At 35.1% G+C, this 109,945-nt stretch overlaps 9 protein-coding genes and 1 long non-coding RNA gene across 19 annotated transcripts; 4 read left to right on the top strand and 6 right to left on the bottom strand.

Annotated features, from left to right (window-relative positions):
- The first annotated feature begins 7,904 nt into the window (after positions 1-7,904).
- On the top strand, positions 7,905-12,167 carry LOC113726184 (uncharacterized). The gene is made up of 4 exons (XM_027249760.2): positions 7,905-8,712; positions 9,407-11,410; positions 11,537-11,897; positions 11,972-12,167. Exons 1-3 carry the CDS (start codon positions 7,941-7,943, stop codon positions 11,893-11,895), a joined length of 3,135 nt encoding a protein of 1,044 aa, XP_027105561.1. The 5' UTR covers positions 7,905-7,940; the 3' UTR covers positions 11,896-11,897; positions 11,972-12,167.
- A 9,331-nt stretch (positions 12,168-21,498) lies between these two features.
- LOC113726183 (uncharacterized) lies at positions 21,499-26,434 on the top strand. 2 transcript variants are annotated; one of them, XM_027249756.2, is made up of 3 exons: positions 21,499-22,530; positions 23,590-25,572; positions 25,701-26,434. In XM_027249756.2, the coding sequence occupies exons 1-3, from the start codon at positions 21,543-21,545 to the stop codon at positions 26,051-26,053; spliced, it is 3,324 nt and encodes a 1,107-aa protein (XP_027105557.1). In that variant the 5' UTR covers positions 21,499-21,542; the 3' UTR covers positions 26,054-26,434. The 2 variants fall into 2 exon arrangements, with proteins under 2 accessions (XP_027105557.1, XP_027105559.1); XM_027249758.2 differs by having other exon boundaries at positions 25,696-25,942.
- A 15,815-nt stretch (positions 26,435-42,249) lies between these two features.
- LOC113726182 (uncharacterized) lies at positions 42,250-52,986 on the bottom strand. The gene is made up of 7 exons (XM_027249754.2): positions 52,044-52,986; positions 46,054-46,125; positions 45,646-45,717; positions 45,376-45,447; positions 43,117-45,108; positions 42,667-43,004; positions 42,250-42,573 (listed from the first exon to the last, which is right to left on the bottom strand). Exons 1-7 carry the CDS (start codon positions 52,963-52,965, stop codon positions 42,556-42,558), a joined length of 3,486 nt encoding a protein of 1,161 aa, XP_027105555.1. The 5' UTR covers positions 52,966-52,986; the 3' UTR covers positions 42,250-42,555.
- Positions 52,987-55,659: 2,673 nt separating this feature from the next.
- Positions 55,660-57,345, bottom strand: LOC140035836 (uncharacterized). The gene is made up of 3 exons (XR_011839750.1): positions 57,276-57,345; positions 56,995-57,061; positions 55,660-56,059 (listed from the first exon to the last, which is right to left on the bottom strand). It is a non-coding gene; the product is annotated as an uncharacterized lncRNA (long non-coding RNA).
- A 2,869-nt stretch (positions 57,346-60,214) lies between these two features.
- On the top strand, positions 60,215-64,652 carry LOC140035835 (probable O-methyltransferase 3). 2 transcript variants are annotated; one of them, XM_072077222.1, is made up of 2 exons: positions 60,215-60,993; positions 64,529-64,652. In XM_072077222.1, the coding sequence occupies exons 1-2, from the start codon at positions 60,250-60,252 to the stop codon at positions 64,556-64,558; spliced, it is 774 nt and encodes a 257-aa protein (XP_071933323.1). In that variant the 5' UTR covers positions 60,215-60,249; the 3' UTR covers positions 64,559-64,652. The 2 variants fall into 2 exon arrangements, with proteins under 2 accessions (XP_071933323.1, XP_071933325.1); XM_072077224.1 differs by lacking the exon at positions 64,529-64,652 and adding an exon at positions 62,611-63,171.
- A 1,510-nt stretch (positions 64,653-66,162) lies between these two features.
- On the bottom strand, positions 66,163-66,723 carry LOC140035505 (pectinesterase inhibitor-like). The gene has a single exon (XM_072076763.1). It carries the CDS (start codon positions 66,721-66,723, stop codon positions 66,163-66,165), a length of 561 nt encoding a protein of 186 aa, XP_071932864.1.
- Positions 66,724-72,297: 5,574 nt separating this feature from the next.
- Positions 72,298-79,466, top strand: LOC113726180 (O-fucosyltransferase 8). Of its 3 annotated transcripts, none has more exons than XM_072074482.1 (10): positions 72,298-72,524; positions 74,553-74,639; positions 75,073-75,166; positions 75,289-75,371; positions 75,531-75,619; positions 76,431-76,551; positions 76,633-76,776; positions 77,552-77,886; positions 77,983-78,223; positions 78,939-79,466. In XM_072074482.1, exons 2-10 carry the CDS (start codon positions 74,568-74,570, stop codon positions 79,245-79,247), a joined length of 1,488 nt encoding a protein of 495 aa, XP_071930583.1. In that variant the 5' UTR covers positions 72,298-72,524; positions 74,553-74,567; the 3' UTR covers positions 79,248-79,466. The 3 variants fall into 3 exon arrangements, with proteins under 3 accessions (XP_071930583.1, XP_027105550.1, XP_027105549.1); XM_027249749.2 differs by lacking the exon at positions 72,298-72,524 and adding an exon at positions 72,763-73,444 and having other exon boundaries at positions 75,301-75,371; XM_027249748.2 differs by lacking the exon at positions 72,298-72,524 and adding an exon at positions 72,763-73,444.
- Positions 79,467-79,699: 233 nt separating this feature from the next.
- LOC113726181 (nucleobase-ascorbate transporter 2-like) lies at positions 79,700-86,592 on the bottom strand. 3 transcript variants are annotated; one of them, XM_072074484.1, is made up of 15 exons: positions 86,324-86,592; positions 86,148-86,231; positions 85,947-86,044; positions 85,475-85,651; positions 84,712-84,812; positions 84,497-84,572; positions 84,330-84,389; positions 82,370-82,572; positions 82,034-82,130; positions 81,835-81,921; positions 81,491-81,549; positions 81,313-81,404; positions 81,155-81,232; positions 80,913-81,073; positions 79,700-80,216 (listed from the first exon to the last, which is right to left on the bottom strand). In XM_072074484.1, exons 2-15 carry the CDS (start codon positions 86,197-86,199, stop codon positions 80,004-80,006), a joined length of 1,554 nt encoding a protein of 517 aa, XP_071930585.1. In that variant the 5' UTR covers positions 86,200-86,231; positions 86,324-86,592; the 3' UTR covers positions 79,700-80,003. The 3 variants fall into 3 exon arrangements, with proteins under 3 accessions (XP_071930585.1, XP_071930584.1, XP_027105551.1); XM_072074483.1 differs by having other exon boundaries at positions 86,148-86,592; XM_027249750.2 differs by having other exon boundaries at positions 82,370-82,554; positions 86,148-86,581.
- Positions 86,593-89,608: 3,016 nt separating this feature from the next.
- LOC113726178 (uncharacterized) lies at positions 89,609-97,013 on the bottom strand. Of its 4 annotated transcripts, none has more exons than XR_011839026.1 (9): positions 96,344-97,013; positions 96,155-96,215; positions 93,734-93,972; positions 93,374-93,572; positions 91,740-91,868; positions 91,527-91,618; positions 91,319-91,437; positions 91,132-91,245; positions 89,609-89,982 (listed from the first exon to the last, which is right to left on the bottom strand). XR_011839026.1 is itself a non-coding variant. In XM_072074480.1 (9 exons), the coding sequence occupies exons 1-8, from the start codon at positions 96,797-96,799 to the stop codon at positions 91,206-91,208; spliced, it is 1,335 nt and encodes a 444-aa protein (XP_071930581.1). In that variant the 5' UTR covers positions 96,800-97,013; the 3' UTR covers positions 89,609-89,982; positions 91,157-91,205. The 4 variants fall into 4 exon arrangements, 3 of the variants coding, with proteins under 3 accessions (XP_071930581.1, XP_071930582.1, XP_027105546.1); XM_072074480.1 differs by having other exon boundaries at positions 91,157-91,245; XM_072074481.1 differs by having other exon boundaries at positions 91,187-91,245.
- A 4,060-nt stretch (positions 97,014-101,073) lies between these two features.
- Positions 101,074-105,016, bottom strand: LOC113726177 (calmodulin-binding receptor kinase CaMRLK). Its single transcript, XM_027249744.2, has 2 exons — positions 103,442-105,016; positions 101,074-102,038 (listed from the first exon to the last, which is right to left on the bottom strand). The coding sequence occupies exons 1-2, from the start codon at positions 104,859-104,861 to the stop codon at positions 101,422-101,424; spliced, it is 2,037 nt and encodes a 678-aa protein (XP_027105545.1). The 5' UTR covers positions 104,862-105,016; the 3' UTR covers positions 101,074-101,421.
- Positions 105,017-109,945: the final 4,929 nt, after the last annotated feature.

Genomic DNA, 109,945 nt, shown 5'->3' with positions numbered 1-109,945 from the left:
ATTTACAAGTTTTAATAACGCATTTATATTTTTGTGGTATTCTTTGTATAAGTGAATTTACCTCTGCTGGGAGACTCACCCACTATAGCCAGGTGCGCGACGCGGGTCGGGTCCGGATTAGTCCTGGCAAAGCTTCGGATACCGGGCGGGCAACCAAAAAAAAAAAAAGAATTTAGATAACAAATAATAGAGGTTAGCAATTCTTTTTTTTTTTTTCCTTTTTCCTTTTGTTTTCTCCTCCAGTTGTGTAACTAATACTTTATACAATCCATATAAAATGGACTTAAGTCAGTCATTAGAATTTAAAACAATCGTCACACAAGCAACTGTAGTTGTTTAACACATACATACACGTAACATAAGTTCTAAATGTAAGTTCTTATTACACAGGTGAAATTGGAATCAATATGTAGGGCTAAGCTCAATATCCTTAAAGATAAAATAAAAAAGAATGTTCAGCCCTATGAGTAAGATTTTCAGTTGGTGATCTGTAAATAGCTTGAAACAACATCCGTCATTCTGAAACAATTAATTGGACTTTCGGGCAACATTTTGCTCTAAGTATGTGCATACTTTTGGCATAATGTTGATGGAACATTTACAAGAATGAAGCCGAGTGGTCAAATGTTCAAAGAAGATTTCAGCCAAAAGTAGTGTTGGGTAGAAGACTCTCTGCCTAAAGGAGCAGTTAGGTTGTGGATGCCAACTTGCTCAAGCCAGAAGATGAACATCTAATTAAGTGTGTTTCAATGCCCAGAAGAACGGATTAATATGAAAGATGTTGTGGCATCACTCGTGAAGATGAAACATCAACACGAAACTTTCTCGGGTACCTCAAAATTAAAGTTTGTTCTCATCATAACTAAATCCGACAATACACATCTATATATTATACATGAACATTCATTGCATATCAGGTGTAGTTAGACTTGGAAGAAATTAAAATAATATTCTAATTTTACCCCTAAGATCTATATGTAATTGTCATTTTTAGACTAATTTGCTTCCCTTTTAGAATGTGACTGATTAATTTATTTCATTTTAAAAGTGAAGGACAAAAGAAACTTTTAACTACAATGTGAAGGATGATACGCGCCATTTTTCCATGTTTATATTGACACCAAAACAATTTTAGTATGTTACCAGGGCATTCAGTTTCATTTTAACTGCAAATCCACATGGCATTCCATTTGGAATAAATGGATAGATATTCAACATATTCGAGTTAAAAGGATTAGATAATTTTTTTCAAAGATTTACAATTAGCAACGCTTCTGAAACCTTCCTCAGATTAGTGAAAAAAACACACCCAAAAAATGCATTGGTTGATTAAAGAAGGTTTCCCGCAATGTGTTCCTCGTATGATAGAAAACATGAAAGGGTATACGAGAGTTTCTATGTGACGATACAACTTCCTATCAAACTTCTGAAACTTTATGGACGAGGTTCTGGGTTCTAGGCAATACCAAATACTACTGACTATTCCTGATTTTGGAAAAAAAGAAAAAGAAAAAGTGGAACTAAGACACGTTTAATACATACCAGATTATATTGTGTCAGTGATTGGCAATGGAGACTCCACTTTTATACAGTTCGAAAATTAATGGCACCCTCATGGACCTCTGTTGCAAAAATTTGGCCGTACTATAGTGAGGCAGTTTGGTAGTATTTTACAGGCCAAGTTCTCTTCAATTTTTAGTGAAGTTCAATGGAATTAAACTGCCGATGGGAAGAAGAAAGGAATGGGATGGTGTCTTTTTTTCGTTAAACTGCCATGAAATTGTTATGAGCTGCCTTTATCGTATGAGTTATGTGTAGAAATATCGATTGGATACTAAAGACAGGTTGGTAAGGTGAGGCGTCACTGCTGATCCGTTGTGTAACGGTTGCCATGAATACTTTAGCCATTGATTTCTTCAATGCTCTTATTCAGCTGTGTGTGTTTTTTTTTTTCGGTCCAAGTTTGTGGAATCAGAACTTTCTCTCAAGTCTTGGCCTTTTGTTCCATATCGAGACATTGCCCCGGAGTCAGGTCACTCTGAGTTGTCCCAGAAAGTTGCCCTAGAAATCAAGCTAATTTGCTGTATCTGCTACATTGTGGCTGAGATAAAGTCCGCAATTCACTTTCGAACAAGACTTGGGACCCCAATTATTGAATACATGAAGCGTAATCGTTGTGCAGACTTGGACTTGGAATCGGACTTTTCAATAAGCTAGCATATATATATTATATCGACATGAATGTGATAAAGAATAGATGGACATTATAGCTTCTTTTTTTTTTGGGTAAAATTAGTACAAATATCTTTGTTCTAGAAGTTCAATCTCCATCACTCATGTTTTCTTAAGCAAGGACACCATGCCCTGCCCGTCCCCTTCTTTCCCAGCCCCTTTGTGGCACGGTCGGTGAATGCTATCACTATCTCAGACTTTGCATCCTTGATATTATTGTCTCCTTTCGATGAATAATCTAATCAAGAACTACTTTATTCTAAGTAATGACCATCCATTCTCATTTTGCATGTTCAAGACTTAATTTGCATCCTTGAGTTGGCAAAACGTCCCATGTTACCTCATTTCTTGGCACTCTTAATAGAAATAGGCGAAATTAATACGTGGATGTACAATAATTTTCTTCATTGACAAAGGAGAGTAGCTTTATTTTTTTTTCCTAGTAAGGTCAACTCACTCCATTTTTTTAATGATAAAGGAGAGCTGTTGGGATGTGCGTAATCCTAAGCTTCCGTACCTCTCTTAATAGTGTGAAAGATTGGGATGGGTTAGTAACTTTAGATTGTGAATTAGTTAGCATACAATTTTATGTTATTTGATATTATTATTATTATTATTATTATTATTATTATTATTTTGGTTCAAGAAAGACTCTAAACCTTACAAGGATAAAAAATAAAAAAGGAAAATTTGAGAATCAAACTAAGGATCTCGCGACATCCTGATTAATGTTGTCACCAAATTGAGTTAGGTCATGAAGACATACGTGTGCAAATATAATTTGCAAAGTAAGAGTATAATAATACTATTGGGTGTGAAGTTGCACCAAAAAAATAGAAAGGTAAAAATTGAATTGATAAAAACATTAAGGATACAGAGTGGAGTTAGTGCAAATTAGAAATTGCAAGAGAGGGGGTGGCATGGGTTGTAGTTTTGAACTTTGATCCCCTATAAATTTTGAGAAATGCTTTTGAATTCCTTATCTCTCTGCCCTATAATTTTGGGAAAATGACTCATTGCCTTCTGCCTCGCCTCCTCCCCAAGCTTGTGCTTTAAGAAAAGCTTTTAAAAATTTACTCGTCAAATGTTATTAGATTTTTGCATATGGCTATAGTTGATCCACTTTTTATAACTTTCGTTCAATTATTTTGGACAATGCTCTTTAATTGATTTAGATGCGAATTCTCTTGGATAGAGTATTGCATTTTAATATAGTAGCTCTATTAATCGTTGGTCTTCCTTTTTGTACAAATTATCTCAAATAATTGAAATTACAAATGGTCGGAAATCCTTGTGGTGAAAGTCTATAAGATATATATGAAGATCATTTAATCCATACTGCCTATTTAAGATTTGAGAAGTGAGATCGACTTATTTTCCAAAATTAGAGAGTATAGAGCAACTCATTTATAGTTTATATAAGTGTCTATATTTCTTGCTTTATTTGAAGTCATCTTGTGATGACGGGAATTTTCTTCTTTCTTGTTTTCTTTGTTAATTTTGTGTAAATTGAAAGACATCTTCCCATCAACATAACCACTGAACTTTGGATTAGTAGCCACTAAAAAGGAATTAAGTCCCTCTTTGGGTTGTAGTGAAAAAAATCCAAAAAAAGTGCTAGAATATTATTAGGATCCAGACGCGGAACAAACAACTATTGAGACATCAAGTGCACAACAATTTATGAGAAACAAACCACAAGCATGAAAGATAAACGATACACAATATTTAACGTGGTTCGACTCCACCATTGAGCCTACATCCACGGAGAGAAACACGTTCTTTATTATGAGAGGAAAATTCTATATAAGAATACAACTTGAACCCAAGCCCAACCCTTGTATACCATCTCTCATCTCCCAAAAACCCTCTCTCACATACCAGGTATAAGGCTACATCTTGCCCTTGTGTCTCCTTTCGTGTAGTATGCCAACCCACCTATTTATAGAGAACATTACTGCCAAACAATCGAATAACAATAGGAAACGAATACTATTTCCTAAACTCATATAGAGTAGAAAATAGCATCTAGCTAAATAAGGCTTTACTTGACTACTACTTCAAGTAACTAAAACCAATTAGGAAACTAGTTACTTCCACAGAAAACAAGAAATCTACCTAAAAGAAATTAAGCCAATTTCCTAACAAATCTCCACCTTGGCGAAAATTTTTTTTAGCAACCATTTGCCTTCAACTACCAAATAATATGGTACCAAACTACACACTCGAATCAATACAGTCCTGATACCAAATTGATTCAATCGGCAAATAAACATGTGTAGTTGCCCCCAAGTTTAACCTCCTATTAACTCGCGAGAAGGTGTCTCAATTCACCATCTCCCTTTGCAGGATTTCTTCTCACCACCACTTGCAATCCGGAATCCCCTTCTATGAGCTCTAACCCTAACCATTGAGACAACCAAGTGATAAAATCACCATACTTCTTCCCATCATCAGGACTGTCTTGCCACGTGTGGTTTCCAAGACTCCACCGGGATGAAGTATCAGCCGTTGGAGGTGTGAGAAATTCTCCACCGATTCACATCTAAAATCAGCATTGGACTCCACCTTTTCCTTGACCCTTGAATCACCTGCCTAGATTCACCGTCAAGTATCTTCAAGCTTTTCGACTTCCTATCCTTCACCATCAATGCTTTTTGCCAAGCCATTGAAATAAGGATATCACTCATTAAATTGTTCAATTAGTAACAGCTACCAATTCACTTGATCTCAATAGTTAACTAGGATCCAACCACGAACTTTGCTCTATTGCCCAGTCTCGCAACTAGGCTCTGATACCACTTGTTAGGATCCAGACACGGAACAAACAACTATTGAGACATCAAGTGCACAACAATTTATGAGAAACAAGCCACAAGCATGAAAGATAAACGACACACAATATTTAACGTGGTTCGGCTCCACCATTGAGCCTACATCCACGGAGAGAAATACGTTCTTTATTATGAGAGGAAAATCCTATGCAAGAATACAACTTGAACCCAAACCCAACCCTTGTATACCATCTCTCATCTCCCAAAAACCCTCTCTCACACCCTAGGTATAAGGCTACATCTTGCCCTTGTATCTCCCTTTGTGTAGTATGCCAACCCACCTATTTATAGAGAACATTACTGGCAAAAAATCAAATAACAATAGGAAACCAATACTATTTCCTAAACTCATATAGAGTAGAAAATAGCATTTAGCTAAATATGGCTTTACTTGACTACTAATTCAAGTAACTAAAACCAATTAGAAAACTAGTTACTTCCACACAAAACAAGAAATCTACCAAGTTGGGCTCTGAGAGAGCCAAACTCGGGGAGAATTTAACCATGAGCTAGAATGAGAACCACAACCATGGGCTTGACACCACATCCAACCCAAAACCCTAAGGCATTGGATCTATGGATCATTCCCACTTATATTTTCCTCATTCTACTCATCTCTTTCCGATGTGGGACATTGATTCACACTTGATATCCCAACAAATATTTCTTTAGTTTAGTCGGATCTGTATACTTGTTAATTCCTTATACAGCCTCTTTAGACTTCCCTCCTTATAAAATAGAATAGATTAGTTTATAAGAATATTATCATTGTGATAAAAAAAAAAATCTTCCCTTCAACATACTTCAACAAGTCATCAAATGAAGTTAAAAGATAGCAAGCAAAGATTTTTTTACTCACTTTCAATTTGCTTCCTATAGGACTATATTTGAAAGAGTGAGAACAAAAAAAGGGAGATAAATTTGTATCGTTTAATGCGAATGTTAACACTGACAAAGTACCCTTTTGTATTTGTAGTCACCTCACCACTTTGACTGTGGCACTGTCCGCAATGAAGACTGCAACTGAGGAAAACGATTGAATGATGAACTTAAGCAATACAATTTCATAGATTTACGTCTAAGATCAGCAAAATTTGTTTGTATGTCTTTCGGCTTGACTGGGAAGATGAGTATAAAATACAAATTTGTTTCTGTGTTGTTGAATGGGAAAATAATGTTCCGCTTACGTGGAAAAATGGCATTGTATTGTTGCTGTACATCCCAGAGTTTTGGACGTCTTGGTTTGTCTTAGCCCGTTAGCCCAGAATACACGTCGAAGACTTGTAAAAATGTCTTGGAGAAAAAACAGATGAACAGAACTTGAGAGAGTGAGTGAGACCGAAAGTAAGTTGAGAGCGAGTGCTCAATATAGCCACAAAAATAGGCGTAATTAACGGTTGTTCTTTTCGAAAAATGCTTGTATGGGTAGACCCGGGATACATTTAATGTAACTCAATGTTGTGACTTGTATATGTTTTCTTAAAGATCAAAATATGAATGAAAAAAGTTATCCAAATATTTTTTAAAGTGTAATCTGCATCTTTTTATATGTTTCTACGGTTTTAATCTTTAAAAGATTATGTAAAAGGTTTTTTTTTTTATACTTTCTTCCAAGTTTTTTAGGCACTTTCTTCCAATTTTGGTAATTTAATTCTTTGATACTTCATTTGTCGGTTGTTGGGTTTAGGCATTGTCATTTTTTATACTTTCATTTGATAGTCTACTTGCTTAAACAATTAACTTTTTGGTCTCAGTCAAGAAAAAAAAAATTTGGTCCAACGAGTTCAACCACCTTTCATTGTTTTTTTTTTTTTTTTTTTTATCAATTTTCCAAGCATGTTTCTAAGTTTAAAGAAGATCGAGTTTAGTTTGAAGGGACATTAGCCTGATTAATAAGAGATTCGTGGTTGGACTCTTTATCTTTTGTATTGGATTTTATCATTTAATTATTATACAAGTTTGAATTTTATATCCATCATGTGTTGCTAAAATGTATGTCTAGAGTTATGGATGAATTTCTTGTATTTTGTTTGTGATGTTTACTTGGTTATTTGAAACTATGATTTTGAAGAAGTTATTTAGCAATTTTGGTTATCTAATCATAATTAACTGGCTATTAGTTTTGATGATTTCAATGTATTATATTTGCAATGAAAATTAAAATTTAACACTAAGTGCACTCACGAGAGTAGACGTGCACTTTTTTTTTTTTTTTTTTTTTGGCTTTGGTGGTATTATTTCATAGAATTTCACTGAAAAAATGAACTTGTAGTTAATTTTATAACTAAGAGAGTAGTTATAGTTTGATAACAAGTATAGATGATTCACTACAAGAATATGTTTTACATAGATTAGGAAATTACACCATGTTTAGTTAAGATAATAACACTCAATTAATCAATAATTTTACTTATAAGAGTAGGAAGGAATTTCATAACCGTAGGAGCTTTGTAACGTCATTTTCACTTTATTTAATTTTATGATTGTAGATCAGATTTACTTGCTTTAATTTGTGGTTATCTAAAGAATAAAGCAATTGAAAACTATTGGTAATTGACAATTTTTCTTGGGGGATTGACACCTAATATCCCCTATAAATGATCTTGAAGAAAATAGAGGATATTTAGGTTTTTAAAATTTGATGTAAAGTAAAAAATAAAAAAGAACCAGCGTTGACTTGCTATACAGAAGTATGTTTTAATCTGGAAGATAATTCCAAAACCAAATTTCATCCGGTCAGAATTCATGCTATTATTGTCTCTATCTTTGTCATTAGATGTACCAAGTGTCTGGCATATATATATAAGTACATGTAATAGACATTATTAGCCCGTGTCTGTTGTCTTAAATGCTTGCAAAACTGACAGTATAATCATGAAGAAATTATCTCACTTGTATTTTCCCCTTGGACTCTTCTTGCTATGTTCTCTCTTATCTTGCTTAGCCATGGCCACCCCCAACATTACCTCGGATCAATCCGCCCTTCTCTCATTGAAAGCCAAAATCACTGGGGATCCTCACGAAATCTTGGCAAGCAACTGGTCGGCTACTTCCTCAGTTTGTGACTGGAGAGGAGTCACTTGCGGCTCTCGCCACCGCAGAGTCACCGCCTTGAATATCTCCAACTTGGGCCTCACCAGCACCATTCCTCCACAACTGGGCAATCTCTCCTTTCTCATGTCCCTCGATATGAGCAGGAACAACTTTTACGGAGAACTTCCCCATGAATTGATTCGTCTGTCCAGGTTACGAGTCCTTAGTTTAGGCATTAACATGCTTAGCGGAAATATTCCCTCTTGGGTTGGTTCCTTCCAACAACTCCAACACTTTTCTCTAAAGAACAATAGCTTTACAGGGTTTCTGCCACCGGGGCTGTTCAATATTTCCTCACTGGAAGCTATTGCTCTTCAAAATAATAGCTTATCTGGCAGTCTTCCATCCAGCATATGTCCCCGTCTTCAAGGACTCACATGGCTTGACCTTTCCTACAACAAATTAAGTGGTGTGATACCACCATCGTTATCGGAGTGTTCGAAGCTTCAGGTACTGTGGTTGTTTGACAACAACTTTAGTGGAGTGATACCGGAAGGATTTGGGAACCTGACGGCGCTGAAGCAACTAGGTCTTAGCGGGAACAATTTGATTGGTACCTTCCTAACTATTTGATATACTATTAAAAAAGAGCTACATATTGCTAGTTGTATATTCTCAAACAATTAAATAATATATTGATTAGTAATTTGAAGGCTTGTATGAAGGAAATCCTGAAAGGTAATTATAGAATACATAAAGGTAATTACTTATCAAACCTGAAAAAATAGTTGGTAACACTTTCGGTAACTAAAGAAGAATACAAAGAATTTTCTTATTAAACATATGTGGTAGTAAAAAAGACCGTATAACATTTCCAGACGTAATAATCAAAATATGAATCACACAATCACCTCAGCAAACTACCAAAGCTTAGGCTTCCCTTTTTTTTGTGCGAAGTTATATATATATATATATATATATATATATATATATAAGCTTGAATCTTTTTATATGGTTTTTTCTAGATTTTATCATGTTTGTAATTATTAAGCATATTAATCTGCAAAATATATGCATTTATCCGAAAGAAAAAACAATTCCATGTTGATTATATATGCAAATTTGCCTTTCTATTGTCTTCAAAGCCTATTGACTTAAATATCTCTTGGTTGTTGTGAAAGTATTTTATCCCAAAAAAAAAAGCAATTCCTTGTAATGAGGTTTTAAGTAAATTCTTTAAAACATTCTAACACGAGTAAATTAATCCGTAGCATGCACTGACATTTGTAAACGTGGTAACTCTCTAGGTAGTGTTCCGCAGGAGCTTGGCAACCTAAAGCATCTTGAAGAACTTGTTTTGGACTTCAATAGCCTAACTGGATCCATACCAGCCCAAATATTCAACATCTCGACACTACAAGTACTGGACCTATCGAACAATACGCTTTCTGGAAGGCTTCCGTCATCCTCGGGTTATGAATTGATCAACCTTGAATGGCTTGATCTCTTCTCAAATGATTTTGATGGAGTCATACCAGCCTCAATCTCAAATGCGTCTAAGCTGACTTTTTTAGACTTCGGTGGAAATAGATTCAGCGGTCCAGTTCCAAACTCTCTTGGAAACCTAAGACTTCTAATAAAATTGTATCTCGATGATAATCATTTGACAACTGAACCTTCATCGAGAGAATTGGGTTTTATCAATTACTTGACAAATTGTAAGCATCTAGAACACTTATCATTTGGTGACAATCCGCTGCACGGTTTTCTTCCGATGTCAGTTGGGAATCTCTCAACTTCTATGGAGGGATTCTATGCATATGGTTGCGGAATCAAGGGAAGCATTCCCGATGGAATTGGGAATTTGAGCAGCCTAATGATTTTGAGTCTAGATGGAAATCACCTGAGTGGGCCCGTTCCGAGCACAATGAAATACTTGCAAAATCTTCAAAGTATGAATTTGAGTGCTAATCAATTAAGTGGTTCAATTCCAGATAGCATTTGCAAGTTAAAGAGATTGTACCGAATCTATTTGGGGCAAAGCCAGTTTCGTGGGTCAATACCATCATGCTTAAATAATATTAGTTCCCTGAGAGAAATTGACTTTGCCGGGAACTTATTAGACTCAAGCATACCTGCTAGCTTGTGGAATCTCACTGATCTCTTGAAGTTGAACCTGTCATATAATTCATTGAGTGGCTCACTACCTTATGAAACTGGAAATTTGAAGGTAGTAACACTATTAGATTTGTCTGGAAATCGCCTTAATGGGAATATTCCAAGTTCCTTTGGCGGCTTGCAAAGTTTAGCAACGCTTTCATTAGCACAAAATAAACTTCAGGGACCTATTCCAGACTCTCTCAGTCACATGTTAAGCTTGGAATTTTTGGATCTATCCAATAATAATCTATCAGGTCCAATACCAAAGTCCTTGGAGACACTTTTATATCTCAAACACATTAATCTTTCTTTCAACCGTTTAAGAGGAGAAATTCCCTCTAGTGGTCCTTTCGAGAACTTCACATATGAATCATTCATATCTAATGATGACTTGTGTGGCGCTCAGAGATTTCATATTCCTCCATGTCCTTCTCCTCGGATTCACAAATCGACTCAGAAGAAAGTATTTCATATGCTAGGCATTCTATCAGGTATTGCAGCAACAATAATTGCTCTTACAACTGCTGCAATTTTACTTTTAAGATGCCGAAGAAAGGATGGGGTTTCAAGAAACACTGATTTACTACCCATGGGATTGCCAAAAAGGATTTCATATTATGAACTTGTGGAAGCGACCAATGGCTATGATGAAAGCAATTTACTTGGCAAAGGGAGTTTTGGATCTATATATAAGGGTATTTTGACGGATGGGACAGTTGTAGCTGTGAAAGTTTTCACTTTACTAGCAGAAGTCACTTCCGGGAGTTTTGATACAGAGTGTGAAGTTCTACGCAGCCTTCGCCATAGAAACCTAACCAAAGTGATTGGTAGCTGCTCTAACTTGGACTTTAAAGCCTTGGTCCTTGATTATATGTCTAATGGGAGCCTTGAGAAATGGTTATACTCCCACAACCGTTGGCTGGATCTCCTGCAAAGGATAAGCATAATGATGAATGTTGCTTCTGCATTGGAATATCTCCATTTTGGTTATACAGCACCAGTGGTTCACTGTGATCTGAAACCTAGCAACATATTGCTCGACGAAAATATGGTTGCTCATGTAAGTGATTTTGGCATGACAAAGTTTTTGGATGAAGAAAATAGTGTTCTGCATACCAAGACACTTGCAACGCTTGGATACTTGGCACCAGGTTTGGCATATTTGACTTCTTTTTAGTTGCTTTTTTTATCTGTTTTTTTTCATGAATTATATGTCAATCTTCCAAGTTTTCTATTTTTTTCACTTTAAGCATGATGGATTGCCTTTCATATCACAGAGTATGGACTTGAAGGGCAGGTGTCAACAAGGGTTGATGTTTATAGTTTTGGTATAGTTTTGATGGAAACCTTTTCAAGAATGAAGCCTAGTGATGAAATGTTCGAAGATGATTTGAGCCTGAAGAGTTGGATTGAAGAATCTCTGCCTAATGCAACCACTCAGGTTATAGATGCAAACTTACTTGGGCGGCAAGATGAGCATTTCAATGAGAAATTGGAGTGTATTTCAGTGATCTTCAAATTGGCTTTGAGTTGCTGTGCTAAGTGCCCGCGAGATCGGACTAATATGAAGGATGTTGTGGCAACACTTCAAAAGATAAAACGTCAAATTGAGTATTTTTCGAATATCTCGGCATGAAAGTACGTTCTTTTACTTAATCCTACTGATCAAGTTTGCTCCGCTCAAATAATCTTTCCAATGTCTTTTGTTGCAGGATGATGCCAAGATTTGAAACATGAAGCAAAATGAGTTATATTATCCACCTTAAGTATGCTGATATATCAATCATATATTTGTTTTAAGTTCATTTTCTAAGTTGTCATTTGAAAGGAATCCTGAGGAAAAACTGCATTTGCATAGTTCTGTTTCATGAAAATCTTTATTAGAGTTTTATATTTTGCACGCATAAACCTGTTTCTTCCTTTTTTCCTTTGCTTGTGCATTAATCTTCTGCGACCAAGAATGATGATGACAATGATGAACCTTGAATTGGCAGTGGCACCACTAGTACTAAAATGGGTGGAATGTGAATTTCTTGGGGTGCTGGAGATTTATTGTTCATTCACGGCGTCTTTCGATTTTGGGTGATGATAGTGGTATATTCGTCTATAGATTCGGAAGCTCTAAGAGGATTTAGAAAGCAAAATCTTGGGTCTTGTCTTGATTTGCTTTTCAATTAAAAGGTCGCAGTAGTGGTGGTGATGGGAGGAGTTTGTGAAGGAGCGGCGGACCATGGTGATAGCTTGAGAGACGACAGAGATAGGAAAAGTTTGGGTCTGGTGATGATGGTGGAAGAAGAAAAGGGGAAACAAGAAAAAAAAAACGCAAATAGGAAAAATAAGAATTTTAAATATAAAAATGATAATATAATTAAATAGGGAAATATTGAAATTTCACAAACTTTCATTTAGACAAACGGTTCCATCCAAATTCCAGATTAGTCTAAAGTATAGGGAGATTATTTGGGGATTTTTTAATCTTTGCATAACCCTGCAAAGGGATATTAGTCCTACTACAAAAAAAGTCCTACTACAATATGATTAAACCTATGTCGCTACCCAAAAAAAAAAAAAAAAAAAAATTTGTAGCTAGGAAGGTTGGGCCTTAACTAGTTGAGTTTGTCTCCTAACAATCTCAACCAACTTGTGAAATTGGCATCAATGTGTAGGGCTACGCTCAATATACTTCAAGACCAAAAAAGTTTTTGAATTTACTCAAGGTGGGCATAAAGAAAAGAGTCATGATTGTGTAGAACTAAGATGGATAGCAGTCACAAGGGCATAAATAAAAGAAAAGAAAAGAGTCCATATGAATTGTCTATATGGATGCCAAAACAGTTTCACTATATTACTTATCAGAGCATTCAGTAACATATTAATTGCAATTCCATATGGCATACCATTTGGGATAAAAGGATTAGATACTCAACATTTTTAGAGTTAAATGGATTAGATAATTTTTAAAAGATTTTCAACGAGAAAGGATAATTTTTAAAAGATTTTCAACGAGTGAGGTTTTTGAAACCTTAGTCAGAATTAGTGAAAAAAAAAAAAACAAACACACTCAAAAAATGCATTGGTTGATTAAGGATGGTTCTGCAATGTGTTCCTCGTATCATAAAAAAATTAATTAACACTAAAAGGGTACACGCTGAGTTTCTACGTGAGGATACAACTTCCCATCAAACTTCTAAAACTTGTGTGACATTACTCTGGCCTGGCAATATCTAGTCCTATTGACTATTCTTGATTTTGGAGAAAAAATGGTGAAACTAAGACACATTTAACACCAGATTATATCGTGTCAGTGATTGGCAATGGAGATTCCGCTTTTATATGGTTCGAAAATTAATGTTACCCTCATGGACCTCCGTTGCTGAAACATGGCCGTACTATAGTGAGGCAGTTTGGTAGTATTTTATAGGCCAAGTCCTCTTCAATTTTTAGTGAAGTTCAATGGAATTAAACTGCCAATGGGAAGAAGAAAGGAATGAGATTGTGTTTTTTTTTTTTTTTTTCCATTTGTTAAGCCAGCCATGAAATTGTTGTGACCTGCCTTTATCATATGAGTTATGTGTAGAAATATCGATTGGATACTAAAGACAGGTTGATAAGGTGGGGCGTCATTGCTGATCAGCGTTTTCCATTGTGTAGTCGTTTGCTGATTTCTTCAACGCTCTTATTCTGCTATTTGTTGGTTAATCATCTTCCTCGGTTAGTTAACTATTTGTGTTCTTGGCCTTTTGCTCCATATCGAGACATTTCCCCGGAATCAAGTCGCTCTGAACACCATATATGCGGTTCTGTTGAACACCCCAACCGATATGAAGAGCACAAACAGTTGACAGATTGCTATACAGGAAAAGCCCTTCAAATAAGGCCCAGAAAAATTAAATGTTGCTAACTTGCCATCAACCACATTATGATCTGATATTGTGGCTGAGAAAAATTTCATATTTCATTTTCAAAGAAGACTTGGACTCCAATAGAACTGGGAAAAGGTATCCCCAATACAACCACCCCCGTCCCCCCCCCCCCCCCCCCCCCCCCCAACAAAAAAAAAAACCACCAAAAAACTTTTTTTCCCGGATATTACTATTTTAGAAAAATATAGTAAACACAATTAGGTGATTTTGTATATAAAGTATCAGAAATTTTCTTGGTTGTATAACAATTTAAACCTCATTTTAGAGTAGGAAAAACTAAGCAAATTGAAGGGACAGAGTTACTGGCGAATACATAGAAGGGTAATGCTGTCTCCAAGAATATTTGATAGATTTTTATATTATTTCATTAAGTTAAAAAAGAAGGGTAGAGTGCACGGAGGTTTTTTTTTTTTTTTTTTTTTTTTGGAGTAAACATATCATTTGTCTTTTCTTATGATAAATATCACATTTGAACGTACAAGAGATTAGCTTTGGTGTGTTCAACATATTGTATCCCTACAGCTCTTCATGCTATGGGAGATTCGAGTGACTTGGGATGGGCAGGTAGCTTCAAGTGTGAGCCATTTAGCAAGTAAAGTGCATAAAATAAAATAATAAGAAAGAGTGTCACGTTTAAGGGGTTACGTTAAATGTAGCCATTAGTGCCAACGGAATGAGGTGTAAAATTGACCAAACACAAGAAGGTATCAAGGAAATTATCTGCCCGACCCTAAACTATTCCTATTATGTTCATTTAACTGCTCAACAATACATTGTCGTAAACAAGCCCCTCAACAAAAAAAAGTGTCATGTTTAAGTATTTACATCAAATTTAGCCGTTAGTGTTGACAGAATGAGGGGTAAAATTGACCAAACAAGAAAATTTCTTAATGTTTTTCTTCTTGACATTTTTCTTAACCTTCATTGGGCTTTGATGAAATAATGAGGCAATTTCATCTGTGACGCCTTTTAGAACATTTCTCTTGATGTCTTGGTCAATTTTACCCCTTATTTCGTAAATACTAATAGCTAAATTTGACGTAAGTCCTTCAGTGTGACACTTTTTTTTTGAAGGGTTTGGTTGCAACAGTGCATTATTGAGGGGCCAAAGGAGTGCAAAAAAATAGTTCAATGGTCGCACGGACAATTTCGTCAAAAAACTGTTTAGAAATTATTGTGTTTGATCAATATTACCCCTCGTTCCGTTAGCACCAACTTTGTTTTAAGGGACTTGTTTGCGACAATGTATTATTAAGGGGCTATAAATGGGCAATAAGAATAGTTTAATAGCTGGATAGATAGATTTTTCTTTAAGATGTATACATGTATGTGTGTGTAGGCTTCTGATAATGTAGTATCGACATACACTGTAAGCGGATTGCACTGCTTTTTTCTTTCATTTTTCTATGATATGCTGGTTTGGGAACTATTATAACCTTTTGCGAAATCTTGGTTCTCGACGGGTAGAAAAAATTTGCCAAAGAATCGGTACGGGTTAGAAAAAGGGTTAAAAGTAAAAAAGCTCTGTAATATACCTAATATACAAAAAAATCTCTCGTGGTTTCAAAATATATAAAATAATATCTCATGTTTTAAATTAAATTGTAAACTAACAGAATTAGTTAAATTTAACGAAAATAACGGTATCGCCCGTTAAATTTATCGGATTCCGTTAAATTTACCGTTAAATTTGGACAACGTAAAACAAGTGTATAAAAAGTAAAGACTTTGGACAACGTAATAAAACCATGTAAATATGTAGGTACCAACACACTGTATATGCGAATTGCTACCGTATCAAATAGTAATTGAAGCTTGACTTGTGCCACAAAATGAACCATAGAGACGTTCCAGAAATTAAATGTCGCCCACCTGTCATCATCTCCATAAAGCTCTAACATTTTGGCTGAGAAAGTCCAACATTCACTTTCAAAGAAGACCTTGACTACAAAGATTGGAGACTTGAATTGGTAAAATAATCCCAACTAACCCCAAGCTCTCATTATTTGTTTTTTGAAAGCTCAAAAATTGGTATAATTAGTAGCTCTGGGTTGATTGGGAAGATGATGCGCCGATTTTTGTGGAAAGAAACACTTCCATTGTCGGTGTTAGTTGCAAGTCTTGGGCATGTTAGAACTGGATAAGCACATGCTATAAATTTGAAAATGAAAGCGTAACATTTTCCCAACCGAAATATTTAAGATACGCGTTATAAAACTTGTCAAAATGAAAGCACGACAGTTGGCCTATTGAACTACCCAAAGACGTGTCACAAGAGTAATATAATTAATCAATACCCTTGTCATCATTCTTTGCAGGTGGAAAAATTTATTAGGTGTCGAGATTGCGGTCTTGATTTGAAATGTTGATAGGTCTCAAAAATCACTTGAAAGTTGTCCTACATTTTGATCTTTGTCTTTTTTTTTTTTTGTTTAAAAATATGAGAAAATTCGAGCAAGTAAATAGATAAATAACTAAATAAAGTAAAATAATAAGGAATGAGGGTTCATTTGCAAGCATCAGCTGAAGATTTTGTACAAGGCTATTTCTATGAACCCGTTTAATATCCTTTTTTTTTTTCAAATTCAATTTGGATCAGTATCTTAAATTGCTGGCTTTATCTATTTTCTATTTATACCTTTCCATGAATAATGTTACTTTCTCTTAGCAGTATAAAACTTGACGTACGTAAAGATGAATCTCGGCCGGTTAGGTGCAAATGAGAAATTGCAAAAGAGAGGGTGGCTGGGGTTTTGAACTTTGATCCCCCATAAATTTTGAGAAATACTTTTGAAGTCCTTATCTCGCTGGCCTATAATTTTGGGAAAATGCCCTATGCCCATTGCCTTCCACCTCGCCTCCTCTCCAAGCTTTTGCTTTAAGAAAAGCTTTTAAAAATTTACTTGTCCAATGTTCTTAGATTTTGCGTTTGGCTATAGTTGGTCCACTTTTTATAACTTTCGTTCCTCATTTTGGACAATGCTCTTTAATTGTTTTAATTGTGAATTCTCTTGGATAAAGTATTATTGCATTTTAATATAGCAGCTCTATTAATAATTGGTCTTCCTTTTGTACAAATTATCTCAAATAATTGAAATTACAATTGGTCAGAAATTTTCTCATGAAAATCTATAAGATATATATGAAGATAATTTAATCCATACTTCCTATTTAAGATCCGAGATCGACTTATTTTCCAAAATAAGAGAGCATAGAGCAACTCATTTGTAGTTTACATAAGTGTCTGCATCTCTTGCTTTATTTCAAATCATCTTGTGATGACAAAAATTTTCTTCTTTCTTGTTTTCTTTTGTTCATTTTGTGTAAACTCAAAGATTTTTTCCCTTCAACATACTTCTACATGTCATCAAATGAAGTTAAAAGATAGGAAGCAAAGATTTTTTACTCACACCTTCAATTTGCTTCTCATTGGACTATATTTGAAATAGTGGGAACAAAAAAAAAAGAGATAAATTTGTATCACTAAATGAGAATGTTAACACTGGCAAAGTACCCTTTCATATTTGTAGTCACCTCACCACCTTGACGACTATGGCACTGTCTGCAATGAAGACTGCAACTGAGGAAAACGATTGAATGGTGAATTTAAGCAATACAATTTCATAGATTTACGTCTAAGATCAGCAAAATTTGTTTGTATGTCTTTCGGCTTGATTGGGAAGATGAGTATAAAATACAAAATTGTGTTCTATGTCGAATGGGAAGATAATGTTCCGATTATGTGGAAAAATGGCATTGTAGTGTCGTTGTACATCCCAAAGTCTTGGTCGTCTCGGTTTGTCTTAGCCCGTTAGCCCAGAATACACGTCGAAGACTTGTAAAAATGTCTTGGAGAAAAAACAGATGAAGAAGTTGAGAAAGCGAGTGCGACCGAAAGTGAGTTGAGAGCGACTGCTCAATATAGCCACAAAATTGGTGTAATGAACGGTTGTTCTTGAATAATAAATATCTATTCAAATAAAGTATAAATTTTACATATAACCGTGAAAATGGTCGAATTCACAGGAACTAAAAATAATTCGTTTCAAATAGGTAATACCGACCGAAAGTGAGTTGAGAGCGAGTGCTCAATATAGCCACAAGGCCTAACTGATAAGTTATTAAATTGAAACATTAATAAATAAATTCTAACCAAGGAATAATTTCGGAAATGGTTCACTAAAATTGATCACTGATGCAATAATAATTTAACTTATTAACGGATAAATAAAGTTATAACTGTCAAACACGCGATGATAATCAATTTCTTCTTGCTATATTGGTGATTAAGGTACGATCGTTAACTACTGCCCTAATCAAGAAAATAACCCTGGGTACGACCTTAGAGTTCAATTTTTCAATTGTTTAAGAATTAGAGAAACCCTATTCTAACCAAATAAGACGTTACGAGAGTTATTTTAAATTAACTCATATGTTCCCTGACACAAATCCAATCATGCCAGTTACGATTATTGTAAAGCAATTAAATAATTATGGATTTAACTACTCTAATTGATTTTAGGTTATTAGATTGAATTAAATATCAGACGCCCTTGATATTCAAACAATATAATAACAATAAGAAATTAAATTAGAGAATGTACGAATACCAGTAATAAAAAAATTAAATATAATCAATTCGATCTCACAATTTTAGATGAACCAAATCCTCTGTTATTTTTTATTAGAATAAAATGTTTAGTTCATCATCATGGAAAAAGCCACGCGTGAAATATTTGAGTTTAGTGCTGCAACCATTCTCCAAAAAGTGCGATGAACAAGAAAAGAAAAGACGTCCGTTCATTTCTTATGACAAAGGAGAACAGAAAAAGTTACGATGCTATTTTTTTGGATTTCATCTCCTATATCTCCTATAAAAAGATTGTTTCCAAAAAGTCAAGATAACTAACTAAACTGGTGTCCTAATAGAAATAGGAGACTAGTATGCGCTGTAGAGTTTGACTTCCATGGCTTCAAATCAACTAAAATTCAAGATTAAAAATCACGTGTCAAATCCCGAGTTTCTGGTCATGTAAAGTTAGACTTTGATGCACCTACGTCGAAGTGTATAGAAACCTAGTTAAAATCACGTTCTTAACTTCTTTTCGCTCCAGATCCCTACAAACAACACCAGTCACAAAAAATAAATAAAATCTACCAATTAATGCAATGCTTGGCCAAAATTAAGGGGAAAACAATCATAAATTAAATGACAAAATGCAACCTATTAGTTCTTTTCGAAAAATGCCTGTATGGAAGGACACGAGCACTTAATGTTGTGACTTATATATGTTTTCTTAAAGATCAAAATGTGAATGAAATAGTTATCCAAATATTCTTTTAAGTGTAATATGCATCTTTTTATATGTTTCTACGGTTTTAATCTTTAAAAGATTATGTAAAAGGGTTTTTTTAATACTTTCTTCCAAGTTTTTCAGACACTTTCTTCCAATTTTGGTAATTTAATTCTTTGATACTTCATTTGTTGCTTGTTGGGTTTAGGCAGTGTCATTTTTTATACTTTCATTTGATAGTTTATTTGCTTAAACAAATAACTTTTGATTAAAAAAAAAACTTTGGCCCAACAAGTTCAATCACCTTTCAACTTTCATTTTTTTTAAAAAAAAATCAATTTTCCAAGCATGTTTCTAATTTTAAAGAAGATTGAGTTTAGTTTGAAGAGACATTAGCCCGATTAATAAAAGATTCATGGTTGGATTCTTTTGTCTTTTGTATTGGATTCTATTGTTTAATTATTATACAAATTTGGATTTTATATTCATCATGTGCTGTTAAAGTGTATGTCTAGAGTTATGCATGAACTTCCTGTATCTTGTTTGTGATGTTTACTTGGTTATTTGATACTATGATTTTGAACAAGTTATTTAGCAATTTTATTTATGTAATCATGATTACTGGACATTAACTATGGTAATTTCAATGTATTAGATTTGCAATGAGAATTAAAATTTAACACTAAATGCACTCACGAGAGTAGATGTGCACTTTTTTTTTTTTTTGGCTTTGGTGGTATTATTTCATGTAATTTCTCCGACAAAATGAACTTGTAGTTAATTTTATAACTACGAGAGTAGTTATAGTTTAATAACAAGTATAGATGATTCACTACAAAAACATGTTTTACATAGATTAGGAAATTACACCTAGGGATGGCAACGGGGACAGGCACCCGCCCCGTGGGGGGTCATTGGAGCAGGGGTTGGGGTGGGGGGGGGAATTTTTTCCCCCCGTTTAGAAATGGGGCAGGGGACGGGGGTATACTCCCCCGTCCCGCCACCCGTTTGAAAAAATATATATATATATATATGTACATAATTATATATATATATAATGATATTATCAATTATACTACTAATTATACATGTCTATTAATAAAAATTATTAATTATTTATACTAAATTTATTAATACATTTATGTTAAATTCCTAACTACACTTAATACAATAACACTTTTTTCTAAAAAAACACAATAATAATTTAGTGATTGTAATTGTATCAAAAGTGAAAACTTGATTATTTTAGTTATATTTGTTTTATTATATTAGATTGTATTCAAATAACCTTTGTTTAATTATTTTATGAGTTTCAATTGTGAGGTTACAATGAATAATAATTTGGTGATGTGTTGATATTTTAGTACTTGATTATTTGCTCAAATTTAATTATAATGAAATTATATAATAAAATTTTTTTAACCCCACGGGTGCCCCCGCGGGGGAAGCGGGGCGAGGCGGGGGCAGGGGGAATTAAAATGCAACGGGGCGGGGGTTGGGGGAGGTGTCCCCCGCCCCATTGCCACCCCTAATTACACAATGTTTAGTTAAGATAATAACATTCAATTAACCAGTAATTTTACTTGTAAGAGTAGGAAGGAATTTCATAACCCTAGGAGTTTTTTAATGTCATTTTTACTTTATTTAATTTTATGATTGTAGATTCGATTTACTTGCTTCAATTTGTGGTTATCTAAAGAATAAAGAAATTGAAAACCATTGGTAATTGACAATTTTTTCTGGGGGATTGACACCTAATATCCCCTATAAATGATCTGGGAGAAAATAGAGGGTATTTAGGTTTTTAAAATTTGATGTAAAGTAAAAAGTAAAAAAGAACCAGCTTTGACTTGCCATACAGAAGTATGTTTTAATCTGGAAGATAATTCCAAAACCAAATTTCATCCGGTCAGAATTCATGCTATTATTGTCTCTATCTTTGTCCTGGCATACGTGCATTAGATGTACCAAGTGTCTGGTATGTATATATATAAGTACATGCAATAGACATTATTAGCCCGTGTCTGTTGTCTTAAATGCTAGCAAAACTGAAAGTATAATTAATCATGAAGAAATTATCTCACTTGTATTTTCCCCTTGGACTCTTCTTGCTAGGTTCTCTCTTATCTTGCTTAGCCATGGCCGCCCCCAACATTACCTCGGATCAATCAGCCCTTCTCTCATTGAAAGCCAAAATCACTGGGGATCCTCACGAAATCTTGGCAAGCAACTGGTCGGCTACTTCCTCAGTTTGTGACTGGAGAGGAGTCACTTGCGGCTCCCGCCACCGCAGAGTCACTGCCTTGAATATCTCCAACTTGGGCCTTACCGGCACCATTCCTCCACAACTGGGCAATCTCTCATTTCTCATGTCCCTCGATATGAGCAGGAACAACTTTTACGGAGAACTTCCCAATGAATTGATTCGTCTGTCCAGGTTACGAGTCCTTAGTTTAGGCATTAACATGCTTAGCGGAAATATTCCCTCTTGGGTTGGTTCCTTCCAACAACTCCGACAATTTTCTCTAAAGAACAATAGCTTTACAGGCTTTATCCCACCTTCTATCTCCAACATGTCAAAGCTAGAGACGTTCAATCTGCAGTTTAATTCTCTACAAGGAGCAATACCAATGGAGATTGGGAAATTAAAAAAGTTGAAGCAAATTCTCCTCGACTTTAATCAGCTTTCCGGTTTTCTGCCACTGGGGATGTTCAATATTTCCTCACTGGAAGTTATTGCTCTTCAAAATAATAGCTTATCTGGCAGTCTTCCATCCAGCATATGTCCCCGTCTTCAAGGACTCACATGGCTAGACCTTGGCTTCAACAAATTAAGTGGTGTGATACCACCATCGTTATCGGAGTGTTCGAAGCTTCAGGTACTGAGGTTGTTTGCCAACAACTTTAGTGGAGTGATTCCGGAAGGATTTGGGAACTTGACGGCGCTAGTGGAACTATTTCTTCGGGACAACAATTTGATTGGAGTGATACCGGAAGGATTTGGGAACTTGACGGCGCTCAAGCGACTACATCTTCGCCGGAACAATTTGATTGGTACCATCCTGCTCCATGTTTTAATTGTCATTTAGGGAAATTTGACTAAGTGTAAAGAGGCATTTACATAATAAGTTGCGTGTATTAATAAGTATTTCTTGACCTTGGCATGCATTACAAAGTTCGTAATCTAATGTAACTTTGTTTTATATTTTAGAATAAATATTTCAAAGCTAATTAATCACCAAAGCTAGAAACATCAATTCTCTACGAGGGACAATTCTAATAGAGATTCGGAATCTAAACAAATTGAAGATAGTGAACATCAACAATTAACAATCAAATTGAAGATAGTGTTCAATATTTCGCCATTGGAGACTATTACTTTTGCTGGTAATAGCCCAACTCTTTTTGCATTTTAGCTGAAATTAGAAAAAAAAAAAAAAGAGCTACATATTACTAGTTATATATTCTCAAACAATTAAATAATATATTGATTAGTAATTTGAAGGCTTGTATGAAGGAAATCCCGAGGTACACAAATTATAGAACAACATAAAGGTAATTACTTATCAAACCTGAAAAAATAGTTGGTAACACTTTCGGTAACTAAAGAAGAATACAAAGAATTTTCTTATTAAACATATGTGGTAGTAAAAAAGACCATATAACATTTCCCAACGTAATAATCAAAATATGAATGACAAAATCACCTCAGCAAACTACCAAAGCTTAGGCTTCCCTTTTTTTTTTAAAAAAATTTTGTGTGAAGTTATATATATATATATATGTATATATATAAGCTTGAATCTTTTTATATGGTTTTTTTCTAGATTTTATCATGTTTGTAATTATTAAGCATATTAATCTGCAAAAATATATGCATTTATATGAAAGAAAAAACAATTCCATGTTGACTATATACGCAAATTTGCCTTTCTATTGTCTTCAAACCCTATTGACTTAGATATCTCTTGGTTGTTGTGAAAGTATTTTATCCGAAAAAAAAAGCAATTACTTGTGTGAAGGTTTTAAGTAAATTCTTTAAAACATTCTGACATGAGTAAATTAATCCGTAGCATGCGCTAACATTTGTAAACGTGGTAACTAACTCTCTAGGTAGTATTCCGCAAGAGCTTGGCAACCTAAAGCTTCTTGAAGAACTTCTTTTGGGCTTCAATAGCCTAACTGGATCCATACCAGCCCAAATATTCAACATCTCAACACTGCAAGTACTGGCCCTATCGAACAGTACGCTTTCTGGAAGACTTCCACGCTCCATGGGTTATGGATTAATCAACCTCGAAGGACTTTATCTCAATATGAACGAGTGTGATGGAGTAATACCAGCCTCAATCTCAAATGCATCTAAATTAACTGTGTTGGCCTTGAATTCAAACAGATTTAGTGGTCCAATTCCAAACTCTCTTGGGGACCTAAGACTTCTAAAACGGCTGATTCTCTATGAAAATCATTTGACAACTGAACCGTCATCAAGAGAATTGGGTTTTATCAATTACTTGACAAATTGTAAGCATCTAGAACACTTATCATTTGGTGACAATCCATTGCATGGTTTTCTTCCGGTATCGGTAGGGAATCTCTCAACATCTATGGAGAAATTCTATGCCTATTATTGTAGAATCAAGGGAAGCATTCCCGATGCATTTGGGAATTTGAGCAATCTATTGACTTTGAGTCTACATGGAAATCAATTGAGTGGACCCCTTCCCATCGGAGTGAAACACTTGCAAAAACTCCAAGGTTTAAGTTTGACATCCAATCAACTGAGTGGTTCAATTCCAAATAGTCTTTGCGAGTTAAAGAGCTTATACAAATTGTATCTGACATCAAATCAGCTTCGTGGGTCAATACCATCATGCTTAAGCAATGTTAGTTCGCTGAGAGAAGTTTTCTTTGATGGAAACTTCTTTAACTCAAGCATTCCTACTAGCTTGTGGAACCTCACTGACCTCTTGTATTTGGATTTGTCCTCTAATTTACTGGGTGGCTCACTACCTCAAGAAGTTCAAAATTTGAAGGCAATAACACTATTGGGTCTGTCAAGAAATCATCTTAGTGGGAATGTTCCAAGTTCCATTGGAGGTTTGCAAAGTCTAGCCAACCTTTCTTTAGCACAAAATAAGTTTGAGGGACCTATTCCAGACTCACTCGGTCATATTACAAGCTTGGAGGTTTTGGACCTATCCAATAATAATCTATCAGGTCCAATCCCAAAGTCCTTGGAGGTACTCTCATATCTCACTCATCTTAATCTTTCTTTCAACCACTTAAGAGGAGAAATTCCCTCTGGTGGTCCTTTTGAGAACTTCACATACGAATCGTTCATGTATAATGATGAATTGTGTGGCGCCCAAAGATTTCATGTTCCTCCATGTTGGGGTCACAAAAAAGTATTTCACATGTTAGGCATTATATTGAGTATAACAGCAGCAGTAATTGCTGTTGCAACTGTTGCAATTTTACTTTTAAGATGCCAAAGGAAGAATGAGGTTTCAAGAAATGCTGATTTGTTGCCCATGGGACTGGCGAGAAGGATTTCATATTATGAACTTGTCCAAGCAACCAATGACTATGATGAAAGTAATTTACTTGGCAAAGGAAGTTTTGGATCTGTATACAAAGGTACTTTAACAGATGGGACAGTTGTTGCTGTGAAAGTTTTCACTTTCCTCTTAGAAGTCACTTCTAGGAGTTTTGATACGGAATGTGAAGTTCTACGCAACCTTCGCCACAGAAACCTGATCAAAGTGATTGGTAGTTGCTCTAACCTAGACTTCAAAGCCTTAGTGCTTGAATATATGCCCAATGGGAGCCTTGAGAAATGGTTATATTCCCACAACCATTGCTTGGATTTAGTGCAAAGAATAAGCATGATGGCGGATGTTGCTTCGGCATTGGAATATCTCCATTTTGGCTATGTAACACCAGTGGTTCATTGTGATTTGAAGCCTAGTAACATATTGCTTGACGAACATATGGTTGCGCATGTAAGTGATTTTGGTATTGCAAGATTCTTGGATGAGAGAAACAGTGTTATGCATACCAAGACCCTTGCAACACTTGGATATATGGCACCAGGTTGAGCATATTTGACTTTTGCTTTAATTACTTTTATATCTCTTTTTTGTATGAAAATGTGTCAATTTCATGAGTTTTCTCTTTCCCTTCAACTATGATAGATTGATAGATTTCCTCTTGTAGTACAGAGTTTGGACTTGAAGGCCTAGTGTCAACAAGAATTGATGTGTATAGTTTTGGCATAATTTTGATGGAAACATTTTCAAGAATGAAGCCTAGTGATGAGATATTCAAAGAAGATTTGACCCTGAAGAATTGGATAGAAGAATCTGTACCTAATGCAACAGTTCAGGTTATAGATGGCAACTTACTCAGGCAACAAGATAAGCATTTCAATGAGAAATTGGAGTGTGTTTCAATGATCTTCAAATTAGCTCTAAGTTGCTGCACCGAATGCCCACAAGATCGGATCAATATGAAAGAAGTTGTGGCAGCACTTAAGAAGATAAAACGTCAACTTGACTCTTTATTGGATACCTGAAGATGGAAACGCCAATGTGAAAGAAGTTGCCTGGGCTGATATTTGCTCCACCAACACCAAAAAAATAGGGGTTTATGGGTGCAGAAATTGGCTGGCAATTTGATTTGTGAAGTTTTATGGGATAACATAGTTCCAACAAGAGGATTAGTGCTACTCTTCTGCCAGTATTCAAGACTTTAAAGCTCTCAACTTGCAAACTTGTAGTGTTTAATCCACAAATGCAATTGTCCAAGGGTGAATTCATTTTCTGTCTCACTCTTTTTTTTTTTTTTTTCGTTTAGACGTTGTTTGGGAATTTCTGAAAACCAAATAGTATTATTTTTTGTAGAAAAATACAAAATCTATACAATGTCTAATCGCACTCCTGCTTGGGGTTCTCTAGGATTGAGGAACATTGTTAGTATACAGTTGTAAAGGTAAAAGTACTCAAATTCAGTACTTTTTTTTTTCAGGTTCTATAGATTGAACACCTTTTTTCTTTCAACTAATCAAAGGTACGATTAAAGATATAAGAAAGTACGTTATATGTTAATATCAAACAATGATACTCTTGTATTATTTATTGTAAAAGAAATATTATCTCAAAAAATTAATGAGTCCCTTGGTCTATTATCCCAATCCTTTTCTGTTTCTTTAGTCCCACTTCTTTCCCCCAAAAAAAAAAACCAAAAAAAAAAAAGAGAAGAAAACGCACTATAACAATTAATACTATCCCGTATAACCTGTGAGCATCCAAAAACTTGATCCATTATTTCTACGCATTAAGTATTGAAAAGCGGAAGGCAAAAGTCCATTGTGATGTAAGGATGCACTTTGGAGAAATTTGCGAGTGCAATCATTCAATTTACAAGTAGACTTGCCCATGTCTTCTATACGGAAGATATTCAGCTCATCAATGAATGTTGAGCACATATTTCCCACTTGCACAATTATTTGGGGGCTTGCTACTGTATATTATATTTGCCCAAACGGGAATTCAACATAGTGCTAATTCTTGAATCTGGATCGCAAATCAGATTTGAGCACATCCATAGAGAAGCAAATGGTTTATGCTTACCGCTTGGCAAAGATTTGAGCATTACAACAGGAAGATTTTGTTTTGTATCCCCCGATGTACGGGACCTTTTGCCTGGAGGATATATAGAGGTGTGAATTCCCTCATATGGTAGTAAATTACTCTGATACTTAGAGTTTGTTCTCGATTCATTATTTTAGCTAATTATATATTTTAATTTTAAATAATTAGTTTTTTTTAACATTCCCATTTACATTTGTATTTAGATTCTAGATTTTTGTAATTATCTGAAAAAGCTAAAATCTATAATCTATCAAAGAGTAGTTTTTATAGATTCTAATTATTCTCTATAATCAAATTTCTATCTAAATCAAATGAGAATAAGGCCTAGCTTTTTATATTAATGCAGTTCTTCTTTCTTACCCCAAAACGAGAGAGAGAGAGAGAGAGAGAGAGAAAAAAACCCCATGCCACCACCAAGTATTCAATCCCTCTAAGCTGTCAGTCGGTTTATGGTCCTGCACCATGCAGTAAAAAAAGAAATATTTACAAAGTGTGCTAATACAATCCTTTGGTTTAAGATGAGTCATTTCCTCTAATCTAATTATAGTTAACATCTTTTCCATTAGTATAGAATAATACAGGTGTTGGTAAATAAATTTCGTATCTACTATACATATAAAAGATAAAACAAAAAAGTATTGGTTTTTAGAGCCCAAAAAAAGATAAGAAAGAAAGAACAAGACAAAAAAAAAATTTTTTTAAAGTTTTTGAAGTTAATAATTTTGAAATTTATTGGTAACCATCGGTTTCCTAGTAGTTTCGCTGTAACCATTTGATGAATGGAGTCCTCATGTTTGCATTAATATTGGCCCAGTCTTACATGACTAAATAATCCTTCAATTCTTTTCTACATTTGTAGCTAAAAATGAAACAATAGCTTTAGGAATTTTTTTTCCAAACATATGCAGGGAATTCAGTTAACTCAGAATGAAATTGGCACACAACAAATCCCAAACCATATGCGGGGTGCTTTAAACAAGCCCTGTTCAGCTAACTGTTTGAGAATACAGGACATATATTTTCGTGGAATTGGTTCAATCTAATTGTAAAAGCACTTAAAGAAAATTAAAAAATAGACATGTTTATGGTCGTCTTCCACCAATATTGTAAAGGCTATGGATTTTTCATTATCCTGATTATAATACTATGAACATATATATATATATATATATATATATATATATATATATATATATATATATATTTTGGGAAAATCTGTTTCCCACTGTTGCCAGACTAATATATATACATGTAGACTTGCAATACCTTGGAACGCACAGCAGCTACTCAATTTAACACTGGACGATGGGAACAATGTGCAAATACATTATTTTTGCAGTTTTCCTAGTCCAATGTATGATGCCATCCTCATTAGGCAAAAATCTAGTGAACATCACCACTGATCCATCAGCTCTTCTTGCATTCAAATCCCAAATAACATCAGACCCCAACAAAATCTTGTCCAAAAACTGGACTTTAACATCCTCAATTTGCAACTGGATTGGAGTCGCTTGTAGCTCGGCACCTGAGAGTGACCGCATTAGATATCCCAAATATGAATCTTTCTGGAACCATATCTCCTCATCTGGGAAATCTTTCCTTCCTTGTTTATCTCAACTTGAGTGCCAACAATTTTCATGGGAATTTGCCCCACGATTTATCCCACCTGCATCGACTTAAAGTCCTCGATCTCGGCATTAATAATCTCGATGGAGAGTTACCAACTTGGCTTGGTTCATTCACCGAACTTCAATATTTGTCTCTGAGAAACATTAGCTTTTCTGGGCTGATTCCTACTTCCATCTCTAACATGTCAAAGCTGGAGCAATTAGTCCTGTCGTCCAATTCTTTACAAGGAAGGATCCCAATAGAGATTGGACATGTTGGTAATCTCAGGACACTAGCCATTAACTTCAATCAGTTGTCGGGTTCATTGCCATTTGAGATCTTCAATCTTTCCTCTCTTGAAAGACTTGCCTTGGTGGGCAACAAGCTTTCTGGCAGTCTTCCAACAAATCTCTGCAACCGTTTTCAGAAACTCTGGTGGCTTTCCCTATCAGTGAACAATTTATATGGTCCAGTACCATCAAATATATCTCAATGTTCACAACTTCAAGTATTATCCTTGTCCGTCAACAATTTTAGTGGTTTCATACCCAAGGGAATTGGCAATTTGAAGCAGCTTCAGTTGCTATACATTGGCTTGAACAATTTTACAGGTGAAATCTTCATTCTTGCCTTTACTGGCAAATGCAAACCTGTTGAGTTTACTTTCGTCTTTGAATACACATAATATAACAAAATATGACGCTTAATTGGAAACAAATTAGTCCACTACTAAAATCAACTATGCCTAAACAAAAAATTTTCGACATTTCACCTGACCTTCACCCTTTAGCAAATGAACTGTTTTAAGTCTCTCTTGTACCATAATGCAAAAAAAGAGAAAAGGAATTTGTTGAGTTAGACTGCCCAAAGGCTACATCTTGTTTGTCTTTTTCTTTTTAACAGCCGGGAGGAGCAAAGAGAGGGGGGGGGGGGGGGGGGGGGGGGGGGGGGAAGAAAAGAACACAAGGAAACTTCATAATTGAAGCACTGAATCAGCATCATTCATCACAAGTAGTGATAGTAAGTATATTTTTGAAAATCAACCCACCAATTCTTCTTCCGCTTGGCCACTTGGAATACTTCAAAGTCTACTGCATCTCCCACCATCCGGACCCTACAGGTTAGCGAGCTGCCCACGTCCTTATGCGTCTGATTCATTAAACAAACTCTCAAGTTGAAATGTGTCTGCCATCTAGGCGGTGCGGCCATCTAACTTTCTCTTGTTATGCTCTATCACTTCGAGCATAAGCTAAGATGTATAAAAAAAATATGAGAAGATAGTAATCTTTTAGTGCTTTGGTTAATTTGGATTTGGTGTATTAGATTGTTCTCAAAGAATGGATGGAAATGGATGTCATGTTATTTATAATTTCTATTTAGTAATTCTTAAATGTCATGACGAACAATTGTAGATTCTGCATAATTTATCGAGTCTGGTACTTCTATCGATTATTTATTTACTTTTTTTTTATTCTCCATTTTCATTTCTAACCATAATTATCTGCTTTCGACATAGTAAAATAAAGTACATAAACTTCCCACCCATAAATAGGTATCCAGTGACATACAAATGATTGTTGAAGATTTTCTAAACGTTATATTGAGTATGATGCATCAAGTCTACCATGTTATGTCAAGTATGACGCACCATGTCAACCACGTTATATTGAGTATGATGAATTTCTCCGAAATAATAAATATTCATATTCCTTATCCCACATCCTTTTCCGCAGGGGTGATTCCAAAAGAGATCGGTAATTTAACTATGCTTCAGGTTTTATCAATTCCTACTAGCGGCCTAACAGGTAAGAGCGTTATCAAATTGCAAAGTAACATCTTGCCTTCTTGAAGTCTTTGAAAGAATTGTTTTAAGGTCAAAATTCTTCAAAGTTTTCGTCCATATCAGTTTACTGTCCCCGCTTTTATGAAGGATAACTTACCTCAACATAAATTTCCATAGTAAACACTAAACAGCAGCTTACATTTCTGGCAGGCTTCATGATTTTGAAAAAGTTTTGATGTTTAAGCGACACAAGCCTATAATTAAGTTGTTGTTATATATTTGCAATCGGTCATATATACCCTTCTACAAGAAGCGGTCATTAAAGATGGAACAAAGCTAGTTATTTCCCTTATCTGCTTTGAAGTAGTTTAACCGTGTGAACAAGTCCTATGGACGGAGGAAAATTTACATGAATGTGAAAACCGTGTCTACCATACAACTAGAAGTGTATGACAACTGCCTTTTCGGATTAGGGGCGTAACAGATTGAGTTCTGTCCAGTACAAATTAGTTTATATAATTCTTATAATTTTGGGTATAAGGTTGTATAATTTGGGTATAAACTTCAACTTGTTAAACTTATACAACTAAGTTTATAATTGCATCAAAATTGTACGAGTCTACATCAAAAGTAGTAAAAATTATACGAATCGGTTTGAATTGGATAAAATTCAACTTGTAATGTCCCTCATCCATACCTTTCCTAACAAAATTAAACTTAATTATGGAATTTTATGAGAATGTCCTTTGTAACTGGAAATGAATCATAGATTTGCAATTAAAGTAAATTTTAAGCAAAACGCTTGGAATAGAATGCGGTAGCTCTATAAAAGTGTATGGGGATTATAAACGAATCGTACAAGACAACAACACGTTAGTGGAAATTTATCATTCAAATTTGGGTAAATTACGCTCATTCCCCCTCCCCGGTGGATTCCAAGAGCGTCACATAACTTGTCAAATGTTTCAAAATATCTATATAATCCTCTATTATTTTATGTAAAGTAGAAACTTGATGAAAAATAACTTCTATAAGTTGTTAATTGAAATACCAATATTGCTCTTATCTAAGTACTAAATCAAACAATACCTTGACCACCTTGTGTAGAACTATAAAGGGTTTACATGAATAAATACAAAAATTGCATGCGAATAAAGTGGATTGCATATTAAAGAGGGATTGAGTAGGTGTTATGATTCTATTACACACATTTTTTAAAACACATCTAGCTTAATCACCATAATTGCTAGTGCTTTGAATCAATTTTTCACTTTGCATAAAATTAAAGGAGGTTACGAGGATATTTTGAAACCTTAAGAGGGGTTATGTGGCAATATGAAAAATCACGGGAGATTATATGTAGTTCATCCTTAAAATTTTAAGCAAATCAAAGTCGAGAATAAAAAAGGGAACCAAATATAAAGTAAGAGAATCTAAGTGGGAAAACGCTGCGGTGGTTTGAAGTATTCAAAGGCACTACAAGTGAATAATCAAAAAAATACTAAATTTTGTTAAGATAGTGGTAAGATACGCTTACTCGTGTACAACTAAAATATAAGTACTACGTCTATAACTAAAATTGTTATTTGCTTAATGAAGCTTGCTACTTAAGTTAACAAAATTTAAGATCTTCTTATGTAAATGTCTTATACCCACAAATAATTGGAAAAGTTTTGTGGTTTTTTTAGAGGTGCAATGCCTTCTGAGCTTGTCAATCTATCCAACTTGCAAACATTGGTATTAGAAAATAATAGATTAACAGGTTCCATACCTGTAGGGATCTTCAACATCTCCACATTAGGAATACTATCACTTTCAAACAATTCTCTTCAAGGAAATCTTCCATCAAGCATCGGTTATGGGTTTCCCATGCTACAATTTCTTCATCTCGACACAACCAACCTTAGTGGAGTTATACCAGGCTCAATCTCAAATCTGTCTCAACTCATCGTCCTTGAACTGGATGAAAACAAATTCAGTGGTTTTATTCCTGGATCCCTTGGAAACCTACAACTGCTTGAAAGGATATTAGTATCTTCCAACCTTCTAAGAAGTGATTCTTCAAATGAAGAACTGGGATTTATTACTTCTTTAACAAACTGCAGAAATCTGAGAGCTCTGGGGTTTGACAAAATGCCATTATTAAATGGTAAACTTCCAGCTTCCATTAGAAATTTTTCTACCTCCATTGAAAGAATTTATGGATATAAATCTAACATCCAAGGTAGAATCCCAAAATCAATTGGAAATTTAAGCAGTTTGTTGTTGCTAAGTTTGTATGGGAATCAGTTGACGGGGCCAATTCCAACATCTGTAGGACGTATGTAGAATCTTCAAGGTTTGTTTCTTTATGAAAACAAACTTAGTGGATTTTTTCCAAAATCTCTGTGCGGATTACAGACACTATATTCTGTGTACTATGATACGAACCAGATTTCGGGGCCAATTTCAGAATGTCTAGGAAATCTTACTGCTTTGAGATATCTTTACCTCGAGTCAAATAGGCTGGACTCTAGTATCCCTTCGAACTTGTGGCAGCTCAAAGATCTAATAGAGCTCAACCTATCCTCTAATTCTTTAACAGGTTCTTTACCACCTGAAGTTGCAAATTTGGAGGTTGCAACAACATTGGTCTTGTCAGTGAATCAGTTCTCAGGAGATATTCCAAGTGCAATAGGGAAATTAGGGAACTTGAATTATCTATCTTTAGCACAAAACCAATTTCAGGGCTCAATGCCTGAGTCGATGGGGAAGATGGTAAGCTTGCAAACATTAGACCTGTCACACAACAACCTGTCAGGTTTGATCCCAAGCTCACTCGAATGGCTTCAATCCCTTTTGTACTTCGATGTTTCTTTCAACAAATTGAGAGGCCAAATTCCTAGTGGAGGCCCTTTTGAAAATTTCACTAGTGAATCATTCATTTCCAATGAAGCATTATGTGGACCTACAAGGTTTCATGTGCCACCATGCCCAAAAATCTCCAATCATCACAAATCAAAGACAACTAGGATTGTATTAATTTTTTTAGGGATTATTGCAATTTTGGGTGCTTTGGCCGTCTTTCTGGTGTACCTACGATACCACAAGAAGAAAGATAGAGCTTCCAATGACAATGCTTTATTATCATTGGGAACATATGAAAGGATTTCCTACTATGAGCTTTTGCAAGCAACTGATCGCTATAATGAAGGCAATTTGCTCGGTACTGGGGGATTTGGATCGGTCTACTGTGGTACTCTTAATGACGGGAGAAAAGTTGCTGTAAAAGTATTCCATGTACAACTTGAAAGGGCACTCAAGAGTTTTTACACAGAATGTGAAGTACTACGGAACCTTCGCCATCGAAATCTAACCAAGGTCATCAGCGGTTGCTCTAACAATGATTTTAAGGCTTTGGTGCTTGAATTAATGCCAAATGGAAGTCTTGCGAAATGGTTGCATTCTCCCAGCTGTTTTCTAGATATGAAACAAAGATTAAACATAATGATTGATGTGGCATGCGCATTGCATTATCTCCATAATGGTTATTCAACCCCAGTCGTTCATTGTGATCTGAAGCCTAGTAATGTCTTGCTTGATCAAGATATGATTGCACATGTAAGTAATTTTGGGATTGCAAAGCTGTTGAATCAGGAAGATGGTATTACACACACTGCAACGATAGCTACGTTTGGTTATGTAGTACCAGATTAGTAGATTTCTTGAACATATATATCAAGTACTGTTTTTCTGTAATTAATTTACCTTCAAAATTTTACATTTTTTTTTTTTTGGTGAATCTCTGTTTAAACCTGGCATTCTTTGCAGAATATGGATTGTAAGGACTCGTATCGACAAAATGTGATGTTTATAGTTATGGAATCATGCTGATGGAAGTCTTCACAAGGACAAAGCCTAATGATGCAAGATTCAACGGCAATTCAAGCTTGAAGGACTTGGTGCAAAGTTCTATGCCTAATGCTCTATATCAGATTATAGATGCCAACTTGTTGCAGGAGGATGAAGAACACTTTGCAGAAAAGCTGGATTGCATATCGTTTATCATGGAAATAGCTCTAAATTGCTCAAGAGAATCCCCAAGAGAGAGGAGCATGCAATATTGAGACAGTGCTTAGAGAAATGAACAATATCAAATCTAAACTGTTATGAATTGATAGAATGCACTGAATCATAATCTCCGGTCAATGGTAGAACTTCTACAGTTGTTTATGAACTGTTAGAATTCATCATTTCTTCCTTAAAATTTCTTGTAAAGCATTTTGTTACTTGAACTTATAATAATGTATCACATTAGACTTTTAATTCAATTGAAACCAACGCCTGTAATAGTTACACAAGGGCTATAATCATAATTGACAAATTTGAAGTATTTGCCAAAATGGACTTAGTGTCTAGTAGTTCTAATTTTCATGCCCAACAGTTGGGAGCTTTTGGGTCCAAACTTGCAATAGATGTATCTACCAGCTCCCTAGAAAAAAAAAAAAAGTAAAATTGTAGAAATAGGTTGACCTCTCAGGGATTGATGGTCTACTGTCAAACCAAGTCCATAGCGCGAACATTGATATGAAATTAATGTCTTTTGACTAATTATAGGGTTATAGACTTATTAGCTAGTATTTAACCAAAAGAATTCCTTACATGCAATAAAATATTCTCGTGAATCCCAAATCAAAATCTTTTTGCAATCTGTGTTACTTTATTTATAATAAACTATCTTTAGAGTAGTTGATCATCAGGAAAGCATTAAACCTCTCCCTGGTTTAATCTTCTTCAGGTCAGCTACAACTTGTTTCATGTTGATCCTTCCACCTGGACACTTTCTACATCAGTTAAGGTTAATATAAAGATCAATAAAATGCACTCCAGCTTGTCAGTGAAATACTCTTCCTCTGGCCGTATTCATTTGAACGGAATCTTTCTTTTTTTTTTTTTTTGAAAAAATTTGAACGGAATCTTTAATCCAAATTCATTTTAAGACATTTCATTACTAGGCTTCATTCTCGAAAAAGTTTCATTAATAAACATGAAAAAATTTTGAGGGGACAAGAAGTATGATATTATGAATTTTTTTTGTTAAAACCTGGGGTACAAAACAAAGATTTTAAAATATTTTGGGGAAGGGGGGGGGGGGGGGCGGGGGGAGGGGGCAGTGTAAATCTGTCCTTGGGGAAATATATTTTATTTGCCTTTTTTTTAAATACCTAAACCTAATGGAGCCCCATGAAAATGACAATAACAATTATTGGATAAAATAATGACTTCCCAGACAAAAAATGGTGCTTTTTCTAATTCCAAGAATTACAACTTTTGGTCCCCCGTGTTAATTTTACTTTTATCATTAGTTATTCTGTTAATTTCAACATATTCTCTTTTAGAGTGGAAATGGGAATAGTACCCCAAAACTCCTACTATGGCTTCATTCTATACTGCTTTGCATAAGTTCCTATATAACTTTAGATGATGATATTTGTATTTGGGAGTTTAAGCAATTTCTCAAGTTTCATTTTCTATTGTACCATGAGTAAATCCTAATTTATTCTTTTCAAGTTTTAATTATGACTTCAAACACTAATGGCAAAAATGCATTTTAGTTCTTCAGGATGTGAACCAAATTAATCCCCAATATTTGGGCCAAAACATATACAGCCCCCCATCCAAAAAACAAAAATACATAGTTTGGCCGAATTGATCTCGAATGTCTTGACCTAGAGAAATGTAGCCCAAAAGTATTCAATTGTCTGTCATGTTGCATAAAAATCTCATAAAAAGTTATGATAATTACATAAAAAGGTATTAGAATGATAAATACTATAGGAAAAAAACAAAAATTACAAAAAATAATAAAAATATAAAATAAATACACTATTTTCTATTTTGCATAGTATTTGTAAATAAAATTTACACTTATGAAGAGAAAAACACATTTTACAACTTTAGAAAATGCCCTAAAACTAGATTATTGTTTCAGGTCCTAGACTTATTATTACACCTTGTAAATAAAGCAAAATAAGTTTAACAACCAAAACTTGATTATTGTACATTTTATATTACTTAATCCATGATTATAAGAAAGTATACAAATAAACAAACGGAGCACATCACATGATTTATGAATTCAGTAAATCTGCCAAATCTAGCATTGTCTTCATTTGGACAGAATTTAGTATTACACTTATTTTACAGTTTCTAAATTTTTTTCAACCTTTGTGCTTTTTATATAATCTCATTTAGTTCTTGTAATTCAACGGATTCTGCTGTTTTTTAAATACATTTTTGGTGACGTCCTGCAACTTTTCAATGCAACACCGGGGACAAATTTTGCCAAATTAAATATTTTAGGGACTATATTTGTTCAAATTAAAACATTGGGGAATAAGTTTGGCCAAAATTGAATATGTTAGGGACTACATTTCCTATGACCAAGGATCAGAGTTCAATTTGGTTCACACACTAAACATTGAGGATTAAAATTTCAATTTTCCTTAACTTCTTTTTCTTTTTTTTGGCAAAAAAAAAGGTCAGTTTTCGCTAACTATATAGATGGAGGTGCTCTTAGAGATATAAGGACGGTATAATTGGTGTGAGAGTACCTAAGCTTTGAAATCATAAGGTTGCGCATATATTAAATTTCAAACATGATTGACTATAGCAAAACCTGGCTAAAGTATCAGGGCATAATTGTCGAATCTGTTCAAATAAATTGCAGTAATGACTTGGACTAAAAAACCAGGCATTAAATATTTAACTAGTACCCAACAATATTGACTTAGTTTGCAGAAATTAAATTACAACAAATCAGATATAATTGGTCAAGGATCCGAAAAAAATTTGCTCCTTTGTCTCCAGGCCAATCATATTAAGTTGACCTCTGCTCTCATCCAAGAAAGTATAGCCTTCTGGTCTGAAATTACAATTTGATCATGAAGAAAACTCACAAAACATGCCTTTTGATTCATCATTTGTTGATACTTTGTTTGACAACTTGCTCAATCATTGCAGCAAACGACATCACCACTGATCAATCTGCTCTTCTCGCCTTAAAATCCCATCTCACTGCAGACCCTCGCAATCTTCTGAAAACCAATTGAACTACTTCTGCATCTACATGCATCTGGAATGGAGTTACGTGCAGTTCTCGCCATCACAGGGTGACTGCCTTAAATATTTCAAACATGGGTCTTACAGGCACCATTCCTCGACTACTTGGAAACCTTTCATTTCTGGTTACTCTGGATTTGAGTGGCAACAAATTCCAGGGAAGTCTGCCTCAGGAGATTGTTTATTTGCACAGACTTCGGGTGATCAATTTAAGTTTCAATAACTTCACTGGACAAATTCCTTCCTGGTTTAGCTTCTTAACCTGCCTCAAATACTTGAATCTGAAAAAGAATAATTTTACACGTTTGATCCCTCATTCTCTCTTCAACCTTTTAAAGCTTGAAAACTTGATTCTATCATCCAACTCCATTCAAGGAATCATTCCAGAGGAGATTGGAAATCTTCATAGCCTGAAGTATGTAGACATTGAAACCAACCAACTTAATGACTCCATACCATCTTCAGTCTTCAACATATCAACGCCAGAAACTATAGCGCTTGGACATAGCCCGTTTGGAAATCTGCCTACTGATGTATGTCTCAATCTTACAAAACTGAAAAAGCTTAGTTTGTCTTCGAATAAGTTAAGTGGCCAAATACCATCTAGCTTATCTCGGTGTTCACGACTTGAAATACTTCTTGTCCTACAACAACTTTGGTGGGCTCATTCCAAAAGAAATTTGGAACTTGACGACACTAGAATTATTATATCTTGGTGACCACAATTTTAGAGGTAGGTATAACTTTAGTCATCAACTCTGTTATAGAAATGAGTAAGTCGATGGATGAATGATACGTGCTTTTCAATTAATTATTAATGACCCGAGTTCTTGCAAATTTTTGTCACAAGTTCATTGTATTTTCACAGGTTCAATTCCAAAAGCGGTTGGTGCCCTATGCAATTTAAACATTCCGAGCTCAACTGGAGGTCTGCAAATGCTATTGACACTTTCTTTGGCAGAAAATAAGCTACAAGGATCTATTCCAGACTCGATGGGTGACTTGTCAAATTTGGTGTTCTTGGACTTATCCAATAATAATCTTTCAGGTCTAATCCCAAAGTCCTTGGTGGCACTTCAATTTCTCAGTTACGTCAATCTTTCTTTAAACAATTTATGGGGTGAAATTCCATCTGATGGCCCTTTCAAAAACTTCACGAGTCAATCATTCATGTCTAATGGAGGGCTATGTGGTAGTACAAGATTTCTTGTTCCTCCTTGCAGCACTTCCATGGGTCACAAGTCAACCAGGAAGAAAACATCTCATGTAATATTCATTACCTCTGGTATTGGAGCAGCATTAATGGCTATAACCTTAACAATAGTATTTCTAATGTATCGAAACAAAACTGAGGTGGGTAGGACTGAAGGGATATTGGAGATCAGAACTGTGCAAAGGATTTCATATTATGAGCTTTTACAAGCAACTCATGGTTATGAGAAAAGCAATTTGCTTGGCACAGGGAGTTGTGGATCTGTCTACAAAGGGATTTTAAAAGATGGGATGCTAGTGGCGGTTAAAATGCTCAATTTACAAGTGAAAATTTCACCAGGGAGTTTCGAAAGAGAATGTGAAGTGTTTCGCAACGTTCGCCATTGAAATCTCACAAAAGTACTTGGCAGTTGCTGTAATAATGATTTCAAAGCTCTAGTTCTTGAATTCATGCCTGGTGGTAGTCTTGAAAAGTGGTTGTATTCCCACAACTATTTCTTGGATATAATGCAGAGATTAAACAGAATGATAGATGTGGTGCGTGCAATTGATTATTTTCATAATGGCTACTTGATACCAGTGATTCATTGCGATTTGAAGCCTAGTAATGTCCTGCTAGATGCAGAAATGGTTGCTCATGTAACCGACTTTAGCATCGCAAAATTGATGGATAAAGACGACAGCATCGTCTACACAAGAACGCTAGCCACCTTTGGTTATATTGCACGGCTAAAGTCTAAAACTAACTCTTCAATTTTCTTTTAAATTCCAATTTTGCTTCAGGTCCTTTGCAACAGAGGTCATGTAATTGATTCTTTAAATATAATGGATTACCACTGCAGAATATGGTTTGGAAGGACTAGTATCAAGGAGGTGTGATGTTTATAGTTTTGGAATCATGTTGATGGAAACTTTTACGAGAACAAAGCCCAGTGATGAAAAGTTTACAGGAAATTCGAGTCTCAAACTCTGGATAAAAGACTCCATGCCGCATAGTGTATAAATGAAGTTCTGGATGCTAACTTACTAAAGCCAAATGAAGGGAACTTCACAGGAAAATTGGAGTGTGTTTCTTTAGTTATGGAACTGGCTATGCATTGCACTGCAAAATCTCCTAAAGAAAGGATCGGCATGAAAGATGCTCTTGCAGCTCTAGAGAAGATTAAGGTTCAGTTTTAAAACTCTGCTTTCTAGATTTGATTTTTTGTAGTTGACAGTTCGAAGTCCTAATAGAGCACCAATGCCTGTAAATCATTTTCCTAGCCACTTAATAAAACGTTTTGTTAGATCTCGAAATAACAGCATCCTTTTGAATAGAAGGAAAAAAATTTAGTTTGATGGGATTCAGACCTCTGATGCCAATAGTCAATCAAGATTCAATCATGAACCCCACTGTAGTACCAGTTTATTGGGTTTCAGACGCGGAATAAATCACTATTGAAAAATTAAGTACACAATAATTTAATGATAAACAAGTCACTAATACAAAAATAAACAATACACAAAATTTAACGTGATTCCTTATTGAGTCTACATCCATAGAAAGAATACCCGTTTTTGTTATGAGATAAAAAACTTTACACAAGAATACAATTTGAATCCAAACCCAACGCTTATATACCATCTCTCACACCTAAGAGTCCTCTCTTACCCCATGTACAAAGCTACATGGCTCCTTGTGTGCCACTTTGTAGTATACCAATCCCCGCCTATTTATAAGTCACATTACTACCGGACCAACATCAAAATAATAATAGGATTTAAATGCTAATTCCTAAACTCATACAAAACAGGAAATAGTTTCTAATTCCTAAACTCATATAAATAGGAAATTTTTTAACTACTACTTCAAGTAATTAAAATAATTAGGAAACTAGTTACTTTCATACAAAATAAAGAACCCACCTAAAAGAAATTAAGCCAATTTGAAGAGAATCCAATAGAGATAGTAAAAGTGCACGCCATCAATAATGGAATTACCTTTCAAGTGCTCAGGAGAGCAACCTGAGGAGAGGATACTGATTGGAGATGTTCTAACTTCACTTTAAAAAAATAAAAAAAAAATTCTCCACATTAAGAGCTGACAAAAGCCCCAAAGATAGTACGCATAAGAGAAATTTAGAGTGATATAGGTTGATGTCATCGTAAATATTGCCACATTTAGACCAAATATAGGTGCAAATAATTTAGGTTAACAGTGATAACATCATAACTGATCTTTTGATTTTATATGAGCTAAGTGGTTGTAGACTTTGTTTCTTCTCTTGTAAAACAACTAACAAATGTTGTCCTCTAAAGCATGTATATAATTCTCCCCTTTACTCGTACATTTTTTCTTGGTATGTTATTTATTGAATTTAATCAAGATAAAGTTCTCTTTTTGGTAACACTGGTTCACTTCAATTCCCTAAACAACTTGGCATAACCAAACAGAGAATTTGCCACCCGACCTTTGGCCCAGTGGTGTGGGAGGTTAAGGGTTGAACCCTTGACTTCCCACCAAAATTTTGTCACAATATGTGACGACCTTAATTGGTCTTCTTCGATAGAGTCTCTATTTACATCGAGTCCCCCTCCTCCCTAGATTAGTTATAAGAATTCTACCTTCCGACAAAAAAAAAACCAAATAGAGAATCTGTGCCAACTGAGCTTATTTATATTGTGTACAAGTAAATAGTTTGAAAGGACATATATTTAGGTCTAGGATGACTTTTGCTAGAAACTTCCTGGTAAGTGGAAGCATGTTCTTCTTTACTTGCCTCGGATGTCAATAGACTTTTCCTTTGAGGTAGCTCTACCACCCTAGTCTTGGAAACTTTTTAGCAAATCTCTATGTCAAGAATTGCAATGTTTCACTTTAATATTATCTACATGAATTCTATTAGACTTGACTTTTTTTTTTGTTAAAACTAAAAAAAAAAAAATCAAAGGATGCTGGCAGAAAGTCCATAAGATCAAAAGACTCCAACAAGAAGGACGTTGTTATTATCTCTAGCTAGTAACTATTACATTAGTGTCCTCAGTACAGTCAATAGTTAACCATTCTTTAAATTAAAATGGTGCATTAAAGGCTGATAGCTGAAGCTTGATTAAGTACATTCTTTATAAAAATGCTTCACCAATTCTCTGATACTTCATACTTGCACATCTCTGTTTCTGTTCCACACCCCAAGTCCAATAGAGTTTTATATTCTCACAATTTTCGTTCCACGTATAAATGGACAGCTCAAATTAGGTAGGGATATTAAAGTTCTGATATGTGATGATTCAAAGAATCCCAAAAGAACAAAGGGAAGTGACAGTTGCCAACAAAAGCCATGCTTTCACTTAACTCTTTTAAACGACTTGTAGGATATAACTGTTGTAAAGGAAGAAAAACAAATAACAGCTACTATTCTTTCTGTAGTTTAGAGAGGAACCTAAGCAACCTGATGCATTCATTTGTAGAAACGAAACATTTATTGCAATCTTAATACATGATAAGGCTAAAAGATACATAATCAGGTCCACATAAGAAGTAACCAAGAATTTAATCAAAATTCAAAGAAAGCAAAATAAAACCAATTATCTATTATGCCCCATAACTGAAAGTCCAAATTCGGCATATATAATGGCACCCATGGAATCAAGTACATAACTCTTGAGCCTTCAAAATAATCAAGCTTTTGAATTATATAGCAATATCTGTTTGATCTGGTCAAAACATTGTATTTGATCCACTCAAGGTCTGAGAGTTGGCTACAAGAAATAGTAGGCCATGAGTGCAAACAAATAAGGAAAGTAACTTCTATATTGAAAGATAAAATTTGCACAAAATTGCTAAGCACTTACTGTCATAAGAAGCTGGTGTTTAATCTTCTTCAAATTTGCTAAAACATCTTTCATGTTCATCCTTTCCCCTGGAGATTCTCTACAGCAGTTTAGAGCCAAGTTCATGATCAATAAAACACACTTCAGCTTGTGAGTGAAATGCTGATCCTCTGGCCTTATTAAGTTCGCATCAACCACTTGAAGTGCATCAGGAAGACAATCTTCTACCCAGCTTTTAAGGCTTAAATCTCCTGAAAACATTTCATCACTAGGCTTCATCCTGGAAAAAGTTTCAATCAAAACTATTCCAAAACTGTATACATCGATTCTTGTCGAAACCATCCCCTCGGATCCATACTCTGTCGTAAGATTACAATAGTCAGAATAATAGAATTAGTTAAAAGATTAACAACAGATGAACAGCATCGTAGAAGTAAAGAAAATGTAGACAGCAAAAGCTAAATGCTTAACCTGGTGCAATGTATCCCAGTGTTGCGAGGGTGTTGGTATACAAAATACTTTCTCCTTGGCCAAACATTTTTGCTATACCAAAATCACTTACATGAGCAGCCATATCTTCATCAAGCAAGATATTACTGGGCTTCAAGTCACAATGTGCCACAGGAGTATGACAACCATAATGGAGATATTCCAATGCACAAGCAACATCAATCATTATGTTTATTCTTTGAAACATATCTAAAAAATGGTTGTGAGAGTACAACCACTTCTCAAGACTCCCATTGGGCATGTATTTGAGTACCAAGGCTTTAAAATCAGGGTTAGAGCAGCAGCCGAGCACTTTTGTAAGATTTCGATGGCGTAAACTCTTTAGTGCCTCGCATTCTCTATCAAAGCTTTTTAATGAATCTTCCGCTAGCAAGTTGAATACCTTGATAGCCACAACAGTGCCATCGCTTAGGATCCCTTTGTAAACAGAACCATAGCTCCCTTCTCCAAGCAAATTGCTTTCATTGTAGTTATCAGTTGAGCGCAAAAGGTCATAGTATGAAAATCTATCATATTTTTCCATTGACATCAACTCTGTTCCACCAGAACTCTTTGGTTTCTTTAGCCACCTTAGATTCAATAATGCTCCAATTGCTATTATCAGTATTGCTGCAATCCCTGACACACTAATGACAAGTAGAAGCACCTTTCTTTTGCTCGATCTTCTAATTGAATTACTCTGACATGGTGGAACACTAATCCTTGGGTCACCACAGAGTCCTTCATTGTTCATGAACAATTGACCTGTAAAATTTCTGAAGGGACCATCTCTAGGAATTTCGCCACTTAATCTATTAAAAGAAACATTGCATTCCTTAAGAGATTTGAGTGCCTCCATTGACTTGGGTATCACACCAGAGAGATTATTGTGTGAAAGGTCCAAGAATTCCAAGTTGACCATATGGCTAAATGATTCTGGTATGGAGCCCTGCAAATTATTTCTCGCCAATGAAAGGTTCTGTAAAACTTGTAGCATCCCAATTGTAGTAGGAATGATGCCTGACAATTGATTAGACGAGAGATCCAAACTGTACGTTGCTTTGAGGTTCCTGATCTCTAGAGGTAGTGATCCACTTAAGAAATTTGATGAAAGGTTGAGAATTTGGAGATCTTTCATGCTCAATAGGGTAGCAGGTATCATAGAAGTCAACCTATTGGTGTCCAAGTAAAGCTGTCTCCAATTTGTCATATTTCCTAAGCATTCTGGGATACTACCAAAAATTTGATTTTGGCTCAAGTCTAACAACCCCAAACTATGTAATCCACAGAAAATGTCCAAGACATCTCTTATTTGATTGGAGTCCAAGTACAACACCTGAAGATTTGCCAGACTATGCATAGTTCTTGGGACAGATCCAATCAATTCATTACCTGAAAATTCTAGTAGCACTAAACTGCTCAAATTGCTGATTCCATCTGGGATGTTTCCTTTGATTTTACAACTGTTTGCACTTATGGCTTCAAGTGAAGTCGAATAGTTAGAAAAGGAAGCCGGTAGAAAACCATTTAGAGGATTATTATCCAACACTAAATATTTCAAAGTTCTGCAACTCGTCAAGAAAGTGAAAATGCTCAATTCTGAGGATTGACTTGACAGCTTGTTGCGAGCCAAGCCTAGAAATTTTAGATTTCTTAAACTTCCTAAAGAGGTGGGGATTGAACCTGTGAGCTCATTATTGTAAAGCCCCAAAAAAACTAGCTTAGTAGCATTTGAGATGGTGCTAGGTATAACTCCGCTCAAGTAATTGTCATCAAGAAGAAGAGACTCCAAATTGCTTAGCTTATTACTCGCTGTCAAAGGAATAGGTCCTGAGAATTTGTTCTGATTAAGTTCAATATGTTGGAGAGATGAAATGTTAAAAATTGCTGCCGGTATGGAACCCGATAGTGTATTGTTGTATAAATAAAGCTCCTCCAATCTGTGAAGGTTCCCAATATTTTCGGGTATTCCACCTGTAATATGGTAATTGAACTGCTTTTGCGTTAGCATACAATCGGCAACTTTCCCTTGGCGATGCCTAGCAAGGTTCTAAAATTTAAATTTAAAAAAAAAATCTTTTAGAATAATAGAAAGTTATAGGTCTTCCCAAATCCTTCCAGCAAGGCTTTAAAACTAACCTCTTTGAACATAGGCCTAAGTTATCCTATAGATCAAACTGATGTGGAGTTTTAAAGACAGTCCACGCAATTGAGACCTTGTCACTAGGAACGAAGACATACCTGTCAATTTGTTGTTATGAAAGTCTAAAGCCGTCAACATAAGTAAATTCCCTATTTCAGCTGGAATTACACCTGCAAAATTGCTATTTTTATGAGTTTGATTTGACTTGTAATGAAACAATGTAGTAACAAACAATGATGAGATTTTAACTTTCCAAATGCATTAATTGGAAATAGTCGTGATCCTTTTATCCTATAAATCCAATCGCATGCCGAGCTTTGCCTATGGTTTAAGCAATCAAGAACTTGTCATTAGGAGCAAAGGCATACCTGTCAACTTGTTGTCGCGAAAAGTTAAAATCGTCAACATAGTAAGATTCCCTATTTCATTTGGAATTGCACCTGCAAAATTGCAACTTTTATGAGTTTGAATTGACTTGTAATGAAAGTATATAATAACAACGCTAAGGAGATAATTGAATTCTCCAAATGCATTAATTGAAAATGATTATATATAGAATGTCTATAACATAGCAGGGGCAGATTTAACCGAACATAGATCAGGTTTTACGGTCATGCTTGTCTATCACAGTGTTTAAATCCAACTAACAGAACTATTGAATACAAAAAAGTACCCAATGAATATAAAACTGATTTTTAAGCATAAATCCAATCGCATGCCGAGCTTTGCCTATGGTTTAAGCAATCAAGAACTTGTCATTAGGAGCAAAGGCATACCTGTCAACTTGTTGTTGCAAAAATTTAAAGTCTTCAACATAGTAAGATTCCCTATTTCATTTGGAATTGCACCTGCAAAATTGCAACTTTTATGAGTTTGAATTGACTTGTAATGGAAGTATATAATAACAACGCTAAGGAGATAATTGAATTCTCCAAATGCATTAATTGAAAATGATTATAGAATGTCTATAACATAGCAGGGGAAGATTTAACCGAACATAGATCAGGTTTTACGGTCATGCTTGTCTATCCCAGTGTTTAAATCCAACTAACAGAACTATTGAATACAAAAAAGTACCCAATGAATACAAAACTGATTTTTCCCTACTCATTTAACGCACTAAATTCTATTTTTAAGCATAAATCACTAAATTAACAAAGAAAATTAGATAAGAGCTTTTTCCTATTGAATTCCTAAAAATGAGTGCTCCATTAAATCAAGGAAAAGGAACCAATTTCTATTTTGTCAAAAACTAGTGAGACATTACTAAAATTCAACAAGGATTTACACCAAAAAAAAAAAAAGAAGAAGGTATCAAATAAAAAACTATTCAAGAAATAATAGCTTATCTAATTTGTTTATAGAAAGAAAAACAAACCCATAAATTTAACAGATCAATGACTACGGGGTCAGGGTAGGTATGGTTGCAATTGTATTTTACATTGAGTTGATATACACCAATTTATTTCTAATAAACGTACACTATATTATGTAAAAAAAAAAAAAATGATAGCTGGACAAGTATACGAAAACCTAAAATGTATGACAAGAGCACAAGGCAATTGTTGTTTCTTATTATTTTACTTGCATTTTGTATCATTTAGTTGTAGTTTCAATTAGTAAGTCCAGTTTGCCAATTGGCCATTAGTGATCGGTTGCTTGTACAGAGGAGTTCAAATCCGTTAGGATTTTGGATCTTACATGTTGATTATAAAAAAGTACCAATTCATCATTCCAAAGTTACTCTTTTTTTTGTGGTCCCTAACTCACCAAGATAAACTATTTTCTTCTCAACAAGGATCAATAATGATTTTTGACTTATAGGTAAAGCATCTTACCAACTGAACCTGCTACGTTATTGTTATGATAAACTAATTAAAAACTCCTTAACATTTGAAAACTTGACTAATGTGGTAATTAAATAGAAATATTTCTTAACCAAGTTGAGAGATCCTTTAATATTTTTTGGTAATAATATGGACAAAAAATATATAAAAAAAAAGCTCAACTTCTGAATATTTTATGAAATGCATAAAAAGCATTTGAAAATACTGCAAAGATGAATAAAATAACTTCTTTGCACCTTGAAAACATCTCAAATGAATTTTAAATATGATTATGAATAGTTTCTCTTCTTTCTAATTTTCAAGCCATCGAGTTGGAGAAATAAAAAGTATGGACACTAAACAGTCTATAAAATTTCTTAAATTTACTCAAAACATATTACATAAAAGGAAAGATTTCTTTTATTCGGTACTCTAAGAGCATGTTAAAAAATGAAGATAAGCCCAATATTAAAGTTCTAAAAACAAAACTGACCCCCTAAATTGCAAAATTTTTGGGTCCATTCCTTTCGCCAAAAAAAAAAAAAAAAAATCTACAACTTGTTATGTGATCTTAGACCACCAAATAGACAAATCCCAAAGAAAAAAAATTACTTTTGTCGCTTGAGAATATCTTAAATGAACTTTTATTAATTGTTTGCGGATTAAATGAATATGCTGCTTATGTTTTTAGTTGCCATAATTTATCACAGCAGACTTGCATCTTCATGTTTTTTGTTTTTGTTTTCAAGTCTTAATTAATATAATTGTAACTGTGTAAAATAATAGTGTAACAAACGGCATTGTTAGAAAGAAATTATTTTCCTTTCACTAGAATAAGTGGTTTAATCATATATTTTGATTGGGTTGAAAATATTACAAAATTTTAAAAATGGGAGAAACAACTGATATTTTTAACCTTAGAAGTTAGAATCACAGTGATACTGTTAGTAGCAAAATTAATAAAGTCAAAACGTGCGCCGAGGAGAGTTACCACTTACCAAGGTGCACGCTGCTTCTTCCTGCTATTGTTGGAGCTCTCCTGCTTCAATGGGGTAGTTTTTTTACAGTGGTTTGTGAGCGTCTACTTCCCCGATTACTTTTCCTCGGTCAAATTTCTTTGTTTCATCTTGTTTTGCGTGATCTGGTGGGATCTTTGAACTAGACACTTATGGCTCCTTTTTCAGAACTAGTGCCTATTTTGCATACTAATTCAGCGAAAGGAAGACATGCAATGGTTCCTTCCAAGCGAATTCAATGGCCTGATGTTGGGAATGGGCGAAATTTGCTAATGGTTATGAATGGGAAGGACGATCATGAATTTCCAACTCTAGTTGAAGCGCAAGGTTTGCGATAGGTGGATTGTGGGGAATCTAGTGCAGGAAAACAAAGGGATCTGTTGACAAGAGATTTGTGTGTGCAAGTTGTCAAATCCAAGTCTTCTTACAGAGGTATGCATCTTAATTTTGATCCTCTGGAAAAGACTGCTAATGAGCATTTGTCTCTGGTAAAATTGGATCTGGATGATGTACTTGAAGGCATCAACAAATGGAAATATGCAGTAGTTGGGTTTATGGTGGGAACTTTGCCTCCTTTCTCTGTAATCAAAAAATTTGTTGATACGAAGTGGAACCACTTGGGAAAAATGGAAATTTTCTGTGCTAAGCAGGGGATCTTTGTGTTTAACTTCTCTGACGAGGCTAGTAAAAATGAGGTACTCGAGCAATCACCCTGGCTATGGGGTAGTAAAATGCTTTTCTTAAAGCCTTGGAGTCTGGATTTTGATCTGTCTAAGGATATCTATTCCACTGTGCCCATTTGGATTCGATTTCCAAGTTTGAAACTGGCAAATTGCACTATTATACCCCTAGTGTTCTTAGCAAACTAGCTAGTGTTGTGGGAAAACCACTATATACTGATCATCATACCGCAGCTCAAACAAGAGTTGGATTTGCTAAGGTCTGTGTTGAATTAGATATAAAGACAGCAAGACCTACGAGCATCCCATTTGTCAATGAATTTTGGAGGAAGGATTATTAGCAAGTGGAGTATGAGTGGGTATTATCCAGTTGTAACCACTGTTGGAGTTTTGGACATTAGGCAAATAAATGTCTGTCAGTTCCCCAGGTGATTAAAAAATGGATGCCCAAACAGAAAGAAGAGACAATGGTTGGTGTAAAGAACAGTAAACCTACTATCCAAGAAGAAAAAAGAATGATTGTTGCAAAGGCTGGCAAGTCTATTATGGAGCTTGAACAGAATCATGACAAAGGGAAAGATGTGATGGATCATAAAATATTGGAAATGGCTTTACCAAAAGAGAATAGTAACATGATCCCTGAGAGTGGTTGTAGTGAGCCAGTTGCTGATATGATGGGAAAGTCAATTCCTATCATTGGTATTGAGATTGCTCTACTAATTGCAAATAGTTATTCTTCTTTATCGAGTTGAGAGGATAGTGATAGTAATATTACTGCAAAAAGTTCAAAAAGTGTAAAGTTGAAGCAGAGGCGGAAGGGAAAGTGTAACAAGATGCCTATCTCATCATAAAGTCATATGTTGGAATATTAGAGGTCTCAATATACTTGTAAAACAAATAGCTATGTAAAAACTAATATCTGAATTACATGTGGATAGTATTGGCATTTTTGAGAATAAAGTCAAAATGCATAACATAGATAATGTGATGCAAAGATGTATGCCTGGATGGAGCTATTTTCATAGTGCTACTAGTAATACTGCTGGTAGAGTCTTGTTTTGGTGAAATGGGACAAATGTGCAGTGTCAACTTTTTAAAATGCACCATGAAGCAATCACTTGCTTAGTACAAGTTGTGACCTTAAAGATCCCTTTTATGGTAACTATGGTATATGGTATGAATAAACCTGCAGATAGAAGACCTTTGTGAAGTATTTGATGGAGTTGAACCGGCAAATAGGTGGTAATCCTTGGGCGATCCTTGGAGATTTCAATGCTCTGAGATCTGCTGAGGATAAATTTGGTGGTTATGATTTTGACTTTAGGTAAATAGAGGAGTTTAATACCTTTATTGAGACGATGGATGTAGATGAAGTTCCTAGTATAGGACTATATTATATTTGGTGTAGTTTGATAGATGATGGAGTTAAAATATATAGTAAATTTGATAGGGTGTTTGCAAATGATGCATGGTACTCCTCTTCTAGGAATGAAAGTTGAATTTTTGCCTCCAAATGTGTCTGATCACTCTCAAGTTTCTGTCAGAACTGTAGATACTATAGACTTTGGTCCCAAGCCCTTTAAATTTCACAGTTTTTGGTTGAAGCATGAGCAGTTTAGTGATGTGCTAAGGGCTTCTTGGTCACTTGTTGTTGTTGGTAATCCACTCAAAAGTGTGTGAAAAGCCTAGAAAATTGAAAGTTGAGCTCAAACTCTTGAATACAAAGCACTTCAGTAGTACCAGTGCCAGAATGCTGCAAAAGAAGGCTCAATTGGATAGCATTCATGTTGCTTTCCAATCAGAACCTAGAAATAGTGAGCTGATCTAGAAGTGTAAGTCAACAACTAATAAGTTTGCAATACTAGTGATAGCTGAGGAGCAATTTTTCAAAGAAAAATCTCGAATTCAGTGACTAAATATGGAGGACAGAAATACTATTTTTTTCTCTAGAAAAATGAAGAGCAATATTGCTAGAAATAAAATCCTGTCCTTAATCACAGATGCTGGAGAAAGAGTAACTGATTATGAGTTGATGAAGGAAATAGCAGTTCAATATTATAAGAATCTTTTTAGTTCTAAAATCAAGGTATCTATTAGAGATGATCTCTCCTATTATCTCTGATGAGTAGAAACAACAATTGCAAACACCTGGCTTGAAGAATGGGAAATCACCTGGACCAGATTGATATGCCAGTGAATTCTTTAAAGGCAGCGGGGATACAATTGGAAGGGAGATTGCAGATGCTATAAAGTTCTGTTTTGAACAATGTTATATGTTCTATCCCCTAAACAGTACTTCTGTACTTTGATTCCAAAGGTGAAGGATGCTATTCATATGAAGGACTATAGATATATTTCCTACTTTAATACACTTATACAAGTGTATTGCTGCAATGCCTGCTGTTAGATTGAAGAACGTGCTTCCCACGTTCATTTCAACTACTCAAAATGCTTTTGTGAAAGGCAGACATCGATCTCCCCTTCCAACAATTGATGCTGCTTTAGCAGATAGTGTTCTTTTAATGCATGCATTGGTAAGAGAATATCAGAGGAAAGCCAAGATTTGTCATAAAAGTGGATTTGATGAAGGCCTGTAATGTTAAAGGGTTAAGACCCATGCGAAAAGAGTGTTTATGTTATAAATCTATTTGACAAACCTTAGGATCTGATACGTAATTTAATCAAACCTCAAAAGAGGTAAATGTAATTTACCAAAGAATATATGCACGCTCGTACATAAACGTGAATGTTTATGTGGGCGTATGTGAATCCCAAAATCCAAAATGAAATCCACAAATAATAATCATAATTTATACACAACACGCACTATACCAAAATAACTAGAACTCCTAACAATTATACTCTAAACTAAGACACCAATTTAAAACTCATAAAATTACCGTACACTTGTACTAAACACTTGCCGTCCATTTATACATGCACTAAGTTACCACAATTAAGGCGGTGCTGATTTCCTTCGGGAAGATTCTAGAAATGTAACTTGCATCTAGACTAATCTAGACTAATAGAGAGAGGCTGGGCTTTCACATCACTGCCTATCAAAACCGCAAAAAAAAAAAAAAGGACAAATGTTGGTATAGTTATTATGTTTCTATGAAACCTCCATATAGAAGAACAGAAGCATAAGCTTACTAGATATCTATGAAGCATATACAAGAACAGAAACATAAGCTTAATCTATACTTAAAAGATAGGAATGAAAGCAGTCACTAATGCATTTTACCTGTTAATTTGTTCGTCTGCAGGAGTATTTCCTCCAGCATTGTCAGGTTCCCAATTCCCATGGGTATCGGTCCAGTGAAATGGTTCCCAGACAAGCAAAGATACCGAAGCAGTGAACACTGAGACACCGTTGAAGGTATTCGACCGATCAAATTGTTGTCCGCTAGATTAAGCCATGTGAGTTTCTTAAGGCGCTGACAGATGTCGTCCGGAAGAGTGCCATATAGGTTGTTATTCCAGAAGGCAATGTTTTCCAGTGAGGAAATGTTGAATACATGGAGAGGCAAAGGACCGGAAAGCTGATTCCACTCAATAATCAAAGTCTTCAAATTATGAAGATTCTGAAATTCTGTTGGAATGGTCCCCTCAATGGAATTGAAAGACAGATATAGCGTCTCCAATTTTGACATGTTAGAGATGGAAGGCGGGATAGAACCCGAAAAGCTATTGTTTGCGAGAGACAGGTATTGGAGTTTATGTAAGTAACCAAAGCAGGAGGGAAGCTCTCCACCGAGATTGTTGATCTTAAAATTAAGGTATCTCAATCTGCGCAAGTGAACTAACTCACGGGGCAACTCTCCATGGAAATTGTTCTTGCTAATGTTAAGGGAAACCAGAAAGGACAGGTTCCCAAGTTGAGGAGGTAAGGTACCAGTAAGGTTCATATTTGAGATATTCAAGGCAGTCACTCGGTGGTGTCGAGAGCCGCAGGTGACCCCTATCCAATCACAGACGGAGGAGGTAATGGACCAGTTTTTTGCCAAGATTTCTCGAGGCTCTGAATTGATCATGCGATCTCTTAGTGCAAGAAGCGCTAATTGATCCGTTGTAACATTACTGTTGCCGGCAGCCATCATGGCTAACGAAACTAAGCTAAAATTTATCAAGAAAAGGTAGTGAATTTTGCCCATGGCCTTGCTCATTGATCAAGTTGAGATTTTTTTTGACCGAAACTCGCATGAATTAGTGTCAGCAGCAAAATCATATATACTGAAGACGAGCGTGGAAGTCTTCATGACACAGTAACACGCACGTGGATGTGGGGAACAGCAATTAACTATGATAACATCAATAGGAGTCATCGTCCCCAGATAGATTGTGAAAATTTCATTTTCATCCCTTAAATGTTTTAAAGTTTTCAAAGTATTTTTTTTTTTTTGAGCTAAAATATTTGCTTCTGCACGAAACTTTGCAAGATCTTTTTATTATACCATCTAGTTCATATGAAATCAAATCATCGGCTCTATGCATCGAATCGAGATAGACGTAGCTATGACCAACTAGCATAGATGTCTATCATTCCGTAGGGTCACTTTCTAGCAAAATATGTGAATTAAAATTGAATACGGCTTTAAAATTGAATACGGCTTTCAAATTATTTGTGTATCCAAGGTGGGTGGAACATTAATGCTTCAAATTATTAAGTAGTCTCAATATCGGGGAAGATGCAGCTCATTATCTTACCTCCGGTCGTCTCTGAAGTCTCCCCTGAAAGTGAGCTCTAGACTTCTTCTCTTCCAATTTATTATATCCTTCAATTTTGATTGTTGACGTGGAAGAAACTATATAATCCTGTGGAAGCTTAGAAACTATATAATCCTGTGGAAGAAATCAAAAACATTTTTTGGGCAATCAATTTGTTATCCGAGCATTATACTACAGATGATATGATTGCTCAGATTTTATTAAAAACGTAAATTAACTAGTTTGTGGTATATCATGAACAAACAATTTTTTGCAAATTATATTTGTTTGATCTGCTACTATTTGAAAAATATTTTATGAACTATTCTTTTAACTCCTATCATCTTTTTAATCGGACAAATACTTGTTCCAATAAAGTATCATAATATTACTTTCTATATATATATATATATATATAATTTGGTTTTTGTCACTGCTTTTTAGAAAATTCAAGCATATTTTCAACACTTTCATATCTAGTCGTCATTACTTTAAAAGTTTCACCACATTGGAAAAAGCTCATTACATTTATTTCTAACCAAGTTCAAATTTAGGCGTTTGGATTGTAAATTATTTGAGATAATTTTGTGCAAGAATGTAGCACTTTTTTTATGTGATGTATATGAGATAAAAAGGTGATTGAAAAATGTGTTGATGATGCAAACAAATCAGTGTGTGTAAATAAGGTATGAATAACGTGCTTTTTAAACACGCCAGTAAGGAGGGAACCTAAGGTAGGGATGTAAACGAACCAAACTCCTCGCGAGCAGCTCGCGAGTAGTTCGGTCAAAAGCTTGACTCGCACTCAGCTTTGACCGAGAGCGAGTTGAGCTCGAGTAGCTCGTTAATATATCAAGCCAAGTTCGAGTATTAATTTGTCAAGCTCGATGGCTCTTCGAGCCTTAACGAGCACAAATTAATTAATTAAAAATTATATATTTAGTTATTACAATTTTACTCTTTTAGGCTTGGAGTTGTCTAAATTACCAAAATGTTGGCTATAGCTTTAAAATATTTATAGGTCATATAGTCATTTCACAAGGAAAAAAATAATTTGAGAGGAAAAAATAATTCTAGAAGTGGACAAGAATCTCGAGCTCGAGTCATACTCACAAGAAATCGAATCGATCTCGAGTTTTCGAGCAATTTTTCATGTTCGAGTGCGAACTCCATTTCTGCTACTCGCTCGAAGTCGAGCAATATATCTCTACTGTCGAATTGAACTCGAGTATAGCAATACTCGCGCTCGATTCGACTCGATTACAGCCCTACCCTAAGGGACCGGGGCGGCGAAGGGCCACCGTCAAGTCTTCTTTAAACATCTTGTTGGGTTAGAACTTCGCACAATATCAGGTCGCTATTCGGTGACATTAGAATAGTCTTCAGAGACTATAGCATCAAGGTTAGCGGGTGTCCACCGTGCAAGACAAGTCAGCTTCTGTTTCATATAGTTAGACTTTTTATTTTGTAGCAAATATATATGCTGAAAAAAATTCTATTACGCATAAAGCTTTTGAGCATTGCCTTTTATATACATCGATTTTACTTATTTGCGCTTAATATTCATTGGTTGGTATATGATATGTGGAACATTGGCTTGTTTTGATATTAAATATACTCTGTTACAGTTCAAGTTCTGTGAAACCACAAAGGCCAAGTATTTAATCTCTATAATACTTGTATTGTAATGATAGTAAGCGCATTTGTTTAGCTGGTGGAAAAAATGTATTCAATTTGGCTTTTTGAACTTCAACTTGTTGCAAGCTGGGAAACTACAGAATTTTGTGGAAGAAATCAAAAACATTTTTCGACAATCAATTTGTTATTCAAGCATAATAGAAGATTTTTATATTACCACTTCAACGAAAATAATTTACAACCTATGACAAAAGTAAACCATATTTGATAGAAACCAGTTTAGGCCTTCATGGTGTATCATTTCTATCATGAAGGGAAAATTGCACTTTTGATTCCCAATGTTTGGGGTTTGGACTAATTTTGTTCTTCAAGTCAAAACACATTTCATCTTCATAATTTCATAATTTTGATTAATTGACAACCATTGATGGATTCCCAAGCAAGTTGGATGGAATATCATCACTTGATCCTTTTTAATTCACTTTTCCATTTCAGTTCAAAAAAGCCTTCAAAAATTTTCAGCCAAGATAACTCTCTCCTCATTCGTGCAATGAACAAGAGAATTTAGAAGAAAAGAAGCCATTATATGTGTTGTCACATCCCAAAATCGGGACATAACATCACCCTATCTAGAATCAAAATCAAAATAATTAAAATTTTGTGCATACTAACTTTTAAATCTTCCTGCCATGTACATCTGTAGCAATTGGCAATAACCAAGATGAACCCGAAATTCAACCTGCCATACAAAATACAACTATTTATCTAAGATACATTTATCTAAGTTCCAACAAATTTAACTCTGCTGTACCTTCAAGCTTAGGGAGCCTCGGTGATCTCTTGCATCTTGATTTGTCTTCAAACTATTTGAGTGGCTCTCTTCCCTCAGAAATCGGAAGTTTAAAGGCTGCAACACTGTTAAATGTTTCTATGAATCAAATTTCAGGGATCATCCCTAGTACAATTGGAGGTATGCAAGATGTGATTGATCTTTCCCTTGCATTTAATAGATTTGAAGGACCTATTCCTAGATCAATTAGATCAATTGGCTTATCCTGTAAACATCTACATTAAACGTCCATAGCGACGGTTCCATTACTTTGTGCTTATCCTGACTGATTCAAACCAATAGTTGTAATCTTTCTGCTCACGAGACCATGTCAAAACCGAAATGGGAGTTGGAGCTATCAATTAGTGGTGGAGCCAAGATCTAAGATTAATAGGAATTAAAAAAAAATCATTCTAGATGAATTATAGGGGGAAAATATGTTGATAATCGATAAAAATTAGAGATTTATAAAGGTACTATTTTGAATTCCATGTTTTACTATGAAAAATGTGATGACAATCTATAATTAATTCTTGATTATGTTACTAATTTGGTTTAACATTAATGGATCTTGGTAAAACAGTCTTGTAGCATCTTTTTGAATTGTTGTTAATTAGTGCAAATTTGAACATAACCAAAAACTACCAATCACAAAGTTAAACATGGATGCCCTACAATTTTGTCAGTCTAACTGTCCAAAATATACCTCAAAAGACTTTTAAATCAATTATTCCTTGAGAGGAAAAAGATGACTTGAAAAACTTAATGAAAAAAACCTCAAAAAACATATGGGTTGTTGAAGTAACCACCCCAACTCGGGAAGTTGATGGTTCCAGAAAACCACTTGTCGAAAAGTTAAAAAAAAAAAAATTTCAAAAAATAGAATGAAAAAGGAAAAAAAAAAAAAAAAGAATCAAGGTTCATGAGCCTCAACCTCTCCACCCTATCTAGAATCAAGGAAAAAAGTAACCACCCTGTCTAGAATCAAAACCAAAATAACTAAAATTTTGTACATACTAACTTTTAAGTCTTCCTGCCATGTACGTCCGTAGCAATTGGCAACAACCAAGATGAACCCGAAATTCAACCTGCCATACAAAATACAACTATTTACTGCTATAGCCTAATTCTATATACAAAAATTATCAAATAAAACAACCAAAGCAAGGCTGATCTAAACAAGTCTTTCATAATACATTTTAAAACACAATTGTCATAAGAGTCCTTTATTTGAAGATCAAAATAATAAATTTTGAATAGTTTAAAAATATTTGTGTCGTTTACTCCACAAAAATAGAGTACCATAGTGAAAGTCAAAGCAAGAGTATCCAATTCAGGATTGGGGCACCCGAGTAGATGGATTGACTTTCCAAGACCACAGAGAAAACCTCAAAAGAAAGTAGCAGATGCATGCATTAGACTCTGTATTTCGAAAATACAATATCTAAGGCAGGTTGGAAATGAATTGATGTATAAGGCGGCATCATAAATCAACAAGCGGCCGGTAATGGAGATTGACATGTAAGACAAAGAGGTAATGATTGATATATAAGACAAAGGAGTGTTTTATCTTGAAAATACACCAAAAAATGGTCGGCAATCAAAACCCCATTAAAAAAAACAGATAAAAGCCGGCTGAATACAGATTTATAAGGATCTATTCTTCTCTCAATAATTGAGAATCACATGATTTTCAAAATGACAAGAATTTTTCAAAATCCAAGAAAATTAAATCCCAAATTTTTAAATGTCATTGTTGTTGTTAAACCTTAACTTACACCGAGTTAGAGTGTGCACGTTTTAGGTTCCGTTTGATAAAACTGAATCTGAATTCTGAAGTCTGAATTCTAAAATCTGAATATTGAAACAATTAATTTGCTGAATTTTAAGCATTGAAAAGAAATATATAAATGTCTGAATTTGAATGCTAAACCTATTTATACTGTTTGATAAATATTTATAACTAAATGCTTAATAAGTTAAATTTGATAATTTTGCCCTTATATCGTTTCATCCAAAAAAGAAATAGAACCTATGATTTAATTAGCTAAAAATGTTAGATATGAAAATGACAATATTTATTTTTAAATCAAATTAATATAAAAGATGAAATATATTATATGAGGAGTATGCAGAAGATGTGAAAGTCATTTAAAAGGGAGAAAAGAGAAATAGAAAATCATTAGATAGAAAATATTAAGTTGTTTAATTAGATAAAAATTTTGAACATAATTATCAAACAAGGGTATATTTGGTAGATAAGATAAGGTAATTGAAATAATTTTATTGATTCTTATCAGAATTAAGCATTCAGTTAGGCTTCTTGTGCTGAAAAAAATACACACAAGTTCAGCACTACTTAACAAATTTAGCAAATGGATTTTCATTTATCAAACAGTCAAAACATCTAATGTCTGAAAAAATTCAGATTCAGCACTTTTTTATGTTATCAAACAGATCCTTAGTAAAACTTTATCCATTTAATTGTGATTAGACATACAGTAAACATTTGAAACTAATAAACAAAAGTTTTACATATGCTCAATTAAGATTTTTATTTTTTTAATGCTCGATTAAACTTGACAGTGTTTTGAGCCTCCAGACATATGCTCTTGCTCAAGTGCTAGGTTCCATTGCTATTTGATAATCCATGAGATTTAACTCTCTTTGATACTTTCATTTTAGAATCCACCAAAATAAACATCATTGACATTAAGTATTTGGTCGTTTACCTCTTATATTTGGAAATCACCGAACAAAATTTATTTTAACGACAACAATAACATCTAAAAATCTGGGATTTAATTTCTTGGACTTTGACTTGTCATTTTGAGAATCATATGATTCTCAATTCGTGAGAGAAGAACACACCCACACCCTTATAACTCTGTATTCAGCTGGCTTTTATCTATTTTTTAATGGGGTTTTGGTAGCCGACCAGTTTTTGGTGTATTTTCAAGATAAGACACCCCTTTGTCTTATATATCAATACATTATCCCATTGTCTTATTCAGTCGGGGCACAAAGGGCAGGGATGGTCATCAGAATGACCGTCCCTGAACAATCAACGGCCAGATTTTGGCCAAAAAAAATGTGTGGTCCAAATCACAAATTGTATATCGATTTTCACAACATGTGTGGGGTTCGCAAATTTTTGTACTAAAGTTACACGTTGTACAAACAAAGTTACGCTGTGTGCAACCAAAGTTACGCGCTATGTAAAATGACAAAAACCCTGCAACCGTTCCTGCCTGCTGTCCTCAGTCAGGTATTTATTTATAAAACTGAATATCTATCTTTAAAAAAAAATACTGAATATCTTAATCTCAAGCTTAACAATAATAAACATTGGAGTTTGAGATATGAACAGTAAACTTTGGTCCCCTATTAGCACTTGAAGTAGGTGGACAATTCTGTAAATTTGGTCCATTTGTTGTTGATTGATGCCGGTTTTTTGGCGGTGAGCTCATGACACAATCTGTTCCGGCTGGTTATTATTGACTAAATCTTTATTGGGATTTGTAATTTGTAATTGCTTTGTAAGACATGGATGGAGTTCACTTGCAGGGATGGCTGTTTAGTACAATTTAAGAGTTTTGTACAACTGTATGGTCTTCATGGAAAATATGATTTCTTTAAAATAAAAGCTGATTCTTTTTGGAAGTTCGAACTACACCCTCACCATTTAAGAGCTGACTTTTTCTCTTTTTCTTTTTTTTTTAGTTATTATATTGGGTTATTAATTTGAAAAAGCTGATTCTTAAAGAGCCCACAAAATGCTTTTGGAAAGAACTTCTAATTTTTGAAAACGTAAAAGCCAAACAAACATTCTACATTTTCAATACAAATAAAACTTCTTCTGTCCTATATTTGAGTCATTTTTTCAGGAAACTAACTTTTTAAGGGAATATGTAATTATTGTGTCCGAATAAGGTAGATTTGTGTGATTTTACAATACTATCCTCAAATTCAAAATTTAAAAGTATGAGTAATGCATTGGCAGGTGAAAAATGTAACTTTTTCAAATGGTTAAGTAAGTGGGAGAGCTAATAAAATATTATGTTAACCTTTAGAAAATTACTCTCATTTTGAATATTCAAAAAGTGAAAACATAACATTAACAATGGGACGGAAAAAGAGTAGCCACTTTTATATGCATGGAGTTATAAGCGACAATTCCTTTTGCATTATTCCTCTATAAATATGGAAATGGTGTTTGTTCAACTTGTAGAGCGATTAAGTAGCCTAACTCCATGTAATTCCAAAAGTTCTAAGAATGGAAAAGGTTGAGAATCTTGTTGAGCTTCGTGAAGCTCAAGACTATGCAGGGAGCCAAATATTCAACTTCAGAAAATGTGCATCTCTAAAATGTGCAATTGAATTGGGAATCCCAGATGTCATTGCTCAACATGGGAAGCCCATCACGCTTTCTGGCCTCATTTCTGCCCTCCCAATCAACCCTTCTAAATCTATCCACATCCATCGCTTAATGCGATTCTTATCAAATGCTGGCTTCTTTGTCCGGCAAAATGAAGGTTATTCGCTCTCTACTACAGGCCGTCTTCTTTTAAAGAATGAGCCTTTCAATATGAGGGCATTTCTATATTATGTGAGCGATCCTATTGCACTGAAGCCCTGGAATTTCTTGACTGAGTGGTTCAAGAACGATGATCCCTCTCCATTTGATACAGCACATGGGAAAAACTTCTGGTCTTATGCTGCTGCAGAACCTCAATTTGGGAAAATCTTTAATGAAGCCATGGCTGGTGACTCTAGTTTAATCGTTGAGGTGGTGATGACCCAATGCAAGTCTGTGTTTGAGGACCTAACATCTTTAGTTGATGTTGGAGGAGGCACTGGTGAATTTGTTAAGGCCATTGCCCAAAATTTTCCCAACTTAGAATGTCTTGTATGTGATCTCCCACATGTGGTGTCCAACCAACAGAGAACTGAGAACTTGGACTTTGTTGCAGGGAATATGCTAGAGATGGTACCTCCTGATAATGCAATCTTACTCAAGGTAATTAGAGACATCCACCCTCCTTGCTTTAACCATTTGAATTTTTTGAGAAATAAGGTATAAATTGTGCTATACAGTATTTGATGATTCCTAGAAACCAAAAAAAAAAAAAAAGCTCTAATCTTACCGGTTGATTTGGCAAGAGCTAGCGTTGACTTAGATGGCAATCGTAAAAACAGAATAACAATGAATAGTGTTAATTAATCGCAGTTTACACCCTAAACTTTAGAGATTATTTACACTTGGAAAACACACGGGATCCTCAGTGCTACTTTTTCAGTGGCAATTCAGTGTCATTTCTATATTTATGCTAAGTGTCCTATTTATTTAATTTGTCATGTATTGTTTATTTAAATTTCTTCTATCATCATGTGATAAGTGGGATGGGCACTGGATTGGCACCGAGTAGTGGCATAGAGGATCTCAACTGCTTAAAAAATCTAAATTTTGACAATGAAGACAAGCTTTGCATTAAGAAAAAAAAAAAGATCTAACTCCATCCAAAATATGAGTGTAATGACATCTCCCATCTATTATTGTTAAAAGTACATCTTTAGGTGCCACTGTTGTTTAGCATCATATGAGATAGAGGATAATGTTCCAAGTACTAAAAATATAGGGAGAATTGTAATTTTGGTCCCCAATCTATAGTGTATGCTCAGAATTATCCCCAATCTATTTCGAAAATCAATTTTAGTCCCCAATCTATTCAATTTTGCGCTAAAGTGGACAATTGACGGAATCTCTTCAATTTCAATCGGAACTAAGTCGCGTGAGATCACGTGCCGGCACTTAAAACCCCTTTTTCAATTTTTTATTTCTAAAACACGCTTTTTCTAGTGGTTTGGCTTTTGGCATGAACACTCCTGTCCCTTCAGCCAGATCAATTTCCTCCTCGCCAATTCTTTTCCAATCATAACTCTGAATTAGAGATCCCAAGGCCAAACCCACCACCCGCTGTGTTAGGCCAGAACTAGGGCAAGATCTCCTTCCCATCCCAAATGGAATCAACTTTGATGGCTAAACCTGCAAGCCTTCGAATCTCTCTGGCTTGAAGCTTGTTGGATCATCCCATACGTTTGGGTCCCTGTGAACTGCCCATGCATTAACTAGCAAAATTGTGCCTCGCAGAATATTGTATCCCCCAATTTTATAGTTATCGGACGACTCATGTGGCATTAGCATTGGTGCTGCTGGGTACAACTGAAGTGTTTCTAAAATAATGTTATGAAGATAAGGAAGATTGGATAGATCATGTTTGTCGACCAATCGATCAATCCCTACTTGAGCATCCAATTTAGCTTGAGCTTTCTCTAGCACCTCGGGTGGTTGAGCAAAAGAGACAAGGCCCATTCTATAGTTACTGATGAAGTGTCGGTTCTAGCCGTAAGCATGACCTACCAATAATATACTAGTGGTTCAATGAATGCTCATTCCAGTTCAACGGTGAAGAATGGCTAATAGGGAAAGAATATACTTACCAGTATAATTCCTTTGATCATTTGGTCTGTATAATCCCATTGATTTCCAATTATCATCATCCGCTCTTCTCTCTCGGCTGCTTGCTTGCTTGCTTATGAAGTAGTATTGCTGCTGCTGCTCCTGTTGTTTGTGCAGGAGAGTTGAACTAGGTCCGTCTCTGGCGTTGATTGCAGATATCTCTATTACTAATGGAGGCAGGAACGAGACTTGGACTTGGAGGCCAAGCTGAGCTTCTTACTCGTGCTGTGGGTTTTGGGGGTTTGAAGGCAGTGGCCAACAAGAGGAGTAGTTCGGATTGTGAGATTAACCTTTGCATGTCTTTGTTTAATAAAGCTGAAAATATTAAAAAATGTTATTTAGAAATTAAAAAATTGAAAAAGGGTTTTAGGTGCCGGCACGTGATCTCACGTGACTTAGTTCCGATTGAAATTGAAGAGATTCCGTCAATTGTCCACTTTAGCGCAAAATTGAATAGATTGGGGACCAAAATTGATTTTCGAAATAGATTGGGGATAATTCCACACATGCACTATAGATTGGGGATCAAAATTACAATTCTCCCAAAAATATATTCAAGTCATAGTAATAAGATTAAAACAGCACAACTCTCAATTTCATTTTACCCACACTTTTAGATATACGAACCTCGACAAATAGTTTCAAAAATTTTATTGATAAAACTTTTTGAAGAAAAATTCGTTCTTTATACTCAAAAATTTTAATATTAATAAAATAAATTTAAATAGATATTAAGGTAAATGAGATGATCAATAGTGAATTATGGATAAGAAATAACATATATGTGGCTAGTCCTATTTCAAACACAAAAATTGGAGAAAAATGAAATTATTGTGAAACTCTATGAAATTTATTGAAAAACATATTCGAACATACTATTTTTTGCGAAAAAGTAATCCGTTCTTGTCAACTAAACCAACTTGCATTAGCCTTTGTTTAAATATTAAATTCAATTAATTGGATTGAGAATCAATATTCAACTAACTCACAGTAGCCGGGGGAGGGTTATCAGAGTTTTCTCCACTATCAAGTTTAAAATTCGAATCGAGTACCTAGCTTGCTGTAGGGTGGAAGAGGTGGGAGATGGGAAAAAAAACTTGATTAATTGCACACAATTGAAATAGTTTTTACACCTTAAACTCACCAATTTTTATGTCAATTTTCCAAATCAAAATATTAAAGGTCTGCCTATATCTTCTTTTTTTTTTTCCTTTTTTGAACTTGAAGTACCGGATTGATTCAATGTCAAAACAATTGGATATAAGTTCTTGCCTGCTTGGTGGATAATGATACTTGTTGCTGTTAGTCAAATTTGGTGAAGCATTCGGAAACAAAGGTACAGGGGATCGGGCTGGGGCTGGCCGTGAGAAGCCATTGGAATTTGGAGGGAGAGTGCTGGAGAGTGTTAAAATTAAGAAGGGATACAGTCCGGGGTTCAAGAGCAGAACAGTTTTTTTTTCCTTTTTCTTTTCGGTTATATTTGTCCACAACATGTAACTCAACAGGGAGTTGGAGGTTCCTTTTTTAACTTTTTGAACGAATTGCACTTATTCGCTTTATAGAAACTAATTGAGGCATCTTGTTGTGGCATTAGATTTTCTAGCTTTGATTTTGTTCAAGACATCTAATTGCCCAATTATATAACTACAGAAATTTCTCTCCCATTTTGCCTGAACCAATATAACAAATTCATGATTACTTTTATTATCATACTTCACAGATTACTTGTAAAACAGCTTAGAGAATAGAGAGTGCAAATAACCACTACCATCAGACTATTGGAAATTATTTGTTCCTAACATTCTTTTCTGTCAAAATAAAGAAAAACACAGGAACAATATATCCATTCGATGCATGAACTATGTAACTCAGCTTGCATAGATTTATAAGTACTATAATTTTTTCCGCCGACTGAGACATTTTGCTATGGCCACAATAATACTACACAAATCTTGAAACCTGTTACTAGCCTCTGTAAGTTCGATTGGTTCAGCCAGACCAGTGTCATTGAAACCCCTCTCACACTTAATTTCAGCATCAACAATATCAACGGCTTTGTTTTTGAGGGACTTAGTGGTCACGAGCAATCAATAACTTGCGGGACTCACCAATGAGTCCAATGGTGGATTTGTAGTCACCCAAGCACTGGTCTAATTGACACCCGGATTCTGGAATCTGTTTGATTGTTCAGAAGTGAGCTGATCAGGTTGCATGCTTACTCGGCAGCAGCATTTGACACGTCCAGCAATTTTTTGCAAAGGATCTTACGATCATAACCACGAGGTGGTATAGGATTTGATCTGAGAATTTGATCACACAGCTTTTTTTTTTTTTTTTTTTTTTTTTTTTTTTGTGTAAGCGGGAGGACTCGAACCCGAGACCTCTTGCTTACACTCCCTCCCCCCGTACCACCCAACCCAACCCTCCCCCCTCACACAGCTTAATGTTTCGTGTATCATAAACAAATCTCACAGATTTATGCAATGCAGCAACGAGAGGATTACAGTTGCCTTGATTTGATTGTTGCTGTTGTGTCAAGAACCAAAAAAAAAATGTGGGTCTCATCTTCTCTCCGATACTTAAGCAAGCAAGGACTGCAATGCAGTCTAGACCCCTTTTTTTTGAAAGAAAGGTTGCATTGCAGAATATTATGAAGCCAAGTTACGTGCAGGTTTGCAGTTCGTGCGAAACAATAATGACAATAGATTTTGGATCAGCCTCACCTCCACCGACATAATTCAAATTTTCCACGAGAAAAGGCTCCTTGTGCAACTGTTACCATCACAAAAGGGGAAAAAAAAAAGTCTGATGATGTCAATTTGATGCTTATAAAGTTATTGGATAACTTGGTTGATTAAATATTAAAGGGAACGAACGAATGAGCTTGGAATGTTTCCCGCTATCAGGTTCATGATTCAAATCCTGTATCTGAGAGTTAGGAGCAGAAAGAATGTAGGGTGGAAGGAAAAAATAAAACAAAAGAATATCACGAGGAAGATCTTAAATACTTGCACTACCATTTTGTTCAATCAAAAAGAAAATACTAGATTTTGTTAAGCAGATAATGCATCATTAACTAGATTACACAGATTCAAAGAAACTAATACTCATGTCTTCCCCAGAGACGTTCTGCAATGGCAATATTAATACTACCAAAATCCAGAAACCTTTGACTGGCCTCTATAAGTTGGATTGGTTCATCCGCACCACTAATGTTAAATTTCATCTTGCAATTAGCTTCGGCACTGTCAATGTTAATTGCTTTCCACTAGAGGTCTTCATATTCAAAAGCAATCAAGTGTTTGTTCGACTCGCAGTAAAAAAATCACCTATAATAAAAACTATGGCTTAAATATTGATATTGTTAATTTTTTGTTACTATATATGTCTTTTTTTGGATACTTCTAATTAATATGTACTATGTGAAACAATTCTCGTTGAAATTTAAATTATTTGCAAACAATAGAAGATATCTTCCTTCTGTAAACAATAAGAGCCTTAAGAAATTAAGAGTTTCTACCAAAAAAAACTTTAAAATATTGGAGTTTAAGCATAGCCATAGATAGATAATTGACCAAGAACGGCTCCATGCCTACCCTTACATAAAATAAGTTCGGAGGACAAGATTCTTCTATAAAATACTATGAAATGCCTAGATAAGATCTGCATTTAATGCTTCATATCCTTTAGATGTTTTGCAATAACCACAGTAATATCGCCAAGATCTTGAAACTTTTTTCCGGCCTCTTTAAGTTGGATTGGTTCATCCAGACCCTTTTCTACAAATCCCGTCTCACAATTACTTTCGATTACCTGGTTATTGACTGCAATTTTATAGAGCCCATCATAGTCACGAGCAATCAAGGAGTTGTTGGCTTTTGCAATGCCTCTAATACTCAGTTCATAAGCATACAAGCACAAGTCTAATTCATGCAGGATCTTGGGATCTGATTCATTTCTTTTAAGTGAGCCGATCAAGTTGTATGTTGACTTGGCATCAGCATTTGACACAGCAATTGAAGCTTGGCAAAGAATCTTAAAATCTAAGCCTTCAGGGGGTAGAGGATATGATCTTAAAGCTTCTTGACAAAGCGATTCATTTTTTGTCTGAAAGCAAACGACATAGATCAAGGCATCTGGAGGCTCGTTGGTGGTAGCCGCCAATGCTGGAACGCTACACTTCTGAAAAAGAAGTGAAAGGAAAATTGATAATGATAAGGACAAGTCCATCTCCCCCCTTTTTTTTTAATATGATCAGGCATAATTTTGCTAAAACGAATGGTACTCTTTATAGTGCGCATGAACACAAGCAGGACAGAAACTGCAATTTTAGCTGTTTGGAAATTTAAGCGACAGCAAGGAAATATTAATGACAATTGGCAAGTATTATTGGATAACCCCTTAGTAAAATGTGCATTTTTGTTTTGTCAACACGATAGATTCTATTCTACATTTACTTCTACTCTATGCTAAAAAAATGAGGAACCTAAAGAGGTCAAGGAGAACCCGGTGAACCACCACCAATACAGACCGGTGTCTACGCACCCATTGATAAAATTTTCTAGAAGAGCCTGGATATTAGAATGCGGGCCAAACAATTTGATCTCTTGACTTACATCCAAATAGAGTTTTAAAACTTTCTTCGTGGCCACTCTAATAGTTGGTTATTTCTTGGTGGCTACTCTAATAGTTGGTTAAGTAAACTTTGCATTCGCAAGGGCATTTTTTTTTTCAAAATTTTTTATTTTTAGATGAATACGGAGACAAAAGAACTAAAATTAAAAAAAAATTGTTAAATTTGAGATACTAAATATATGACAAACCATGAAACTAAATGAAATAAAAATAGTTACTCTCGCATAAAACAATGATCATTAGTTGTCAACAAATCTTAATCCAGTGATGGAAAAGTATCATGTGAGAAAAGTAAATATATTGGGGAGTATATTAATATTCGATTGTTTCCTAAAAAATATAAAGAAAAAAAATTAAAAAGGAAAATCCTTTAAAGGAAAAAAAAAAAAGATATCCACATAAATAGCAACTGGTCATGATTGTAAAAGGACTATATAAAGAAAACCAAGCACTTTTCCAAATCTATGCTTGTGGCAAAAAAAAAAAATTTGGCCTGTAATAAGTTGCTAAGAAATTTGTATATAAAGGAGAAAACATAATGAGCAATGAAGAAATTCAAAAAATATAACTGATTATAAAACTTAAATGTATATGCTAAAAATGTGGAATACCAAAAGATTAAAAAAATTAAAATTGTCAACTTTTTAGAACTATTAACAAATCAAGCCAAATAATAGAAATAGCAAAAGCTATGAGTTGATTAATTAAAAAATCAACGCAGAATTAATGATTTAGTAAACCAAAATTAATAGTGTTTGAAACTACGGACTCATGGATACAAAAAAAAATAAAGAAAGATCAATTCAATAAAAATGCATATATAGCAAGAAATCAATACATTGATTAAAATTTGTTATAAATAAGGAAGTTATGAACTATAAGAAAATAAAAGTTGTACAAATTTTAGTAATAGTAAGTTCTAATATATGATCAATCCAAATAAAAACAATACGAAACGTGATTGGAGAGAATTCAAAATAAGGAAAAGTATAAGTTGATTAATAAAAGATTTAGCAAGGCATAATTAATAATTATATATATATAAGGAAAAAATTAATATTTTGATTACAAGTTGCTATAAATAAGAGAGTTAATTGTTACCAAAATGAAAGGAAAAAAAGTAGGGAATCAATATGTTGATTAAGATTTGTTATAAATAAGGAAATAAAGAATTATAGAAAAATTAACACATGTCCAAATTTTAGTAATAGTAACTTCAAATATATAATCAAATCAAAAAATAAAAATACAAAACTTGATTAGAAATGAATTAAAGAAAGGAAAACTATAAGTTGATTGATAAAAAGATTTAGTAATCCGTAATTAATACAAATATATATAAGACAGAAACTAATAAATTGGTTGAAAGTGGTTATAAATAAGAAAGAGAATTAATTATTACCAAAAAAGTAGAGAAAGAATATAAAACACCCAAAAAAAATTACAAAAGTGCATGTGATAAAAAGATAGGTGGTCTACTTGGCAGAAGGATAAAGTAACCAATTCATCTACTTACTAAACAGGAATTGAATAGCATTTTATTAGATGTACTAGTATTTAACCTATCCCTTGAATGAGATTGAATATAGTTTGGTAAAAATATTGGCAAATTTGAAAATTATAAACCATATTATAGGTAAACGTCAAAGGTATCTTGTTCCTTTTAGGCATTGATTGACTATTGTAATGAAGATAAAGCACTTAAAAAGTTGAATTATTACCAACTATAAACTGCTAAGAACCTGCCCAAATTAAATATATTAAATATAGTAATTACAAAAATTAAAGGAAAAATTCAGTGGAAAAAAGATGGGAATGATTCTTGTTAACAAATATAAAACATTTAGAAGCTGACCCAAATAAAAACACTCAAAAAGATGACCATATTAAATATAAAAAACAATTAGTATGAAAATTAAGGAGAAAAAGAGGAATTGATTCTTGTCATAAAAATAAAACAATTAGAAATTTAAATTATTACCAAAACTAAAACATTAAACGCTATCCACATTAAATATTAAAAACAATAATATGGAAATTAAGGAAAAATGGGTGGAAAAAAGATGGATTTGATTTCATTAACAAAAATATAGCACTCAATAATTGACAATATAGAAATTAAGGATAAAAATGATAAAAGATGGGTTTGACCTTTTTAAACAAAAATAGAACACTAAAAAACTATCAATATGGAAATTGAGGATAAAAGGTAAACGGAAAAAAGACAGGATTGATTCTTGTTAACAAAAATAAAACACTTAAATGCATGATATCTCTACTTGGATGTTTGCCAAGTGTCGTACAAATGAAGTGGCCTTCACTTTAAGTAGAGAAATGGATAGAGGCAAATATCTAGTGCTAATTAACATCCCATGTAGTAGCTTAGGTAATTAGTACTTTCGTAGACCTTCAAAATTGCAAATTTTCGCAGTCTAGCCTAGAGTTTTATGCTAGAACTTCCGTTTTTGCAAATGTTTAGTGCTAATCAACATCCAATTTAGTGGAAAATGTTCAGTGCTAATTAACATCCAATTTAGTGGCTTAAGTAGTTTAGTGCTTTTGTAAACCTTCAAATTGCAAACTTTTCCATTCTAGTCTAGAGTTTAACCAAAAAAAAAAGAAGAAGAAGAAAATTCCGTTTTGTAATTGCTATTAAGGTTTTCAAGTTGCAGTCATAAGCAGGAGTGGAAATTCTCCTGAGATTGCCAACCAGTTCTTCTATTTTCCATGATGAATAACTGAGACTGCCAAGTGCCCAACTTAGTCACTCAGCTCTAGATAAATGCAGATTTTGCTTACCAAGACCATTAGTTTAGTGATTAGCTATTGTTGCAATTTTGTGAATGGCACCATAATTCTCTGTTCTTCCAATTGTAATTGCCATGTACATGTACAGCTTCTGGTGATAAAATCACCCTTGTTGAAATGACTGATCCAGTCCAGATATGGTCGTGTCGAAGCCATCTCATCTGAAAGTGAGCTGACAAACAATGAATTCTACTGATGCGTGTGTTTGCTCGGATTAATGCAAAAGCCGCTGGCCGGGTGTGCGATTCAACAATCAATATTCCATCTTGTTACAGAAACGATTCGTCGTTTGCCAATTCTTCTTCCATGTTGCAGGCTTGGCCACGCACCAGACCTGGCCTCGATCATGAGATTTTGAGGAGATTGATTTGATCACCAAATAAAGTGGTAGTATAGGGCCCCATGATCGAGTATAGCAATACATGAAGAGGGCTATACTTCCATTGCAAACTAACTACTCTTAGCACCCACCAAATCCACTACCAAGGACTTCTTCACAGCAGATGCAGGATCAAGATGTATGGTGAAACCAGGTTGCAAACTGATATATACTCATCTTGGGCAAGATACGTGCACAAATATCTCACTCACTACAGATTTCTTGTTAGGCGCAAAAACTGCATAACGGATGGATATTTGACACAGACACACGGAAGGAGAGGAGGGGAGAGGAGAGGAGTTTAATAATCACAAACATATAAAGCGTATCTAACTCTTATATAAATTCTAGACAAAATTGCCTTTACAAAAATGCTAAAACTCTCACCAGAATACAATACTAAAACACCTTATATCTAGCGCACAAGATTTGGTAATTAAGAAACTAAGATATGAAACTGCTAAATAATTTCTCTACAGCTTAAACAAGTAAACTCCTAAAACTAGCTAGACTATACTTTTAACTTTTAATATAGAAATAGGAAAAAACTACTATTAGGAAGTTAGATTTAATCATGTCAAACACTCCTGAAGGCTGTCTTGGTTGGATGATTTGACCCTTCATTAATAAGCTAATTTAACTGCTTAACTCAACGCCCTTTTGGGTCTTAGGCAGTCCTTCAAGACATTAAACCATAGTCTTTCAGACCATGTATCACACTTGTTTCCCTTTTTCATGCATGACAAATTTTTAGCATCAAAACAACCAAAAATTTTGTCCAAAAACAGTAGCCGAAGTGGCAGTCAATGCAATCCACTTTGTAATCAACTCTATTTAATTTGAGAAGATTTTCATCTCTTTAACTCTAAGAAACAAAGAGATGATACTATTATGATCATTTTGCCAAGTAGAACACGTATCCACCAGAAAAAAAAAAAAAAAAATCTCATGAAATCTATTTAAAAATGAACAATCTACAGATGGAACATGCATAGTTTGGTTTCCGATTGGCCCCCCACCATTTAGAGCCTAGGATAATATGCTTGGTTTTGATTTCTTTGGGGGGGCACCGGTGCAAGATTTGTGATTATTATTCGGGTTTTTAGCCTCCACTTGACCGGAAAACAAAAATCTTGCTCAGTCAAATTTTGAACTGTTTTCCTGCGTTTACAGAATTAACTAAATGCTGTTTCAGTTTCATATTCCAGGATAAAAACTCCCCAAGGGATACAGTATAGGTCACTCAAACACCAATGGTGAAGCAATTGGAGCTGAAGAAAAGATTAAAAGAAAAGAAAAGAAAAATACTACAAAGGTCAACAACAGTTATTCCTCAATTTTGAGAGATCCTTGGGCAACTTGAAAATAAAAACTAGTTTCCTTGGGCAAATGTTAAGTATTATTTTCCATTTTATCATTGTATGGTACTTCCAAACTCTTGAACCAACCTTATGGTTTAATTCAAATAATAAGCAACATCTTTGATCAATGACATGGGTCATTTTAATTGATTGAGCCTGATAAAGTTTATAATTTAAGGGCCAAGAACTTCATTAAATTTTATCCTAATGTTTGATATACCAATGCAGCCTTTTACTCCAACACAACCTGTTTCAGTTATTCTAATCAACATCTTATCAATAGTTACAAATTCTAAGAACTACCATTAGAGCGGCTATGTAAATTATATCATGTTGCACGATTTCCTGCAATTGATTAATGAAATTTGCTTTTTATGAAAAAACAAGAAAAAAAATCTATGAAAACTGCCAGTGTATTCTTTCCATTTTAGTATATACTTTTCTCTCTAATTTATACATAATATATTCTTTCGTTTTGTATATCTGTTGAGATACACTATATGTTTTTCAATTTTGTGGGAAAAATCAAAGAGAAAAACGAAAACTAAAAATCCTCTGCTAACTAATTAACTTTTTTTTTTAATAGACTAACCAACTGATTCGGAAGAGGTAGTTAATAATGGCCCACCAAAATCCACCACCAACTTTCCCTCCTCCTCATGGTTAGTGGCCAATTTCTGAAAGATGCTTTTCTTCACAACTTTCTATTTTCCACTCCAATCTCTAGAATCCAGCCTAAAAAAAGTGCACAAAACTAAACGTAAAAGCTCAATATCTGCCACTGTTTGGTGGAAAGTAGTTGTAGCAGATGGAATTCGTCTCCAGTACTCTTCTACACGCTAGACCTGGTCAGTCTAAATTATACTAAATTTTGTTTCTCATAAGTTCAGTTACGTATTAAGTATCCATTTTTGTACTTTGATTTCTGCATGTTATTGTCGTCCCTGCTCTTTGGAAAATTGTTGTTTTTTAAGTAGCTGTTATTTATACGTCAATCCCACCTAATATTTAACTTAGCCTCCAAGTATTAAGTCTACTTCTTCTTTTATTGTTTTATTAATTAAGTCTACTTCTTGGATGCGTCCATTCTATCTGATGATGTTTCAGTTCTCACCAAACTTCAAATTGCCGGTGATTTCTAGTAGAATGGATAACTGTTTCAAACAGAAACAAGGCAAAAGAGAAACAAGGGGAGAGAAAGAGGGAACATACATAAAATATATGCCCAAAATAAAGGGAATTTGGATTATAGTATCATTAATGTATACAAGGTTTTGTTCTTGATTTTGAGGCGATTATTTTGAGGATGTTGACAACTGAGTGAGGAAAATTGGTTGGTTGGGTTATGTTTAGTTGATGATCATTACTTGAATGCAAGAAAATGGGAAAGCAGGGGTCCCCTAGAAGTCCTAAGCCCAAGAATTCAATTTTGGATGTTTCTTATGGGATGAGAGAGTCTCAGTCTAGATGTTCAGATATGCAGCAGACTGGAGATCCCTCTTTAGGTAGAAGGGGATCAGGGGGAGACAACCACTGGGATAAGGTTATTCTGGTTCAAGGATTGAGGAATGATTCTGGAAAGTTTGCTGCTTCTAAAGGTGTTAATGCAAGCAAGAAGTATATGTGGTGGCTCCCTAGGCATATTAGGCGGATCATTTTAGCATTTGTGTTCATGAGCTTTCTTTTCCTGCTGGATTCCCTTTTGTTTTCTCTTTTGGAGTCAATAATCAAGAATCATTCGGCCCCTCACAGATCAACAGGGCAAGAGGTATGGTTTAGGGTACTGCCATCAGTTTGGCTTTGCACCATGCTTTCCCAATTAGCTCTAAAGCCTAAATTTAGTTAATTAATATGCTCTGCTTTTCTTTGACATGCATGAAAGATTCAAAAACAATATGATTTATCTAATTTTGACAGGAATTTAGTGGCGCAAATTGAAATGAAAAGAATGAAAGCAAAAGTAGATCAAATGTGCATTTAGACTACCTTAATATGATATGATTCCTCATTGCCAAGTGCCAATTGAATTTGTAGATGATATTTCTGGAATTCAGTTTATTTTTTAACAATTCAAAAGCTCAGTCCAATTTCATAATTTTCAAGACCACAGGCCCTATTAATTTTCTTTTGGAAGGTACTTATGAGCAATTGGTGTATGCTAGTAAAACACGTAGCTCTCCTTTATATGTTAGGAATTGATGGTTTCCAGCTAGCTCATATGGTCATTGGCTATAGTTTCACTTCTGAAAGGGAATAATTTGTTATACTTCATCCAGAGATTAGAAGCAATTCTGATTGATCAGCTTACATCTGCTATGAATACAAAATTGATGCTACTATATTTCCACCATTGAGCTGAGTCTCACATGAAATTTAACAGAACATAAGTAGTGCTAGACCGATCCATGTGGGTTTGATGATAGCAAAGTTCCAGAGAGGATTATACATGAATTAATTTATATGTTAAAAAACTGTTTCTGTATGTCAAACCTAAATTAGAAGAGTATCTAAAGTTAAGTTACAACAATATTTTTGTCCGTTTTATAGAACAGGAGTTGTTTCTGTAAACGTAAGTCATTTTCCTGACAACTTTGCATCATTCTTTTGCAGAAAAATAAGCTGATGTATGTGTCTGCAAATTGAAAATTAAGCAACATGGGGAAACTATATGTAACCTCTGCATGATGATAATATTGAAGGCTGTTCTGTCATATTTAGTTTATTTACTGTGCTTATTCTAATAAACATAGTAGCTGGATGAGCTTTGTTTATTTAGGAATTATTTGTTCCAAAGTATCAGTTGTGAAGCAATTCATCACATATAAGGAGTTGTTATGATCAGTATTACAGATGAAGTAGGTCATATATCATTGCAGGAGAAAATCACTGGCATGTTGGAGGAAAAGAGTTCAACAAACATGTATGATCGCCTTCTAAAACTGGCGGCCAGTTCTGTTAATGAGGTTAGAACCATTATCATTGCTTTCATATAGTAGAATATTTTTGTAATCTCAATTATGCTGCATGGGCAGGAGTGTCTACTATCTTAGCCATAGATTTTGTAAGTGCTCTGAGCTTCTGCAGTAAATGACAGCTACTTAATTACTAGAACTAGGAAAGATAAGGCCAAATCATCTGGTTGCATCATCAGAATGTGTTTGATTGCATAAGCATTGGTCTTGCAAGTGACTTGCCTATCAGATAATTGATAATATTAGGAGTTCACAGAATAATATACTGAAATAGTTGCTCTTTTGTTGTCTGTTCCATGGCTAGTTTGGGATATCAACTGATCTTGTACTTTTCATTGGGTAGTTGTGGAATACACGAGCATGCTGAGAAAAGATTTTATTTATTGTTGTTTCTGCATTCCCTTTTACCAATTTAATATTTCAGAAAGAGTTGAAGAGAGGTGAATCAAAATTTTGGGAAGAATCATACCCTCAGGCATCAATGTGGAAGCCTTGTGCTGACAAGAAGAGTACCAAAGGTATAATTTAGATTCATTGAATGATGTCTATGCACAAATCAAATTGTAATTTGCTTCTTACAACAGTTATATCTCTGACAGTAGGTGGTTTGCTGTCTGAACTGTGGTGTAATTGTTTAAAGTTGTCGGGGCAGGGAAATCCAGGAACAGTTCTGGTTACATTGTGGTCAGTGCCAATGGAGGCCTAAATCAGCAGCGAGTTGCTGTAAGCATGCAGAATTTAGTCCTCCTCCTTTTTGGTACTTTTGGTTGTTGTAGGGTCAAGTTTCATCTTACTTCCTGTATCTTCTTCATGTTTTTCCTTTACTCTCTGATTCTATCTTTCTTACTAATTGCCACTGAATGCTTCGTTCCAATTTTTCAGGTCTGCAATGCTGTTGCAGTTGCATCCCTGCTAAATGCAACTTTAGTCATTCCCAAATTTCTTTATAGCAATGTATGGAATGATCCCAGGTCAGAAGTACATTTAACTGTGTGTTGAGTCAAGATTGGTTAAATATATTGCTCCTAGGTCTTTCTCCTTCCAATTTGGCCTCTTACTATGTTGATACATGCTTATTGAGAGGAGAATGATGACTTCTCCAGCATTAGAAGTCTCAAAACGAAATTTGTTTTCTGATTTGTTTCTAAATTATGCTTTTTCCCTTCATAACTGGTTCCTTTCTATCCCTTTCCATAAAAAGATGTTACAGATTTCTTTCCGGGAGAAAATTTTTGCATGCATTTACCTTTCAACAAAAGAAACATGTTCTTGCGTTACTTGAGGTATTATTGTTGATGCAGTCTTAGAAACTAGTCAATTTTTTTGACAACCAAAAGAAAAGATTAGAAATATAAATTTCTTTTCATCTGATTCCTTCACTTGGATTTACAATTTCAGCTTTTTAAGGTACTTCTTGGGTAATGGCATTATTTGATGGTTCAAGGTCATTTATGATATCAGCCTTTTTAAGTTTTCCTTGGCTAATGGCCTTATTTGATTATCGTGGTTATATAATTTGTATTACAGTTAATGATTCGAATCTGCAAATTGTATCCCAAAGACCAATCGTTGAATACATTTGAATAAATGTTGAAAATTTTTGGTTCATTCTAATGTCTATTTTCACCTCTTCATGTCATAAAAGATTTGTGCATTTTATTTGTTCTCCATAAATTCTGCCTCACTTGAGCAGCAGTGTTTTTCGTTTTCATACTTTAGTTGCAAATTACCAATCTCCCTTTCCAACAAAATCTCAAATCTTCTATCTTATTATGGAAGCAGTCAATTTGGTGACATATATCAAGAGGATTATTTCATAAATACACTGGAGAATGAAGTAGATATTGTAAAGGAGCTCCCTCATGACTTAAAGTCAGTAGATTTTGAATCAATTGGCAGTCAAGTATGTCACCTTCTCCTTGTCAATAACTGCAGATTGTGCCTTTTTCCTCATTGAGGTCAGCCACTTTACCTTTTCTATTAGGTAACTGATGCTGATCTGTCAAAGGAGGCAACGCCTGATGAGTACATTAAGAAGATACTTCCACTTCTCTTAGAAAACAGAGTTGTTCACTTCCTTGGATTTGGTAATCGACTTGGTTTTGACCCTTTGCCTGTTGAACTTCAGGTCAGGCACTTTCTTGGCGTTCTGTTCATTATTATTGATGTTAGGTCCCTAAATTGCATATTCCAGGATATGCCTGCTTTAAATTGTCAAAATTATCTGTAAGACTCAATTCTCTAACAATCAATGAAAAATTCAATACCTGTCCATCTCGAGCAAAAACAACATGATGGTAGCTTGTTATGACTATAAGCTTCCCTATATAGTGGAATTACTTGGACCTTTTAAGAGACTTTGCCTGACCATCTTATTGGACTTCATGAACATCTTAGAAGAGTAGATTTTACACTTTCTAATATGACTTTAGGATACTGGAAAGTTGTCATTTACATAATCTGCATGACATTTGTAAGCACAAGGTTTCTTAATAAACAGAGGAGTGGTCTTCACTTGCTCTCTTGCCACTGCTGCTTTCTAACCTGACAATCATAATCCCCATGGTTGCCCATCATTTTACTCCCCGTCCACTAACTCTGCTTCAAGCATATTAACAGGCTCGATTATTTATCCTGGATTCTGCTTCTAAGATGTTGATTCTTGTGTAAAACTCATCACGTCATTCCGGTGCATTTTTAATTTGAAAATGTTAACTGATCAATTTAGATAGAGCTTTATTGACTATTCATCTTGTTCACATGATCCTGGAAAGAAGTGTGCTGACAAATTGAATATTGGCTTTTCATTGAAAGTTTTAGCTGCTAGAAATCAGTAAGATGAGAGTCCAGAAGTGAAAATTTGTTTACTGATTCCATTGACTTCAATGGAAAATTTCTTGCAGAGACTAAGATGTAAATGCAACTTCCATGCTTTAAAGTTTGTGCCAAAGATTCAGCAGATGGGTTCGATATTGATAAAAAGGATCCAAAAGTACGACATTGCAAAAAGCATGCTGGATAAGCAACTTCTTGGAAATTTCATTTCAGATGCTTCACCAGGAAAGCATCACATCCTAGACGGAACTTCTAGGTACCTTGCCCTGCATTTGAGGTTTGAAGTTGACATGGTGGCCTACTCTATGTGTGAATTTGGAGGTGGAGAGAATGAAAGAAGAGAACTTCAAGCATACAGAGAAGCACATTTCCCTCTCCTCATTGAGCGCCTAACGACTTCTGAGTAGGTTCTTGCAATGGTCAAGGTTTTATTTATCCTCATTCATATCATGAAAACACAATAAAGTATCTTGATTTTGTATCTTTGCTTCTGATTCAGACATCCTTCTTCGGCAGAACTAAGAAACCTGGGAAGATGTCCATTGACACCAGAAGAAGCAGGACTTGTTCTTGCTGCTCTTGGCTTCAAGAGTGACACTTATATCTACCTTGCAGGCTCAGAAATTTATGGAGGAGAATCAAGGATGCATCCGTTTACCAGTCTCTACCGCAATGTGGTCACAAAGGAAGATCTTCTCTCAGCAAGTGAACTTGCACCGTTTAAGAACTTTTCTTCTCAGGTAAGTTGAGGACTCTAGTTATAACCACTTCGTCAATGGACATGCAGCGTTTCAATATTAACTAGAGATGTGTTGAGGAATATAAATCAGCATTTGTACCAAAAAAAAAAAAAGTTGCGTGTCATTTACAGTCCTTACGGCTTCAAGTTTTCACTCCTGCTACTGGATGTTGTTCATATAAATCAGCATTACATGTTTGCTACGCTATATCTTGATATCGACAATTGATTAGTAAAAGGGCTGAGAGCAAGCCATGCAAGAAAACTTATATAAAAATGCTCTTCATATAATTTAATTTGCAGTAAAAAAAAAAAAAAAAAAATCAGCTCCAGTTGTTCTTATATATCCTGCTTATATACGCAGTGCAAACGTGAACTTGTAAACGTAGACACTCTGAAACCCAGTCCGGGAAGTTTTGCAGTTAATATATGAGCAGTAGATTCCAAATTAAGTGGCCCTAAGAGTAAGTTGCAGCACAAACAGTTTAATTTCAGATAGATGATTTTTTATGATTTGATGCAAGTAAATCTCTCCTTTTAGGAAGAAATTAGAAATGCTTATTCCATAGGACCGAAACAATTTCTTAACTAGAGATGCCACTTCATATTTGCTCACCTTACACTGATATAACTTTTATCATAGTGTCTAATCAAGTCACTTCTCAGATACTTCATTTGTAATAAAACTGACAACATTATTAATTCTTCAAATGCAGCTTGCAGCCCTGGACTTTATTGCATGTGCGACTGCTGATGTATTTGCCATAACAGACTCTGGGAGCCAATTATCATCCCTGGTGTATGGGTACCGAACATATTATGGCGGTGGGCATGCTCCAACTCTTAGTCCTCCCAAGAAGAGGCTTGCCGCAATTTTGTTGCACAATCACACCATAAAATGGAGTACTTTTGAGGAAAAAATTAGGAAGATGATTCAAGAAGGTCAAAGAGTCCGCCAAAGGGGCTTCCACCGCAGTGTTTATAGACTTCCACGCTGTAGAGGATGCATGTGCAAGCATCAATAATTCCTGTGTTTTCAGTGATCAAGTTTTAGGTTGCCTGTTCAAGCATCAAAAGTTTTTTTTATCATTTGTCATGTTTTACATTATCTTTTCCTTCTCCAATGAGTACATCCTGAAAAGTTCCCAGGTTTCTTCTGGTCCTATTTTTTACACAATGTCAACTGTATAAAATTTCTTACTTTTCAATGAGAATAATATGAGATACTTGCTATTTGACTCGCATCCCCAGTTTCACATACTATAGAATTGGTCTCATGTGCTTTATATTGTGTTATTGTATATGCCACGCAAAGCTATGCATGTCTCAACTTAATATTCTAATAAATGACCTTTCAGGAAAGCCTGCATTCGGTTTAGAAACTAATTGGTTGGGTATCAAGTTTCTGAAGAGCTGAAGAAAACTAGACTTCCGGTCTTCAGAATCTCAGGTGAGTTTTGGTAATGGTATATGTATATCAGGTAAGGCCATATATGCTTCATCTAACAAATGAACCCTAGAACATTGCCAACAATGTTATGTTACACGGTGGAGGAAACATACCAATTCGTTTCGTTGGATTAATCTTAAATAACCCAAATTGTATATATCAAATTAATGAAAAAATAGTGACAGTGGAGGCAAATCTGTCATTCTCTACTGACTCAAACTGTGTGGCCCTGGCTGCACCCTTTCTCATGAGGGTTCTCTATGTAAGCATAAATCTTTATCAGCAGATGAGAAGCCCTTCCAAGTGCCTTTGCATTCCTCATGCAATGCAATCATGATGGAGGGAAAAAGCGATTGAGGTTAAATGGAAGGGTGTAAAACTCTTCATTCCTGCTGTCCCCTTTAAACGTCCTGAACTTTACCCACCATGGCATTCCCCTATCCTTAGCACTGTCTTTGTAATCAAGTGTATTGTCCAGGAATACGGAAACAATCAAGGCAACGGTGGGAGAGGATAAGAAGATGGTATTAAGAAAATCATTGAACTGCAATCAAGATGCAAGAAACATATGTTAGTCAGGTAACGTGCGAGGTTTAAATTAGAACCAAGAAGAAAAGGACTCCTATCATTTATTATGTTTTATTCATTTATCTTGTCCTAATCTGCGTTCTCTAAAACAACCTCTGTCTTAGTCATTGGACAAGCGAAATGAATTTCTCTTTTCACAACAGTGACTTGAAATTTTTTAACTACTTGCTGAAACTTATTTTTAATTGGAGATAACTTAAGGCTGGTAAAATCCTTCCATGTGCCATGCACGACGCTATTGGTCATCTCACTTTCACCACATAAAATTTTGCTAAATCCTAAAGGAAATGGACTCAATTTCATCTGAATGGCAAGTTAGTTCATATTTTCGCTTTGCCTATGCATCTTTTGTGGTTTCTTTTCAAAGACTCTCTGATAAAATTTCACTGATACCTGAAGGGAATGGACTCAATTTCATCTGAATGGGAAGTTTGTTTTCAGATTCTGGCTTTGTTTCTCAGTACATGGAAAAAATAATTGCAAAATTTCACTGATATTAAATGTCTTCAATTTCTTTTGTGGTTCCCTTTTAAAGCCTTTCTGAGCATCAGAGAGTCCTTTTTAAAGTCATTGCAACTGAACTTTCAGCTTTTTCTCTTTTTCATTTTTCTGGTATGCATGTCCGAATGCATGGTTAAATGCAATGACTTACCCAACCAGCCTTTGTATGAGCAGGACCATGAAGAGCAGCCGTGGTATACTCCCTGAAGTACTCAGGAATAGACAAACCAAGGAAAAGGGAAACACCGGTGATAAAGAGGCTTCTCATTGAATTCATGTTTGTAAATTGCAAGAAGGACAACCCCACGGAAGCTGGAAATGTCAAAAGGGCCGTCAACAACTGAGGAGAAATTGACAAAAGGACAATATGGAGACAAAAGTATAGTATCTTACCAACAAGCCCAAACATAACACAGTATACAGCTGCAAATATGGTGAAAGGTATTGATGCAAATAGTGCTCCAAATTTTCCTGCACATGTTTTAGCAGATTAATGCACAAGCTTGTCAAAATGTAAGCCTACATGAAGAGCTTCAGCTATAATCACTTACCTAGAATTGAGAAAAATATCATAAAACCAGCTGATATTTGGATAACTCTACGGCTGCCAACACGAGTGCTTCCAAGAAGACCAACATTTTCTCTGTAATTGATGTCCACATTTCTCTAAGTTGAACAGCCAAGTTAAATGATTTAGAAATCTAGAGGGTAAATTGCTCAACAACTTACACAGAGACTGTAGACCCAGTAGCTGTCCCAAAGAGTCCATCCAACAAGATCCCAATTCCCTGTACATAACAAAGGTTCAGTCTCTCTCTGAGCGAATTCCATTTACTGATTTATGAGAAGTTGAGGATCTTATTATGTTGGCATAGGGCTTGATATCTACTACTCCTATAGACCAGATAGAACTTTTAGCACTGTTTTGCTAGTTCCTAGTTCATTTCATTATGGCAACTGGATCTTTCTTGTATTTGAAGTTTTCAGCACATTCTTGTTTCATAACAGTATCTGTCCCCTAAAGCAGGCCTTGTGTAAAAGAACACGAAAGTATATCCTATGAATATTACAACCTGCCAGCCAATACCACGGCTAAGAACATGAGCAGGAGGCGGTGTAGCACTTGCTAGGCGAGATGCCGCTTTGTAAGCTCCAGTTGACTGTCAAATTGAAAACCTTAGTTTTCCACATTGTCAAGTAGAATGAAACTAGTTTGGCTGATGTTCCACTGCATGTAGAAAGGTATTACAGGATACACGGACAACCTTTTACCTCAATCATAGAAACGAGTACAGCAGCCATCATTCCAAAGGCATGACCAGCATCAAATGTTGGTGCGCCCCATTGAAGTGGATATGGGATTTTAATCCTGCATTTGTAATTGGGAAAAATTATCTTTTGCAGCATCCAACATTAAAACAAGTAGCAGGATTTTTAAAAGTTAACTGATATTCGACCTACTAGAAATGTTAACATACGTCTTCATAGAACTGATATGTTTCCTCAGGATAGTGTTTGATATGCATGTACATATGCACAAGCTAAGCACTACACTGAAATTATGGTAACAGTAAAAATGAGTTTAGAGCATCTCAAGTTGACACTAACCAAGGCGCAGTCGAAATCAGGTTTGCTTTATCTGTGCGGCAGTTTCTTTGGGTAATTTCTGGACGATGTTTGTAGGCCCCACTGGCTGTGAGGAGATGTGCATAAGCCCAAATAACTGTGACTGAGATTATAAGAGCAAAACGCTCCAATACTGGCAGTTGTCTCGTCTGAAAATGTTTCAAGTACTGTGCAAAAAAAAAGAGCTGAGATTTCATTATATTCGGAAACAATGACTGGAGATTCTTGTGAATTAAAAGAAAATGTCAATGCAAAATCTATAAGTCCATATGCAGACAAATAAATGCATTGCTGACATTAATGAATAGTTACATGGTTTAACAACACTTGGAACAAGACAGGTTCAGTCCAATGCTAAAACATTATTCTTCCAATATTGAATCCTTGCAAGTGATTCTTGAGGGCTATAGTGCAACAAATGAGTTCTTCCCAAGTTAAGTACCATTCTCTGAGGCAGAAGGAGCTGAATACTGTTCTCCAAGACAGAATGATTCTTGAGGGTTATAGTGCAAAAGAAAGAGTTCTCCCAAATTAAATACCATCCCCAAGCAGGATTGACTCTCTTGCTCTTTCACTTCACTGAATAGCCTAGCTCTTGATGTCAAAGATCTCAACATGCCATACTACACTCAAGTAAAAACTTATGTTTCAGAACTACTCAGATTCAGTTCACTGCTAAAATCTTCTCATTCTGATTCAGTATACTTAAAGAGGTAAAATGTCTCAACATGCCATAATCTGTATATAGTCAGGTAAGAACTTAATGTTTTAGAACACGACAGATTCAGTTCACTAATAAAATCTTCTTATTCTGAGACCCTATCCTTAAACAGGTGATTCATGTATAGAAGGCAATGATTCTCTTCCAGCACAACAGAATCAGTTCAGCCTATAATGGAGACCAGCAAGAAAATATCCGAGCTTGAGCACAAATGCTTGATCTTGCACTCGTCCTTGCAGCCTAGCTCTTGATTTGAATGACCTCAGCATACTGTACTCAGGTTAAGATAAAACCTTAACTCATAAAACGTAAATTTTCTTGGATTGGTAGCAGAATAAATCAGCTGCAATGTTTGTCTCTCTGTACCTACTCCAAGAAACAAAATGATTCTGTTCATTACTAAATACTTTATCATGTCAGCAATTTCAATTTCCACAGATCACAGAGGAGGTCAATATTTGAAGACATGCGCAATGTCTTGTTTTCTAGTGCAATATAACCAGTTCTCCTTACATGGTATAAAAGAAACATGACAACAGCTGTTTGTGCATTTTCCTTTGCACTTCCAATTATAGCAAATTTTAAAATGCTAGCTGAATAATCTCAAGTACTTTAAGTTCGAAGATCACAAAAATGATTCGTTCTCTTGCGTTGTGCTAATGCGCACACCCTTTCCCTTGAGCATATTTCTTTGTTAGTTGTCCCACACAATGTTAAGGTCAATCTGCCTAAGAGTCTAAATTTGTCATTCATTCTTCCCCATACTTTTGCAAACCTTACTGCAATTGCCAAAACTAAATCCCTCTTCCTCTTGCTTCCAATTATAGCAAATTTTAAAATGCTTGCTGAATAATCTCAAGTACTTTAAGTTCGAAGATCACAAAAATGATTCGTTCTCTTGCGTTGTGCTAATGCGCACACCCTTTCCCTTGAGCATATTTCTTTGTTAGTTGTCCCACACAATGTTAAGGTCAATCTGCCTAAGAGTCTAAAGTTGTCATTCATTCTTCCCCATACTTTTGCAAACCTTACTGCAATTGCCAAAACTAAATCCCTCTTCCTCTTGCTTCCAGTGTATTTAGTTGTCTTTAACAACAAAAAATGTGATGCAGAGTAGTTCACACTACATAATTAGGAGTCTCGTTTGAGTGATCTATTAGAGGCAGTTAACAATGGTAGCTCCAGAGTCCTTTACAATCCAAGAAATAGAGTAAAGGTTACCTGAGAGAAGGCAACAAATAAGATGAGCATGGGAATTCCAATCTCCACACACCTGCCAACCTGATTCAAGTGCATGAAAGTTCATTTAAGCATCAGTTAAGAGACTTCAACGAAAGAATAACAAAGACATAATTAGACGGAAAATATAAATATGAATACAGCTCTACCACTGGGAAGCCTCTATCAAAAAGGCCAAAGCCCACCAATGATATTACCGGAACCATCCCAAGTGGGCTGAAAAACCTGAAATTAAAAAATTATGTGAGTTTCCCTTTCAGAAATGTGATAATAATGTCAACACTTGTACATTACATGAATTTTATATCGGTGTAGTATCAAGAAGAAATAACCTAAAAGAAGAAAGGCGGAATAAATGCTGTACCTAGAACATATAGCCCAGAGTTGACTATATCCCAAAATAATCTGCACACTTGAAGCTACAATCAGTGCACCCTGTATTGCTCTCATTGTATTGAGAAATCTCTACATGTGAAATCAAAGCCGTCATTGTTAATCTAAGAATAATCATCAGATATATGAAAACTTTATCATTGCTGTGTGCCTCTGATTTTCTGGATGATATCTTTAAAATAGAATATAAAATCACTTGGCATTCCACCTGCAAGTTCAAAATTTTCTTCAAGGTATATTCTTAGTTAGGTTTTACATGTACAGAAATGGATATAGCCTACTTGTCAAGCATATCTGTGATTCCTTTTTATACACCATCCTCCATTCTCCTTGCACGCTCATTCTTCCCACTATTTATAATGACGGAAAAAAAAAAAAGAAAGAGGTGCCACACTGCCGACTATCTTGACATTCATTATAATCTTTTAAGAGATAAAGTCCACCTACATCATTAGCCTGTTGTCATTTTCTCCATCAAATGAACCTAGTTTTTGCAGCCAATTTATGATATTTTTTTCTTCATTCAAATAAAAGTGAAGAGCCTCAGGTTAGAGAAATGGTGATAATATCTGATCAGAAATATATTCAGGAGTGTTTCTCTATGTTTCAAACTCTTCCATGAATTAACAGGAATGCAACAATAATCTATGTGAAGACAGTTTTTGCACACTACAAACTAAGTTTATATCAAGAAATTAATCAAGCCAAAGTTCTCAAGAGACATCTTGACTTACTGAATGAGGATCAGTTATTGCAGCCAAGGATGGATCATGAATTATGGAAATTATCGGTACCATAAACGCCCAAGATCCTCCAATAACAGTCGGCAATCGTGTCCCAAATAATGTTTGGAATAATGTGTTAATTCCTTGTGCAAAGAGTAGAGTCTGAACTACCCTAACCTTGTCACCCTGTCCGACCAAACATCCAAGAAAACATTAAGACAGCCAATTAACAGAACCAGTTAACACTAATCACTCCTCCTTTAGTTGAATTGCTAAGGCTACAACCACTTCTTTCTTTTTCTTCTTAACTTCTTGCAAATTCAAAAAATTGCTGAATAACAGAAAATTTATTGCTTCATTATTCGGTAAGTCAACACACTTAGAAATTCATTTCAACTTCACTGTCTTTCATTAGAATGAACGGCTATCCATCTCATCAACATCAAGAAACAAGCAGTAGATTTTGTGAGTAGTTTCTTACATCAGTTCCGCCCATTAAAGGAACAAGAAACGTTGGAATCATCACTGCTGTTCCTAATGCCAATATATAGTGTTGAAATCCCAGTGCTATTGCTTCCCCTGTTGTCACAAACAAATCGAAACACCCATACAACGAAACTTTATTAAGAAAACCATTAACTAAATATTTTTTATAATCATTATGTGTAGAAATGGGACATACCCCAAGAAGGATTAGAATCAATACAATACTCTAACCCTTGAAGTTGATCCATAGGAGGATGGCTTATCTCTTCAGGTTTTGGAGCTGCCATTACAACCAAAATCAAAAAACTTCACTTCACCAGCTTAAGAACTAGTAGTAAACACCTTTTCTTTTGCTCAAAATCGAAATGGGACCTTAGCAAAGGAATCAAGAGATAGATACAACTCAAGAAAACTTCGATAATAAGTAATTAAGGGTCTAGTTTCTTCTGTCCAATAGCCAAATGGGACTTGAGTAAAAGAATGAATGAGATAAAAAGCGAAAAGGCAAACAAAAAAAAAAAAAAAAAAAGCTGAAAACTATTAAAGATAGTGAAACGAAAAAGCGGCAAAAAAAAAAGTTGATGAATGATGAAGTCAAGATGATGAATGTATCTGCTAATTTATACAGGTTGAAAATTGTGGAAAGAGGGAAAAGGAGGAAAGCAGTTGTAGCCCACTTCAAAGAATTGGATTGGTAGTTTTATTGTGGTAGTGTTGTAGTCTAGTGTGTGTGTTTTCTTTGTCTGCCTCACCTTCACTCTGTGTGGCCTTTTCCTGATTGCGAGTGTTCCGTTAACCTTTTTGTTGTTTTCCCAAGTTGCCCTCCAAGAAACTGCCAAATTCATGTTACCGTTAGTGAATCTGGTGGGAACTGTGTACTTAAACATTTATATTTATGTTTATATTTATATTTTTCTTTTCTTGGTGCTAATTGAATCTTTTTTTTTTTTAACTACTTTTATATTGAAACTTACTTTAATGAAATCTTGAGACTTGCAATGAGTATTATGGGGAGTAAAAAGTAGTTAATTAAATAAAAATAAAATTAAGTAGTATAAGAAAGAATGTTTATTCTTTCCCATTAAAATAAGAGGCTTGCACCTTTTTTTGCATCTTTTCCCCCCTTTTTCTTACCTTAAAAGTAGAGAAAGAAGAAAGAAATGGGATATATGCTTTCCTTTTTCTCCAAAAAGGCAATCGGTTTTTTATCTTATGCATTGGTGAATATTCTTCCAATGACCTCCATAACAACTATTGGTTCAATTTTTCACTAAATAGTCAACCCTTCATCTTGTTTTAGTTTTCCCTATCGTGAGAAAGTACAAATAGTTGAATCTAATTTCTCATGCAATGACTTCTATTGGTTTTGTTTCCATTTGGTGGTTTTTGTTTAATTTTGGGAGAGTGCATATTTGATCTATCAAATCCAATAATCAGCTAAAAAACTTGTGGGTCCAAGACCAAAGTCATGTCAGCATCTCCTGTTTCAATTACTGTCAACACTACAAAAACTTGCGAGCATGTTTGGCAGTTTCACGCAATGACACTACTCTTGTTTTTTTCTAAATCAAATGAATCCCCATCCAACAAACATATAAATAAACAGAAATTTAAAAAAAAAAACTAAATACATTACTAAAATCAATATATAGAGTCCATCATCTTCCAAGAATCTATGAAACTTCCCTGGCTCCCAAATTATACAGCTCTACTCTTAGCCAACCTTCGATATGGACATTGAGGAGGAAAAGAACCACAGAAGGGTTGTTTTGAATGATAAAGTAAGAAGGGTTGTAAGTATTCAAATCTGTTGGGATTCAGGCGCGGAATAAACAACTATTGAGACATCAAGTGCACAACAATTTAATGAGAAACAAGCCACAAGCATGAAAGATAAATGACACACAATATTTAACGTGGTTCGCCTCCACCATTGAGCCTACATCCACGGAGAGAAACATGTTCTTTATTATGAGAGAAAACCCTATACAAGAATACAACTTGAACCCAAACCCAACCCTTGTATATCATCTCTCATCTCCCAAGAACCCTCTCTCACACCTCATGTATAAGGCTACATGATGCCTCTTGTGTCCCTTGTGCGTCACTCGTGTCTACTTGTGTGGTATGTCAACCCATCTATTTATAGGGAACATTACTGCCAAAAAACCAAATAACAATTGGAAACCAATACTATTTTCTAAACTAAATAGAATTTCTTGGCTACTACTTCAAGTAACTAAAACCAATTAGGAAACTAGTTACTTCCACACAAAATAAGAAATCTACCTAAAAGAAATTAAGCCAATTTCCTAACAAAATCTTCTCACTTAAAAAAAATAAGAAAAGAAGCAAATTCATTGCAACCTTTTCTTTTACATTTTGGTGTATTTTGGTATAAAATGTGCGTGTCCAACTCTCTACTGACTAGGCTTGAACATGTGATTTGGGAGAGCGGCGTACAAATCCATCTCCAACGTCTCTCTATTTTTTATGCCAAAAAAAGAAGACCGGCATCGATAAATGAGCTCTCCTATTTTGTAGCTTGAATAGTCACTTTTTATCTGAACAAAAAGCGAAATAACATGGCATTTATCACCCTGTACAATCCTGTGGCCAACCAACATTCATAGGAATAGGATAGAAGACAGCCAAAAGTCATATTGAAAACAAGATCTTGTGCAGCATATGCAAGTATCTTCTTCCTCTTTCAAAGAAAGCAAAAAAGTTTGTATTACATACATGTACTTTTCTTCTTTTGACACCAAAAATGAAAAAGGAAGATATATGCAACCCACCTGTGAGATGGTCAAGCATAAGATGTGGTTGGAGGATTCGAAGACAAATGGCTGAAGAATCAGACTCCAATTTAATTTGATTCTCCATCAAATGAAGTAGATTAAATAACGAAATAATTGCAAATTCAATCATGAGGATCAACGAAAGAATGAAGAAATGATTACAAATTCAATCATGATAATCTTATTAAGAAAATATCTAAAGTTTTAAATCAGCAAAAATATTAAGCAGGTGAATGAAATGACTAATTCGACTCTTAAACCATCTCCTTTTTCCTTGCAAGGTTTTAAGCCTCTCTTGAACTTAAAAATAAAGATAAACAAAAAAAAAGAAAGATGAATTGACCTGTAATATAAAGCATGTTCCTGTTGACTACCCGAAAATTACTCCACGAAATGGGATTAATAATTTAATATGAATATGATGTGGAGTTCTAGCTAAGGATAACCTTGACCTAGCAAAAAAGTTTGGGTAGATCCTGTGTTAGCAGGCAAGGAGGGAGGAACCTTTCTTTCTACCACCTCGTTGTACTAACTAACGTGGCTGGGGCCAAGTTTCATGGGTCAGTGCTGTTTGCCATTTACTTTTCATGCAAAGCTTTTCCTTTCGGCTGATGTAAATCTTGCCGTCGTCGAGTACGTGCGCACCAAATGATGGTTTTGACTGACTGGAAGGTATCCCAGTTGCCAACAAACAGAAAGGCAAAAAGAATAAAACAATACTGTAACCCTTTTTTCTTCACTGTGATTTATGAAAGGGAACATCTTTGGCAGCATTAACATGGCAACCTTAATAGGGGGAGCAAGCAAAGAACTGAAAAACAGAAAAACCAACAAAATAGGGAAAAAGTAGGCATGATAGAGCAACCAGGATTTCTATAATACAGCAGCTTCCATCAAAATTTAGTTACACTCAATTTGCTGCAAGAACGGAGCAAGCTTTGCAGACAACCGTTCCCATCAAAATTTCCGATTTAGCAAGGCTGACATGAAAACCGGCTCTCCCTATATTCATTCATATACAAATTGGTAAGATCTAGAAACAAATACAGCCTAGAAATGTGGTGGAGCCACATTCTATCTTCATCTTGATGGATCTCACAGGCTGATAGCTTCCTTGTCAACTGTGCAAGCTGAACTAATCAAGTCCTTCTATCTGATTTCTTGTCACTAGATCTGTCAGATTTCTTATCACTTGAACGTTTATCTTCTGCCTCCCGTCGTCTTTGTTGGCTGCAATCAGTGGAGTAAGGAACTTTCAGGGGACAGGTGAAATACCACAATAGAAGTCTTATTCAAGACATAAAAGAAAGGCCAACAAATATTCATTCAAGTTTTACAGCATGAAAAAGAGTTGAATCTCTAAGAAGAGCATATAGGAAATAAACATGACCTGCCTCCCATACATGTCTCTAGCTATGCTGTAATCCACATAACATATTGCAGCACTTTATGTTCTCTCAATTCACAATTTGTCCTGTCTACACTTCATGTTCTAAAATTTTCAGGTAGCAGCACCAAAGAAAGATGCTTCTCCAATACCACTATTTGATCTGAGACTCGCACAGCATATCTATTAACATGAATATTACTTAAAGCCCAACGATTTGCCAATACCAAACTTGATCACTTTATCTTGCCCGCTCTACAATTAGATCCATTGTAACAGAACTTCGATAGATAACAGATGTTAATATTTTCATACACACAATTTTCACATATCTAAATCCAATTTAAACATTCAGTCAACATCACATAACCCACCCTACCACCATTCCAAACCCAAACCCCCCCCCCCCCTTCCCCCCCAAAAAAGGGAAAAAAGAAGAAAACAAACAAAGATAGGTATAAAAAGAAGAAACTGTACTACGATTAATTTAGAAGTTACTAACATAGTCCTGAATGCAAGGTTATGATTGATCTATGCAACTCAATGACCATTAATCAATAGAAAAAGCTGGAAAAGATCCAAAAAAGGAACCCAAAATGGGTCTTACACAGCATCCTCTTCTTTTCTAAGTACTTCACCTGCTAAGATGAGATGTATTCCATTCACAATTTCCGAAGTGTAGTTAGAACAAAACAAAAGCTAATCTACTAATTAAAATTAGGAGATGTCTGAAATGAGGTATGTAAGAATATATAACCCGGAAGGGGGCGGGGCAGGGGAGGGGGGGGGAGGGATGGGTTGGGTGGTGCGGGAGGAGGGAGTGTAAGTGAGAGGTCCCGGGTTCAAGACCTCCCACTTACACTTTCAAAAAAAAAAATATATATATATATATATAACAAGAACTAAGTAATACAGTCAGATCATGTGATCATTATTAAATTATATCTACACATTAGACCTGTTTAGAAAAAGCAAGAGCATAATCTTACAACCCTAAATAAATATTTCAATAGTAACCATAGAGCATCAAGGCACTGCTAGGTCAACCATAGAATACTCAAGACCATCAGACAAGGAAAGTTGGAAGAGGTAATGGATGTGCAGGACTGCAAACAAAAAATAATAGAGTTAAGACGGAGACGAGTGAAAATGAGATTTGAATATGCATAAAGAACTTACGCGTAGGCAGAATATCCAGTACCAGCATTAGCAGCGGACAGAAAACTAGCATGTGTTGCAACAGCAGACACAGCATCCTGCCCAACAGTCGGCACAAGATTAAATCTATCACCATCCACCTGAAATCAAGTAAGCTAACTGATTAATTGAAGGGTAATTCACATCTTTACTAGAAATCTTTTATATTACTACATAAGTAGATGGAAACCTTATCCCACTTGGATTTCTTGTTCTGTCGGCCATCCCGAGCTAAAGTGTCCACCGCAGCAGTTACTGTATTCAATCCAGTTCCAGGTGCAACTATCAAATATAGAAAAATAATTAGAAATGGTTTCCAAGAATATCCATATCTATAGACAAGACAACACAATTTTCAATGACCAAAAACTCGAGCAACCAGATGTCAAGGTGGTTTTGGGACCTGGAATTGGCAAATTGATTTTGGGAGTTGGAACTGCTCCTGGTTGTGTGCCTGCAGACAAAAAATCTATTTTTGGGCTTCTCTTTCTTTCTTGCTCCTTCCTCTCCATTTCTCGCCTCATATCAAGCTCTGCACATGGACAAACTATTGGTGAAACCAGCATACTAGGACAATAAAAGCTAATGAATGAAAGTGAATACTAGAAGCTGTATATTCTGTTTCTGAGGCTGAACCATGATAGGAGGAATGAAAGCTAATGAACCAAAGTGAAGGAATAACAGTCTGCTTGAAAGGCGGTAAAAAAAAATCATGAGGGCTAATTTCAGATTCCTGCAAATTGAATTACTTTAAGGTTCAGAACAGTGTGAAAAGAGAAAAGGAACTGGCAAAGAGATGAAAAACACAGATACATGTCCCCAATTCTGTTCTGCGAACCATGCCAGAAAAAACCAAGCTTAAACCAATAGGATGACACAATTTTTATTCCCACCCTGAAGTTGATGCCAGAATTCCAACCCCCTTCCATATATGCTATAGATTAAAATACTGGTAAAGAACGCATATTAGACTATTAAACAGTTTGAGACTACATCAGATTAGGCACAAAGAGTAGAAGCTTCGTAAGCCAATAAACTGCTTACAAGACCACAAAATTCACTAACTGTGGATAACTTTTGACAAATCTAGTACCACTTTGACCAGGATATTTTCTGATTTTCTGTACTTGTAATTAAATAAAATCTCCTAAGGACACAATAAAAATTCGCATAGATAATTGTTTTAATTTCATGAATACAATCACAAGTAGATTAGCACCATTGTCAGTTCTAGTTTACTAGCATATGTAAGTTACATTGGTACCAAGGGAGCAGAAGGTGGAAAAAAGGATCCTCATATCTTTTGGGATATCATCATAAGCCACTATTTGATAAGAAGCAGATAAGGAGAGGTATTCTTATCTTAAAGTCCATCACATTTTACTCCACACACAAGGAAGCCTTAAAAAGGGCATTTTCATCTTTTAATACCATGCTTCTCTACTCTCAGAAAGACAATATTACACAACTGTATGTAGAGCCCAAATGAGTAGAACCCTCGTCTTTTTTATCACAGCCTTTCTATCATACAGGAAGTTTAGTGTCCCACTTTCTCATCCCATAAGACCATTCCTTTTGCATCTCTCTGTATTCTACACTCCCAAACCACAAGGCTGTTCATTCCTAAATTTATTGACGCAGAAATTTGTAAGTTCTCAAAAATCCACATCATGACCATCCATAGAAAACCAAAGACAGCCTAAACATACTAATTGCTGTTTGCTAAAAAAATGAAAAAAAAAAAAAAAGGCCTAATATCAAAGCAGTTTACTAATTCCAATTGTTTGTAAGCAAAACCTTCCTTAAAATATCGTGCATTGTCGAGAAATAATCACATCTGATAGTTTTAGCATGATGTCACAGCAATTACATTTGATGATGCAGGTCATTGGAAAAAGGGACAAATCAAAAAGTAAAGATTTAATGAGTACTACGTGATAGTTTTAGCATGAAGTCACAGCAATTACACTTGATGATGCAGGTCATTGGCAAAAGGGACAAATCAAAAAGTAAAGATTTAATGAGTGCTACAGTTACCTATTTCATCATAAAAGTCACTTTGATTATATCCATGGGGATCAAAGACATCCTTGCTAAAACAAGATCCAATCTCATCAATGTCAAGATATATCATGGCATGCCGTAAGAAGTCAGGGTTCCGATATTCTTTTCTGTTGCGCACTTCTGCATTATAGCTTTTAATCTTCTTCAATCGAAGAAATTTACTTATCTTCTCCTGCAGGAGAAAAGAAAGGATGGACATGAAGACAAGGATATACACACTACACTTAAGGATGTTAATTTGGCAAACTTACTATGTATTAAAGGGAACAATAAATGTAGTCTTCCATTTAAAATCACATAAAAACTTGAATCAATTAACGTGACCAAACTTACTTGCAGTTCATCTGAGCACTTAGCCTCCGGTGGCGGTGGTAAAAAATTATTTAATAGATCAATATCTTCCGCCTCCTTTGAAGGAACCACATCTGCATCCGCAGCCTCGGCTGATTCTGATCCAACTACAGCAGGGTTGCTCGTAGCCATCTCTGCCTGATCATTTGGATCAGATACTTGGGGAGGAGTCGCTCGGTCACCAGGTGTCAACACCTGGACTGTCTTCACTTGAAAGTTACCTGAATAAGTAAAAAAATGGATCAGGAAAACTAACAAGCTATGAAACCTTAAGCTTTGCTTTGACACTTCAATATGCTTCTTCTCATATGTAAATGGACATTCACAAAAGTAGTTAAAAAACGAAAACGAAAAAAAAGCATGGTTGCATAAAAAATTTACTTTGCACTACAAAACAGACCATTCAACCAAAACAGGTTTCAATCCACTTTTCAAGACTATATTTTAATCAAATTGATCGATATATTTCTAACTGTAAGGAGTATACCCACGCAATTCGAAAAATATAAGGTGTAAAGAAAAAGAAAAAAAAAAGGAAAATAGAAAAGGATAAATTATCCGTAGTACTCAAAAGCTGTTGAAAGAGGCACGGTGTTTCTTTTCTCCTGGTATGAGTCATATTTTATATCCAATGTTCCAGTTACATTCCCGAAGGATAATGCTTGTCCATTTAAAAATCAACAAATAAAAGAAAAATAATTTACAGTCCAGCACAATAAACTGCTATATGAAAGTTTAGAGGCATATAACAGAGAATACCACAGTCCATGAAGTAAACAGCACACAACAACAGCTGCTATCAACTCTCCAGCGACTGATTATGCTAAAAATAAATTTTGTCCCAATCAACCCGCAGACTTAAATTAGTACAAGCACATGGGTCAGTAAGAAAATTGCAAGGAAAATCACAACTCTAACTTGGATCTTGTACACCCAACTACAATAGAACTACATTCCATATCCTTGTTAGCCTAAGGCTTGGACAGAGGGAACATTCGCAGAAAAAGCAGCTGAATGTTATGGATGCTTTGAAGGAAACTGTAAGACCAAGAATGGGCTGAATAATGAATTCTGAAATTTCCAGTACACAAGTCTAAGAATGCTTGGAACACTAAGAAGATGCAAAACAAAGGTGAAATTGGTGAATGAAGCTTGAGGGGAATATATAAAGGCATAACCCTAGAGAAGGGCGGGGAAACTCAAAGTTTTTAAAATTTAAAATTGAAATGAAAAATCAAAACGGCGGTTACTTTGGCACAATTGCTTATCTGGAAACTCACAAGGAAAGCCTAGAGAAGCGAGAAGGAAAGCTACAGTTGCAAATGTCATTATGACAAGACATTACAAGTTCAGTATGGGATAAAGAAGCCATTAAGGAAAAGGTAAAAATAAATAAATAAATAAAGGCTGTGAACTATGAGAATTTGCAAAAGCTTGGGAACTTCAGCAAAGGCCGAATACAAATCTTAGAAAGAGTTGTTGCAAAGCTCCGGAAGAACAATACGGGAAGCCCATCTGCTGATTTTGGTAAATCACGTGTTCAGGAAAATTACCATATTTATGGGACTATTCAGAAGCGGGACAACTGAGATGCACTGCTTAATAGCAGTGCCAGCCAGGCAAGTGCAAGGTTATGCTGGCCACATTCAACTTATTATTAGTGTCCTATCTTGTCTATGAATAACCACGGTACCCCACATTTATGGTATCAGAATATTCCCTCATTACTAATCCGGTATACATTTTTCTTTCCCCATCATTATCACTACCTCACAGCGTCGAACTCCGGTTAAGGTCAGTTCATTTCTTACGCAGGATCCCCAACAACCACCTTTTTACACAACCCCCGCATGTTCGACCCAACCTTATGTACTAGAATGGATATAGAACAGTCACAGGACTAAGAACAACAGTAGATAAACACGTACAACATTTAAATATCTTTAGTGTATCAGTTACATTAAGTAAATCGGGTACATTTTCAACATTATACCAGTCAACAACAGGTCAAACTAAATAAAGAAACCTAGTACTTGTCTCCTGGTGACATAACAATATAACTATAATATAAAAGAAAAAAAATAATGACATTTTTTCGACTTAACTTACGTTTTGAATATTGCACATCAACAACAGGTCACACTGAATGAGAAAACCAAGTAAATGGTCCCATGGTATGATCTAACAGGATATCTAAAAAGCCTCGGAGTAATTGATTAAGCACATCTTTTTAACTAGCAACTGGATAGTTTCCACAAGCACTAAATTAACCCATTAGATACTTTAAATCCCTCTACCTAACAATAATCTCAGACAGCATGACACCTACAACAGCATAAACAACACAATAATCAAATGACAACTGCAAATTGAATTGATCAAACGGCAAACCAAAATTCATACCATTAACCATTGCGGCACCCTCCACTTCCATCGAATTTCGACCCACCATTATCTCCCCTTCCTACAACTCAAACAAATAAAAGTAACAACGACCAATCAGAAAAACCGAACAGACAAACAACACCAAACAAGAAAAGATAAAACAACGTAGACACATACATTCTTGTGCCTTTACATACTGATCAATACCTCTGGCTCAGGAGACATCGCGGCCTCATCATGCCCGTAATCCACAATCGTTATCCTCTCCTTCCTTCGCCGCCCAGGTGAAGAAGCTGAACCCTGCGGCGTGGCGGATGCTGACCCTCCTAAACCCCCAAATACCCCCCTGCCAGGGGTAACATTATCTTCTCCTACTCGCTGTTGCTGCTCATGCCGCTCTTCTTCTTCTACTACTAAATCCGAAGCTACAATTGTAGTACTAGTACTCTCTCGTATGACAATGGTGCTGTGGTTTTCTGTTACGGAAAACTCTTCTTCTCGTTCTTGTTCCACTTGAAGTATCTGAAATGGTTGTTGTTCAGCTTCTTCTTCGGTTTTGGCTTCGATTTCTGCTTCGGCTTCAGCTTCTTCCATTTCCTCGTCATCTTCGTCGCCGTATATGGAGAGTAAAGCAATGGATTCTTTCTTCTGATGCGAAGCCATGGCCGAAATTTATCAGAGCTGAAATCGAAATTGAAGGAGAAGAAAATTAGGGATTTGATTGAATTATCCGAGATAGAATTGCCCCAAAAGAAAAAATTTCAAAATTTTTTGGAAAATTTCCAGTGAAAAGCGAGGGTTTTGTATGATTGATTAATTGATTGAGGAGAGGGAAAATAAGATAAAAGGTAGAAAAGTGACAAAAAGATGATGAAGCGGGTTGTACAAAAGTTTGGTCGGGTTGGATCCAAAATAAAGAGGGCCGAGTAGCGTATGATTGCAGTACTCCATAACAAATTTTTGGGTTGGATTCTGTCCAAAATAGAGAGGTCCGTGTACGTCTAATTGTTGTACATACTTCTGCTCAGGATTTACTTTTCTCAATTGGGCTTGCTGAATAGCCCATTTAAGATTTGAAATTTTGTCGACCATTCTTGGGCACCAAACAAGACATAAACAGTAACTAGATTTTTGGACATAAACAGTAACTAGATTTTATATGGCTTTCTATTAGGCCTACTATGGAACAATGGAACCCCTCCTCCGCTACTTTTACTAACCAGGGGAAAAAAAGGCCTACTAAAAGATAGGATAAGAGTCAAATTGATCACAAGGAATTGATGATTTTAAAATTTGTGAATGTGTCAACAAAATAAGGATATATATATATACGTCAAATTTTTAATATATAGGTAATAAAAACTTCTGGTGTAGACAAGTGGATGATTCCATATGGGTATGAATTTATATACAATGTAATGAGTTTGAAAAAAAAATGAAGAAAAATCGTTCAAAACGTCTTTCATATCTTACTAAATGAATTTTTTCTTTCGTCACTTTTAAAATAGTAACTTTACATCTTTCACAAAATCAAATCGATAAAATTTGATTCCAACCTAAATTTTTGAACACTTTTTGTCCTGAATTTATTATGTGAGCCACATGCAATTATTATTTATGTACGAAAATGTCAAATCCCACTTTTTTAATTACAAAAATGAATATGGATTGGTCAGATCCCACTTTAAGGAAAAAATAAATATGATTAGGGTCAGATATCATTCGTTTTATTACAAATGGAACTTAACCTTTTTGTTCTAAAATTACATAAGTTATCTCAAATAATATTTTACTTGCACCATAAACACATTTTCTAATTCACATTTTTTTCTAATTCATATTTTTATCTCACATACAATACATCACAAAAAGTACAATAATTATTTCAAATAATACTCTCTATCCAAATTCATCCCGTTAAGCATTCAAATTGGCAAATCAGCGACCTCTCAATCACCAAGAAAACATATGAAATCAACCCAAAACTTGTACTTGCTACTGCTACAGAAACTCAACACGCTTCAATCAAGAAATTGCAATGTAGATTCAATTTGGACTCAACAAAAAGACTCCCATACGGCACGCATTTGATCTTTCCATGATCTTCTTCTTTTTATCGTCTTCTACACATCCGTCATGAGTTCACAATTTCACTAGACTTTGCTAATTTCTTCAATTTGTACTTTAGCTTTTGATAGCGGCCCACCCCACGCATCTTCTTCTATCAACTCCACATTCAAGTTTGTTGAATTTTCTTTGCGTGGACCAAAAGTGCTTTGGGTTGAATTGAAGAACATGGGATCTTTACCACTTGGATCGATAGCGACGCATTTGTCTACTTATCACTTTTTCTTTACTTATTCTATGTATCTTCCTTATGATGGATCCTTGAGTGACTTTTTTCTGTCTCTCTCTTTTTTTTTTTTTCTGTGTGTTCTCTTATTTTCCAAGAGTTGCATTTGAATAGAATGGGATACAAATACTGCTACCCCTTTGGCTTTCACTTATTGACAACCAATTAGGTGAGAGTACGTAAAGATTCTAAGGTTGTGTTTGGATTGCATTTTCCATGATTTTTCATGAAAAAATTACTGTAGCGATTTGATGTATGTGAGGGAAAAAGGTAATAGGGAAATGTGATCACGGAAAACGACGTAATTTTCCGACAGAAAATCGCAATCCAAACAAGGCATAATATTTTTATGCCGACCATGACTTCAGAATAGGTAATTGTCAAGCTCAATGAGATTGTTTTAATAAAATGTTAATTATTGATAACGTTATTGGTATATGGTATGCTAAACATATGCTTTTAGTAAATCGAGACGACATCTTTTACATCGTGTCATCCATCTAATCGCAAAGATATATATGAGATTAATTCTTTGTTTCTTGTGTTCTTTAAAATGTCTCAAAACTCTGAAGTATGACATGATCCTCGGATGCTTGAAAGAGTATCAAAGCATCGCTTTCACCATTGCTGTACTTTATTCTACACTGGCTATCTTTAGAAGTTTTAGATGTATGAAATCAAAAAAGAACAGAAAGGAAGAAGACACTTAAAAAGTGAGTCTCTGATGCTGCAAAAGAGGCTTCATACATCCGATTTTGCTTTTCCCTCTTTCTTCTTGATTTGATCAGAAGAAAAAGCGGTGACCGCCCCAGAATCAGTATTGGAGGATGCAGGTGGATAATGTTGGTATGTGAATGGCCACTAATCTTATTAATTAGCAACCGAAAACAGCCACAAAACCCTGTGGCGGAAGTAAGAGGGCGCTGAAGGAATCGTTGGAAGGAGAAGAGGGGAAGCAGCCACAGAGGAATCATTAGCGATTAGAAGTGTGCTGGAAATGGCTCAAGTTGTAGGATGGACAAATATAGAAGTCCAATCTGATTGCAAAAATGTAGTGAGCTTTATTAATACTAGTAATGTTCAAGATTGTAGGTTACAAACAATTCTAGAAGACATTGAAGCCTGAAGAATAGCTTTGACAGTTGCCTATTCTCTTTTGTTCCCAGATCTGCGAATGGTTGTAGTCATGCAATGGCTCAATTTGCAGTCAAGTCGGTTAGAAACATTGAATGGGAAAACTCATTCCCAACATGGCCATCAGATTAAGCTAGAAAAGATATGGGGTAGTTTACCCCTTTTTGTAATTAGCTCTTGTATTATCAAGTGTTAATATCTATAAAATGTTATCGTTTGTTAAAAAAAAAAAAAAAAAAAAAAAAGGAAGTAAGAGGGCTCTGACATTTTGGCACGACAGCCGCCTCAGGATCATTTTGTCGTCTTTGGTACTTTAATTACAGAACTTTTTGATTTCGGAGTCCTAATTACATAACTTTTTCCCCCTAGAATTTTGGCGAGAATATGTTTTCATTAAAGATCGTAGTATGTTCGAATCCAATAATGATATAAGAACTGTATTAGTGACTAATCTATAAGAGCATCCCTATTTTAGGACATGTCTTAATTTGCAATCGCGATGGTGACTAGAGCTAAACCCAGCCAAAGTTTTGTTTGCTTGAAAAAAAAATTTTTTTTTTAAAAGAAAGAGAAGCTTGTTAAGTTAAAATCAAAGATTTTATTTTTTTTAAATAATAAATACAAATATGAGAATTTTTAAAATCAAGGAATTAAGCTATCATTTAATTTGTGTCCATGTACGAGTCATATGTGATTTGGAGTAGAATATTTCTTTTCTTTCTAACGGGCCAGATGAGCTCCTCGAGTCATGAATTCATGCATAATCTAAGACAAGTGAGAATCATCCAATCAACAAATAATAGAGGGAAAGGTTTGTCAAAATTCCTAACTTGCCAAATATAACCCATCTTTTCTATATGTTGACACCGCTCATTTTTTTGCCTCTCAATTAAAGAAAATTCCTCAAACGCCACCTCTTTTTCCTCCTTGGGCAAAAGGGGGGAAAGAATCCCATTTGATTGAAGATTATTTGTAAACAACTTTGCAATATTTGTGTGACATAAAAAGTAATTATAGAAATAAAAAATAATTGAAAAACATATTTACAGAATAATAATATGAAAAGATTTTGCCAATTGTAAGGGCTGTACAACCCAGCAAGATAAACTGTGCTACACGGGTTTGAACACTAGACCATTTGCTGAGTTGTGGCCTACAAAATTGACTATGAGCAGACAATACGTTCATGTAATTCTGGACGACGATTTTTAGTGGAATCCAGCAGCCAAACTGGAAGCACATGACATTAATGCATTCTGGCAAATTGCTCTAGATTTTTGGTACCAAATTGACTGAACCACTAAAAAATGTCCCCAAATCCAACCAGTTGATAAAGATTCGTGTCCCCCTTCATTGCCTTAAAAGAAAGGGATGAGAATATTTATAAATTGAAAGCAATAAAGCAGTAAACTGAGAAAAGAAAAAAGAGCAAACAAACAAGAAAAATTAAAGAAAGAAAAGAAAAGGAGCAGATGATGTCTTATGCCACTTAGAACAGACAAATAGTAAGTGGGATTCTCTGCCTTCTCTGATCCAAACCTTATGGCCACCCACCAACATCAGCCCTTCTTCCCTTACCTTGCCCACCTTATTTTGTCCACCCTAACCTTTTTTTTTTTTTTTTTTTTTGCCTTTGAATTTTTGTCTGTACATTAAAATCCTAGAAAATTTCAAAGGAACAAAAAAAAAAAAAAAAAGTTCCCTAAGGCACGTGAGTTTCACGTGATTAAATCACCAGTCACAAATTAGACCAGTTGGTATTGACCCCAATACCCGTGATCGAGTTAGTTGAGTCAGGTTAACTCGGTAGCGGTGGATGTATGTCCTTGAGCAAACCTAACACTTGCTGCATTCCAGGTCTTTTGCCGGGCGTCTCAGCCGTACATAAATAACCGATTCGGAGGCATTCCACCATCTCACTCACTGAGTCACTGCCCAATTTCAGCCGCTGGTCAAGTGCATTGTCTCCTCGGCCTTCCCTCACCAGTCTTCTCACTGAATTTACCATCTCGGTCGAACCGGATTGACCAGTCAATAACTCGATCAATATCAAACCGAAATTATATACGTCCTCCCCGGTTGAACCGCTACCTCGGTTTTCACTCAACCCAAAATCAGCTATCCTGGGTTCAAAATTATCTGACAACAGGATATTCGAAGGCACCAAATGACCATGCACAATCGGCTTCGATTGGGCGTGGTGAAGATAGGCTAATCCACGAGCTATACCAACCGCAATGCGGTGGCGCGTGTGCCATACCAATTTTTCCGGCGACGTGATTTGCGACACATTTTGAATTTCCCACGTGTCGGAGCTCCAATCTTCCACATTGGGCTCCCCGGTCGGGAGCTCATGCAGCCATCGATGGAGGTCACCATTGGCCATGAACTCGTACAACACAAGCTTCTGGTTACCTAGTCATGAGGGAACAGGCCAAAACCATAAGAAATGTTGGAATTAAATTTTCTTGAGAAGAGTCCTTTTCCAAAGTTATAATTTTGTACAATCAATTTCTCATCAATGAGGTTGTTACATTATTGCAGCACACAACATCAATAACAATAATATCTACAAGGAACTTAAAAAAAATCTTTCTAGATTTCCTGGACAAAGAACTACAGTGCTGTTTTTGAAAAATAACCCAAAAAACAGCTAATTCAAACGAAACCTTGATATTTTGAAGTGTTTAAGTTAACAAATGAGCTGCACTTGCTTGTAGAATAGTTTATACTAAGGTACAAGAAATTAATTTATGCATCTAACGTATTGACTTATGTGGTAACATTTTATCACCAAATTCATGTGTAATCATTAATGAGGATGACATTCATCCACCAGACAAAAGGGCATTGACACAGTCAGCTTCAACGTTTTAACAAAATCTTTCTACTAGTTTTTTTTTTTACCATGTTCACACGGTAATGGAAGAAGAAGTGAAAAGGCGATGGAAACATAAAAAGTCAATAATCATACACAATCCAGCCAGAGCAAAAAGGCACCGATACACCAACTATCACAATTTGCTTTTGGATTAGTTAATTCCTTAGCATCTAAGCCCTCGTCGGACCAAATTGTCTGACCTAGTTTGAGGTAAAAATTAGACTCCTTTCTTATCCACCTCTTGTTCAACTAGGTCAAAACTTGATAAATTCAATTTTCAAAAATTCAATGACTTAAATTGTGTCTGGCCACTTGATAGAATGACGTGACACAATTTGAATCATTGAATCTTTAAAGGCCGGATCTAATACTGAAGTGCGAGCCATCCAACTATATGGCTACACATACGGTTATTAAATGAATATAAACAGTGAAAATGAAATTCCCAAGTTATCATCAAACCATAAAGTGGCAAAGCCTGATTCTGGTTCTCGTGAGTACACAAAAAGAAAGTTGTGATTGGCAATAAAAAGTAAAATTGAAATATCTGGACCAACATACTTTACGCTACGCTACAAACTTCTAAGCAACCAAAATCCAATCCCAAATCGCCTTAATCCCAAAGTTTGACTTAACTTTTCACAAACGCTGGTCACCGGGCACGAGGGAAAAAAATTTCAGATAGAAGAGCTGCTGAAAATTGAATCCACTGTACTATACTATAAAGTATAATCCAAATCTCACGAAAACCCACTAGTAATCATGGCTACTGTGTTTGGATCTCTGCAAATATTACTGACTACTACTACGGCCTTTCAGAAACATGTGAACACATTAATTATGGCAGGTCAAAGGACGGCTAAAGCTTGAAAATTACAAAAATAAAAACCTACAAATTTAAAGAAAATTTGAGTACAAACAAGGAATAAATCCATACCTGCAATGCAATAGCCAGAAATTGGCAGCAAATTTGGATGCTTCAGCCGGGAAAGCTCCTCGAACATGGCTACAGAACCATCGAGAGTTAGCTCCCTAGCATGCTCTAGGACCTTGATTGCCACGTGGAGTTCACCTGGCAGCACCGCTCGGTATACGGGCCCACATCTCCCTTCCGATAATAGGGATTCTTTCCCGAAATGTGACGTGGCAGCTATCAAATCCTTGAAGGTAAGGTTAAGCAATGGCTTCTCAAACATTATCACTGGTGCTGAAGATGGTTCCTTGATATCAGCAACCCATGACGTCCCTGACTCGGTTTCAAAGGAAAATGGCCCTGATTTTTCAAACTTGAATTGCATTTGAATTGGCTTTGAGATTGCCCATTTGTTCTTTTTAGCCAATTTTCTTTTCTTGTAGATGCAATAACCAAAGGCAATAATGGACAATAACAGGCAAGTTGATGCTAGTGAAATGGTCAATACCAAAATCTTGGTTCTTGATTTGTGGTCCTTTTCCTTGATTTTTTGGATAAAGGCTTTCTGTTTATTGGGTAATCCATGAGGTGGGGTGGCTGAAATTGAATGAGGCTTTACATGAAGCTCTGAATTACGACTGCTACTACTATTCGGACCAACAATTTTGCCAGCATGAATGAATGCAGACTTATCAAGCTTCTGCAATTTGTCAGCTGCTAGAGTGAAGTTGTTGAATGAGATGTTCAAGAACTTGACACCATCTAAGGGAGGAAAATCTTTTGGGAAATTTCCGGTCATGTGGTTGTTGGAGACATCTAAATATTTCAATGACTTTAAAGTAGAAATTGGTTTTGGATTGCTCGAAATATTACAGCTAGAGATGCTCAAATGTTCAAGATTGGTGAGGTTGGTGAACCAAAAAGGAAGAGACTTTAGATCATTACGTGAAAGGTCAAGAATCCTTATCCTGTCAGAAAACTTAGGAAGATTAGCCAAATTAGTGAACCTGTTACAGGACAGATTGAGCTTTTGAATTGCCGAAGAAGTTGCATCCATTTCCGAAGCTGGCATCCCAATTGTGCCTCCTAGCTTGTTCATGGACAGGTTTACTTCAACCAGACTTGGCATGTACCAAAACCAAGGAGGAACAGATCCGGCCAAAGAGTTATTTGAGAGATCTATTGTCTGAAGATGGGGCAAATTTCCGAGGAACCTCCATGAGATGGTGCCAGAGAGATTTCTTGAAGACAGATTTATTTCTGTGATTGGAGGAACATTTGAACAGTTCTGTTGTGGGTTTCTGAACCATGAGCTTCTGAAGTTATTGACCGAGGCAAAGGCCTTGAAGAGAAGTGCTTGCTCAGCAGTAGTGTTGCATGTTGATTTTGCTGAAGCCAAAAGTGAGAAAATCAGAAGGAAGTTGAATAGGATTCTGAGTATCATCTTCTCGTGGGACGTAGAACTTTTAACCTCTGCTTATCACTTTGTTATCCTGGTTGCCATGGATGCCGTGACTGATTGAGTGAGAGAAGATATGGAGAGCAGGAGGAGGAGAAAGAGATTTTCGAATACTTTGGTAGGCCAAATTATATTTACATAAAAAAAAAAGTGGCAAATAAGGATGTGAGTATATATATATATATATACACACACACACTATAGGGCAGCTAGGGAGAAGTGGTTGGACTTGAACCTATGGTCACAAAATATCAACTCGTTTTTGACCAAAGCCAAAGGTCTCCTTAACCTACACAACAAAGAAAGTAACCAACTGAACATCTTTTTTTTTTTTGGTTTATGAGCTTTGTTTTGTTGATAAAAGGAAATATGATTTCATACTTTTTGCAACAATAATTCTATCTCGAGAAGCACAAAACAAAAATGAAAATTGAAAAGCTGAAAACTGAACTAGAATTGGTTTAATTTCTCACATAGAGAAGAAGAAAAAATGGATTAAATTCCTTAACGTCACTTGGAAGTTGGAATTGCCAAAAAGAAGAAAACAGATCACACGAAGTAAATGATTATTTCTGTTACGAAATGTGCAACTAATAACATGCATATCTTTTGGAATTTGGTTGTGGAACGTAAGCATCTGTAAGGCCTGAGCAAGCCATTAACTTCAATATTAAGAAATAAAATAGATTTGTCCTAATCAGAGAGTTTCAGATGTTGGCTATATTCATTGCTAATTCAAAGATTATTCTATGCTATGAATTGAAATAAAGTGCACCACAACTAATTAAATCTTGTATACATTACATTATCAACTTTGGATGAATGTTAATTATGAAAATTTGAATTTAAAATCTATTTTTTTTTCATATGTGATAGATTTAATAGTGGTACTGTGTTCAATTCTCCGCCTCTTTCTCTCTAGAAAAAACTCTCTAACTAAAACTTTCTTTAACTCTCTCACGGGAGAGATATCAGATTTTTTTTATCTTTCTCCATTTGAGGAGTCCTTTTTATAGTTTCTTTTCATTTGTGTGACTAAAATCTCTCTTAAAATTTTCTAATGAAAATTTCTTCTCTCCTTAGAATTGTCTCGTGAGAGTTTTCTTCTCTCCTAAATTTTTTAACAAGAATTTTATTCTATCATAGGAATTCTTAATGAGAGTTTTTGATAAATTTTTCATTTTCTTTTATTAGATCTGAGTTTTTTTTTTTAGATTTTGATTATCAGATCTAAAATTTCCTGTATCTATTCGGCAGTCTCACTATAATATCTGGACTTGACGTAGTTAATCAGCAGATCTAGCGATTGGAAGCATACACAAATGTTTGTGGAGTTACAATTATTTTATCTCATTTTTTAAATTTGGAGCTTTACAATGTAATTTTTAATTGTTCTTTGATTTTGGAGTATTCTTTCTTAGATCTATTCTTTGATATCTTTGTATGTTTGCCGAAATTATGATATTTTATCAATAAAAAAGTGATACTGTATACATTGTTATTATGTATATATAATTTATTCTTAAACTCAATTGGTTTGAATCAAATGCCCACGAGCTAAATCTTGCCATAAAAAATACCTTTAACTCTTTTTTTTCCCCTATATTAAACTTCAAATTGTCGTTGTCGGTGTTTTCTACTTTTTATCCTAAATTACTCCAAATACACTTTGCACGGTGCTTAAGAAAAAGGAAAGCTTTCAATTTCCTCCAAGAATACATTTATTATCAAAATTTTGCTTCTGCAATATAATAAACTGATCTAAATTAACATCCCACGGTAGCAAGATTGAGCTGCATTGCACATTTTACTCTTGTAATAAATATCGACGTGGGATCTACATTGTGTGTTCTACACGGAGAAAGTACTTCGGCAGCCATGCATGATGATGGCGATGGCGACGGCGACGGCCAGCCAGTTGTTGGAGCTCATGTCTGTAAGATTAATGCTCAGGCTTACAAGCCATAGACTGACTGGCCACTAATGATATACAGAGCATCCCAAATGGCATGAGAAGTTCTTTGTATTCCATCCCAGAGGTTGTTCCTCGGACTTTCTTATGGTCAACAAGCTCTAAACAACAGAAAGCAATTAGTACAAGTTTAGCATATGATTAGTGTAGTTTTTTAGTCGACAATTTGATTGTGCATGATATAGGAACAAAATTTGGGCTCAAACGTGCAACAATAACATGGAAAATTGAGAAAAGAACCGTGAAACACATTTCAGCTGACAGTTCAGGCTACTAGTAAAAAGATAGTACAAAAGTAACATTTCTACTATGAATTATAGGATACAAAACTAAGACGGGCGCAAACTTTATGGCGAGTCTAACAAAGATTGCTAAAAATGACCATAGCCTAAACATGTATATATACTATGGATTGAACAATAAAAAACTAGTTTTATCTTATTCGTGACTTTTTCATAACGAGTTTTTTCTAACAAGTGTTCTATGAGTACTTGTTAATGCACTTGAATTGCACTTAATCTATTATGTATATATACACGCTAATAATTACTATTTTCTCCTGTATTTATAAGTTTTCTTTAATTAATTCCCTAGCATTTATTTTTTTTTTCTAATTAATTTTATATTTTTTTAAAATCTAATATCTGAAATACATCTTATCGAATGGCCTTTAGACAGACAGTTTCATAAAATACCATTAATAAGATAAAAGTCTTACATTAGCCACTTCATAAACAAATGTTTGTTGTTCGTTACTTGATGAAGCATGCATGTATGTGAAATATACAAAAGAGGCGAGAGTGTGTTTGGACAGGAGATTATTTGCTCAAATTTATTTGCTTACATTATCATTATAATTTTCAATACACATTTTTTATCTTCTCAATTATCTTTTTATCTCACATACATTACATCACAAAAAATGTTACAGTAATTATTTCAAATAATCTCCTATCCAAACACACAAATGAGCGTATTTGGATTGAGATAATTTGAAACAAAATAATTTATTTCACAAATCCCAATCACGTTTTTATCTTTTCAATCACCTTTTTATCTCACATACATCACATCACCAAAAGTGCTACAGTAATTATCTCAAATAAATCATCTAAATAAACTCTTAGACACAAGGTGTGCAATAATTTGGATCCAAGATATGATGTGGTTCCGTTCGATTCTTCTTCCCAAAATGTTACTATAATTTGGTGTTCCCTTTAAAAGTAATAAAACCCTTGAAAATCCTCATGAAACAAAACCAAATTCAACATTTTGTATCGTGATGTATATCTCATGCTCAAACTAGTTATTACTAACCATTTCGTCACTGTAAATCGAAATTGGAAAAGAGTGTAGTATTCTTCTTTGTTCTTATTGGCTCTTACTCGCTCAAGCAAAATATTTTCTTCTTGGGAAACCAATAGAGACGCTGTCACAAATAGCGACAAGCAATTATTATTTTGGTTAGGTGTAGAATTATCAACTCAGAATAGTCCTGATACAACGTGGCCTGTTTAATGCTAGAGTGACAGACTTAGCTGATCATTGAGGTTAAGGCACAGGGATTAATTTCTTGCACGTTATTAATCATCATTATATAGCCGTGTCTTCGATCTACAAACTTCTGGGCTCCTTGATGAAACATTTTGACGAAGAATATGAATATTTATTTTTTTAATTTTTGGGGTTGGAATGATCAGTGGCACGAATCTATGAGGAATAGGAACCAGGAATGAGTCTCAGTTGTAGAGTCAAGCACAAGGTGACAAATTAATTGGCAATTATGCTTCAAATGACTCAAATCTGCCAAGACTTGACTCACCAGCTGTTTCTGACTAATTAGTACGTAGTCATTAACCCTGCATTTCCACTGCAGCTTCTTTGGTCACATCTTCTGCATGAGGTTATCCTAATTTTATTAAGAAAAACTCTTCTGCATGATTTTAATTATGAGGTTATCCTAATTTTATTATATCATACAGTTTTTTTGTTTGTTTTCTTTTTAACGCAACTTATCACGGTTGTCAATATTTTTAAAGTGAAAATAAAATTACTTTGTGCTACGGTGGAGATTTCGAAATTTAGAAGTTTTTTATTTAAATTTCACTCTCTCCTATTCCGGTTCTTAAATCTCATCCCTCTTCATCAGTCTGATTCAATCGTGAATTTTCATCTCAGTTCAAAACAATTTCGTCTTTTACTTTTTTTTGCTATATGAGAATTGTTTCTAACTAATTATAGGTCCATAAACTCGCGTACATTTCTAAAGTAAAACGTGATGAAAGAAAAACGAAAAGCAAACTCGCGAAATTATCTTGTACACTAGAAACCACGTTCCCTAGTACATATGAAAGACTTCTTCTACACTCTGATGATCAATGCAAGACTGCTTGGTTATGGCAATCGTTGAGAATTTTATAACGAAAGTTCCAAAAAAGGAAAAATAAAGATATCAGCAATTTAATTAACTTAAATTTGCTCTCAAGTTATAACTAATAAGTACGTCAAAATATCAAATACAGTGATTGAACTTGGCTATATTTGGGAGGGAATTTCTTGCAATCAGTTACGTACAATTAACATGGATTTAGCTGATAATTAATCAATTAGTCAACTAATTCCTCAATCAACATGCGAAATTTGGTAATCAAATCCACCACTCCAGTATTAACAGGGGGCTATCGGATTAATTTTAATCATCTCCTTTTGGATTGTTAAACAATAAGATATATAGTCTTCACATTCTCGGAATTTGAATTTTGGAATTGTAGAAAAGGCAAATGACTTCACCTAATACCATAAGAAGCCAAAGCTAAAACTCCAATCGGAATGACAACTAAAATAACTGGTCCTCCAACCCTTCTACCCGAAAGTAGTTTCCACAAAGATTTAGACATTGAAGTTTGATTCTGTGGATGGGACTCCACTTGCTATTTTTTGACGTTTCTTGCTTGGAAGCCAACGAAGAATGTTACATTTGTGACTTTTCTTTTCCTATTCAACAGCCCTTTTTTTTTTTTGAAAGAAAGAGGTGGCTATTTTGCAGTGAAATTAATGGGTTTTAGCTAGAACATAAATATATTTATCAGGACTAACA

Source organism: Coffea arabica, chromosome 2c, assembly GCF_036785885.1.
Source record: "Coffea arabica cultivar ET-39 chromosome 2c, Coffea Arabica ET-39 HiFi, whole genome shotgun sequence".
Classification (NCBI taxonomy): Eukaryota; Viridiplantae; Streptophyta; class Magnoliopsida; order Gentianales; family Rubiaceae; genus Coffea; species Coffea arabica.
The sequence above is the reverse complement of the archived record's forward strand: the minus strand, read 5'-3'. Positions and strand labels throughout refer to the sequence as shown.

Excerpts from the sequence above, each read along its gene's own strand:
- LOC140035505 (XM_072076763.1), bottom strand. The coding sequence starts at position 66,723 with ATGGACTTGTCCTTATCATTATCAATTTTCCTTTCACTTCTTTTTCAG.
- LOC113726180 (XM_027249748.2), top strand. The coding sequence starts at position 73,058 with ATGGGAAAGCAGGGGTCCCCTAGAAGTCCTAAGCCCAAGAATTCAATT. Across the intron at positions 75,372-75,530 it reads TAAATCAGCAGCGAGTTGCT|GTCTGCAATGCTGTTGCAGT; the intron begins GTAAGCATGCAG and ends CCAATTTTTCAG. Across the intron at positions 78,224-78,938 it reads TTAAGAACTTTTCTTCTCAG|CTTGCAGCCCTGGACTTTAT; the intron begins GTAAGTTGAGGA and ends CTTCAAATGCAG.
- LOC113726182 (XM_027249754.2), bottom strand. The coding sequence starts at position 52,965 with ATGAGCAAGGCCATGGGCAAAATTCACTACCTTTTCTTGATAAATTTT. Across the intron at positions 45,718-46,053 it reads TTGCAACAACAAGTTGACAG|GTGCAATTCCAAATGAAATA; the intron begins GTATGCCTTTGC and ends GCAATTTTGCAG. Across the intron at positions 43,005-43,116 it reads ACTGGGATACATTGCACCAG|AGTATGGATCCGAGGGGATG; the intron begins GTTAAGCATTTA and ends ATCTTACGACAG.
- LOC140035835 (XM_072077222.1), top strand. The coding sequence starts at position 60,250 with ATGGAAAAGGTTGAGAATCTTGTTGAGCTTCGTGAAGCTCAAGACTAT. Across the intron at positions 60,994-64,528 it reads ATAATGCAATCTTACTCAAG|CATCAACAATATCAACGGCT; the intron begins GTAATTAGAGAC and ends ACTTAATTTCAG.
- LOC113726181 (XM_072074483.1), bottom strand. The coding sequence starts at position 86,238 with ATGGCAGCTCCAAAACCTGAAGAGATAAGCCATCCTCCTATGGATCAA. Across the intron at positions 84,813-85,474 it reads CAATAACTGATCCTCATTCA|AGATTTCTCAATACAATGAG; the intron begins GTAAGTCAAGAT and ends TTTCACATGTAG. Across the intron at positions 82,573-84,329 it reads TATTTGTTGCCTTCTCTCAG|CTCTTTTTTTTTGCACAGTA; the intron begins GTAACCTTTACT and ends ATGAAATCTCAG.
- LOC113726177 (XM_027249744.2), bottom strand. The coding sequence starts at position 104,861 with ATGATACTCAGAATCCTATTCAACTTCCTTCTGATTTTCTCACTTTTG. Across the intron at positions 102,039-103,441 it reads TTCTGGCTATTGCATTGCAG|GTAACCAGAAGCTTGTGTTG; the intron begins GTATGGATTTAT and ends CCTCATGACTAG.
- LOC113726184 (XM_027249760.2), top strand. The coding sequence starts at position 7,941 with ATGAAGAAATTATCTCACTTGTATTTTCCCCTTGGACTCTTCTTGCTA. Across the intron at positions 8,713-9,406 it reads TAGCGGGAACAATTTGATTG|GTAGTGTTCCGCAGGAGCTT; the intron begins GTACCTTCCTAA and ends GTAACTCTCTAG. Across the intron at positions 11,411-11,536 it reads GCTTGGATACTTGGCACCAG|AGTATGGACTTGAAGGGCAG; the intron begins GTTTGGCATATT and ends TTCATATCACAG.
- LOC113726178 (XM_027249745.2), bottom strand. The coding sequence starts at position 96,799 with ATGGCTTCGCATCAGAAGAAAGAATCCATTGCTTTACTCTCCATATAC. Across the intron at positions 91,619-91,739 it reads AATCAATTTGCCAATTCCAG|TTGCACCTGGAACTGGATTG; the intron begins GTCCCAAAACCA and ends TATATTTGATAG. Across the intron at positions 91,438-91,526 it reads AGAAATCCAAGTGGGATAAG|GTGGATGGTGATAGATTTAA; the intron begins GTTTCCATCTAC and ends ACTTGATTTCAG.
- LOC113726183 (XM_027249756.2), top strand. The coding sequence starts at position 21,543 with ATGAAGAAATTATCTCACTTGTATTTTCCCCTTGGACTCTTCTTGCTA. Across the intron at positions 22,531-23,589 it reads TCGCCGGAACAATTTGATTG|GTAGTATTCCGCAAGAGCTT; the intron begins GTACCATCCTGC and ends CTAACTCTCTAG. Across the intron at positions 25,573-25,700 it reads ACTTGGATATATGGCACCAG|AGTTTGGACTTGAAGGCCTA; the intron begins GTTGAGCATATT and ends CTTGTAGTACAG.